The sequence below is a fragment of the Vombatus ursinus genome, unplaced genomic scaffold (genome assembly GCF_900497805.2).
Source record: "Vombatus ursinus unplaced genomic scaffold, bare-nosed wombat genome assembly UNPS02009205.1, whole genome shotgun sequence".
NCBI lineage: Eukaryota > Metazoa > Chordata > Mammalia > Diprotodontia > Vombatidae > Vombatus > Vombatus ursinus.
Genome location: NW_020948983.1, coordinates 45,432,878 through 45,577,056, shown reverse-complemented (window position 1 = coordinate 45,577,056; position 144,179 = coordinate 45,432,878). Strand labels below are relative to the sequence as shown.

The 144,179-nt window shown below is 37.9% G+C and overlaps 2 protein-coding genes and 1 non-coding gene across 3 annotated transcripts; all 3 read left to right on the top strand.

Annotated features, from left to right (window-relative positions):
- Positions 1-60,199: 60,199 nt before the first annotated feature.
- TARSL2 (threonyl-tRNA synthetase like 2) lies at positions 60,200-96,838 on the top strand. The gene is made up of 19 exons (XM_027851715.1): positions 60,200-60,502; positions 64,386-64,478; positions 65,506-65,696; positions 66,908-67,031; positions 71,496-71,617; positions 73,458-73,575; positions 74,694-74,758; positions 76,844-76,922; positions 77,442-77,588; positions 79,861-79,959; positions 83,396-83,562; positions 84,469-84,631; positions 85,431-85,568; positions 86,406-86,483; positions 86,572-86,672; positions 89,303-89,407; positions 92,139-92,211; positions 92,530-92,644; positions 93,937-96,838. The coding sequence occupies exons 1-19, from the start codon at positions 60,215-60,217 to the stop codon at positions 94,083-94,085; spliced, it is 2,415 nt and encodes an 804-aa protein (XP_027707516.1). The 5' UTR covers positions 60,200-60,214; the 3' UTR covers positions 94,086-96,838.
- Positions 96,839-97,931: 1,093 nt separating this feature from the next.
- On the top strand, positions 97,932-105,889 carry TM2D3 (TM2 domain containing 3). Its single transcript, XM_027851423.1, has 5 exons — positions 97,932-98,048; positions 100,898-101,055; positions 102,669-102,843; positions 103,352-103,427; positions 105,554-105,889. Exons 1-5 carry the CDS (start codon positions 97,958-97,960, stop codon positions 105,717-105,719), a joined length of 666 nt encoding a protein of 221 aa, XP_027707224.1. The 5' UTR covers positions 97,932-97,957; the 3' UTR covers positions 105,720-105,889.
- Positions 105,890-111,227: 5,338 nt separating this feature from the next.
- On the top strand, positions 111,228-111,352 carry LOC114035861. Its single transcript, XR_003568277.1, has one exon. It is a non-coding gene; the product is annotated as a U6atac minor spliceosomal RNA (small nuclear RNA).
- Positions 111,353-144,179: the final 32,827 nt, after the last annotated feature.

Genomic DNA, 144,179 nt, shown 5'->3' with positions numbered 1-144,179 from the left:
AATTATTCTGAAGTAAGTGTGTGTGTGTTGCAGCTTTATGGTGCATTGTGATGGTATGTCTCAAATAATTCAGAGTCAGACTCTGTACATCCAAGAACAGGCATTTACTGAGGATTGAAGCCCCTCAGAAGTGGGCCAGGTTCCAAGAGGAACCAGCAACTTAGTATGACGAGAAAGGCAATTTTATAGCATAATGATGCTAATTACACCACATATATTATGAATATTAAAAAGGCAGGAGGGATTTGTTAAGGGATTAGGTAATGGGGAGGGTTCCCTTCTATGGTTCGGTGGTCAAACATCCTGGTTGTGCTACTCTCCGGTCAACTAGCTATTGTGGTCCTGTCTGGTCAACATGGATAGTTAGGTATTGTGGTCCTGTCTTGGGCTAAATGGGTGATGTGATTGTGGTTGAGTACAAAAACACACCTGTTCAAATATGTGAATTGGATCTGGGGGCAGTGGCTAGCTAGGGGCAGTGACTTTATTGAGTCTGGGGGCCTATTGTTTGGTCAAAGTCACATTATGTGGTTAAATCAGGGCATGCCTACTCTTCAGCGGGCCCCATAAGGAAGTTAGAATATTGGGATTGGGGGCAGTTTTATTAGGATTCCATCGTGTGTGTGTGCATGTGTGTGTGTGTGTGTGTGTCTATCTGTCTGTCTGTCTGTCTATCTGTCTGTGTCTGTGTGTTTGGAAGTGGGGATTACAAGCTTCCCTGGGCTTGCTTGAAATGCTGGGAGAGCTATGTGGGCAGTATCAGAATTTGATTGTTAACTCTTTAAAGGGCCCTCAGCTCCCCTCTAGACTCTCAACCTATTAAGATATCAGATATAGACAAATGTCATTTAACCTAATGTGATAGAGAGAAAGAGAGAGAGAGAGAGAGGGAGGGAGAGGGAGAGAGAGAGAGAGAGAGATTTTCCAAAGGATATTAGGCAACTCTACTCTAGTGGGTTCCACCTTCCAATTGGAGCCATATAATACGAATCCCTCAGGGAAGGAATAGGTCTGGATTGCTCATTGGTGTACATGGGTTTCCTGCTATGCTGATCTTGGGCCTCCTTCAGAGTCCAAGTGATGCTGAGATTTTCATTTCCCTTTCTCCCTTGCTGAGTCTTGGTAGCCCCTTTTCTCTCTGTCACTGAGTTCCTATCTCTCCCTCTATAGCTCCCTTTCTCAGATGTATGCGGTTTCCTATAGATCAGTGTATGAGACACTCTCCAAGGCTGTGTGCAGCCTTTTGTGTCCCTGTCCCCCTGTGTGTTTACATTTCCTGGCCTCTTTCTTAGAATATGTTCTTTTAAAGGGTAGGCCCAATGGCCATCTCAGGTGTGCAAACAGTAATTTTGATGACAAAGACCACATCCTCGAGGTAGTGAGGGCCCAAAACAAGGCAAAAATCATATTAGGGAGATTTCTTTGGAGATGTTACACAGACTCCTCTTGGTGAATGTCTGTGTATACTTACTGTAATAAATTTGTGGAAAGAGGGCTTAATTTTACATCTAAAGACCTGGATTTAAATCCTGGCTCTTCCACTTACTGGCTATGTGACCTTGGGCAGGTCATTTAACTTCCTCTAGGCCTCAGTTTCCTCTTCTGTAAAATGGAGTTAGACTAGATGATTTCTTAAGGCCCTGCCAGCTCAAAAACTGTGACCTTATGATCCAGATGTTTAATAGAATTTTAAGCTTTTCATCCTAATATTTGGTAATATATTGTAAACACAAATGAAGTATATGTTTATTTTTGGAGATTAGTTTTTCAGACCTCTTTTACCATTTGGCCTAGTCTTTTTCTTAAGGTGTTGTTTTCTCCAGTATTTTTTTGGGTCTCTTTTACCAAGCTGTTGACTCGTTTTTTCATGATTTTCTTGCATCATTTTCATTTCTCTTTCCAATTTTTCCTCTTCTTCTCTTACTTGATTTTCAAAATCCTTTTTGAGCTTTTCCATGGCCTGAGATCAATTTGTACTTTTCTTGGAGGCTTTGGATGTAGGAGTTTTGACTTTGTTGTCTTCTTCTAAGGGTGTGTTTTGATCTTCCTTGTCACCATAGTAACTTTCTATAGTCAGAGTTTTCCCATTGTTTGCCCATTTTCTCAGCAATTACTTAACTTTTAACTCTTAGTTAAAGTAGGGCTCTGCTTCCAGGGTGGAGGACACACTGTCCAAAGCTTTAGGGGTTTTATGTAGGCTGTTTTCAGAGATACTTCCAGGGACCTGTAAGTTTTCAGTTCTTCCAAGGTGGTATGATCTAAGGAGAGGTGTGTTTACTACTTGCCTGGCCTGTGTTCTGGTCTATGAGCTACCACAAGCACTCTTTTCTGCCCTAGAACTTTGAGGAGGGTCCCCTCTACTGAGGCTGCAAGCTCTGCTATGCTAGTGCTCCTCTTCCCCCAGGACTGCGGCACTATCCAGATCTGAGTATGGGCAAAGCAAGAGAGTCCCGCCTCAGTGCTAGCAAAAAAGACCCCTGTAGTCTCCTTCTGACCAGTTGTTCAACCCCCCTTACCATCTGTGGGATGAGAACTCCGGAAGCAGCCACTGCTGCTGCTAATTCAGTCACTCCCAAGGCCTGCTCCTGGTTTCCTAGGGCCCGGACTGTGCTGGTGGGGCCTGTGCTAGACTGTGCTCCACTCTCATCCAAGTATGACAGACGTTTCCTGCTGACCTTCCAAGTTGTCTTGGGCTGGAAATTTGTTTCACTCCATCTTTTTGTGGGCTCTGCTGCTCTAGAATTTGTTCAGAGTCATTTTCAAAAGGTATTTGGAGAGCTCTGGTGAGTCCCTGCCTTTACTCTGCCATCCTGGCTCTGCCTCCTGGAGATTAGTTTTTCATTGAAAGAGGAGGCATGGGCATATCTATCTATCTATCTATCTATCTATCTCTCTGTCTCTCTATCATCTATCTATAATCTAGTTACCTATCTTTCTGCAGGAAATTAATGGTAAATGAAAAAGGTTCCACATACCATTAGTATCAGTTATATTTCTTTCTTCAGCACACTGTATTATATGTATGTGGAATGCCATATGATTCACTTTTGAACCTGAGTGATGCCTGGAGTATTCATAGAGAGAGAGCTAGCATTATTTTTCCAGTTGATTGAGTTTAAAATAGTATCATACATCAATAAAAGCTTCTCTCTGAGGTGCTCTGCCTTAGAGACAACTCTTTATAGTGTTGCCATGGTAATAGTAACTTTAGTTAGTACTTTTTATAGATCGAACTTCTACACTCTGGCATCAAGTTATGTAAATGAACCTCACAAAACAGTATGGTATTTCCCTTTTAAATGTCAAATTTAGATAAAGATTTTAAAAATAATATTCTGTAAAGTCCTATCTAACCTTCAGTACAATGTTTTTCAATATATATATTGAATATATAATATATAAATATATATTTATAATTTATTATAATAAATATATAATATAGAAATACATATTTTAAATAGAAATATGTTTATGTTTTATAAATATTATATATAATATATACTTATATATTATAAATATATAAATATATTTATACATATTATAAATATAATATATAAATATGCATGCACCAGCATGGTATAGTGGATAGAGTACTGGCCTTGAAGCCAAGAAGAGCTGGGTGTTAAGTCACAGCATCACAAAATCACAGAATCTGAGAATTGGAAGGGACCTCAGTAGTCATCTTGTCTAACCCACTATAGCATACCCAATAAATGGTCTTCCGTCCTTTGCTTGAAGACCTCCATGGAGGGGAAATCCACCACTGTTTGAGGCAAGCCAGTCCACAATTCTAACTGCTAGGAGGGTTTTCCTGATGTCAAGGCTCAGTTGGCCTCTTTGCAACTTTCACCCACTGCTTCTGGTTCTGCCCTCTAGTGCCAAATAGGGCAAGTCTAAACCCTTCTCCACATAGTCTTTGAAATATTTGAACACTGCTCTCATGTTTCATCTGAGTCTTCTTTTCTCTATGTTAAACCTGCCTAATTACTTCAACCAGTTCTCATATATCATGTATTCAAGGGCCTTCACCATCTTGGGTCTCCTTTGGACATTCTCCAGGTAATCATCACTTTAAATTATGGTTCTCCATCCTAGCATACTATTCCCGATGAGGTCTGACAAGAGCAGATTGTGATGGAATTATCATCACCTCCCTGTTCCTGGAAATCATGTTCTTCTCAATGACCTCTTTTGCTCCTACATTGTACTTCTTACACATACTAGGGAGAAGAAATAATAAATAAGAGCAATGCGGGAAATAAGCTGTGATCATAAATAGAAAAGAGATGTCATATTAAGAGAGAGACAAAGTTGGAGAGATACAGTAGGGCCAGTCAATGAAGGTCCTCAAGTTTGAGGATGAGAAGTAATGGCAATAGGCCATGGGGAGTAATTGTAGGTTGTGAAACAGAGATATGACACCACGAGGGGTGTTTTAGGATCCAATTATTTTCAGTACCACTCACTTAGCATTTACTGATATGCTACCATGTGCTATTGTTGAACTTTCTTGTGTGTATGTGAATATGTTTGTATCTATCTTATCTCCCCAACGAAATCAAAAACAACTTGAGGTCAGGGACCAAGTTTATGCTTCTTCGTGTTCCTTATAACACCTAGCACTATGGTACTCAATAAATATTTGTTGAATTGTGTTTATCTAGAAAACTATAAAAGTGCCTTTTACAGACAGTGACTGAGTCAGGAAAAGGTCGTGGCCCCACCCAGGGTATAAGCAAACAGACTTCTAGAATAAAAAGTCCTGTTTCTAGGAAGCAGCTTAAATTCAGATGAAATATTACTTCTCATCCATACAGGGACCTTGACATCCCAATTTTTTGTCATGTTAATTTTGTAACCCATGCACTTAGCACAACACCTGGCATGTAGTAGGTGCATGATAAATGCTTTTTGACTTGTAAAAATTCCTTTGGCTTCAAAATACCACTGTCAACAGACTGACCCACTTAGTTGGACTTTGGCGTCCCACAGTCACTGTGATATCTAACCTTGGCCCAGCCTTTGTATTTCCTTTCTGAACCTTATTTCTTCTTTGCCCTATTGGAGGACACTGGGACTTCCTTAATTACTGTCATGTTGAAGTCCTATGTCAGGTGACACAAGATAGAAAACAATAGAGTATAGTACCCCTGCTAATAAATGACTGTATTATGCACATTTTTAGCATTTAAATGTACCAAGAATTTATATTACTTAGCAATGTATTAAATTACTAATCACAACACACAAAAATTGTGTATTAATAGATGTAGCTTATTTTTTGAAGCACATAATATTTATAGGTATAAATGTAAATAAAATGTATAGATATAAATGTAAATAAGATTCTTGCCCATATAATTTTGGAACTGCAATAATTTGAAGTAATTTTTAATTTATTACTAGTTTTTAAGGTGGGCCTGACTTAACCCTGTACTCAGTTCAGGTTCAGTATTGGAACAACATGAGACACTCATAGGTCATTCAACAGTTAACAAAATGAGGTTGATTTAGCCGGAGCTAAACCAGGATATTTCAGGACTTAGCCTGAGTAGTCTTGCTTCCCCCTCTTCTCTCTGTATGAAAGTTCATCTGGCTAAGGTATGATGGCTGTGCAAGTCTGAAGGACCCAGACTCTATGTAGGTGGGCCTATTGTGCCCTTAGGTGACCAGAAAGTCACTCAGTATTGCTAAAGGCTACCAGGAATGTGCCTTAAGTGAAACTTAGCTTGAGCCTTGGCTCAGGACCAATGGAGTCCTGGGAACAGCTTTGTCCCTTTTAGAGAAAAACTGGCTTAACTCCATGTTGTGGGGGAAGCAGGAAACCCTGGTCCTATCATGCTAGTATTTCTATAAGTAAGCATGGTATAGTGAAAAAGTATTTATTCTTCTCTTGAATTAGGAAGACCAGGGTTCAATTCCTATTCTTGACAGCTAGCTGTATGATTTTGGTTCAGTCTTTTATTATTTTTGAGCCTTAGTCAACTTCTTAAGGCTATAAGTTAGAGATGTATTTCAATCTACATTGGTAGAGGGAATTCCTATACCAGTGAAGTCACATGTGTGTGTGTGTGTATAGGTATTTTTACCTATATTATTTGCAATGTGACCTTGCATAAATCATTCAAATGTTGCAACTAGTTGATACCATTGAAAAATGAGGGTAATTAGTTTTAACAGGGTTAATAGAGCCATAATTTACTCAGTATTTTGCAATTCACAAATAAGGAAGCTGTGTTAGTATAGAAAGTTATCATAAACTGTTTTGGCATGGCAACTGTATATATTCTCCTTAATAAAATACCTTAAATGTTGCAAATGCTCCATCTACTTTGACACCTCATCATATTACAGAGGTGAGTTCTTTTCCCTAGCATTTTAACTCTGGGCAAGTCACTGTGTCTCTGGGCTCCAATTTCCCAATCTTTAAAATAGAGATTGTGCTACTGGCACTCCCTATCTCACCAACTTGTGGGAAAGTCACTTTGTAAATCTTAAGCAATGTAGAATTAATAAAGACAATTAATAGACTATATAATTAAATATGATTTAGTTTGAGGAAGACAAGCATGGCTTAATGGAAAGATCACTGGATTTAGGCTCCATTAATCTGGAATTAAAATATAGTCTTGCTGCTTGCCACCTGTGTAACTTTGGGAAAGTTGCTTAACTTCTCTGGGCCTGTTTCCTCATCTGTAAAATGAGTGGGCTGGACAAGATGACCTCTAAAATCTCTTCCAACTCTAATAACTATGATCCTATGATCCTGAATTATGGAAAGATCTGGTATCTTCCTTCTATTCCTTCCAGCACTCCCTCTCTTCCTCCCTATTCCCCTACCTACCCACAGTGTTTATATGGTAATCTAAGTATTCGTTCCTCTTTTCTAACCTTAATTACTTGGCAATCATCACCAGGAGGAAATCCTTTGTAACATCTCCTCACCCACACACAGAGAAGGGAAGATAATAGTAAATCAATGTCAGAAAAATTCCCAATCTGCTGAGAACTGATATGGAATACAAAAGGGATAATAACAATGACTCTTTTATGAAGATACAATGATTTAAAGAAAAAGAATAATGCATCATGTAAAAAAAAATAAAGAACTCAGTAATAGGCCATCCGCATTGCCTAACTGGTTCCTTCAAAAGTTTCCACCTATCTCCCCTGCCCTCACCATCACTTTCATAAATATATAAGGGCAGCAGGGCCCAAATTCATACTGCTTATAGTACAGATTGACCAATGTAATATTGCCCAGAAATCAGGCATCACAATAAAATCCCCAACTACTTATTTCTTCAAGATGTGTCCTTCCCATAAATTCTCACTCATTTATGTGGCCCTCAAAGGACAGTTCTTGAGTGGGGTATCCACCTCTCAGGCTAATTAGGGTCATTCACTGGGACCTACCTCTTCTCTTCCCGGACATCACTTTCCACCATCTTCCCTTCACTGAAATCTCTGATGAGGTGGTGGCCCTTCTCAGTCCCAAGAACAGCTACTCTCCACTCTTTCCTTCCTTGCTCTCTCACATTCAAAGGAGGGAAACACATTCAAGTCTCCTTCATCCTCAATTAACTCTCCCTAGATCATAACATCCCTGCTAGCTATCATCCTACATTTTTCCTCTTTTAAGCTAAACTCCTTGAAAAGCTATCTGTATTGTTACTTCCACTTCCTCCTCTCTGCCTCTCTTCCAAAACCTCTACAATCTGGCTTCCAATGTTATCATTCAACTTACTTTTCTCTCTCCAGAGTTACTCACAGCCCCTTAATTACCCAATCTAATGACCCTTTCTCAAAATTCATCCTTCATCACGTCTATGCAACATTTGATGCTGTTGATCGCCTTCTTTTTCCTCAATACTCACGCTCCTTTGGGCTTTTCTTGACTCTTCTGCCTGTCTGACTGCTCCTCCTCAGCCTCTTTGGCTGCATCTTCTCTCACATCCCACTCACTCACTATGGATGTTCCCAAGTTTCATTCTTGCTTTTTTCTTCCTTCTCAAATCCTTTCCTCCCACAAGTCCTGTCTCAGTAAGAAATGTTTCATCTCTCCCAGCTCTGAGAAGAGGGGCCAATATTTGGGCAGGGTCCTAGGCAGTGAAAGCAGGGGTATTCCCTAGTGAAGAGCTGGTGTAGACCTTGAAGGCCTCTAGTAAGGATGGTGCAGCAGATCTGTGCTTGGTCCTTACGTCCCACCTGAATTGTGTGTTTGCTCCATCTGAGAGCTTCCTTTTCTGTCCTTCTATTGTTGACTTTAACACCTCTATTGGCTTTTGATCCTGGCTTCCTCTGGTGCATTTGTTAACTTTCTAGCTCATCTATAAGAGACAGAATAGAGTAATAGTTAAAAGAAAACCTGACTCTGACAAATCAAATTCTGTCTCTGACACTTACTAACTGTGTAACTGTGCACAAGTCACTCAACCTAACTTCAGTATCCTTATCTGTAAAATGGGCGTAATATTATCTACCTCACAGGCTTGTTGCAAGGCTCAAATGAGATAATACGTGTTAAGTTCTACATACAAATCTATTATTATTATTATTATTATTATCTTACATGTCTCTATGAACAACCTTTACCGGTCTTGGCCCCGATTTTGGATTACCCCTTTCGTCTTCGAGAGCATAACATTAGGAATTTTACTTAAATTTAATTAATTTAAATTAATTTTTACTTAAAAATATAAGTGCCAATAGTCATTTTTCTAGGAAAGTGTGTTAAATAATTATGAAATATCCCCTCTCTCCTTTTTAAAGTACAAATTTTGAGAGCCTATATTTTTCTAATGATTTGACCCCCATCACAAATATTTGCCCTGTGCTTAGGGTACTTGCTTTCTCCTGGACAGCAACTTGTTTTGTATTATAATGAAAATGTACATATACCTGCTGACATCTCTAAGGATTACATATGTAATCAGAGTCAACAAGGGTGTTATGGTGAATACTGCTAAAAACGTAAAAGACAGTTGAGACTAGAACACATATTCTTTGCATCACTTCTGTTGGCAGAGTTTTATTAATTTTTAGCCAATCAATGAAAATGATGTGGAATTTTGTTCCAATGAACACATTTTGTTCATTGTTGGAAACTAGGCTTCCACCACATACGAATCTCATCATGTTTGGGTCAAAGTCTCAGACAGTTGGTGATGGAGGAAGGTGGCCTAAACAGTCTCAGAAAGGCCTTTTTATCACAGACTCATCTGTTCTGGTACCCCCTACCTTGCTGTCCCTTCTGCTTGGAAGGTACTACACATAGCCATAGACTATAGATACCCAGAGGAAAGAAAACACATACAAGCCACCCAGATCTCTGGACTACCTTCCCACAGATCAGAATACATGGAGAAATATGCCTTACTTAGTGAAGCCTCAAGTCATGTACTCAAGGAATCTCAAGTCATGTACTCAAGACTCTTCTTCAATTGTAGAGAATTACCTGAGCCTCTGAGAACAAACAGAATGGCCCAGATCTTCAAAATAGCAGTCAGCAAGAGGCACTGGTCTTCTCTTGTTTTAAATGTCCCAAATAAAGGCTACACCTGCATAATTATGATGGCCTTGTAATATATCCCAAGTGAGACTGATCCCAAGTCTTGGTTTTGACAAAGTGAGCCATTACTTCCTTATCTGTCCCTTTGGACAAGGTGCTGACAGTATCTCCTGGCTCCAGTTTTTCTCTCAATCTCACCTTCCTTTTCTTTTTGTCAAGGAAGATGGTTGGTCCCTCCCTGGAGGACTGATAAAAGTCCTTCATTTGGGAGAGGCTGTGGTACAGTGGAAAATAGGATGAACTTGGAATCCCTGGACCTGAATTAAAATCCCAGCTCTGCAACATGTTTGGCATGTGGCCCTTGGCAAGTAACTTAACCACTTTAGGCCTCAATTTCCTCCCCCATGAAAATGAAGGATTTGGATTAGTTGACTTCTAAGATTCCTTTTAGCTCTAAATCTATTCTCTAGAGGCAGCTATGTAATACATTAGATAGAGCACTGGACCTGGGATCAGGAAGACCTGAGGTCAAATCTGGCCTCAGACCCTTATGAGCAGCATAACCTTGGGTAAATCCCTTATAGCCTCTGTCTGATTCAGTTTCCTCATCTGTAGGATGGGGATAATAATAACACCTACCTCACAGGATACTGTGAGGGTAAAATGACATATTTGTAAAAACGTTTCGCAAACCTTAAAGCACTACCTAAATGCTAACTATTATTAGTATGTCCTTTAGGATATGCCCTTTGGTCTTACTTAAATAATATCAATGACTCAGCTTCTGTGAACAATCCAAAATTTCCTATGTTTCATGCTCATCTACCATTCCTGCCCACAAAGGATGGGTAGGGTCAATTTCATTGCTGCTTTGAGAATCTGAGGAAATCCATGGTTTTGAGGTACAAAAACATGAAAAATTAGATGAATCCTACAGCCCCTTGATGATCTTGGTACATAAATACTTTTGTATCATTTGATCATGAACAGGGCCAAGAATCTGTTGATGAAAGCATGGGAGAGCCTACGTGTTGAGGAACATACTTATCAGAAATGTTAAGGGGGTTCTCACAACATAGGGCTTTTATTTTCTTCTAGTCCTCTTTCTCTGCTTTTGTACCCACATTAATGTTTGCTGAGACAGCCAGATTTCCATCAATTAGTGTTGCTCTTGGGTTGTGTGACCCATACATACCATTGGTCCCTCTGAAATCCATCTGGACCCAGCATATATCTTCTGAAGGATTCTTGGTGCTGGTGGAAAATACACTTTTCTGGCTTGCTATATAAACCATGGTCAAGCAATTAGAGAAGTATTTTTGAATTTGCATAATATATTCCTGTTCACACCAGGGAAGAATTGGGACATTATCTAAGTAGGTAGACTGTGACATGCTGATCAAGTAAATTTGTCAAAACTTCATTTAAGAAAATGCTAGAAATGTCATAGATGCATTATCTAACTTAAAAGAGGGCATAACTAGAGATTCATGAAGTCCAAACCATATTTTTAAATGATCTTCTACTTATCCCTTGCCCTAATTATAAGGAAGTTATATGCCAGTCATAATTCAAGCTAAGTATAGAGTTGTGTTCTCTAACTCCAGCCAAAATATCTGTGATCAGTGAGGGAAGGGAATAAATATTTATTTAACATCTACATGCTAGGCACTCTGCTGAGCACTTTACAAATATTATCTCATTTGATCCTCACAATAGCTCTGAACTGTAGATGCTGTTATTTTCCCCATTTTACAGGTGAAGAAACAAAGGCAAACAGAGGTTAAGCGATTTGCCTAAGTTCACATGCCTAGTAAATGTCTGAGGCAGAATTTGAACTCTGTTCTGACTCTAGGTCCAGAGCTTTACCCACTGTGCCATTTAGCACCATTGCAGTGGAAGTGGGTGGTAGTTATGGATAGTGATCTCATTCAAGCTTTGGTAACTGATGTAAGAAGGCAGCCTGGTACAGTAGAAAGAGCAATGATTCTAGACTTAGGTTCAAATTCCTCCTCTAATACTTACTGCTTGGGTGACCTTGGTCAAGTCACTTAAATTTCCTTGGCCTGCTTCTTCATCTGTAAAACGAAGGGGGTTGGACGAGAAGGACTCTACAACAATCCCGTCCACATTGTGACTTTCCCCATCGCAGTTCTGATACATCGCAGGTCAGCATAAGAAATTAAATGCGAATTTTGGGGGTTTTTTTGGAAGCTGCAGACAGCACTTGAAGGCCAGTAGACAACCCAGAGCCTATGACAAAATACTTAACTGAAATTTTTCAATAAAGTGCTGTAAACATCCCATTAAAAAAAAAAGAAAAGATTCAAACTTCTACTCTGGTATGAAAGGAGGACCAAAAAATTTCACATGGATTTTCCAGATCATGGGGGTGCTGTGCCCCTAACCCCTTTGATGTGGAAGGGATAACTATAGTTGCCTTCTAGTTCCAGATCTACAGTCCTATCACTCACTATACCTCTCTCTTAAGAACCTAAAAGAGAGATGATCCTCCTGGTAACTAGGAGGGTAGATTGAACCCCTATTTAACATTTGCTCAGATGTATTCTCATGTGCCTCTTTCTCATTTATTGCATAAATTCATTTGTATGGGAAGTATGTGCTGGGTCGGTCTATGGGACCATGGCAATCATAAAAGTGGAGGTAACTGGTCAGTCCATTCCTAAATAAAGGCATCCTGTGGCTCCTCATTCTCAGTGAGAATCCCTGCCAGCCTCCTCCCAAAGAAGGCAATCATAGCTGAAATGGACGTCTTGGTTAGGCCTCAGGCCTGCCTAGGCAGCTCTTGCTTGAGAAACTTAGATATCTAAACTCTATTCAAAACTAGAGTTACATGGTCTGAGCCATGAGAGTTGAAATACACCCCAAAGCCTGTTTCACATGAATTTTTTGCCTGCTATGTCATGGGGCTATCCCCTTGCCACACCAGCCCCCTTCCCACTGGCTTTTGATCCTTAGGTATGACCACTTTCTCACATTTGGCATTTCTTCCTCTGTAATGAAAACAATAACTGTATAGTGCTTCCTCTGTGCCAGACATTGTGCTAAGTGCTTTATGATTATTATCTCATTTGATTCTCACAACCCTGGGAGGTAGGTGCTGTTATTATCTTAATTTAAGGAAACTGAGGCAAACAGAGATTAAGTGATTTGGGTACGGTCAGCTAGTAAGTGTCTGAAGTTGAATTTGAACTCATGTCTTCCTGACTCCAGACCATATGCTCTATCCACTGCGTCACCTAGCTGCTTACTATCTGTAAAAATGCCAATTTATACGCTTCCCTATTCTCCTCTCACGTACGGCCTTCATCACCTCTTGCCTGGACTATTGCAATCACTGTTTGACTGGCTTCTCTGCTTCTCCCCTCTCCAATCTATTTTCCATTTAGCTGCCAATCTTATTTTTCTAATGCACGCTTGAGCAGATCACGCCCCATGCCTAGCTCAACGGGCTCCTTTGGCTCCCCATTTTCTCCAGAATCAAACGTAAACTCTGCTGTGTGACACTCACAGCTGCTCTCAATTGAGCCCCCTCTGAATTTTTTCAGTCTTCTCATAACTTGTTCTTCTTCATACATGCTGCTCCAGAGGCAGCTCGTAGTGCGGTAGACAGAGCACCAGGAGGGAAATTGGGAAGACCTGAGGTCAAATCTGGCTTTAGACACTTATGAGCTGCATGACTTTGGACCTGTGTCTTCTTCAGTGGCTTACACAACACTCCGTCTTCTACCTCTGTGCCTTTACTTTGGCTATCTCCTATGCCTGGAATCCATTGTGCTCTCATATTTGTCTCTAAGTTTTTCTATATTCCTTCAAGAGTCACCTAGATACGGGTTGCAATGAACAGTTGAAGAAGCATTGAAAGGGTCATGAGTGGAAAAAGTTTAAGAAGCCCTGACCTAGAACTCCACCTTCTGCATGAGGTCTCTCTCCCAGATGCAAGCTCATCCTTCCCTTCTGAGATTATCCTCCATCTGTCATCCATCTATCCTTCATCTCCATATATATCTTTATGTATATGATACCAACTGCCATCTACGGGTTAGACAAGCCAGCTAGCTAAAGCAGCAAAGCACCTGGGGGAATGAATGGAGGGAGGCTGGGCTAGACAAGTCAAGCTACCTCCATCACTGCAGACATCTCCTCCCTTCAGCCCGTGATGGAGATAGTCCAGGACTCTGAGTAGCAGGGCTCTCCAGACCACAGGTCCTGCTTCCATTCGGGCCTAAGCCTTAATCTCAGGAAGTAGAGATGGGGCCTAGTGACTTTATGAGGACATACAGCCCAGAAAAGACACTAACAAATGGTTTAAAGTTAGAATTGTATATGATTTTATCCAAATGACTTCTCCAAAGACGCATTATCCCCTGCTTTGCCACTGTACCCTAAGGATTTTAAGACCTTCCCAGATGACTTGTACCTGAAACCTTCTCTCTGTATGGTCTCCCCCATTAGAATGGGAACATCTGCGTGGTACAGTGGATACAGTAGTTGGTTTGGAATCAGAAAGACTCAACTTCCTGAATTCAAATCTGGCCTCAGATACTTCCTAGCTGTGTGACCCTAGGCAAGTCACTAACTCTGTTTGCCTCAGTCTTCTCATCTGTAAAATGAGCTGGAGAAGGAAATGGCAAACCACTCCAGTATCTCTGTGAATAAAACCCCAAATGGGGTCATGAAGATTGAAAATGACCAAATACGATTGAAAATGACCAAACAACAACCTTAAGTGCAGGGATTGTGTTACTTTTCTATTCCTGTCATTCATGCTTAGCACAACGCTTTGCACACAGTAAGTACTTAATAATAACATATGACTTTTCCATTTATTCATTCATAACTCCCCCTATTGAAATGAGAACTCCTTGAGGGCAGGGATTATTTTTTGCCTTTTTTTGGGGGGGTGGGGGAGTAATTCCCATCACTTAGAACAGTGTCTGGCACATAGTAAGAGCTTAATAAATGTTGATTGACTTACTGAGTCACTGTGACTGACCTTATGGGAGTCTGAAGACGTGGTGTATGGAAAGCTCTTTGCCAATTTTAAAGGTACTCTATAAATGTCAGCTATCATCATCAATCAATCACCATTGTTATTGTTAAAAGGTTGTTCCCACTTCCTGACCTGACCAGAAGTGAGCCATGTATTTCTTTCTGGTTGGGGTGGTGTGCCAAAGCTTTAAATTTAGTTTTCTTCTAAAAGGCCTTTATATCCGTGTCCAGACATCCTGGATTAGCAACTAGGCCCCAAATTGTCAAGTTTGAGGTCATTTTGGCCTATTTGGAAGTAAGAGAAATCTTCCTTGCGCTGAATTGTAGAGCAAAAGGACCAGATAATAGTATATTGTCTTAGAAATGTAGTGGACCTTTCTGGCCTCTCCACCAATACACTGATGATCTGACTTGGCTTTATTTGTGTCCTGAGTTTCATAGAGTTTGGAGGGATAGGGGAACGAAGCCCATGTCAATAGATGGAGATGGCATAACTTTAGAAAGGGAAGGGGAAGGATGTCACCACCCTCTATATCCCATTGCTATAGAGCCAGTAAATATCGGAGGGCACATCAGTCTCTGTGCTACTATGAACACTGGATTTATGACATTCAGGCTACAACATATAAGCACAGCTTCTGGAGCATTTTACCCACACTCCATTTGTGTGTGTGTGTGTGTGTGTGTGTGTGTGTGTGTGTGTGTGTTGGTAATGGGGTGGGGGGGCATTTCATACAATTGGAAGTGGCAATAATAGAACCCCTGCAATCCTGTTTGCCCATGTAGCTGCAAACAGGAGAGGTCCTTAGAGTGTCTACAACACTGTCTATTAGCCAGGAGTCAATGACATATAAGCTGCTCCAGTTTGGCTGTGATCCTACAGGTAGTTAGCAAGATACTGATTCCTCATTGTCTTATGACCCAGACCATGAGTGATGAGATGGCATTGGAGCTTAGGAAAACATATAGTAACCCAAATGAGGTTTTCTTCTAGAAAATGAAAGCCACAGTTTGCGATACCTATAGCTAAAGTGTTGATATCAGCATGCTTATGTTTAATTGCATCATTTGGATTAAATGTTTTTCTTAAGTCATGACATTGATAGAGGTGACTCAGTGGGATAGCAAAAAGGAACAAAATGTGTGTAGGCTGGGGGCACATGAACTGAACTATTTGATTAGAGGAAACACAAACTTACTTCTGGACAGACTGGAACCCTGGAACCATCCATTTGGAAGGAAGAGTTAAGGAGTGATTGGCAACCAGCTATTCTGGGGATCCAAAAGAAAGGAAGAGTCAGGTTGGCTGGAACCTAGTGCTCTCTGTTGCACTTACACACACCCACACACACACACACACACACATACTAAAACAAAGTGTAGATAAAATGCTCCAGAAGCTGTGCTCATATGTTGTAGCCTGAGTATCATAAATATAGTGTTTATAGCATAGAGACTGACATGCCCTGTAGTATTCATTGGTCCAGTAGGTTTGGGAGAGGTATCTACTCCATTAAAAAAAAAAAGACAAAATTCAATAGCACAATGAATTTGTAGTCTATTAAAAGTATTACAAAGCAATGTAAATCTTTATTTTCTTCCCCTGCCCCCAAGTTAATAAATATTTGGTATTATATACTCTGTAGTAAAATGAACAGTAAACTCATTAAAAAAAAATAGCAAACTTTCCACTGTCCTGTTTCCTCAATTAATAAGCTGATTTATCTATTGTGACTCTGGAAGCTGTAATAAACATTGAATCAATCTTTGGGAACTCAAATGTTTTCTCAGCTGCTGCTATTGTTGAAAAAAAAAATAATGATAGGTGCTAAGACGATACTCCACTGGGTTCTTCCAGGTGATTGTAAACTCATCCTAAAGCAACTGAAAGACCAGCTGGGAAATGAAATTATTTGGTTACATAGGGTATTACTCATATGATTTTTTTTTCTTGAATCATGCTTAAAAATGTAAAATCCAAAGTCTACCAAAAGCATTCTTTACATGCAGGACGTGGGGATGACAATAGACCAAGGTTGTAGCTCTCAAATAAATATTAAGAAAGGCGAATTCCTAAGCTTTTTCAGTGTTAGCATTTTTGTGAACTCTTTAGTCGACTTTAAAAATTATTTGCATTGCTTGGACAAAATTGTATTCCTTGAAACTAATAATAAAAGAAAATGAGGAATTAGCATCTTTCTAAAAAGCATATATTTTATTTTATTTTATTTTGCCTAAAGAATGATTTGTCACTATAAATCAAATATTATGATTCTGTCATCATGGGGGTAGATGGAACAAATTAAAATTATGGAAGAATTTGTTAATAGTAATGAGAATGTCATGAATGTATTGATTTAAGCTTTGGCAAAAAAAATTAGTCAAAAAAAATTAGTCAAACTTAAATTTAAAACAATGTGGAATTTAATAACTACATCAGAGTACCATCTAGTGGTCAAACATTCCCACTCTATTTAAGTGAATGATTACATTTCTTATTATTTGCAAGCCAGATCAGAGAAGAACTTTGTTTTTGTGCATAGCATGGCTGTGCATAAATTTAGGGGATGAACATGAAAGACCATCTTTTGTTATTTAAGTGCATTAATGCTAAACATAAGGGGGTAAACACTTTAAATTAAGAAAAAAATCTTTGTATCATATTCTCATCGTGTATCTTTTAAAAATGTTTCCAGCATGGGGCAGCTAGGTGGTGCAGTGGATAGAGCACCAGCCCTGGAGTCAGGAAGACCTGAGTTCAAATTCAGCCTCAAGACACTTGATATTAGCTGTGTGACTGTAGGCAAGTCACTTAACCCCAACTGCCTCACCAAAAGAAAAAAAATGTTTTCAGGTTCTTGGATATCCATTTTGTGACGTCTCAAGAAACTATGGTTTAGAGCATTACATTAGTAAAATGGTTAAAATGAATGCTTTTAATATTAGTTGCAAGGGATGGAAAATGTAAATCAATTAGTGTTGTTCCCCCATGTACCCTCCCCCCATCAAACCCCTACCAATCAGAGAATTTCAAGCTCTGAAGGGACCTTGGGGCTATGTAGCCCAACTCATATATACTCAGGAATCCCTTGCACAATATCTCCAGATCTCTAGTGAGGGAGAACTCACTACTTTACGAAGCAACCTATTTCAATTTTGGACAGTTGTAAAGTGGTAGAGAGTTGCTATTGTTTCATTAAGGTATTGTTTCTCTTAAATATCCATCGATTTTGTTCCTAGATTTGTCCTCTACAATCTAGCAGAACAAGTCTAATCTCTGCCACAAGTCAGTTTGAAATATTTAAATACAGCTCTGATGTCATTCACTGACAACCTTTCCCCACTAAACCTCCCACAACCCCCTTATAAGGCTAAGTATCCCCAGTTACTTCAACTGATCAAAGACAATCAAATTCCTAATTCTAGGCACTCACCATACTTCTTGGTGCAGATTAGGATTACATTAAGGTTTTTGGCAGCTATGTCACACTGTTGATTTACATTGAGTTTGGGATTCACTAAAAACTCTGGATCTCTTCCACACAAATTATTTAGTCATACCTCCCCGATCCTATATCTATAAAGTTGGTATTTGGAACCCGAGGTTAGGATTTGGTATGTATCCCTATTAAAAATAATACTAGATTCAGCTGGGAGAGGGAGACTGATCTAAGATCTCATAGTGGAAAGAATGGAAGGAGTGAGGTGGTCCTTTCATATGCTACAAAAAAAAAAAACAAACAGAAATTCCCTCCCTATCATCCCCCCACCCCCAATATAAAAACCAACCAAGATTCAGCTGTTCATCCTTGACTGTCAAGTTTTTTCTAGATCTTATGTCTGTCTTTAATGTATTAGCTATGCTTCCCAATGTTATGTGATTTGCAAATGTGATAAGTATTCCACCTATGACTTCATCCACATCACTGATTAAAAATGTAAATGGCTCAAGGACAAGACTGATTTATAGGGCATTAGATTTCCTCCCTCAAAGTTGACATTGACTCATTAATGATTCATACATTTCTGAATCCACCAAGTCCATAGCTCTCTATGTTGTCCACAAAAACAACACGAGAGACTGTCATGCCTTTCTGAAAAACCTAACTGTAATTGAATAGTCCTCTATTTTACCAGTCTATTGACATTATTACTCTATTGAGCATATGAGGTGAGTCTGGTATGACCTACATTTGATGAAGCCATGCTGGGTTTTTGCTATCATTGCTTCCCTTTCCAGATAATTATAAAACCATCTAGAATTTTACCAGGGATAAAAGGCAAACTTAATGATCTACAGTGTAATAATAATGTGAATGTCATGAATCCATCAAGAGTAACCCTTACTGGAGTAGGAAAGAAATTATCTTTCAGATCTAGTTCACACCTAAATAAGTGATAGAGAGGATTGCACAATGATAACATGGACAATTTTAATTATATAGCAGTATACAATTGTTTTTGTATAAACAAATTTAATGTGGTAAAATTAGAAGAGAAACAGGTATCTGGGGTGGGGGGAATCACCGATAAAAATCTCATATCTAAGATATATAAGGCACTGATTCAAATTTATAAAACTAAGAACCACTCCCCAATAGATAAATGGTCAAAAGATACGAACAGACAGTTTTCAAAGGAAGAAATCCAAACTATTGACAGTTATATGAAAAAATGTTCTAAATCACTAATAATTTGAAAAATGCAAATGAAAGCAACTTAAAGGTTCCATCTCACACCTATTAGACTGGCAAAGAAGACAACCAACAGAGGAAAATGGTAAATGGAGGAATAAGAAAACAGGTACATTAATGTACTGTAGGTGAAGCTCTCGACTGGTTCAGTCATTCTGGAAAGCAATTTGGAACTATGCCCCAAAAGATACTAAAATATACATACCCTTTGACCTAGATCTACCACTTCTAGGACTATATGCCAAGGAAGTCAAAGAAAGGGGAAAGTATTTTTATGTACTGAAAATATTTATAGCAGCTTTTTTCTTGGTAGCAAAAATAGGAAATTAAGGGAGTATCCTCCTATTGAGGAAGGGCTAAACAAATTGTGGTATAAAAACATGATGTAGTATTATTTTATCATAAGAAATGATGAAACGGATAGTTTCAGAGGAAAATTAAAAGACCTCTATAAACTTATGCAGAGAGAAGTGAGCAGAACTAGGAGAACAATGTATACAGTGGTAATATCTGTGAGAAAAACAAGTTCGAAAGACTTTAGAACTCTGATCAGTGCAATAATAAACCATGAATCCAAAGGAATAAAGATGAAATATGCCACTCACCTCCTAATAGAGGCAAAGCCAAACTTAAAATATAGAAATCAACATACATTTTTCAGACATGGCCAAATTGCAGCTAAATATTATAGGCTTTGGTCTTTTTTGTTTGTTTGTTTTGCTCATTGTGGGTAATAGGAAGGACAAATTAATTTTTAAAATAATAAAAAAGAGGCACACTTACCCTCTTCCATTTTGTGAAAATTGGGATGAAATTTGTTCTCCTCCAGTTCTATATTCCCCATGATCTTTCAAAGGTCACCTTGCAGACAAATTTCTCGGTAATTGTATTTCCCCTTCTCATCATGGACACTTGAATTCACTAAGGTCAGTGAGGTCCTCTTGCTTTCCCTTATGTTGTTTCAATTCCATGATAACCAATTTTGCTCTTTCTTTCCTAACCCCCAAAACAATCTCCTAAGCAGAGTGTACTGAAACAAAATAAAAGCCAAATTTTTCTGCCTCCTCTCTGTCCTTGTTATTTTCATACCATCTACCTTAAGCTGCAGTCCAAATCTTAGATGTTTCTTTTGCCCCCAACAGAGCTTTAAAAAATGTACTGTTTGTTATCCTTAGAATTCACCACTAGCCTTGGGCTCATTCTGAGTTTTAACTCTACTGTAACTATTTTTACAGGATTGGACAACCTTATTTATAATCATCCTCTGTTACCTGCCCTTTCTTTCATTGTCTATACATGTCTTTTTCATCTAACATGGTTGATAGGTTCCCTTGTCCATGCAAATCATTCTCTTTAGACATTTCTACCCTTTCTTCCCAATTTGAATTATTTTCACTTCTATCTTTAGGATTTTATTAATAATTTCCTATCCCTCCTGTACTGACTTCTCCTGTAGAATTCAAGCCAGAAGATCATACCATACATAAAATGCGGGCTATGTGTGCCTGCACACCTGGGGGTGCATTCCCATAGGATTGTGCCCTTAAGATAAAAGTAAGGGCCTACTGCAGTCCTCCCAAGGTGTGCCAGCACACCTGGCCTATATGCTCTGCACTTCTGCACTCAGAAACTCACTCTCTTAATATTTGCTCAGCATATCAGAGAAGGTGCTGTGCTCTATGAGCAAAGCAAAATTGAAGTAGCTCAAAAGTAACTCGAGATGCGAAAACTTAGAGAATCCGCCCCAAATGTTCACAGGGACTGTTTGTGCCCGACCTGTGGCAGAACATTCCAAACTTGTATTGGTCTGATCGGCCACCGTCGGATTCACTGTAACTTGACTCTAGCATAGTGGTATGTTTTTAGTCCTCTGAGAACAAAGGACAATAATCAACCAACCAACTCTTCGTATCCAGACTATGCTCAGCTTTTCTCTCCTTTTCTGCCATAAATCCTAAGATGGAGTAGTCACTGGTTTGTCCCAAGTAACTGACAACAACACTATTATATACCAGAACTATAAGTGCAATCCCCATTCCAGGAGAGTCCTTTACTAAGTGGAAGGAACACGTAAGAGTGGTTTACTTTTCGCTTGCATGGTTTTCTTTGAAGCATAGCTCTATATAGAACTGTATATATATATAGCTCTATATATATAGCTCTTGGTTTGTTTCCTTCCCACCCATTAGTAACTTTTGCAAGTAACTACATGAGTTTCCTTGCTTTTCTTCTCTCCTACTCCTGACTCCTGGCTCTAAGAAAGTAGTAGTTTCCTCCATAGTCAGTCTCAAGATAAATATTAGTATGAGAACCTGGCAGACTATCAACTTTGAGGTAACTGGGTCTCCCAAGGTTACTGACTATATACCATTCTCAGCTTTATTATGAGTCCTATCCCTTATAGGTCTCTCTCTAGATCACAGGCTTCTGCAGTCGAGGCCATAGAAGGTTTGGAATGTATGCCAAGGCTGAACTGCCTGAAAGACCAAACATGAGGTCATGCAAGATTGGCCATGAGCTCAATCATGTGCCCTGGTCAGTTAGCACTTCTATGACTTCAACAAAGATCAAAAGGTGACTTTCCTGATAAGCCTTATTAGAAGTGGAACTTTCTCCGTATAAGCAAAGTGTTAACAGTATAGCTTCAAATCGCATTGTTGACAAAGACTCATTCTGTGACCCTCCCGTAGATGTTGGTGCCTGAATCATCATATTGAAGGTTGATAAGACCAAGAATTCTATAGACACAGAGCGGTATGCCCCACAACTGGAAACACCCAATGGGGTCCTGAAAGCTTTTGTGTTCTCTTTATTTACTACCCATCTGAGATTCATCTGGCTTCAATGCCTGCTTCAATGAAATCTATTTATTTTCACCGTTTAGTAGCACAGAAGTAACACATATCATATAACTACCTTTTAAAAAACACTTGCTGGGAGTGGGTAGGGGAACCTGATCACCTCTCCAACACTTGGAATTAGGCCCTCAAACCAAAGTCTTACCAAAACCTCCTTGTCTCCACTTAAAATTCCTGACTCCATTCAAGCCTCAGTTCACACGTAACTTCCAACACTAGACCTTCCCTGTGATCCTCCCAGTTGCTAGTGTTTCCCCACCAAATTACTTTGTATTTACTTATCTGTATACCAGTTGTTTTTAGAATAAAAGATCCTTGAGGACAGGGACTATTGTACTTAATAAAAACATATCTCCGTATCCCCAGAGTATAGTAGTCATTTAATGCTTATTGGAAAATTGTTATTTGAAATGAATCCTATTCAAGATCACCTTGTGTCTCCTCTTCTCTATTTTCCTTGTCTTTTCATTTTCTTTTCACATGGAGATTACAAGTAGCTCAGAATTAGCGATCAGATATGCTGCGTGGGATAGAATCTGCTCAAGCTTCTCACGGAAGATTCTCAATACTATTATCACTGCACAGTGTGAGGAAGGGGAAGAATAGAGTAGTACACCTGGGGCTGCAGACCATCCCAGTCTGATATTTATTCTTAACCTCTTTCTTTCTATCTCTGCGTGTGTATGTGTCTGTTTCTCTCTATCTCTGTCTGCTCAATATTATTGTCACCGCATGAGGGGGTAATGAGAGGAAGGCAGTGGAGCAGTCCACCTTCTGGGGTTGCAGACCACTACCATCATTCCCTGGTCTTATATTTATTCTTAATCTCTTTCTTTCTGACTGTCTCTCTGTTGCTGTGTGTCTGTTTCTCTCTGTCTCTTTGTGTCTCTGTCTCTGACTCTGTCTCTCTGTTTCTCCCCTCCTCCTCAATACAAAACTCATTCCTACATATAAATTCCTTAAGCTTGAAGCATCTGACATTTCCACTCATCCACCACTCCTCTCTAATCATTTCTCCCTCTCTGTCCATTCATGTAGAGACACTACTCCTACTCCAAAGTCTCTACTCACTCTCACAGATTGTAAAGACCCAGGCGCTTCTCATCACACTTCTAATACCAGCTGTTGTTGTTTTTTGTCCTTTGGTCTTGAAGAGGACCATGACATCAGGAAGGTGATGACTTGACTTGCAAGTGAATCGGATTTAAGTGAGGCAGGGGTATGCAAAGTCACCAGCCTCACTTTCTCCTCCTGAGCCATCTGGGTCCAGTGGCCAGATAGAGATCAGGACGACTGAAGATGGCTCCATCTAATACCAGCACTGAGATGCTGTACTAATGCTTCCTATATAACTCTGGGCCAAAGCAGGCAGTTCTAAGCATCCATGTGCCCCCACAGCCTCTGGCACACATTACCAACACTTTTTTTGACCATGTCAATATAATTTCTGAACCTGCCCTTTTACCAAAGCTCTCCACAACTCTCTGACAATCTACTATTCTAGACTTATTTCATGTTCCCCTTCGTGCATTGTATTCCAGATACCTGGGTCTACTTCCTCTTCCCCAGATCCATCACTTTATCTCCCATTTCTTTACTTTCACAGAATCCATGCCTGGAATGCATTTTCTCTGCTGCTTCTCAGAAAACTCAATTTCCTTCAAGACTCAGCTGAAGTGCTTTCTTATGCAAGTCTTTAGTCCCCTCTTCTTTCCTTCCTCTCCCCCTTTGGGTGCTAGCTCCTACTTCCACGGCCTCAACATATCCTGTTCCATGTGATACTAACTTAGTTGACTGTGATTGGAAGTTAGCAGATTCTTTACCTTAATGAGAAAGAAGCTGCCTGTGTGTGTGTGAGGATCTCAAGTAGAAAGAAATACAATGATCAGCAAGGCTTCATCTAATTAAATTTAATTATATACTTTCAATCTCCTCTTCCTATCAATAGACTTTAGATTCTGCCTTGTACTCTTCTACTCATAATGCTTTCTGATAGTAGCAGTTCATATTGGGTAAATCTCACAGACCAATAACAATAATAATTAATAAAATCATGATGATAGTGATAGCATTTATATAACACTTTAAGGTTTGCAAAACACTTTACAAATATTATCCTGTTTTATCCTCACAACAACCGTGGCAGGGCTCAATGCTATTATTTTCCCCATTTTATAGATGATGAGGTAGACAGAGGGAGGCTAAGCGGCTTACTCAGAGTCACATAGTTACTAAGTGTTTAAGGCTGAATTTTTTTTTTAAGGCAATTGGGGTTAAGTGACTTGCCCAGGATCACACAGCTAGTAAGTGTTATGTGTCTAAGGCTGGATTTGAACTCAGGTCCTCCTGACTTCAGGGCCAGTGCTCTATCCACTGTGCCACCTAGCTGCCCCTCTAAGGCTGAATTTGAATCCAGGTCTTCCTGGCCTCAGGTCCAGCTCTCTATCCATTGTGACACCTAATACTATTTGCTTTTTGCTACTATGAACAACTCATATTTTGTATGTTCTGATTATTAATGAAATTTTAAAGAAACATAACTCTGCATGCAATATTCTCCTATTTAAAAACATGAGAGAGAATGTGTTATATTGGACAGAGAGCCAGCCTCAGTCAGGAAAAGCTGGGTTCAAGTCTTACCTCTGACTCATACAGACCATGCAATCCCTGGAAAGCCATGTAACCTTTTATTGTCTTTATGCAACTGTCCAAGACTATAAATTTCTGATCTTCATTAGTAGAGACCATTTTCTGATTGTAGGTTTTCTCATTGTTAGTTACCTATACCAAGAAAATCATAGATCTCTAGACTAAAAATATTTATTAAATGCCATACTTAATGTATCACTTTTTTTTTGTCAAATGCTCAATATTTTTTTTTTGAATGAATAAGTTTTTGAGGCAATAACTGTTTTTCATTTTGTCTTCGTATTCCTAGCATCTGGCATTAGGACCTTGTCAGGTAAGATATTTGTAAATGCTTGTTAAGTTGAATTGAATAAATCAGTTTTAAAGGTTTTACTCCCTATATCTGCAAGACGCGGGCAGCTAGCTGGCTTAGTGGACAGAGCGGTGGACCTGGAGTCAGGAAGACCTGAGTTCAAATCTAGACACAGACACTTATTAGCTGTGTGAAAAGTTACTTTACTCCATTTGCCTCAGTTTCCTCATCTGTAAAATAAGCTGGAGAAGGAAATGGCAAGCTATTCTACTATCTTTGCCAAGAAAACTTCAAAAAGGGGTCACAAAGAGTCAGACGCAACTGACAAAACAACACCAACAATCTGTAGATATGGTAGGAAGTATCCTCAATATCTATCACTGTGTTATGCAAATAGGTACTTATTATACATTTGTCAAATTGACCTGAATTATTTTTATCTGCTTTTTCAAAGATGGAAGACTGAATCACAAAACAGTTAAATTAGTTGCTTAAGGCCATATCCCGTTATTCAGAGCCAAATTTAGATTTAGAGCTCTTGATCTCAGATCTGTCTTTCTAATAAAGGCAACCTCTTTTGTAGAATGATGAAATGTGATTTTATCACAGCCCTAGGACAGGCTGAAAAATACCAACATTTCTACCACATAAATCTTTTTCATTTACAGTCTAAATTTATCAGCCATCTTAGTGTGACTTGACGTTTTAGCCACTTCCTTCCTCAAAACAAATAAACAAACTCTCAGTTAAAAGCACTCCTGCAAAAAAAAGTCCTAAATATGCATTCAGAATTTAAAAAGCAATGATGCAGAGGACATGATGGGAGATACTGAGACATCAAGAACGATAATAGACTTCTGTTTACAATTTTTAGTTTTATATCACCTTCATTTCCAAACATTTCCTTCTCCCTTTCCGATTTAGAGAACCATCCCTTGGAATGAAAGAAAAAAAGAAGCAGTACAGTCAAATTATCCAAATACACATCAACCAATGCTGACAGCTGATAGTTTAAGCAAGGTTCCACATCTATTATTCTACACTTCTGCAAAAAATAGAAGGTGAATTTTCTCATCTCTTCTTCAAGGACAAGCTTGGTCAGTATAACAACAACAACAACAACTAACATTTATATAGTGCTTACTATCTGCTAGGTACTATGCTTTACAATTACTACCTTATCTGATCCTCAAAACGCCCCTGGGAGGTAGGGGTTATTATTATCCCCATTTTACAGATGAGAAAACCGAGGCAAACAGAGATTGCCCAGGATCACACACCTGGGAAGTTTCTGAGCCTAGGTTTAAACTCGTGCCTTCCTGACTCCAGACCTAGCAGTCTATCCACTGAATCACCTGGATGCCAGCATTGACTCTTGTTTTTGTTGTTGTTTCCATTTACATTGTCGAAAGGATTGCATGTATTGTTCTTCTGATTCTGCTTACTTCACTTACTTGGATCAGTTTACATAAGTCTTCCCATACTTCCCTGTATTCTTTGTATTTATTTTCTTAATAGCATTAGATTTATTTTAAAGGAAAAACGCTAATATTGAAGTGAGGGGTGATAAAAATAAAGTCTGTGCATCTAATATGTGAGCTTTTTAATCAAATCAGGAAATAAAAGAAGAGTTTTTGCTTAGGTTAACAATGTTCAATAGTAAATTAAGTAACAATAGTCAACCCAAGGAACAGTTCTTATTTTATTTCCAAATATAGCTCCAAATCAAGAAATAATAAAAGTCAGCAAACCTACAAATTTCTGTTCTTACCCTAAGTATTGTTCCTTAAAAATCAGAGTACGCTTTTCAGTATTTAGAAATCTAAGTGAGTTCATCTACTAGATTTTACACCGCAGCAAGAGAACAATTAAAGAACACAGGCTAATTTGTCGATAGTAAATTATTCACAATGTTCTTCAGCTGATTTACTGAAACAATTCATAATGCATGCCCATATCTATTAGAATTTTACTTAACTAAAATTTTAAAATGCCCTATTAAGACAGCCTTAAGTAATTAATGTAGTTGCAGCGATCTGTTTTAGAGAGAAGCTAATGAAATGCTGACACAAGATAATTCAAATTGAATCTTCATTCAGTTCCAATTTTCCCAGTAAAATAAAATGTTAATCTAGTTTTAAAATGATAAGAGGTCTCCTGGAAAAAAAAAACAAAAATAATATAGCATCATTTTTATTTTGGAGCATATTGACATTCAAGGATAACCTTAAGGTCCATCTTGATTGACTACCTCTGATTGCAATAATTTTCTCTGCTCTGAAGTCTCCTAGCAAATATTCAGTCTGTACTACTTAATTTAGTGCTGTCTTATATTGTATAATTTTTACACACATGCATTCAATTCACTTAACATTTATTAAGAGGCCACTCTTAATATGTGCAAGTTATTGTGCTTTGCACATAGGAAAACAAAAAATATATGGCCCTTGCCTTCAAGGAGTTTACAATTCAGTGTGGGAAATGAGGCCCCTATTCAAATAACTACAAAAGAATTGTTATTAGTGCAAAGACCTGTCTCCTATCCCCTTTGCTCAAAATGCTTAGTGTATTACCTGGGAATATATGCTACAAACTTAGAGATGCATAGCTCTCTCCCTATCCTTTTTCACTTTAGACAAGTTGTGGTAATAATAATAACAATAATAATTATAACAACAACAACCACAAGCCCCTCAGAATCCAACACATCATCCATGTTGTGGAGAAGAAGGGGAAGCCATAAACACCAAAGTAAGGGAATGTCATCCAAGATAATGTACAGCCTAGATTTCATGTGCCCTGGGACTATTATGGCCCTGAGACTATTAGCCGTGAAGGCCTAGCAAAAACCCTGAAATGTGGGTCTGTTGGACTCTGGCAGTACTACTGATTGAGTTATTCCCCTAGCCACTATGATGAAATTGCTCCTCTTATGAATCTAAGAAATAGATTGTGTGGGATAAGGTTGAGGGCTGGCTCTACTTAAAACTCTTGATGATGGTTCTCGAGGATAGCTTAATATGGAAGACAACAGACTGAGAGGTACTGTTTTGTGCTTTGTCTAGTACCACAAGAAGGCAATATACAACAGAACAAGTGCGAAATACTGCAACCCCATCTTCTGGAAATGCTTCAGTACCTATGCTGCTGACCACTAAAGTGCACAAGTCATGAGTATATATGAAACGAACTGAAGATGTAAATATTTTCTTTATGTGCCAATACTATTATCTTAACAAAACTGGACACATCTCAGCAGTTATAGGCAATGGCTTCGTATTGCTTTTTGTGAATGGTTCCTTCAGTTCCAACAATATCTTACTAACCAGTGCTGGGCATTCATAAAAAATAACTCCCTACGTGGGGCAGCTGGATGGCGCGGTGCATAGTTTGCTGGGTCTGGAATCAGGAAGGCCTGAGTTTGAATCCAACCTGACACTTACTAGCTGTGTGACCCTAAGCAAGTCACTTAAACCTGATTGCCTCAGTTTCATCATCTGTAAAACGAGCTGAAGAAGGAAATGGCAAATCATTCCAGGATCTTTGCCAAGAAAACCCCAAATGGGGTCATGAAGTTGGACAAGATTGAACAATAACAACATAGATTAGTATCAAGGAGATACTAAAATCTGAAGATAAAAAGTTGAGTGACCCTGAGGTCATTAAAAATCTTGACTTAATGCAAATTTCAGAATTATGACTAATAATAAAATAGATGATTAAAGCAATGCCAGTGTCTCAAAGGATTTAAAGTAGACTGGATTTTCAAAAAGTCCCCCCTTCTTTCCTCTTTTCCTTTTAACTTGTATAGCATGAAACCACCTATCAGGCCAATTACGCCAAAATAGGATAACTCAAAAAGGTTCTGTCATTATGAATGGACTCATTCTCTCACAATATACAACAAAAAGTGTAAAAACAATTCAGGACTTGGGTAAGTAGACATAAATTCATTAAGCAAAATTAAAAAGCTAATAACAGGTATGTCCCATGGACTTTGTCAGATGGGACCCAATGTAATCTACCTCCAAACAGAACCTATGAGATGACTAAAATCCAAGAGTGGTATCAAAATTTTTGTGGAATATTTCTTAATGCTTTGCACTCTGACTTTTAATTGCACCACTTAACTAAAACTGCTCATTCATGGTTGTGAATGTTCACATTATCTAAAGGTTTTTTTTTTCTGTCCTCATTCTACTTGACCTCTCTGTCATTTTTTATACTATCTACCACCCCTTCATCCCAGATATTCTTTCCTCCCTTGTCTTCCATAACATTGTTCTTTCTTTGTTTTCTTCCTGCTTGTTTTTCTTTTCCTTCTTAATCTCCTTTGCTGGATCATCACCTTTCTCTCATTCATTTAGCAGGAGTGTTTCCCAAAGCTGTGTTCTAGGGCCCTTTTCTACTCTTAGGTTCAATTGTCATCTATATGCAGATGACTCCATAGTCTATATGTTGTTGTTTAGTCATTTTTCAGTTGTGTCCAACTCTTCATGACCCCATTTGGGGTTTTCTTGGCAAAGATAATGGAGTAGTTTGTCATTTCCTTCTCCAGCTTATTTTATAGATGAGGAAACTGAGGCAAACAGGATTAAATGAACCTGAGGTCACACAGCTAGTAAGTGTCTGAGGCCAGATTTGAACTCAGGAAGAGGCATCTTTCTGACTCCAAGCTCAGCACTCTATCCACTGAGACACCTAGCTACTCTACATACAGTCTATATAACAAGTCCTAATCTCTCTCTTGAACATTATCCATATATGCTTAATTGTCTACTGAACATCTCTACCTGGTTATCCCATAAGTATCTCAAACTCAACATGTTCAAAATGCAATTTTTAAACTTCCCCTTCTAAACCCACACCTTTTCACAACTTCCTTATTTTTTTTTTTAGGGCACCACCATCTTTCCAGTTTCCCAGGTTCATAATCTTGGAGTCATCTCTAATTTTTCATACTCCCTCACTCCTTATATTCAATCATTGGTTGCCAACGCTTGTCAATTTATCTTCACAACATATCTGGAATCTCTTTTCTTCTCTCCCCTAATATGGCCACTACTATGGTTCAAGCCCTGATCACCTCTTGCCTCAATAACCTCCTAACTGGTCCTCTCCTTTTTAACTTCTCCCTCCTCTCCAATTAACCTTCCATAGAGTTGCTAAATTAATATTCCTAAAACACAGGTCTGACCACATCATGCTCCTGCCCAAGAATCATCAGTTATTCCTTGTTGCCTCTTGGATATAATATAAAAGCATGAGCTCAAAATTTAAAGCTTTCCACAATATGGCTCCCATCTATCTCTCTAAGTTTATTTCATCTTGCTCCCCTTCATACACTCTTCCTTTCAAACAGACTAGCTTATTGGTCATTCATGTACTTCCCTCTATGTGAAGTCTCTCCTGCCCCCCCACCTCATTCTCCACCTTAGTATGGTGTACTTAGTGCTTTCTCTCTCCTCAAATTATTTTCTACTTATTATGTACATTTTGTGTCCCCTGGGTATAGCATAAACTTTAGAACATGGAATATTTGGTTTTTGTCTTTATAACTCCAGTGACTAGTACAGTGCCTTGTGCATTGTAGACCCTCAATAAACTCTTGTTGAATTAAATTAGATTGTGGAGGTCCCTTTCAACCTTCACTATGATTTTATAGGTTTGCTTCACTGTATATTAGTCAGAGGCATTGCTGATGAACTAGAGCATTTAAATGAATTGGAGAGACAGAATATCACATATTTTAGGATCAATATGACAATGTCCAACTGAAACCAATCAAATTAGACTGACTGAAAATGTTGTTTTGTCTAATGCACTACAGCGTACATGACTAAGTCCCAGGATGGGGATGGAGAAACACAAATCACATTGCTCTGCTTTGCTAAAATAGCATCTGGTGAAGGAATTTGTTTGATGTGGGTCCAAGGCATCCATAGTTTGGTAAACTTGACATATGTCATCAGTGTTCCATCAAAATCACTAATAGCAGAGTTATATTGAAAACAGGATTTTCAAAGCCATTCTCAATAAATGAACATTTAAAATGTATAGGTATTACCATTATTTCTTTCCACTTGTTCCATTACTTTCTCTTCCTATAATTTTTATTATTCAATTTTAAATTTGTAATTAAAAGAGCAATTTTAAAATATGCTCTTCTTTGTACCTTGCCATATAAGCCTTTAATTTAACTTGACAGCTGAGTGTCCATGGTTACTACATGGTTATCCTCATGAATTTTGCTGGTTTCTGATTGGTTGCTTGGTAGATATTGGATACTGTTGCCTTGGAGAATTTATGAAGAGATGTGTGGGTTGAAGATTTATTTGTTTCTCTGATAAATTTCCTGTTCTTAAAAATTGAGGTTATCATTTTATGAAGGTTAAAATTAATATGACTTTTCCCCATTCTCCAGTCTTCTGTTTCAATGTGTAGTTGTATGGCTGAGTAATGCTTTTTTCCTGACAGCTGAATAAGCATTAAAAGGAGAAAGAAAAAATGCCTGCTGTTTCCCATTTATGATGTTTGGATGGTGTTTTGGTGGAAGGCTTAGGAAACACTACAGTAAAGCATAACAATTTTTCAATAGCCAATTCTCAATAAACTATGTCTAGTTTATATGACTTGAGTATGTATCCAAAGTTGGCAACCTTCCATCACAGTATACTTTCTGGCTTCCTCTTCCCAGCAGTCAAGAATGAAAGCTAATTTTAATATTCATATTAAAAAACACGATCAAGAGTGTAAATTTTTGAGAAAATATGTAATGTCTTCAAAACGCAGATGGAAATTATTTTTGTATTATCATCTATGTCAATATAAATATCAACTATTGGTAATTACAATCTAGTTGGCTATTAGTTTTCACTAATATTATACTGTTTCCATAACTATTGGGATAAAAATTTATTTCTTGAAAGCATCTTTTATTGAATGATAAACTGTTGCAGATATAAATTTTGTCATGAAAATGGAATGAATGTTTACTTAAATTTCAATATGAATACTTAATTGATATATAAATAATAATCTTACACAGAAATTTCATTGATTGTAGAAAGATCCCCATACTATATTTTTTAAAGAAAAATTAATAATGTATACTATGAACCTTGTGGGCTACCCTATAAAATTAAATGTTGCTCCAGAACTCATGTGGATTCCCTATTATACTGGAATATGTTGAGTAAGGTCCTCCTCAGAGTGAAAAATCACTCCAGATAAAGCAGTAAATGATCAGAGGAAAAGGTAGAAGAGTATGATGCAAAAAGCACTGGGTTTGAAGTTAGAGGACCTGGGTTTGAATTATGACTCTGCTGCTTACTAGCTGTTAGACCATGGGAAAAACAGTTATCCTCTATGTGCCTGTAAAATGAAAGAGTTGGATTAGATCCCTTCTAGCTCTACACTTTTTTTTTTTTTTTAAGTGAGGCAATTGGGGTTAAGTGACTTGCCCAGAGTCACACAGCTAGGGACTATTATGCATCTGAGGCCGGATTTGAACTCAGATCCTCCTGACTCCAGGGCCGGTGCTCTATCCATCTAGCTGTACAGCTGCAGCTAGTCAGACACTTGATCTATTCTCCCTCCTTTAACGAGAAGAGGGCATTATCAGTTTCAGAGACCATTCAATATGCTTCAGTGGGAAGTAATCAATCAATCAATCAATATTTATTAAGCATCTGCTAGATGCCAGGCACTGTGCTAAGCACTGGGGATACAAAAAGAGGCAAAAGACAGTCCATGCCCTCAAGGAGCTTACAATCTAATGAGTAGAGTGGGACAATATGTAAACAAATATATACAAAATGAGGAGACAGGATAAAGAAGAGATAATTAAAAGAGGGAAGGCACTGGAATTAAGATAGGTAGAGGAAGGCTTCCTGGAGAAGGTAGGATTTTAGTTGGGACTTAAAGGAAGCCTGGGAGGTCAGTAGTTGGAGCAGAGGAGGGAGAACATTCCAAGCATGGGGGACAGACAGAGAAAATTCCTGGAGCTGAGAGACGGAGAGTTTTGTTGAGCCAGGAGGTCAGTGTCAGTGGAACTAAGAATGTGTGTTTGGGAGTAAGGTATAAGAATACTGGAAAAGTAAGAGGGGCCTAAGTAATGAAGGGCTTTGAAAGCCAAAACATTCATTTTGTATTTGCTCCCAGAGGCAATAGGAAGCCACTGGAGCTTATTGAATAGTGGGGTGACATGATTAGACCTGAAATTACTTTGGTGACTGAATGGGTAATGGATTGGGAGAAACTTGCGTCAGGCTGACCCACAAACAGGCTATTGCAGTAATAAAGACATGAGGTGATAAGGGCCTGTATTAGAGTGGTGGCAGTGTCAGAGGAGAGAAGGGGATGTATTTGAGAGATATTGCTAAAGTGAAATTGACATCTTCAATGTGGGGATAGTGGTGAGAAATAGTGAGAAAATCAGGATGACTCCTAGATTTCAAGCCTGGGGGACTGGGAGGGTGGTATTGCCCTTTACTATAATAGGGAATGTCAGAGGTGAGAGAAGGTTTAGGGGAAAAGATAATGAGTTCTGTTTTGGACATGTTGAGTTTAAGATGTCTATTTGACATCCAGTTTGAGATGTCTGAAAGGCAATTGGAGATGTGAGATTGGAGGTCAGCAGAAAGACTGGGGTAGGAAAGGTAGGTTTGAGAATCATCAGCATAGTGATGGTATTTAAATCCATGGGAGCTGATGAGATCACCAAGTGAAGTAGTTTAGAGGGAGAAGAGAAGAGGGCCCAGGACAGAGCCCTGATGGACACCTGTGGTTAGTGGTCATGATCTAGAAGAGGATCCAGGAAAGGAAACTGAAAAGAGGAGTCAGATAGATAGGAGAAAAATCGGGAGAGTGGTGTCCTGAAAACCTACAGAGAAGACAGTGTCAAGAGGGAGAGAGTGCTCACTAATGTCAAAGGCTGTGGAGAGGTCAAGTAGAGTGAGGATTTAGCAAAGGCCATTGGATTTGGCAACTAAGAGACCATTAGTAACTTTGGAGAGAGCAGTTTCAGATTGTGAGGGGTTAAGAAGAGAATGAGAAGAAAGTTGAGGCACCTATTGTAGTCAACTTTTTTGAGGAGTTTAGCTACAAATGGCAAAAGAGATATAGGATGAAAGTAGGGATGGATCAAGTAAGAAAGATAGAGACACGGGAATGTCTGTAAGCAGTAGGAAATGAGACAATAGAGAGGGAAAGACTGAAAATAAGTGAAAGAGTGGGAAGGACAAAGGGGGAAATCTGTCGAAGATGGTAAGGAAATGGGATTGCTTGAACAAGTAGAGGAATTAGCCTTGGTAAGGAATAAAGCCACTTCATCATGTGAAACAGGGGTGGAAGAACAGAAAGTTTCAGAAGGCACCTAAATGATAGGAGATAAGGAAGAGGGGAGAACAGAGAGTTCATGGTAAATGGCCTCAACTTTTTCTGTAAAATATCAGGTATTAGCTGAGAGAGTGGGAGGGGAGGGGAGTGATGGGAGGTTTGAGGACAAATGAAACAGTTTAGGATAGCTGCTATGGAAAGTAGGATAGTGAGTTGATAAGAGAGTAGAATTGCCTAGCATCAGTGAGGGCCCAGTTGAGGTTATGTAACATAAGTTTGTCATGGACCTAGTCAGAATGGTTGCATGATTTTCTCCACCAACAGCAGTGATGCAGTATAGTATAGCTTGATGGACAGATGTTTTGGTTAAAAAAAATCACTAAATTTCAGGTAAACTGGTCCAGGATACAGGTAGGAAAATTGGTAAAAACTTCTTTCTACAGCCTGGAGTAGTATGGAAGGTTAAGGTTATTCTTTGCAAACTCAGTCTAGGATGCAGAGCTAGAGATAAATAATGTGTGGCCACAGAGGGAAGAAACAATCATAGGAGATTAGTAATATCAGCCATAAAACCTTTGACTTGGTAGAACAAAATACAGCCTTAGAGGCCCTCATCAAACAAACTGTCTCTTCTATATGCTATGATCATACATAATTCTCTGGCAGATGCAACTGAGAAAATAACTTGTCCAGTGTGCTCAGTGTCAACATCAAGTGAAGCATAAACCAAGGAGACAAATGTTCATGCAAGGTATTTATCAAGGTGATAGAGTCTGTTCTCTGCAAAGTCCACACAGGAAAGGGATTGCCTATCAGTGGAAAGCTCCAATAGCCATTCCTGCCTGCAAATGACATTGTGCTAATTGTACTGAGCCCTGGAACACTGCAGGACCTTATCATTAAGATCCATGGTCACTCAAAAAAGATTGGCCTACTATGTATTCATCCTGGAAAAACAAATGAGTGATGATGATGATGATGATGATGATGATGATGATATCCTGGCCACATTATGATATACAGTTGGATGAGTAGCCCATTGAGTTAGTCCATCAGTACATACATCTTGTACCAACACTAAAGGTGGACAATGGACTGAGTCCAGAACAAATAGGAGAAGGACAGCAGGCTGGATGACTATTCATGACTGAGGTTTCAAGGAATTCAAGCTACTTAATGCAAAAAAACCCCCAAAACCCAAATCTTTCTTTTTAAAATATTAATTTTAACTTTCAAGACAAGTACAGATACTAAAATATTAAGACAAGAGCATAAGAAAATAAGAAAAATTATGTGCAAGATGAAACCACCATTTCTTCCCCCTCCCCTGACCTGCCACTTGTAAGTGATTTGTGTGTATGTATATGCAGGTGTTTATAAGCTAGGGATAGGGCTGGATCTATTATTTCATTGGTATAGGGATCTCCCAGATGATCAAACTCTCTCTACTAAGCAGATGGACACTTTCTTTTGCTTTGATTTGTTTTTTTCCTAGGCAATGGGGTTAAGTGACTTGCCTAGGATCACACAGCAACTAAGCGTCAAGTGTCTGAGGCCGTATTTGAACTCAGGTCCTCCTGACTCCAGGGTCAGTGCTCTATCCACTATGCCACCTAGCCGCCCCTGGGTGGAAACTTTCTCTGCAACTTATAGGCATAGAGAATTCCCTAGAACACTGAAAGGTAAAATTATTCATCCAGGATCTCAGAGCAGCATGCTTCAGAGGCAGGACTCCATGGAAAGATAGCTCTCTAGCCATTTCAACATATGGCCATATGTATGTGTATGTATACATCTGTCTACCTGCACATACATTTATATATGCACACAAAGATGTATATCTATGTAGGTGTGTGTATATATATATATATATACACACCTACACACACACACACACACACACACACACACACACACACACACATATATATATAAACATCAAATTTCTCTATCAGAGGTATGAACTAGCTTTCACCAAGACCTAGGCATCTCTACTGAATCAATCAATCAATCAAAGATATTTTAACTAGGTGTGGAAAAGGGCCTTTAAACCCTTTGAATGAAATGGCATGACTGCACAGGGGGTGTTTTTGGACTGGCTGAAGAAACTTGGTCATAATTTGTGGGTTTTGTTTAAAATTGTAGACCACTTTGGAACTTATAATATTCCCATAGCAGTTGAAGAGAGAGCAGTTCCAGTCAATCCTTGAGAGGAATTGTTTGGGAGGAGGTGAAGGTTAGAGCTTTGGTCTCTTTCACCCTCCCAACTTCGACCAGAGGATTATTTTGTGAACCTCGGAAGGTTGGAGGATTTGGACATTGTACTTTTGTCCTAGGAACATCCCTGGAATAGCAGCAACAGGTGGCAGTGTCAGTCAGTCAACTAACATTTTTTAAAGCACATACTAGATGCTCAGCACCATACTAAGTGCTAGGAATGCTAATACAAGTAGAAAGAAAGAGAGTCCCTATCATTAAAGATGGAAGAAAAAACACATAAAAGGAAGCTGAAAAGGGATGAGAGTTGGAGGAGAGAGGGGAGAGTACCTGGCTGAGGGAAATCCAGAGTGTAGCATGGAGAGGAATGAGACATGGCTGGGCTGGGCACCCTCCCTGTAAAGAAATGGAGGTTCTGGAAGGAGTCATCCAATCAGAGGGAGAATCCATACAGGCAGAGTGTACTTCCAAAGGGCAAATTCCAGGGCTAGAGTAAATACAGTTATCTCTTCTACATCATGACTTTCACCATCACAGTTCTGATGTATCTCATAAGAAATTCAGTGGAAATTTTTTGGGAGTTTTGCGGAAATCACAGACAACACAGGAAGACCAGCAGATGACATGGAAAAAGTTTAGAAACTCAGAAATGCATAAAATGTATGCACAGTATTTTATAATGTCAACATATTTTATCTTTTAATACCATAATAATTCAGACTTCTTCTCTAGTATAAAGGGAGGGCCAAAAATTTTTATGTGGATTTTCTGGATCACAGGAGTGCTGTGCCCCTTACCCCAGTGATGTGGAAGGGATATCCGTACTTCACCCCATTGGGAATCAAAGAGAAACTAGACTACTGAGGAAAGGCAGCTTCAAGTCCCTACACAAAGTCTTACAGAAAACCACAATATATCTAAGGAGAACTTCATAAATACTCCCACAAAAAAAAGAACTTCCAATGACCAAGATTGTAAGTTACCTCTTTGACGCATGTGATCTCTAAGCTTGAGCCTGCTTCCCCCCAGGATTCTGTTTGTACTAGTAGGATATTGTACAAAAGTACAGACTTATGTGGGGATGCTTTGTAGCAGCTATTCTTAACATACCACCTTAGTAAATGGCTCTTTATTAAGGCTAATTGTCTGATTAATTGGTATCAACTGATAATCATGGGGTAAAGCACTCTGATGGAGGCTTATGGGCCTAAGAAAAATATCTCACTTCCCAATCCCTCATGGTCCCCCAGAGCCCAGAGGGGAGACGTTCATCCTCAGAGAATGAGGCCTCCTAGTTTAAATAAAGGTCAGGTGACTAAGCTACACAGAATGTGCTCTACACATACTCAAACACACACAACTTTAGATAAGGCCGATTTCATAATTTGTGAGTGAAAGTTATTCAAAATTATAATGGGAATTCTTATTTTGTATAGTCAGCTGATACCTAACATTTTTTCCAACCTCTCATTTTTAAACCTATGTGTGTTTTTCTGTCTCAGATATGTTGAAGGAAACAGTATGGTACAGTGGAAAGCAGATTGAATTTGGATAATATGAACCTAGGTTCAAATCCTCCCTTTGCCACTTACCACCTATGTCACCTTGGGCAAGTCACTTAATGACACTGAGCCTCAGCTTCTCATCTGTAAGAATGAGGGGTTGGGAAAGATTACCTGTAAGGTACCTTCCAGAACTAAATCTGATCCTGCACCGTTTGGTGCATTTTGTATTTTCATCCATTCTGTGACCTGTTTTGTCTTTATAGATTTAGCAGACATTAGAGTTCAGGGCCAGAGGCTTGGTCCTTTCCACTCTACTACCTTCTGAACAAAATATGCATTGCCTGGTCTGGTCTACCTTGCTTTTGTTCAGGCAACAGCCATAAAGATCCCTATGGTGATGACGCCACAGCGATGGTAGAGATTACATGCTTGAGTTTGACTGTGGCTTAACCTTTAAAGGAAACATTGGCCCTCAAAGAGTCAAACAGAGAAGAAAAGTACAGACGTAGGTATGGCTACATGAATAGGCACAGACATAGACACAGGCACATATACCAAGGGACACAGACAGACACAGGCAAAGAAATGCCAAGTTGCAAGTGGACCTGGATAGAAGCCTGTGTATCCACATGGAATTTTGGAAAGCCATGTTTACCTAGGGGCTGGAACCAAATGCAAAGGGAGGAGGAGATATGAAGCTTCAATAAAAGCGGGTAAGAGAGGGAAAAAAATGCCCTATGACTTGGCCCTGGATAGAGAGAGGTCTTTAGGTTGAACCCTCCACAAGAACTCTAAAGGAAATAGCAGGGAACCAGACACATTGAGGAACACTCTGGGTCTATGCTTTTACTAGCACTATACAGGTCCACAGCGAAAGTGGCACCTATCAGAGGGAAGGGTTACCAGATAACCCTCTGAAAAAGAGAAGGGAAGCCTTCCTAAATGTCAAGGGGAGGGTGGTAAAGTGGAGGGAATGACTTAGATACAAGCATGTTCTACGCTTTTTTGTTGGGTTAAATAAAACCTGGCATATCCGATTGACTTGTTAGCCTTAATGCTTGCAGAGGTGCCATGGGCCCTTTGGAGGGAGAGATACAAACCAAAGTTGGATGTTCCCAGAAAAAACCCTGGGAATGGGGAAACCATAAAAATTATCATTAAGACGAACTCAGCCAATTACGACATAGGCTGAGGTCCACCTGACAAACAAATTACCTGTTTTAGACTTGTCTGGGATCATTGATTTTTTTGTTTTGTTTTGTGGAGGCTTAGTACTTCTGCATTAACTGTCCAAGTTGAAATAACACCCTTATAAGCACCAAGGAAGGTATGAACCTAGAGGTGTTGTGAATAAGTGGTCACCATATCTACTAAGTTTTGAAGGGCTAGTCCACCCATAGACCCTAAACAAGGATTATTGATTTGGAGGGTACTTACAGATTATGACATGGGAACTACTGAAAAGATTTTATATACTTATATGGACTCTGGGAAAATGTAAGCGAGACGGGGGCCTTAATTGAGAAGGAGGGAGAGACTATGGAAAATACATAAGGACTACTAAAAACTAAGATAACCTCTTCTTTGGCCATTAGTCTGAGGACCACAGAACCATGGACTCTGTGATTGGATGATTGGACAGGCCACTAATCAAGGAGTATAGTTTATCTGAGGGAACCCACTAATGACAGCTATGTTTATTGTCTGCTTCCCTTCAAAACATGGCTGACATATATCATAAAGATGCTGCAGATACTATTTTCACTTGTTTTTTGTTTTTTCTTTCTCATGGTTTTTCCCTTTTGTTGTGATTCTTTTTTTCACAATATGACTAATAAAGAAATATGTCTAACATGATTGTACATGTATAACCTATATCAGATCACTTGCTGTCTTGGGGAAGGGGGAGGGGAGGGAGGGAGGGAGGAAGAAAAATTTGGAACTCAAAATTATACAAAAATGAATGTTGAAAACTATCTTTACGTGTAATTGAAAAAAAATCAAATACTATTAAGGAAAAAAAGATGCTGCAGGAATGGCGGTGACTGACACAGAGACATCATCACTTGCTGGACAATCTCAGGGGATGTCTCTGATCCTATGTATACCGTAAATGGAGCTCCCATTGCTTAAGGTACTAGGATGTTGGTAGGCACTGGGCAGCCCATTTAGTGGCACTGAAAGTACAGAAAACATTTAGGTCAAGTTCCTAATTATTTTCCAAAAGGAGGGAGACAAGATCTTTAATTTCATGCAACAGGTAGAAAGACTACAACAGAGAGCAGCAAAGTGACACTGACTGTGGAGTTCATGAACCACACATGTCCGACGCAAATGATCAGGAAGACTCTAGATGATGAACTGGTATTTTTTTTTTTAACTAGAACTACCTGATCAGTGGAAATAAGTGCCACTACTCATTGAGGGAGAGGCAGGGAAATGGTTAAAGAGATCAGTAGAACAAGGCAGCAAAAATTGATTGTGAAGATGATTCACTCAAGCATTGTCCATGAAGACGAAAACAAAGTTTAACTAGACCACATCAGAGAAAGCTGAGCCAGGCCTGCTATCTGTCAGATCACTGTTCAGAGGGATAAGGGGAGTCAGATCCAGAGGCCATAAGCATGTACTACAAGAAAGGTACCGCAAGGACTGTTCGCAAGAAGAGAGTATAACATTGGTTTTATCAGAGGATTAGAACTGAATAGGGACAGGGTGGAGGACAGGACCTATCTAGCGGCTCCTAAGAAGTTAATTCCTCCCTCAGAAACCTTTCTGGATCTACCAGCCTTCTCAGAATCCTAAGATATAACTTACCTATGACATCAAGAATTAAATATTTGGACTATTCTGCTCTGCTGAACAGTGCGTGTCAAGTTATAAGTATATTCTAGTCATTTTCTGAAGGAAACATAACAGGACGATTATGGAATGGAATGGAATAACATTTATTAAGTACTTCGTATATGTTAGGCACTGTGTTAAATACTGGGGATACACATACAAGTCAGCAAAATGATCTCGGCCCTCCAGAAGCTTACATTCTAATAGAGGACTACAACCCATATAGAGGAGTGGTGACTAGGGAGGAGTATTTTGGCAGCATTGATTTGATTCCTATTCTGAGAGCTAGAAAAGGAAAGTGGGAAAGTGATTGGTGAGGGGGAGAGGAGGGAATAGTGTGTGTACACAAAGTAGTACAGCATTACGATGGCCAGGGAGCACTGAGGTGGGTTTGTGTCCAGGACACTAATGGTGAATGCTCACCGATCTGAAGTCCATGGTCAAAAGCCCTTTGCTTGACAACCTTCTGACTCATTATCAAGTAACGAGTCATGAAAGCCGTAAAATAGGGAAGTGTATGTTTGCCAAAGGTGTTTGCCGCTAGCACAGAGCCTAGCGCAGAGTCCAAACACAAGAGGATTCCCTATCGATGGTGAGACATTCTAAATGCTATTTGCATATGACATTGTGCTGAGTCATATCCCAGAACATTCCCTCCTAAATGACAATTCATCCTACCTATTTTTACAGGAAAAATAAAATGGATTAAGGAAGGAAGGAAATAAGCATTTATTAGGTGCCTATTACGTACACAAGTGCTAAATACTTATTGTCCAGTGTGTATAGTATGCAGTTGCATACCCATGGAATTGATTCAAAAGTACATTCATATTGGACACTGAATGTGGATAGTGAACCAGGCCCAGAATTGAATAGGAGGAAGAGTACGGGTTGAATTGCCTTTGGGAAATTGTGCAGTGTTTTTAATGACACCAAGATTCTCTTCGAAACAAAAATCTATATTTTTCAACACTGATAATTGCATTCTCAGTGCTTAGCACAATGCCTGATACATATTAGGTGCTTCATAAATGCTTTATCTAACTATAATTATCTATCTACACCTGCTCCTATTTCCTCACTAACATTCACTTCTTACCCCCTTGGTATCCATCTTCTAGCTCCACTCTTTGAAGGGAATTGCTCCTTACAAGTTTGTCAATGACTTCTCAACCTATGAATCTAGTGGATTTTTTCCTCCTCGGTGATTTTTTTTTTTTACTTCCAGGCAGCTTTTTTTTTCCCTTTTTTTAAAACAATATGGATTACCCTCTTCCTCCTAAAATAGCCTCTATTCCCCTTGGCTTCATGATACTGCTCCCTCTTCATTTTCTTTCTACCTGTATGACTTTGACTTTCCCCTGTCTTCTTTGCTTGATCATCATTTATCTTGCTCTCCCTGAACATGGGTCTTCCAGAGGGTTCTATCCTGGGTCCTATCTCCTTACTTTCCATGCTCTTTCTTTCTCTTGCTGATCTCTTCTGTACGATTTCATGTACCCCCTTTGTAGATAATTCCTACATCTATACATCCAGTCCTAACCTCCTGAACTCCATTGGGCATTTCCTCCTGAATGTGAGGTAGTCACTCAAACTTAATATGTCCAAAAAAAACCTCAAAAAATCTCTCCTCTGAACCAACTGTCCAAGATTAAATAGCTATAAAGTAGTGGAGCTGGGACCAAAACTGGGACTTTCTAACTTCAGGTTTGGTGTTCTTTCCACTGGATCCCTCTGAAAGCTTAATCTGAATTCTATAAGTAAACAGATTAGTGCCAAAATCATTCTTACATTAACAAGTAATTGAAAGGTAAAATTAACTAGATGTAGAAATTAAACATGAGAAAATGCTGGTTTACACAATTTTGTACCACGTTCACTAATTATGAAAACATACTAGATACTTAAAATCCATAAGTAAGTCATTGATAATTTATATAGGAACTGTAAATACAATTTTTCCTACTCCTAAGAGTAGGAAGAAGTGAGATAGATGTTAATGTATTTTTTTTTTGCTCTATTCATATCTCTCACTTTGAGGATTTAGAAATCTGCAAAATGGGCTTTGTGGGTAGTATGAACTATTGTTAACATTCCAAACCTTAGTTTACTATGCTAAAGGAGTCAAAGAAAATTCACAATTTAACCATGTTAGCAAATTCAAAAGATTTCAAGAAACATAAAGAATATGTTTTTCTTGGAAAATTAATTAAAATGGATTCTATACTATCACTGTCCAGCTCTTAGTTTTGGTTTATGTTTGCTTGCTGAAATTCAAATTTACTTTGGCAATTCATGCCCAATAGTACCAAACTTGTTTTATAGAATTATACAATTTTATAGAATTAACAAAAGTACAGTGATTATAGAATAATGATTAAGCATGCCCCCAAAGCAAGCATTAGTCACTTACAACGAAACTGATATCCTGATTTCATGGACTTTCTTGATAGCACAATGAATAAGGAAATCATCAACAAATAGTAAAATGAAGTCATATACGTATTTTGTCCTGTGAAGACATGGACATCAGCTAGATAGTTTAGCTTTTTAAAAAGGGACAGAGTGGAATAATAAGCATAAGGATATGAAGAACAATGCAAATAAAAATTATAGGAATCTTTAAAAATGATAACCTTAACATACTTGCTAAATGATTGAAGACTTCCCTCTTGTTCTTCAGTCTCAAGGGCGTCATTTAAGTTGATTTCACTGATAGCCGTTGCTGTCAAGTTTGCAGCTGATACATCTTGTAATCTTCTGTATGTTTGATCTATATTGAAACACAGACAGTTATCAAATTTCTAACATGAAGTACGAGGTCACCTATTGCACATTACTACCTAATATACTTCGCAGCTCAAAAAAAAGAAAAAGCTGCCATCAGTTCAAGTTGTCCCTATTACAGCCTTACAGAAAAGTACAAAATATTACACAGCCTACTTAAAAAAATTTTTTTAGCTCCTCTCTCCTACTCCTCCATGAATAAATTAAAATTAACATTGACCATTACTAATTACTCAATCAAAAGTATTTTTTTTTCTTAGGAAAAGAAAGCAGATACTTTTTAAAGCTACCATATTGCTCTTTCTTTCTACAATCACCGGACCATTGGAATAGACACTACTTTTTAACTGACATAAATGAACTTAATAAACAAAGGCAGGTAATTAAGTGAAAGGAATTTAATAATTGCTAGCATTTATATAGCACCTAAAGGTGTGAAGAATGCTCTACATAAATTATCTAATATTCTCATTTGTTCAGTCATTTCAGTCATGTCTTCTTGGTTTTATGGAGTGGATTACTATTTTCTTCTCCAGTTCATTTTACAGATGAGGAAACTGAAGGAAACAGGAGTTAAGTGACTTGCCCAGGGTCACACAGCTGGTAAGTGTCTGAGGCCAGATTTGAACTCAGGAAGATGAGTCTTTCTGACTTCAGGCCTGGCACTCGATCCACTGCACCACCTGACTGCCCTCATTATATCCTCACAGCATCCCCATGAACTAGGTATTATTATTATCCCTATTTTACAGATAGGGAAACTGAGTCTGAGAGAAATTGCCCTAAGTAGGAGCTAGTAAATGTTGGAGGCAGGATTCAAACCCAGGCATTATTGATTCCAAGTCTAGCATTGTATCACTATACTCTTGTTTCCCATGTGTGCTTCTTTCTGGACCCAAACAAACAAAACATGAGCAAAATTTTGCTCCAGGTGAAATATCAGTAAAAGGGTTGCCTTAAAAGATGATTAGTTTTGGGGACCACCTCAAAAGGTGGGCTGGGAAAGCGCTGCTGAAGCTTTCCCATTCTCTACCCCTAACTAGACTCCCTTCCAGAGCCATAGCTAGCAATACTGGCACACAATGTAAGCAGTGAGAAAGCTGTACCATGATCAACTTTTTAAGGCAAATTCTGATAGGGGTTGGGGAAGAGACAGAAATATTGGAACACTGCACCCAGGGAAGGAGACTAGATCATTGGTGCAGAGGTGGGATTTGGGAAAAAGTTGGGCTGCCCATTTGAGGCACCAGGGGGATAGACACGTTATGTTCTAAATGGGACCATAAACACACTAACATGTTTGGGGGAAATGGCCCCAGTAGGCTACATAAAGCCCCACTTGGAAGTTACCTTGAACCTATTATGCACCCATAATTCTCTCTGGACCCCTGTTAATATAAAATTCTCCTTTGGACACTGATTCCAGTATTGAGCTGATAATAGTTACTGTGGGACACTACCCCTTCCATGTGTAAGGTTTTGCTCTTTCCCTTCTCTATTTAGAGGTCTTGGACCATCTTTCTATAGCCCTTAAGAGAACAAAAGGCCATTCTGATAAAATCATCTAACTTTTAATAATTCACTGTTTCAAGGACAACATAAAAGTATGTCTCTAAAACACTGAGGAAAGCAATTTTTTAAAGCAGGTTTTAGGGGACAGGTTTTTGCTTCTTCTCTAAATGATAGATAGCAAAAGCAATGCCACCTTCCACTTTCCTCACTGACTACCTAGAACTATGGGGATATTATACTTTTTTGATTGTTCCAGTAGAAGTAAATAATTTTCTCCTAAAATTATGTATTAGTGAATTGGGTAAGGAGGGTTTTTTTGGGGGGGGTGAGCAGAGAGGAAGGGTGGGAACCACCAGTTTAGTTTGCAGTAACTTGTTCTTCTAAGAAAACTCCCTAAATTTAAAGCCATGTCAACAATTAGACTGTTTTATTTGTAAGTTCATTAAATCCTAAATTCTGACCATTGGCAGGAACTTTTGTCATGGATAGAAAACCTACCACGTGGTGCAATGGAAAGAACGCAATATTTGGAGTTTGAAGGTAAGAATGAATCCTAGATTTGCTGCTTACAACCAGTGAGACCTAGGCAAGCATTTGATGTCTCTGTACCTCAGCTTCCTGACTTGTAAAAATACAGGAGCTAGCTAAAAATCCATATCACTTCCCGCTTCAAATCTAAGGTTCTATAAATATCATAAAGGATGGAATTTCGTATTTCAAACCATCTGCCTAGTGAAATTTTTCAGTTGTGAATTTTTTTTAAAGTCAAAAGTGTACCTCTAATTGGCATAATCTTCTCTTAACATGAAATGATTAATACAGCAGATATATGAGCTATTTCTAAATTATAAATTACTTTTGGTCATGGATAATAAATGTTACCAAAGTTTTATTCTTTTATATCACCACTGTTTATAGTACAACACTTTTATCTAAAAATCTACTTTTACTATATTACAATACTTAAAAAAATTTAAAAGTCTACTTAGAAGCATTAATCTTTAAAATGTCACAATAATAGCTTACATGCATATGACAAAAATACTCAATATACCAAATTAAAGCTTGCGTGTATATAGCACTCTGGGCTTATAGTTTACAATGCTTTATAACTAGCTCTCTAAATAATATGTATATATTTTCTATATCTGTACTAGGTATCTAGATTGACTGTTTTGGTTCAATTGAACAATTAAATAACAGGTTGATTACATCATTTTGATTTTTCAAGGAATCAGTGGGCTATTTTTCTGAGTACACTGATTGCTCTGGCATTGTGTAACTTTTAATAACTCACATTTATGTAGTGCTTTATAATTTACAAAGCACTTTCCTCACAATATTTCTGTGAAATTGATAGTATTATTTCCTTCATTTTTACAGATCAGGAAACTGACTTTGTCTATGGTCAAACCACAAGTTTGGGGGCTAGGACTGAAATGCTTGTTCTGGTTCTGGATTCAGGGCTCTTTGCACTACAATTTGGTACTTATCAAAATGCAACCCATGAAAAATGTCCTAAAATCCCAGAATCATTCCCTTCATTAAACAGAGCAATATCTATCCTTGAGTATGGATGGTCAGTCAACTTGGAGAAAACATGTGTAAAATTGTCTTCATTCATTCCTATTTTAATGTTTAGCATTTTAAATCCCAAAAAGTAAATATCATTCCATTAGAAAAATGGAAAAATTAATACACAGATTGAGACAAAAGTTGAATAAGCTTCTACTTTATTTTTGCTCTAACAAAGGAAAGTACTTGGTAATTTTTTTGTTGCTTCAATAGCATATCTTATATGTCTTTAAATTGATAGTTTTATTAAGATAAATATTACAAATAAACCAAAACTAAAAATATTGCATAGTACAAAGCTATAATGTAAGATGGCAAAGATTGTTTTAGTTGTCTACATCACAGAGCAAATTATGATCTTACCTTGATAATAAAGTAAAAAACTCATGAGCAGATAAGGATAGAATTCCTCCAAAAGGGAACAGAAAGCGGAGAAAGCACTTGGACCTTTCAAAAACAGTTTATATAAGAAATACTCAACTCTCTTCCTATTATAGTCCTGGGACAGAATGTCTTTGTATTCCATCAAGGAAAAAACTCTATCATAAACCAGGTAGGGAAGCACTTTGCTCACATCTAATTCCTTCAGTATTTTCTCTTTATAATTATTCATTGTCTCTGAAAGCCACTTGTTATTTTTTCTTATTGTAGGTGTCTCACAGTGATAAAACCAAGACCTGGCTCTTCCATCAAACATCTTGGCATTTATGTTCCAAGGAATTGTTTTCCTTCTGTACTCTCTGCTCACTTTGCAGTCCCCAGTAGACAATGTATGCATACTATGGACAGCTGGTATGCAAATACAAACTGCTGTCTATAATTATTATAAATCTGTTGGAAGAAAGAAGGCCTTTATCTAAACCAGAGAGAAAGCTAACTCAGTGCCTAGCTCCTTTGCCTAAGAGGATTACTTTACACTAATTAGCCCCTTTATAATTGGTAACTTCTGAATCATAAAAGACTCAGAGTTGTTTAACTGCTGTTTCTTTTTAATTCTGAATTTCATACCTAAATAATGAGTCTCCCCCACCTTGAAAGACCTCATTTAGAGATGCAACATCTCAAGTTTAAATAATTTCTGCCAAATGGTGCTTATCATAAAATAAATGCTTTAGCTAAATGCATATCAGGAACCATGACTTTAATCATTGGAGTCCCACCATTCCTTAGATTTGTAGTATCCCAGAAATGCAGATAGAATACAGATAAAATTAAAGAGTTACAAAAAAAAAGTAACTCCAAAGTGATAACCTCAATTTTTTATGTAATTACATTTGTTTTAATTTCTTGGTTTCATGATACCCATACATTAAATCAGAAAGTATTTCTTAGTAACACAGTATATATTTTTAAAGATTTAGCATATTTCTTCGAGCTGACTTAATGTTTGCCTTTATTAAATGATGTCCTTTTTGTCCCATCCTCCACATTAGTTTCCACTTAATGAAAAAAAGATTAAGAGAAGAGATTATTGTCATTTACAGCCTAGGTGTTCTGCCACTGGTAATCTGTCTCCATGGATCATACTTATATAATGTAATTGCTCAAAGCACAGATATCTCAAACAGTTTATTGCAGTTCTGTAATTTTTTTTTTTTGGCTTCAAGTTTACACCCACCAGAAACTCTTTCAGGACAGAAATTAACCCTATCATTACTTTCTATCAACAGTTCATTTCCTGTCCTACTAGCTTTAACTGTTAAACCTAGTGAAATATGGTGCCAATCATGAATTTCCTACTTGCATAAAGTATGATGCCCTTTTCCTCAGACCACTGGTATTCTTTTCCCTATTGTGAAGGTGAAGGGAAACTGGTTTAGTGAAATCCAGATCTAAATATTATAATTTCCATATTTTCCCCTGGAAACTGGAAGAAAGATAAAGGCATATGAACATCATACCATTTTTTTTTGGCTATTTCTTATTATATCACAGTCTGGGATATTAGCTTCTGTGGTGTCAATATTTAACATCTGTATATATGTGAACATAATATTTATTTGGAAGGTAAAGTCATTCGCAGTCAGGACATTTTTCCTGACTTGATTTCATGCATGATCTTATGCCTCAGTTACATTGGATACCTGATGGTGGGGGTTGGAGTGGGGAAGACATAATTTGTTTGAATAGAGAATTGATTTTATGACTATGTGGGTCACAACAAATTGTAGTAAGTCCTTGAAGAGATGGGAGTACCAGATTGTCTTACTCATCCCCTGAAACATCTATATGCGGGCCAAGGAGGAACAGTTAGAACTGAACATGAAATGACTGGTTGGTTTAACATTGGGAAAGGAATATGACAAGGCTGTATATTGTCATCTTATTTATTTAACTTATATGTAGAGTACTTCATGTGAAATGCCAGGCTGGATGAATCAAAAGCCTGAAGTAAGGGTGCCTGGTGAAATAGCAACAATCTCACAGATGCAAATGATACTACTCAAGTGGCAGAAAGTGAAGAGGAATTAAGAAGCCTCTTGATGAGGGTGAAAAAGGAGAATGTAAAAAGTTGGCTTGAAACTTAACATTAAAAAAAAAAACAAAAACAAAGATCATGGCATCTGGTCCTATCACTTCCTGGCAAATAGAGGGAGAAGAAATGTAGTCAAATTTTAATGTTGCACTCAAAGATCACTGCAGACAGTGACTGTGGTCATGAAATCAAAAGACATTTGCTCCTTGGAAGGAAAGCTATGGTAAATCTGGACAGCATACTAAGGAACAAGAGACATCAACTTGCCAACAAAGATTTTTCTAGTAGTAATGTATGGCTGTGACAGTTGGACTATAAGGAAAGCTGAACACTCCAGAATTGACACTTTCTAATTGTGGTGCTAGAGATTTTTGAGAGTCCCTTGGACAATGAGGAAATCAAGTCAGTCAATACTTAATGAAATTAATTCTGACTATTCAAATACTGAAACTGAAGCTTAAATGCTTTGGCTATACAATGAGAAGACAGGACTCATTGGAAAAGACTCTGATGCTGGGAAAGATTGAGGGCAAAAGGAGAATGGGACAGCAGAGGATGAGATGGATAGATAGTGTCATGAAAGCAGTGAACATTAGCTTGGACAGACTAGCAGTCCAAGGTAGTGGAGGACAGAAGGGCCTGGTGTACTATAGTCCATGGGGTCACAAAGAGTTGGACACAACTGAACAACAAATAAATATGTTTAAAAACACGTGTATATATAATGCACAACACACACATTACATATGTATATATATATTATATACATAGTTAACTACAAACATACATATATGTGTAACACGCACACATATATATACACATGCATGCATGAATGCATATGTATGCATGTGTTGTACACCATATGCAAGAATCCAAAAATAGTTCTGGGGCACATGCCAGTGTAAATTACTGTAAAGTAACTTCCAGCAGAGTTGTGGATGGGTCCAGAAAGGGCAAAGTCCCTAAATGGCCCAATGTGATTATTGTAATTCTGAAAATTTGGTTACCTCATTTAATACTCTTAATATTGCCAAACACAGTATAAGAAATGCGCCCCATAGTGTAATCTTCAGACACAGTGCCATCTTGTGGTAGTTTATCACCATGTAATCCATTCTTTGTCCCGAGACAATCACAAGCATTTTAAAAATCACATATTGAAAAGGTTGTTGTATAAAGAATAAAAATTTTAAGTGTTTTTAAAAAAGTCTGCATATTTAGTTTTTCCTTATGTTATTTTCTTCCTGTCTTCATATTTGTTTTTCTAAATAATGTGGTTATGTTGGATACTATTTTTCCCCAGGCCTTTTTTCTTTAATTATCATCATTTATTTTGTCTTGTTGTTTTATTTTTCTAGAATTCTTTAGAATAGACAATCCCCTAAGTTTCAGAAGTCACCATATTGAATGTCTTACTGGTTTAGTCAGTTCTTATATTGACAATATGGCGGCAGATGTGATCCAATCATTATAATGTCTGAAGTTATAATCAAAAGCCTACATAAGAAGCTTTGCTTCTGTTTTTTTTTTTTTTGTTTGTTTGTTTGTTGGTTTTTTGTCACTATAGAAATGAAAATAGGCTAGGGATAGTAGTGAAGGCCCTGTGATTTCATTGTCTTAAGAGGAAATTGTCATGAGAGGAAATTCCCTCTTCCAATGCAGGTCAGTACTTCCTCTGCAATTTAGTCTTAGACAGTTGTCTAAAACTTAATCTCTAAGAGATTAAGTGACTTGCCTGAGGTCGTACCTCCAGTATATGTTAGATCAAAAACCTGAACTATATAGTCTTTCTGTCTCCAATGCCAGTTCTCTATCCTCTGCTGCCTATCATAAAGCTGAAAACAAAACTTATTGAGTTATGACCTTGAACAGATAGAGTTGCATACACAGGTTTTCATTATATTAATTTAGCATATTAGACACACTTTGAGGAATGAAAGTTATATAATTTTACCTTTCATATTTTATTGTCACAGATGAAAAATGCCATTTAAGAAAGACTAAATGTATGTTCATAGACCAAAGAGAATTTTCATCTTCAGAATAATTTGTAATGCTCAATATTGTATATCATAGCATTTTAGAGAAGAAACTTCAGAAATAACCTAGTCCAACCACCTCGTTTATAAATTGTTCAGATATATGGGAGGAATTTTGTTAAGGATGACTGAAAACATCATAGTGTAAATGTTGAAAGAGAAACATAAATTGAAAAAGCCAACAACTAAAGGCTGCAGGATCTTATAGTGATATTCATTAGCTAATCTTTATACAGGGCAGGTTTTACCATGTAAACAGAACAGTGATCCAGAGCAACAAAATGTTAGGGGCAGCAAAAAATTTTCAGTAACTATGGGTTACAAGAAGTATATATTTTCCAATTTGCTTAGGGCACTAAAAACCTTTGAGCCAGCATCATCTGCCTGCAGTGTCAGAAAGGAACACGTCCTCTTAACCAGATCCTAGAGTTAAAAAAGAGATGCTTCATTAATCTTAACATAAAATTTTTCAAATGCCTATAAAAATCAAGAAGAATAATGGGTGATATTATAGGAAATGTACCATTGCCATGTAGTAGTGCATTTACCCATTAGTTACTCTCTGCATGAGAGAAAGAATAGAGACAGAGACAGACATAGGGAAGAGAAATAAACAGTAAGACATAATCAGTTAAATGGAAAAAATAGAAAAGGAATAGATCATAAAAAAAAACCAACTCTCTGCATTCAGTATCTTTCTCACAGGCAGAATTTGTCACTTACTTTTCGTTTCTAAAATTTGTTGCGCAGCATGAAAAGAAGGAATATCTTGATAAGGAAGATGTTTTACAAAATTCAGATTTCCCCAAACTATAAGGGAGCTAAGAAATCAGAATTAGAGTACTTCAATCTGTACCTCTGCAAGTTCACTGGAAAGCCCCAAGGACAGCTGCAAACTGGCTAACCTCAAACCCAATGGCTACAGGGTTTCCAGTCAGCATTTTGGTTTTAGGCCATAGGCTTCATACTTGAAATCTCTGTGCCATTTTGGGTCCTGGGCTGGGATAGAATATAGTTGCATACATAGTCAGAAACCTACTCAGGTCTATTACCACTTCAAGGAGTACTCCCTAGAAGTAATTATAGGCACCTAGGCAGCGCAGTAGTTAGAACATGAGGCCTAGAGTCAGGAATACCTGAGTTCAAATCTTACACTTAAGCTCTGTTTACCTCAGTTTCATCATCTATAGTAATAGCACTTATCTCCCAGTGTTGTTGTGAGGGCTAAATGAGATAATAATTGTAAAACACTTAGCCCAGTGCCTGGCACATAGTAAACACTATATAAATGTTAGTTATCATCACCACTACCATCATCATCATTATTAACTTGACCCTCAAAGTACATATGACCCCCAAATAGGAAAGTTGATGGTGAGACTTAAGAATGGATAACAATTGCTTCAAGAGTGTCTTGGTTACAGGAAAAACCAAAGGCTACTCGTGACCTACATTGAATGACTCAGAATTGCCTGATGTTTCTGGGTTCAGTCTACTTTTCTTGGAAAATCCAGATTGTCAGCCTTTTTTTTTTATATACAGTAACATTGTAGTAATGGGATACCAGAAATAGTAATGGGAAACATAAATTATAAGTAACTTGGGAGAGGGGAATTTCCCACTGGGGCAAACTTCCAGATAGGGTTAGGGTATTTCCAAGAGAGTGTAGTTATGATACAGGCCCAGGAACACTTCATATGGTCATCACAGCTCTCCTGGGACTTTTCTGAGCCTGACCCAAACTCATGGGGTGAACTCAAAGAGACTGGAAATTCTGAAGCTATTTTTTTCGGTAGGCCAAAATACAGGGCTACTGACAAGTAAAATGAGTCCAAAAACAGTATCAAAAGAATCTTGCCACAGCAAGAAAAATAACTTTGGTTCTCCTTCTAATTTATATTTGGCGATTACTTTCTTTCTCTATCACTATCTTGTGAGCTTGGTTGGTTTTTTGATGGGTTTTTTTTTTTTTTTGCCTGTAATCAGGCTTGTTTGTTCTTTGACCCTTGTGAACTGTGTGCTTTCAAAGGAAATTGGGTGATAACACTCAGTGTAAACACTGAGGTTTCCAGATTATTTAGGTGGGGGCAAAGAGACAGAAAGATGTGTTCCAGTCCAAACTGCTAACACTTTATTTTTAAGTTATCAGTGGGCAAAAGGGAGCTGGTGACCTTTGTTCTACATTCTCACAGCTACACCCAAATTATTGGCCTTCTTATACTGTGGAGGCAGGAGCTGACCTGAGAGCACCCCAGGACTGATTCAACACTCTAAGATCTTAGTGTATTTCTGAGGAAGAGGGAGCAGCAAAATATGGGAAAGAAAACATTAGCACATTTATTTGTTTATTAGTATGTCACCAACCTCTCCAGGCTATATCTTCTTTTTTAAACGTCTTTTTTTAGAAAATATTTATATAGGCTATTTATTCAGCTATAGCTAAATATTAGCAGTGTGGTACATTGGCAATAGCATTAACTCTAAAGTCAAGGGATTTTTCTTCATATCCTGCCTCTGACACTTACTACCCACATGACGTTGGGCAAGTCACTTAAGCTACCTGGGCCTCAGTTTCTACATCTGTAATAATGAGAGGGTTGGACTTGAATGGCTGCTGAGGTTCCTTAGAGTGTTAGCTCTATGACCCAATGAGCATCTTTGACTCATTCTTTAATGACATCAGCCTGCTGATCTTTTCCTACTTTTATTTCCCAAAGAATGTGTAACTCTTACTCATTTGGCACTTCTACAACTACATGAGGTGGTTATCTTTTACTATGTATGTGAGTCAAGATTTTAACATTTTTCTCCTCCTAGTACTGGCAGCAATGCTAGGAGGGTGCTTGACTCCCCTCCAGGCCTGTTCCCCTACCCTAGATGTAAGTACCAGGTAATTTAAATATAATCCAACCCAGAGAACCCCAGGGATAAACCACTGGGGTGAATAAATAGGGGGTAAAGACCAGACCCTAGACATATAGAAAATGTTGACCCAGATGGGAGGTACTGATGTGGGCAGAAAGTGTCCCCCCGTGTGTGTTGGAGGAAAAGAGGACATTGGGCAGTACCACGTACATGCTTGGGTCACTCTCCCAGTACCAGGCTGCTTCAACTGCCCCTCAACGTTCTAGAGTGCCCTGAGGAGTTTGTGGGTCTCTATTACCATCAACTTGAACCCACTCTAGCTGGGTTCACTCCACTGTTTGGTGCCAGTGACTAGTGCCCCAATTCCATTTAACCACTTAAAATCAATTAGCATTTACAGAAGAACATTTACTTCAAAAATATTGCATAAACTAACAAACATTTACTCCAGGCCCAAGGGGCATATACTGTCCCTTATACCACCTCAGTCTCTGGGAGGGAGTAGGCTCAAACTTAGCTCAGTTCTTACACAACACTAGTCCCACCAAGTTGACATCTGGATTCGATCTTAAGTCTAGATGAGTCCTAGTCTCTTCCATTTGTAGAATGGGGTCCCAAAGGTCAATCTTTGCTCTTAAGGGACTAAGGCCTGTTTCTCTAGGCCACATGGCTCATCCAACGCCATGGGAACAGAGCAGCTGAAAGGAATGAGGTGGAGAGCTGGCTTAAGCAAACTTAGGCTTTTTTGAAGATTCCCCCAGGTTCAGCTATACAACCAATCAAAAAAGGTTCCTCTTAACAACATGGTTAACAGACCAAAAACATTCACAGAATTCTATGTATGCTGTCCAGTATCTCCAAGGACTTCTTTTGAATGTCATCATGACTCTTCTGGAAGTAGGCTTTCCGGTTACTCCACAGAGGAAAGTTGCATCAGCCAAGCAAGCTGATGGGGTTTGCACATGCACCAGAATCCAGTAATAGTGCTATAATGAGAAAGGGCTTGGGATCTTTTCCCCTCTTGAGGCCATGTGGTCCTGAGAAACAAGCCTAGGTCCCTGGTCTCTGCATTTGTTCTTTTCCCTTTTAGGCAAAGGAGATTGGAGTCTCTGACCTTGTGACTTTGAAAGGTCAGGAGGATACTCTGGTGTTCTAGAGCCAGTGCAGCATTGATGCCCTCAGGAGCCAGGAGTGATCTTTAAGACCCCAGTTCAGAGGCAGCTGAGACTAGGACTCACCCAGCGTTAAGGCCGAATCAGGACATCAATTTGGTGGGACTAATGCAATGTAAGAATGAAACTAAGTTTTGAGACTATCCCCTAAACGACGAGGTGGAATAGAGGAGAGCACTTCCTGATGTGGGGAGTTTCCAAACTTATTTGGCCTAGTGCCCCCTTTAAAAAAATTACTCAGTGCCACTCCCTCACATCTACTTTCTTTAAACCTTTAATGGTCTTTTAAAAATTTGCATCATTTAAAAAATGTAATTTTTTTGAAATTATGTATCTTAAATTTAATAATTTATTGTAAATTTGTGGGTATTTGCCAGCATTGAAATTTTGATGATGCAATATTGTGATATGTAACTGTATAGTATCATATTGTAAACAAGTTATTACATGCACATATTCCTGCCGATGCATGCTGGACACCTGACAATGTGCTTGCTTGCCAACACTTGCTTATTAAGACCTGCTGGAGAACTTGACCACTGATTGGTTATAACTTGAATAAAACTTGTGTTTATTTGGAAAATAATATAATAACTATGACTGTTACACAACAAATGAAACATTGAATGGTTTTTCAAAATATTCTTATCTTTCCTTATGCTTCCACTGCCCCCTTATTTTTATTCAACACCCCACAATTGCACCCAAGGCTACTACTGCCCCCCCCATAATTACAGCACCCCCCAGGGGGCAGTATGGCCCACTTTGGGAACCTATGGACTGTACATGCTATTTCTGGCTATATCTTTGAAGTAAATATCTCTTTGTAAAAGCTAATTTATGTTAAGTGATTAAATGGAACTAGGGCACTAGTAAATGACACTAAATAGTGGGAGGAACTTAGCTGGAAAGGGTTCAAGTTGGTGGTAACAGAGAAGAGACCACAAACTCCTCAGGGTGTCCTAGAACCTTGAAGGACAGGTGGAGCAGTCTGGCTCTGGGAAAGAGGGCCAAGCATAAATGCTACAAGATTCTGCCATTCTCCTATCTCAACCTGCTAGTGAGAATGGACATCTTCTAACAGAAGGGTTGTGGATTCATATTATTACGAAAGTTTCCTTGAGACTAAAGGTTGACAGGAACTGTAACACTAGGGAGAAATTCAGAACAGGTCCCTTTGTTTAGTGTTGTGTTAGAGTTGACATAGGGAGGCCAAGGAGTTCTGGCTTACGTTACTATGCTACTAGACTCTGAAGGGACATTTGACCTAAGGAGTTTCATTATTGGAATTCTCCTAGTTGAGCTGCAGAGGATTCATGGGTATTACCTGCCCACTGCAGTTTGGGCTAGTGATGGCTCTTAGACACTTGCAAAAATAGACAGAACATAGACACACAAGATGGCAGAGGAGCCAAGATGGAGGTGGCAGTGAGGGTGTAGTACCTGAGTTTCTTGATCACCCTCTCTTCCTGGATGCTCTCTGCTCTGTGGCATTTTGCGACACTGCAGTCTCCTGATTCTCCTTACTGTGGTTATATTCATGTCTGTGGTTATATCCAGAAGTGTGCTGGTAAACATTTAACAACCAGCTTCCCCCCATCACCCTACATGTGTGTGTGTATGTGTGTGTGTGTGTGTAGTATATGTATACATATGTATATGCAAGACACAATTTAAAATTTAATCTGAATTATTAACATTTTCTCTTTCACTTCCTTAAAGTTTAGACAACAATAATATCAATACCCTGAATCAATAAATCAAACCCTGATTTGTGGCATTTGCCAAATTCCGAAGTGTAAATGTTCACATTGAAAATTTAACAATCAACTCTCATAAGTCAGTTTGAACTGGCTCTAGTACATCCTGGAGTGTATCCCAGGTTACTGTCCTAGGCCACCTCCTCCCCCATAAGCTCTTTCTTGGTAACCTTATCAGCTCCACAGGTTTAACTATGATCTCTATTCAGATGACTCAAGTTTAGATATTTAGTCTTAGTCTCTCTAGAATTTCAATTTCATACCAATTTCAAACTGGATGTGTTGGTGCTATAGCCACAGTTACCAAAGACCAAAAAAAAAAAAAAAAAAGTTCTGACCATCAAAATCCTTGGCCCTGTCCAATCAGAAAGTAATATGACTTTGTTTACATTAAAGGAGTATTACTATCTACTTTGCTGCTATACCCCTAATGACCATGGAATCTTTCCATTTGACCTTTCATATGTATTTGTCTCCCCCATTAAAATGTGAGCTCCTTGAAAGCAGGGACTATTTGTATCCCCAGCACTTAGCATGGTGTTTGTACATAGGAATCAATTAATAAATGCTTTTTTCATTCATTAATTCACTTGTTCATTCATGTCCCAGAGATAATATGTCCAAAAATGAACTATATTTTCCCCTCAAATTCTCCCCTCTTCCAAATTTTCTAATTTTAATTAAAACCCTAACATCATTCCAGTGTCTCAGGTTTGAATTTTTAGCATTATCCTGAATTGCTCACTCTTGCTCCACATAACTAATCAGTTGGCAAGTCTTGGCTCTATTTCCAAACTTCTCTTGCATCTGAATGCTTCTCTCTACTCATACAGCTATCACCTTAGTTCAGGCCCTTATCACCTCTTACCTAGGCTTCTGCAATAACTTTCTAATTGGTTTCCCTGCCTCAGGTCTCTTACCACTCCAGTCCAGCCTTCCTACTGTTGCCAAAGTGATTTTTCTTAAAGTGCAGATCTGACTATGTCAGGCTGCTACTCAGTCTAACTACAGTAGCTCATTATAGCCTTTAGGATGAAATATAAACTTCTTTATTTAGCTTTTAAAACCTTTCACAATCTGTCTGCAGCCTATCTTTACAGCTTCAATGAACATTACGCGCCCCCCCCCCCCACACACACTCTTCAGTCCAGCCAAACTGGCTCTCTCTCTGCTCCTCACACGCAACACTCCATCTTCCCATCTTCATGCCTTTCTCCTGGACATTCTCCATGCTTGGAATGCACTCCCCCCTCCCCTACGGCTCATATGATCTCTCTTCTCTATCAAAATGCAGTCAAGCACCACCTACAGGAATCCTTTTCTGATCCCACCAACTGCTAGCACTCCCTCCACAGCCATTTTGGGGAAGGGCCCAGGTCTGCCAACTTTCATTCCCCTCCCAGCTATGCTTCTGATTTTCTGGACTTTAGCTGCTGTCTTCCCTTGGAATTGCCCTCTGGTGCCGGGGGCCTCTTCACTCTGAAACATCCCTTTACCATGCTGGTCCCATTCTCCTATTGGTGAATTTCTCCTAGGGTCACCATTTTGTGGAAAGAACCTGGAAGTCTAACATTATCCCCTTCCCAACTATGTTTGTCTTTCTGGACTTCACATTGTCCCTATAGCTCCCCCCACCCTTTACCCCCCATTTTCAGCTCCCTTTCGTATGTTATCTTCTTCTATTAAGCTCCTTAAGGGCTGACACTATTTCTTTTTGCTTGTATTTGTATCCTCAGCTCTCACTGCAATGGCTGGCACATAGTAAGCATTCAATAAAGGTCTGTTGCCTGCTTGTCTATTCTCTTTGTATTTCTGTATACCCATAAGTACTTGTCTTCCACAATAGAATGTAAACTATATGTCCATGGCACATGCTAGCAAAGTGCTACATGTTTGTTGATTGATTAATAAAAATGTCGAACACAATATGCCCAAGGAAAGATTCCTAATTCACTCCACTAGAGACCTTCCTCTAAAATAACACTGCCTCATTAATGATTACTTTTTGAATCTAATCATTCAACCAGTCTGAATCCACCTAACTGTGCTTTTATCTACTCCCTTTCAATCCATTTGGTCCACAAGTATAACATGTGACACTTTGTCAAAAGTTCTGCTCAAATTTAGGCAAGCCGCGTCTGCAGCATTCCCCAGATCTACCCGTCTACTTACCCTGGGGGACAGGAGTGTTTATTTTACTTATGCGATAGCTTCCTGTCTTAAACTACTTAGCACAATGCTTTGCACACTGTAAATATTCAGTAACTGGAACTGTCTTCCCCGCTTTCATGGTTGAGTCTTAAAGGAGCTGTAAAATTTAGAATGGAGAAGGGAGAGGAGAGGAGAATATTCCACGCAGGATTTAGCGCATAAAAAAAGTTGCAAGGGCAAGAATGAGCAGAGTTTTCAAGGGACACTGATGGGAGCTAAGGATATGTGTTGAGGAGCATTACGGGGGGGAGGTCAGACTGGACCAGGGCATGGAGGCAGGTTGTCCTGTCCAGGTTGGTCCTGTGGCCAAGGCGACGCCAATGGAAGTATCTGAACAGGGAGAATGGCTGGGGGGAGGCATTGCCTCAGGAAGATACAGCCCGGTGTCTGATAAAGCGGATGGGAGGGAAAGGGGAGGCAAGCAGATCCTTTGCTCTGCTGAGGGGAAGGGAAGAGGCACTGCCGAGGGGAGAACCAGCAGCTCTTGCACCCTGGGCTCTGCGGACAAACCGACGGACTGGTTAGTCCAACCTTTGGTGACTGGAAAAATGGCGATCTCTTTTTGGGAAAGAGGTCAACAGGGGAAGATGGCTGGGAGGGAAAAAACGATGACTGTTTAATGGTGATAATGATGGCGTTTAAAGCTGAAAGGGCCCCCGAGTCACTGGAGCATCCTTGCCTCACTTTCCTCGTCTGTAAAATACGCCCTCGGTCCTAGCGGACCTCTAAGGTCCGGCTCTAAGTCCCGGGCTTGTACGGCCCCGGGCGTCCCGCCAGCGCGGCGTCGGGACGGCGCTCCGGCTTCCCGCGGCTCGGCTCTCCGCGCGCCGCCCCACCTGCGCTCCCTCCCAGCCCCACCCCCTGCGGCCCGCGGGGCGGCGGCGGCATCGGCATCATGGCGGCCGACGCGGTGGCCTCTCGCCTGGCGCGGCAGGAGCAGGACATCTGCTGGCTGACTGCGGAGATCGGGCTCCTAAAGGAGCAGCAGCAGCCGCAGCCCGGGCCCGAGACGGGGCCGGGGCCCTGGCCTTGGCCACGCTGGGCCTGCAGCCCCAGCCCGGAGCTCGAGCGCCTGCGAGGCGAGAACGAGAAGCTGCGCTACCGGCTCCAGCACCTGCGGCGCAGCCTGAAGGCCGAGCTGGGCCGGCAGCCCGAGCAGCCCCAAGGGGCGGCAGGAGCCCAGGTAACGCGAAGCCGAGGCCTGGGCAGGGGCGGGGGAGCGCGGGCCCGGGGCAGGGGCGCTCCTGGGCCTTGACCTTGACCACGGAACTCCGCGTTCCTGCAGCGGGCTGATCTAGGGGATGCCCCGAGACTGGGGCGGGGGCGGGCGCGAGTGGGCAGATAACTGGGTAATGATCCTACGGAAGTACCCCCTCTTCTGTAATTTCTTCCCTGCCTTCTCTGAGTTCCCTCTTCTTCCAGTTAGGCCCAAACGGTGCAAGTAGTAACAACGGCAGCAATGCCGTTACTCCGATCACTATTGAGGATGAGGGCCCTGAGTTCAGCCCAACCCACGTGGATTGAGTGCTTGTTGTGCCCGGAGCAAGCACAAAGCTGGGCCCTGGGGATACAGAAGCGAAAAGGAAGCTGTCCCCACCCTCCTCCCTGAGCTCTCCTGGTTCTCCTTTCGGTCCGATCCTTCTCAGGCAGGGACCCGATGCAGGCACTGGAGGATGGACACATTACCTGGATAGACACCTTACATTAAACTGTGAGCCCCTTGAGGGAAATGTGTCTCATTAGTTGGCACTTAGTAAATTCTTGTTGATTGATCCCAAACTAAACACATTCAAAAGAAAACATTTGGCCCTCAAACTCATCCTTCTCTTCCCTTCTCCCCCTCCCCCTAATGCTGACAGATGGCATGACACATCCTGGGGAAACTTCTTTTTGTTGAGGGTACCACCATTCTTCCAGTTACCTATGTAACATATGAGCCATCCTCAACTCTGTACTCTTCCTCACTCCCCATCCATCTAGTCAGTCATTAAGTCTGGTTAATTCTACTTCCACAGCATTTTTGCTATCTGTCCCCATCTCCTGTCATGTGCAGGACCTCAGAACTTTTCACCTGGACTATTACAGTGGCCTTCTAAACTCATCTCTCTACCTCAAATTTGTCCCCCTTCTAATCCATTTTATACAGCTGCAGAATTGATGTTCCTAAAGCTCTATTCTGCTCAGGAGGCTTTAGTGACCCCCTTCTCACTTGTAGGATAAGAACCAAACCGCAAAGGCTTGGAGACAGGTGGCATGACACACCCTGGGGAATGTCTTGTAGACCATTTTGTTGGGAATTTACAGTGTGTGACATAAAGTCTGGCAAGATGAGTAGAAGCCACATTGTACAGGGATATAAATGCCAGGCTGAAGAATTTATTTTGTCCCAGAGGAAACATGGGCTGGTCCTATTATTCTTACCTACCATTTAGGGCAGAGATTGTTTACCTGGGGTCTGTGAACTTGTTTTTGAAAAATATGTTGATAACTTTATTTCAATATAATTGATTTCCTATGTGTTTGTATTCCTATGTATTTTATTTTGTACATTGAACAGATTCATAGTCTTCGCCAGACTGACAAAGGAAGGAAGGAAACAAACATTTATTAGGTGCCTGCTATGTGCCAGGCACTATGCTAAGCACTTTACAGATATGGACTCCATGACATAAAACCCTCTGTTCTTAGGCTGTGTGAAGTGTAAACAGATGTGTGTGTTTACATATATATGCACACATACTTGTATGTTGTCATTGTTCAGTTGTTTCAGTCGTGTCTGACTCTTCATGACCCCATTTGGAGTTTCTTGGCAGAGATACTGCAATGGTTTGCCATTGCCTTCTCCAGCTCATTTTACAGATGAGGAAACTGAGGCAAATAGGATTAAGTGACTTGCCCAGGGTCATCCAGCTAGTAAGTGTCTGAGGCTAGATTTGAACTCAGATCATCTTGACTCCAGGCCTAGCACTCTATACTGTGCCATCTAGCTGTGTCTGTATTTGTATGTGTAAATCAACTCCTGAAATAAATATTTTATAAGAACAGGGAGCACTTTTAGATCTGTCTAGAGAGTCTGCATGGCCACCATTACAACTTACTTTGTCACTGATACAATTGTACTATGGGCTAGATGTCATCTCAGATCTTTGGGGGGGTTTCATGAGCATCCACATCCACTTTGGGTTGCTGGCAATAATGAAAGGGAGCTAAATTTGCTCCAATATAGTTGCAATATAATTTGTACAACATAGTTTATTCTTTCTTTTTCTGGTTTCACCAGTTGCTTCCTGGATATCTCTCCTTGCCCATAGACGTAAAATTCAACATGTCCAAAACAGAACTTATTGTCTATCATCTCCCTAGTCACCCAGATTCATAATTTCGGAGTCATCCTTAACCTTTCCTTCTGTCTCATCCTCCATATTCCATTAGTTGCCAAGTCTTGTCAATTCTCTATAACGTATTTTACATCTGACTCCTCTTTACTCACTGGGCTATCACCCTAATTCAGACCCTTATTGTCTTCCATCTGGACTATTGTACTTGCCTGTGAATTAGTCTACCAGTTTCTGGACTTATTCATTCTCTGCACAGCTGCCAAAATAATCTTTTTGAGAGACAGGTTTGACCATGTAGCTCCTCTGCTGAAAAGCCTTTATAGCTCCCAGTTAGTTGCCTCTGAAATAAGATACAAACTCCATAACCTGTCATTTAAGGCCATCCATAATCTGGCTCCAATCCGCCTTTCCAGCTTTATTTTACATTTTTCCCCATCATGCGCTCTATATTCCAGCCACACTGGACTGTTGGTGGTCCTTTGAACTCAGCATGCATTTGAGTGCATCCCACTTTCCTAGAATGTACTTTCTCTTGCTGTCTACCTCTTAAAACCATCACCTTCCTTCAAGGCTCAGCCTCAGATACTACCTTTACAAAGTTTTCATATCAGTGCTCTGCCCTCCACTGATTGCTTTTATTTACTTTCTGCATATATGTTGCCTCCCTTTAGTAGAATGTAAATTCCTTGGGTGTAGGGACTGTTTCTTCTCTGACTTTGCATCCCTGGTGCCTAGCATAATGCCTTAGAGATACTCCGTGCTTAATAAATGTCTGTGAAATTGGGTTGTTATTGAATCAGAGTAGGAACCAGTAGACTGGTCTCTAACAAGAGTAGGCTCTGTTTTTGGTTTATTGTATCATTTGCCACTTCTCCCAATCTCTTCATAGAAATTTTCTGTAGCAGGAAAAACATAAGGTTTTTTTGCCTGAAGAATGCCAAAGTGTCTCTTATTCATCATTCAGTAGATTATTTGGTTGATCTAAATGTTCCAGTGGTTTCTCTGCTGGCTACCCTAAGATAAAATCCTCAAACTCCATGATTCTTACTTCTTAGCCCCTACAGGCCTCAGTCTCTTTTCCTCCTGTTCTACCCTAGGCCCAACTGAGGCCATAGGAGCCACCAGCAATGATTAAGGGCTGAAGAAGTCCTCACTCCCATTGCAGCACAGGTAAGGGGCAAGGTAGAGGAAGAAGATTTTCAAATAACCATTTTATTAAACAACCTATTTGTTAGTTGAGAGCTGCCTGTATGGAATGCCCTTCCAAAGGCATTCCATCAAGTATGAGGGCAGCCTATGAGTATCATCATAGATGAAGAATATTCAGTGTTTCTAAGGGGCAGCTTTATAACTATTTTCCAATGACCTGAGTGGTTATTTTTCCAAGGATGAAAAATCCCAAAACTCCAAAGAAATTTATATCGTTTGAACTAAGGTATATGTATCAAATCTGTGATGAAGTAAGGATTGATGGTTAGGCTACTCTTTCTCAGCCAGTCAGTTGAAGAAGGTTCAGCACAAGTGGCAGAGATATGAACTTTGTATTTCTAGAGCATGGAATTCTTGCTTGGCACCACCCCCAGGAACTACCAGTAATAATAAAGAAATAAATAGCTTATATTTCTGCAGTATTTTACATTCATTGTCTTTTCTCGGGTCTCTCAATTACCTTGTCTTGTCCTGCTTTTTGTCATCTGTATGAGTGGTTTTTAACATTCTGTCTTTTAGCTTCCTTCCACCACAAACCAAAAAGATGTTCAAAATAAAAATAAAAAGGAGAAGAAAAAAGAAAATGAAATTGTAAATGGCCTGAAGAGTGAGGTAAGTAATTCTTAATAAGATTATACTAGAAAGGGCTACCTCTGATTTTTAATATTTTGAGTTAAAGTATGATTTATCTAGGTACCTTAAATTAAATAATTTATAATGATATGGTTATGTGAAACTATGCAGAACTTAGATACATTTTTATATATTCTAAATGCAGTAGGCTATCAGTTATAACTTGCTTCAAAGATCTATGATTTCTTCTGTGTGGGTATACCTTTCACCAAGGTAGAGGACACCTCTTCTGAAGTTTGGTGAAGTTCTATGTTTGAAAAGTTCACCTGGAGGCCAGCTCTTTTGTGAGATAACTTTCCTAACTTAGGCAGGTCTTTTGGGGATAAACATTCAGTTATTGGGTCAATACTTGAAACTTACATAAGTAGTTGTCTCATGTTGAAATAGTTGTTCCTCCTTTATATAAATCAGCCAATTAACTAATATTTATTGAGCTTTATGCGACCATCTCATCTAAGAAGCATTTATCATGTGCTTACTATTTGCAACACATCGTGCTAGGTGCCCAGTATACGAAGACAAAAAGAAGAACACTGTTCTTGGTCCTGAGGAATTACAATCTGAATTCTAAGGCAAACATAAACAGGCCAATTTAAGAACAGTACAAGATAGCATAGGATGTACTATCACAAATCTTGGTGCAATTGTAAGCTTTAATAGCATAAAACTGCACTCAGACTTTTGGGACACTCTATATCTAATCAAGTGCTAATTTGTGTAATGTTAAGTAAATGAGGAAAGAGAGATTAATGGTCTGTAATTGTCATGGAGGAGTTTATGGAAAAGGTAGAATTTGAACTGTGCTATTTAAAGATAAATAGGATCTGGACAGGTAGAGAGGAGGTAGAGAGTCCAAGTGACGAAACAGCATTGGCATATGCATGGAAAATGGGAAAATAGGGGCAGGAAAGAGCTAGGCTTGATGATAGCTGAGGGTCCACATGTGGAAGCAGTAAGAAGTAAGGTTGGCTCTGTGTTTATGTCATTGTCTTGTAATGATTTACAGTTATGTAGTGGGCCAGACTTCATAGAAGATAGACTGACGCTTTATGAAACATTGAAGAGAGAGCATGACACCTTGCTTGCCCATAGAGCAGCAAACGAGAGCAAATTGATCAAAATAATGCTGATTGATGGAAAAATAGTTGAAGGGGAGTCTTGGAAAACAACACCGTATCAAGTGGCTGCTGGAATTAGGTAAATTGTAGTATAAAGAAGATCATGAGTATTAAATAATTGAGCAAAAGACTGATGATAGCATTTTTTTTCTGAGAAAGCCATTTTCTTTGGTCAATAAGAATAAATCAACGGGAAATAGGTTATTCACCAATACCACCTTTGGACTTCTTAGGAATGCCATTTAAATTCAGGAAATGCATAATTCAGAATATAATCCAGTGTTTTTCCAACTCCAAATAGTCAATTTTTCAAATCATAATTAACATAAAACAGGTTATCAAAGATAACAGAGAAAAATATCTACTCTTTCTTTGACTTAATATTGTATTGAGTTTTTAGAAGATTTTGTCTTTTTAAAAAGCAGATAATTTTCATGAATTATGTGTATGATTGTGTGTGTGTGTGTGTGTGTGTTTCTGTGTGCACACATTTGTATTTTAGTGGTGGGCGAGGAAGTTTGTGGTCTGGACTAGTATTCTGGAGAGCTCAGTTCTGATCTCCATCACTAAGTATGTGACCATTGGCAAATCGCTGAATCTCCAAGCACCAGTTCACTCGTCTATAAAATGGGCATAAATAAATGGGCATACATGCTGCCTACCTCAGATAGCTGTTGTAAGGATCAAACAAGATAATGTATGTTAAAGCATTTTGAAAGGTATGAACTGCTGTACGTTTAGGAGGCAGTATAGTGCAGAAAGGAGCCAGAGAACTAGGTTCAAAGCCAACTTTTTATACCTGTTAACTGTGACGTAGGAGCAACCCTCTGAACCCCGCTGGACCTCATTCTCCTCATCTATAAAAGGAGGAGTTTGGATTAGATGTCCTCTGACATCCCTTCCCACCCTGGAGCTGGGATCCTGTGAAATAAAAAGCATTATTATAGGTTCAAAAACCTTTTAACTTAAAAGAACAAAAATAATACCCTCCTTGAGATTATACAAGAATTTGGCAGAAGGTAGGTTCAAAAGAGGAGCTCCAAATATCTTCTAAGGGCAACATTACTAATTCCAAGCCTTGAGAGATAACTACTTTGAAGAGAATAAGACTTATTTAAGTGTGTGTCTGACATATTTAAACAATGTCATATTACTTTATGTATATGTATGTTTTTGTATCTATGCATATATATGTAGCATGTACTTTTGCAACCTGAGTTTTAATTTTTGTTTACAAATAACATTGCACAGTAGACTATAATTAATTTCAAAATTATTTTCCTTTGTTAGTCAAGGACTGGCTGATAACACAGTAATAGCCAAAGTAAATGGTGAATTGTGGGATTTGGATCGTCCATTGGAAGAAGATTCTACAATAGAGTTACTTAGGTTTGATAATGAGGAAGCTCAGGCTGTAAGTATATTTTAAGAACTGATTTCTAAATTTCACTTAAAAGCTCTATTATGTAAAAAGCAGCGCATTGAAATTTAGAGATTTGTTCTTGTGGTATTTTAAGACAGTGGTGTCACACAAATAGTAATGGATCCCTGTGAGTTGTATATTGACTTAGAAAATCACAAATTAACATTATGGTATATCATATTTTAATTTATTTTGTTAAACATTTCCCAGTTACATTTTAATCTGGTTCAGTTAGCAGCATTTTGGGAGTTCTGTAAGCTACGAGTTTGGCACCTCTGCTCTAAGAGTTAACATTTATATAATTGATGTTCAATACATATGCAGACAGTTCTTGCTTTATGTAAGTGGACCGTTCTGCAGACCACTGTGTAAAGTGATTTTTATTCAATGTGAACTAGCCTGCTAATATGAGGAAGGAAAGGCCTGTAGTGGGAAAGGATTGGCCCACACACGGTTCAAGGACACATAGGGGCTAGGGATAGAGAAGTGAGAGTAGGAGGAGGAACACACAGGCCAGGGACAGAAACACGGGATGCTACATAGACAGACAGAAGATAAACATTTTTTTTTCTCTCAAAATGCTGCTGAACATGTTTTGTAGACTGACCAGTTCCAACTTAATTTTCCTCGTGTGACAATAATAATATTGAGGTCCATTTAATTCTAAAGTTTTTCATAGACACCTGTTTATGTCTTCTGCTTGTTTTTTCCCGTATGAACATAATGTGTCTTCGATGACATTAACAGACCATTTTTGTTCTTGTGTGTGTTTATAATATTCCCATTACTCACCAACAGCAAACTATGACTCTAAATGCTAGTCAATAAACAAACATTTGTTGAATGCCCATTGATAGACAGCATTGTACCAGTGTTCTGTGCTTTAAGGAAAGCCATTATACAAAATCCAGATTTATAGAACTATTTATTTTATTAGTCATTTTATTAAAGCATTATTTACTTTAGAAAATTGATTTAAGTATTTGTTTAAGAAACAAATTACTTTATGGTAACAAATTTCTTTATGAGAACTTCATTGACAAATCTTAGAAGGCATGTAGTATGAAGGGTTAAACATACCTACAGTTAGCTCTGTGCTGTAAATTAAAGACTGTACTCTCCCTAATTTTGTATTCTAAAGAGGAAATAGAGGAATATACTTCTCTATATCTAGATATACTATCTCTATATCTTCTCTATATCTGTATGGATATATAAATATATATATATATATACACACATATATATACACATACATGTGAGTATACATATACACATATTTATAGCTATATCTATTATTGCATCTCTATATAGATATATCTGTATCTGTATCTATATTTATCTATCTATCTACCTATCCATCTATCTCTCTATCCTTGGGACTGCATGATCCTCAGGTCATTATTATTGTTAGTTTTTTAGCCAGCTACATGTTTCTATATAAACTATATAGAGATCTATATGTACATTTATACATACTTATAATTTGTTTTATGGTAGCATAGAATGCCTTTCAATATAGGTACACATATGTATATCTATATATACCTATGCCATTTAGTATAGGTATATATAGATGTACATATGTATACCTATGCTATAGTATGGGTATAGATAGATACTTAGTATAGCATAGGTATATATTAATATAGATGTATGTACATCATGTGTATGTATATATGTATATATACCCACATACATACATACATACATACATACATACATACATACATACACACACTAAATGGTATTTCATGCTACCATAAGATTATTTTTCAAGCTAAAAATTCATAGTATCATAGAACTACAAGTAACCTCAGAGGTCAGTCTGATTCCCATGCAAATTATAAATCATATTTATATCATTTCAGCAAAGGAATCATCCAATCTCCTCTTAAATATCTGCAGTGACTGAAATTTCCAGTTATTCTAGATAGTCTGTTCTATTTGGGGGCAACTGTAATTGTTAGGAAATTTTTCTGTAGACTGAGCTGAATTTTACCACCCTGTAACTTTCATTCTATGACCTGAAACCAAGTAGAAACCAACCCGCTCCCTCTTCTATATGATATTCCTTCAGATATTTGAAGACTGCTAGTATGTCCTGCCTTAGTCTTCCTTCTGCAGGCTAAACATTTCTAGTTCATTCAGCTAATCCTTATCTGTTATCCTTGTGTTGATGATGCCTTTTTGGATATGTCACTAGCCAGGGAAAAAAAAGTATATTTAGCTTTCTGTTTATTTTTTTCAAAGGTAAAAGCTGTACCACTAAATCATTATGCCTGATAGAAAACATGTGATTTTAGAGCTAGAAGGGACTTCAGTATTCCTCTAATCCAATGGTGTCAAACTCAAATAAAAATTGATCCCTGTGGGCTGTGTATTAATTTACAAAACTACAAATTAATATTGTCTATGTTATATTGTATTTTTGTTTATTTCATTCAACATTTCCCAATTACATTTCAATCTGGTGCAAGTTGTACTTTGTAGACTATGACCCTAATTGTGGCTCCCAGACCAAGAGTTTGACAGCTCTGATCCAAACTGATCTCAGAGAGGTTGGGTGAGTGGTCCATAGTTGTGCAAATGCCTTAATGCCAGAGGTGCCTAAGAGTTTGAATGGTTAATGTTATTGGACTGGTTTGAACTTTCTGGTAATATCCCAGGAGTTTACAAGTTTAACCGTGGTGCGCAGCTGTGATTTCATGCCTAAGAAAACATAAACACCTCCCATTTGGAGGTGTAAAAATACACGCCTCTAAAAATAAGAAAGGATAATGTTTTGCATCGTGTGTTGCAGGTTTTAAAGTTCTCCCAATAATACTATATGGATTCTCCCTATCCATTCAGAACACTAATAGTTGTTGTATTAGTTTCTAAACTTAATGTATGCATATATGTATATGTCATATACATGTACATACACATATGATTTTATACATATGTACAAATATATAATCTATGTAATATATATGATATGCACATATTTTACAGTTATATAGAATCAAAATTGCAAATCAAAAATTAAACTTTAAAAAAGCTTTACTCCATTTTAGATAAAATTGGTTATACTCAGAATTCAACAAATGCCCATTTATCTAAAGATAGGAATGTCATAGATTGGTGGCTAAATGTTCTGTAGAGGTGTATGAAATTGTTTAATGTGTGTGGATGTATCATTTAGTTATTTTAATAGCACTGAAAGCAAACAACTTGCTCGATTCTCTGCCTCATAGGTTAGAGGGCATTACCCTTAGAGATGACACAGAAATGGGTCAAAGTTCTTTATAAAGTTATTTTGTTCCAATGTTCTGTGAGAATTGTGGAGGATTGTATCTACACTCCATATCAATTAATTAATTCACTCATTCAACAAACCAGTCAATTGATAGGTGTTTATTAAGTGCTTTTTATATGCCAAGTATTATCCCAGGTGTTGGGGATATGAAGACAAAAAAATGAAACAGCCTCTACCCTCAGAGAGCTTACATTCTATCAGGGTGATATCATGTATATATTGAAACATACAAAATAAGCACAAGATGATAGGGAGGAAGTGAAGACAATGGCAGCAGGGAGATCAGTAAAGGTCTCACATAAAAAGGGGCAATTGAGCTGAAGTTTGAGGGAAGCTAGGGATTCTAAGAGGCAAAGGTGAAGAGAACAAATCTTTATTAAATGAAAATTGCTGTGGAAGGTGCTGGGAGAGATACAAGGATAAATAAGATATGGTCCCTGTAATGTGAACAGGAAAGTATTGTTTGCCAACTGAGCATGAATCCCTGGCCATAAGTGAGGCACGTGGCCTGCCATAATAGACAGAGCCCATCTTGGAACTGGGAACACTTGGTTTCAAGTCCTGCCTCTGACAACACTGGTTGTGTAGCCTCTCCTATAGCCCAATACTAGGGCTCTAGACAACTCTCAAGACTATAAGACTTGCAGTTGTATGGAGTTTCTTATATAAGGGAGATTATAGCACCAGTCCCTATCCTGATTCTGTAGGAAGAACAGCTGAAGTCTTGGAGCTAGACAGTAGACATTTCTGGGGCTCAGTACCAGAGAGGATATGGAAGAGCCTCTTCTCGCCATGTGTAGGAGCAAAGGACTGAATTTCTTGCTCTGTTACACAGATGAGTATTATTACTGAAAAGTCAACCAACTTTTATTAAATTCCTTAATGGATGCTGTGTCAGAACTTTATCTGTATTTATTCTTCTGCCATATTTAAAGAACTTAAGTCTAGTGTTGCATTTGGAGAGCATTAGCAAGTAATTTTTTGATCTCTACAGGGTTGTTGGGAGGTTTAAATGAGATAATATATGTAAAATGCTTCATAGACCTTAAATGTTATATTTGCTATATAAATGTTACATAAATACTATATAAATGTTAGCTATTTTTATTATTGCATTTATTTTTTAACATATTCTTTCTTTACATGGCCTATAGGTATACTGGCATTCTAGTGCTCATATTCTTGGAGAAGCTATGGAAAGTTATTATGGAGGCTGCTTGTGCTATGGTCCACCTATTGAAAATGGATTTTATTATGACATGTACATTGAAGACAGGTAACATTTAATTAATTTCGTGCTTCCTGTGAGTATACTGACTATCAGAATGTGAAGAATATTGATTGATATGGTTACAAATTGACTAGTCTTATTCTTTTTGTCATTTTTGGAGGGTATTCATTGCAGTTAAAGAAACATTAGGCACCTACTGTGTGCAAGTCATTTTGCTGGACAACTGGATGAGATAAAAAGTTTAGTTTAAAGACATCATCTTCAAGAGGCTTAAAGTCTGGTAGGGAGCCAAGACATATATACACAGAAAACTATATAACTATATATATATATATGAAACTATGTATATATAACTATATATATATTAATAAGTACATAGGAGATATGTCAATAGAGTGCTATATGAAAATCAAAGGGAGAAAGGTTATTAGCAACTGTATAGCAAAATACTAGACAGATAGTAACTGCTTAAGAAATACTTGTTGAATGAATGAATTTAGGGTGGACAGAAATCAAGGAAGGCTTCCTGGAGGAAGTAGCATTTGAGTTGGGCTTTAACACGAATAGGAATACATTAGGCCAAGAGTGGCAGGCACAGGATGAACAAAGGCTTGGAGATAGGGAAGTGTCTGTATGGGGAGCTTTGAGTAGTACAGTTGGGTTGAAGCTTGAAATATGTGGAAGGACAGTATTAGTAGATAAGGCTTAGAAAACTGAGTTATTATTATGCCAGTACCTACTGTTGGCCCAGTTCTGTGCTTGGTACTGTGAAGGCTAAAAAGAAAGTCAAATCATGGTTCCTATGCTTAAGTAGGAAACCATCACTCATTTTCGTGACTCCTTTAGGGTACCAAATATCATAGTTTGTCAAGATAAAAAGACTACCAAAGAGAAGAAATAATTAGAGAACAACATAAATCAACAAATATCTTGGTTTGGCAGGAATTCAGGAAAGGAGAAGATAAGTATAGGTTGGAGAAGTTAGTAAAGGCTTCAAAGAGGAACTTCATAGATGTAAAACTTGAGAAGGCCTAGAAAGATGATTTAGACCAGAGGTGGGGAACCTGTGGCCTCGAGACCACATGTGGCCTTCTAGGTCCTCAAGTGCGGCCCTTTGATTGAATCCAAACTTCACAGAACAAATCCTTCTATTAAATTTTAGACAGATAGGTTGAAGGCCAGAGTGGAGGTCTTCCAGAAAGTGGAAATCACAAGAACCAAAACATAAATCAATACATTTAGCACATTTATGGCTGTTTTGAAGTTAGTAATTATTTTGGCTTTGGTTTATTTTTCATATAACATTTTGATGCGATTATTCTATCCTTTGTACTTTCAATCTGGCAAATGTCTTAATCGTAATAGAAATATTTTATTCAAATATTAGGATCATAGATTTAGAACTGCAAGGCAAGAATACAAAAATTATTTCACTTTTCACTTCAGTTATGATTAAAAAATGGCTAAATAAAAAGTGTATGGAATTTGACTTTGAAGTGAGAAATTTTAAAAGATTAATTGAGAAAACATTTTGATTACCTCAAGACAGCAGTGTCCCTTGAATACAAAATTATAACTACAGGATTATGTTTTCTTATGGTCTAGCAGAATAATTTGATGCTCTCATCAGTTATTTCTGGTTTATAGGCAAATGTCTTAGCCTCTTCTCCTTCTCCCCTTTTTTGAAATGGAAATGTCTCCTTATACTTTAGAAATTTTAAAGGATCAAGTAAAGTTCCCTTGATGCCCTCCAATTTTTTATGCTTACAAAATGTCACAATTAGAAATATAAAACATAATTAGAAGTCATTTAGGAAGATAATATACAATGTCTTCTCAAAGTTAATTTTTACTCTTATTAATAAAAATACTATTTTCTGTTTAGAGGAGTGTCCAGTACAGAATTTCCAATATTAGAGAATATGTGTAAAACTATCATGAAAGAGAAGCAACCTTTTGAAAGGTTAGAAATCAGCAAAGAAATCCTTCTGGACATGTTTAAGGTAAATTGTTAAACAACTCTTAATATTTAGAAGCATTCAACTCATGAATTTAAGAATAATGCAGGTGTCTTAACAATTTTACAAAAAACCCCAACCTTAATTTCTGTAACTACTGAAATATTTTTTCAGATTGTTTGGCAGTGGGTTCTGTGGGTAAATGAACAGAACCAGTCACTTCTGCATTTACCTACCCCTATATTTTGTGATAATTCTAAAAATAGGTAAGAGAGGGGTATCTATCCATGGCACTAATCTAGCTTTATGTCACTATTGGTGGAAAGAAAGCTGTTGAAAGGATTAAACTGCCAATGTAAAATTAAGTAAATTAAAATCATTGGACTAAAGGGTCACACATTCTTCCCTGATTGGAACTCAGCTTTATTTCTCATAGAGAGGCAGATAGATAAAGGATCAGGTGGATAATTTTTGTGTGTTTTTATAACTTATTTAACTTTGTAAGGATACCATCTTTATTCAACTGTTTTTATAATTTAATATATAATCTCAGTTTTTGCTATTTTCTCTGGATTTTCTTGTTTTTCTTTTAAATTATGTTAAGTGTAAATCTGGCAATCTCTGCCTTTCATTTGTGTCTGTCTTGTTTCTATGACATCTTTGTTTATAAATATTGATAATTTTATTTAAAAAATTGTACATTAAAAAAAGCATTGTTCTTATAGTCCAAATACTGTACAAAGAGTAAGGAATTTGTTTAGTTGGGTTGGAAAGGAGTCTCTATATTCTACTTGTTAATGTATATGTTATGGATGCTTTAAGGATGATAGCCCAATAAAGTCTCAATACAGGGGAAGAATTTGCTGAGTATTTCTCTTACAGTTTATAGATATGAAGTCAAATTAACACTGATCAATTCATAGCTATATCCATTAAATAGATATTTATACAAAATACCTTGTACAATGCAGAAATGAAGGCATAACAATACCAATAAATATTTTGCCATTAATTTTTTTTTATCATCTTCTATGTTTAGATAAATTAATAATGAAGCTTTGCCCTTTGACCTTTTTTCTACATCCAATGTATTATCTTTTTTATGGAATACAGGTGTTTTTACTTAAATAGTTTATGTGCTAATATGCATGTTTTCTTTGTAGTACAATAAATTTAAATGCCGAATCCTGAATGAGAAGGTTGATACCCCAACTACCACAGTATACAGGTAAAGGGCACATGATTAACAAACAGCTCATTTCTAAATACTACATTATTAGTAAGCACTAGAAAAATGTCCCTCTTAAGGCAACCTGTTCTTAACTTTGTGCTGTTAAATTACCATCATTTATTAAAGACACATTAAAAAATACCCTTTGTTCAAAATGGATGAATGAAAAAATATGTACATATATAATTTTAATAATGTTATATTATTATACACCCTTAAGGAAGGCCACACAAATGTCATCATTGTGGAGTATTTCCATCCTCCCCCTTCATTTATCAGGTAAAGTTGGAAAGCCTTCTTTTCTGTAGTTGTTGAATTTGGCTGTCTCTTTTCTGGTAACTGAAGCTGTGTTCCCTATATGGGCTAGTTTTTTATTAACGTTGAGAAAAATAAGTGTAGGTGTCATATGAAAAGGTGGGACTATATGATTTCTAAGGTTCCTTCTATCTTAAAATACTGAGAACTAGGAGTAGACACTTCTAGGCCTCTGCTTTCACTCTGTCACACTTAAGAAGAGAGGCTCCAGAAACTTGCTATCAACATCCTTAATCATTGTTTTTTCTGCCCCATCTTGTGCTTTCACTCTATCTCCCAGAGTTAAAAGTATCAGCCTTTTGAATAAGGGAACTGATACACAGTTGGCACACCTTGGGTCACCAGGTGATCTGTAGAATACTTGGCATGGGCCTCTCTCTACTTCCCAGCATTTGGTACAACATTGAACAGTGAACACGATGAGTTGACTATCTGTAAGCTTTTCCTGTGGAAGTCACTTCTTTCCATCTTTCCAACCTTCCTTCTTACATTAGTGATAGCTTTGATCTTGACTTTGAAGCTATAAAATCTGTTTTATAATTTTCCTCCATTCCATCATTTTCCACAGGAAAGAGCTTGGCATTGCCATAGATTTGGTGATATTACTAGAAATGGCCTGGGCCTTACTAACAGTGAAACTGTTTAGAATTGTCAGTATACATATTTTCTTTACATTATTTTAAAAATTCATTGATTTTGTCACACTGGGTCTTCCCACTCCACTTTGCTTCCTCTCTGTATATTTAAAGTTCATTAAGTGTTTTGAAAAGTTTGTTTCTAGAAATCATTTCAAACGTAGACACAACTTACAAGAGAATTGGGGTTAAAGGAATGAATAATCCCTAGTTATAAAATATAAAAATATAAAAATCTGATGCTTGTCATGGGCTGATTACCTAGCACAAGCAGGTTTTGGTGCTAGTATTCTCTGCTCTGATAATTTTACTAATTTCTATGTATAAATTACTATTGGTCATATTTCAGTAAACTGGAAAGCAGTAAACTCTTCGCAGAACTTCATTACCTTTGATATAAAACAGTAAAACTCAAAGTTCATTTTCAAAGAGATGTTTTACTTTTCATGCAATCTGACCTTGGTATATTTGACCTTGTAGAAGCATCATAGAATGAGTTTTGGATTGGAGTCAGAAGGTATGGTTTTGAATTCTGATTCTGCCTGTGTGATTTTGGACAAGCCACTTAACTTGTCTGGGCCTCAGTTTCCTCTTTTCTTAAGTGGGGAGTTGGAAGAGTGATATCACAGGAAACTTCTAGAAGCTTTACAGTGCCTAATCCAGTGATTGGCATATAGGAGGCACTTCAAAAATATCACTTGGTTGACTGATTGGTATTAGGAATTCATGTGGTATAGGAAAGGTGCTTTTATAATTTTAGGATCACTGAAAGACTCACTAGGGTATAGAAATTCAAAATCTACATTTTGTTTTGTTTACATGAGTTGTGTATCTTGTAGGGTGTGCTGCAGTTTTTGGTTTCAGGAAGGTAGGTGTAGACTAAGATATGACTTTCTGAGGTTAGGTTAAATCATTACCTTCTTCCTACCAGACACTGAAATTTTCTACATCGAATTTTATTTGAAAGATTGAGAAAAAACAGTAAAGTCTCTGCAACAACAAAAAAAATTGCTATAATAATACTTTACAAGTATATAAAAGCCAATGCAATAAACACATGGTAGTGCATACATATACTGAGTAGTCAAAATAACAACAACTCTGCCTGAATATCTCAATAATTGCATTATAGATGTGGTCCACTGATTGACCTTTGTAGAGGTCCACATGTAAGACACACTGGAAAAATTAAAGCCATAAAAATATTTAAGGTAAGCATTTATATTTCTAATAATATTAACTGAAGACAAATTAAAAGATGGCTATCATATTTTTTTAAAAAATTTTCCCACCCTAGTACTTTAAGATATTTTATTTCCTTTATTGGTTTTTGCATTTTCTTTTGGGAATAATGTAATTTTAAATTTTGTGAAATCTTTATTTGGCTAATAGTTATAATTGCTCTCCTTTCACATTAATGCAAACGCTGTATATAATCTCTGTTTCTTGATATGTAATTTCATAATGTTTCATCATATGCTGTAATTTAGCATGAAATGTTATAATTTTTTTGATATATATGGAACCCTTTTATTTTTTATCTCTTTGGGGCTTATGCCTAGCAAGAGAATTTGACTGAATAAAAAAAAAATACTACAGGAAAAACCTCTTTCATAATTTTGGTATCGCTATCATAATTAGAAAATTGTGAATATATTAAAAATGCTTTATTTCTCAAAAATGTTTGTTATGGTTAATAAAATATACATTCCTTCCTGTTTGAATCTTAGAATTCCTCAACCTATTGGGAAGGAAAGGCTGACATGGAGACTTTGCAAAGGATCTATGGAATATCTTTTCCTGATAATAAGATGATGAAAACTTGGGAAAAGTTCCAAGAGGAAGCAAAAAACAGAGATCATAGGAAAATTGGAAAGGTATGCCCCAAATACATAATTGCTACTAATAAAACAACATTAATTTTAATGGAATGTATGGGCTGTTTGGGGAGGATTAGTACGTCTGGTGTGAAGGCTTGCTGCACTCTTGTCAGGGCTGCTCATCCACCTTTGGTGTCTACCTGGCACTCAATTCTCACCTGTAGCTCCAAGAAGGTGTAGCATGTGCAGCAACCACACCCTAGTAAACTGTCTTGGCAGATGGACTAAACCAGGTTGGGAGTAATGACAGTCTTCAAACCCATTGGTGAGTTAGGGGGATGTCTACCCCAAACATGTGAAGACTTCCCCCAGCAGAACAGGTGGATGAGAACAGTTTGTTCCAGTGGCCATGAAGGCAGCTGAAGCAGGCGCCGTGGATCACTTAGCACTTGGTCAGGCACGGGAGACACGAAGGTCATCCACTGCGTTCTGGGCCACGGCCAGTCATCTTGAGTTTTGTCTTTCTCCTGGACTTTGATGACTCTGGAGGAGAGAGTGAGGCCGATGACTTTGCATAACTCTGCCTCACTTAAATTCAATTCACGCTCAAGTCAAGACATCATCCTGTGATACCATTGGTCACCTTTGAAAATGAAGGACGAGACTCAGATTCCTTAAGAACCTAGCCAATAGCTCTAAAATGTTCAGATTCCTTAAGAGTCTGGCCAGTATGGCAGATTTTTAATAAACCTTGTCTGTGGCTGAAAGGCTTGGGTCAAATTCATTCGGGCAGGACTGTGTTGTGATTTTGGGGTCCCAGTACCCCTAAACCTCTAGACCTCAACATAGGTTTCCCTGACCAGGAAGAACTGCCTCATCCCAAGTTCTTCTCCAGCTGAGACTGGGAGGGTCAGAGCCATCAACTTCCAGATAATATATACCAACCTCCAACTGAGTCCAAGGTTTCTAGCCCACTGGACCTGGTGTCAGCCGTGTTCTAAAGTCTGACCCCTTGAACGGGACCCAGTGAGGCAAGGACAGCTCTACAGTCATTGCGAGCAGGAAGCAGTTTCAGAAACCGAGACCTTCGCCCTTTACCCCAAAAGAATTTGGGTCCCATTCATGTGAGGGAGGAATGATGAGGTACGGGCCCAAGCCAAGACCTTTGTCCCAGTTTGGGCCCTGTTTGTCTGTAGGCCCTAGAAAACCCTTGGACTGTCCTTGAATTCTCTTACTTGATCAAGGAAGCCTCTGAAGGTGTAATCCCATCAACTGGCCTTTCCTTATCACCTATGCCTAAAGGTATAATCCTATCAACTGGCTGTTCCTACTCCTAATGTCCCAATTCTCTGTTCCTAGCCTTCTAGTCATACCTCCCACCCTTAATTCTATCTAAACTCCATTCTCCCTTGGCCACATCCAGGTCCTTAGCAATCTATTACCTCAGAGTCCCCTCAGACTACTTGGCCACTCCTAGATCCCTCCCATAGTCTTTCTGTATATAAGGTCCATCTTGCCCTTAAGGTGCTCAGATTCCTTAAGAACCTAGCCAATAGTTCACAAATGTTCAGATTCCTTAAGAGTCTGGCCAGTATGGTGGATCTTTAATAAACTTTGTCTTTGGCTGAAGAAAAAAAAAATGAAGAACGAACAACAATCATGTCACCATTGGTAGGCCTAAAATGTGTCATGTAAAGCTAAATTCTTTTATAGTAATCTTCCCTTGTCTTCTACTTTTCCCCCTTGTTTGACTTCAAAAAAGACAAACTACTAATTTCTGCACCTGCCTTACTGTCCCACTCCAATTTCTTTCCTTGCAGTTGAAATTAGCATCTTATATCCTATCAGCTATCTCTGCATATTCACTTATTGCACATTGAAAATTGTGTTTGTCTCTTTTAAAAGCCTTCTTCTTGAATAATTAAAATTATTCTACACAATATCTATCCCAGATGAGGTAACCTCTACTTAGGATCTGCCTTGTGCGAGAAACCACTTCAATCTGAATTGGTTGGGTAATGATTACTTTTCCTTCAAAATACTTTATTAATCAATAATTTCTTCATAAAATACATATCAGGCATTACAAAGTAAGAAAACTAGAAATATGTAAGAAAATTAAAGAAAAGAGAAAACGAAAGCTTAACAATGCAAAGAAAATCCAATCTTAAACTATTAAAAAGGAATTACATTTTCATATATGGGATTATATGTTTCAGCAATATATGAGAAGCGTGGATTATATAGTAGAAATTTTCTGTTTTGTACCTGATATGAGTATTCAAATTTTAAAAAGTACTAAACTTGACATATGATTGTTTCAATGTAGGAACAGGAACTTTTCTTTTTTCATGATCTGAGCCCGGGCAGCTGTTTTTTCCTTCCAAGAGGAGCTTTTATCTATAATACACTCGTGAACTTCATAAAAGTAAGTGGATTTATTATTTTTTAGTATTGCTTGGTTAGCATTTGTTATCTTCATTTTAGGTACATGAACGTTAAAATATTAGTCCCTTTGCACTTTATTTTCCTTTTTTAGTAAACATAGTTAATGAAAAATTCCAAACTACTTTGATTAATTCTGTTTTCAACGCGTTAGTGATTTTCAGGCTAATACGTCATCGTAGGTTCTAGAGTTAAAAAGAACCCTCAAGATTATCTAGTTCACCTCCCTAATTTTACAGATGAGGAAACTAAAGGCAAGATGATTTGACCAAGCTTATATAGGTAGGAACAGAGCTAGGATTAGAATTTAGGTCATCTAACTTTCAATCCAAAGAGTTTGCTATGTAATTTTTTTTAAAAATGGGAAACATGTTTATTTTCCCTAAGAAAAATGCAAATGTTTGGATTTTTCCTGAACATATATTTTCCAAATTGTATCTAAGATCTATATACAAAATCAAAGATTATGGTTATATTTATTAAGCAGAATGATAAATTAGGTCATTGTCTCATTTCATCTTTGTATCTCTTGCCTAGCATAGTGCCTTCAAAATTTTTTGACCTTTTTTGGTTTTATATTATCTTCATTTCAAAATATATCCCTCACCTTTACCCACCTAAAAGATCATCTCTTGTAACAAAGAATAAAAAAGAGAGGAAAATAAGTAACTCAGCAAAATAAACTGACACATCAACAGAATCTGAAAGTGTATACAGAGTTCCGCATCCATAGTTCTCCACTTCTGCAAAGAAGGGAGGGAAATATATTTGCTCATCTATTCTTGGGAGCCAAGCTTGGCTATTATAATTATACAGTGTTCAGTTTTGCTTTTGTTGTTGCTGTTTCCATTGACGTTGATATAGTCATTATGTTTATTGTTTTCCTGCTTCAGCTTACCTCCCTTCCCTTCAGTTCATGTAATTCTTCCCATACATACTTTATATTCTTCATATTTATTTATGAATACAATGTTCTACTGCATTCACAGACCACCGTTTATTTAGCCGTTCCCCAACTGACGGTTATCTACTTTGTTTCCAGTTCTTTTGTATTACAAAAAAGTGCTGTGGTGAATATGTTGGAATATATATGAAATGTTTTTTTTTTAATCTCTTTAGAATATATGCCTAACAGTGGGATCTCTGGGTTAAAGAGCATGAACATTTTTCTTATTTTCTTAGCATAAATCCAAATTGTTTTTCCAGAATGATTATACCAAATGCACAGCTCCATCAACAGTATGTTGATGTATGTGCTTGTCTTCTGAAAGTCTCTCCAACATAAACTCTTTCCATCTCATGTCTTTTTTGCCAGTTTTCTGGGTTTGATGTAAGACCACATGTCTTTTTCTTTTGAAAATTGTTTGTTCACATCCTCTAACTACTTACCCACTGAGCAATGACTCTTGGTCATATATATTTGTGTTAGATCCCTATATATGTTTGATATCATACCCTTTTCAGAGATAATTGATAGAAAATGGTTTTTTGTTATTGACAGTTTCCCTTTATCCTTGTCACATTTGTGTAAAAACTTTTCAATTTCATGTAATTAAAATGGCCTTTTATTTTGTGTGACTGTCTATCCCTTATCTGTTTAAGAATTCTCCCCTTAGAGTTAAGAGAGTGACTTGTAAAAGCATCCATTCAACAAAATTTTAAGTGTAGACGATATATAATGTACCGTGCAAGGCACTGGGTGAAGTATAAAATGTATATAATCTATGGGTCTGATCTTTGTGGAGTTTAGTTTAATAAGAAGATGTATTCACATACACAAAAAACCAGAGTACAGAATAATACATGAGTGCATTAGAGAAGTGCAGATAAAGTGGGTCAAATTCATTACTGATAACAAAGTCAAGGAAGCCTTCCTAAAGTAGGTAACATTTGACTTGGACTTAAATGTATAAGAGAGAAAGAAGAACATCTGAGGCATAGATAACAGGGTGAACAAACACAGGGAACTGGGGAAACATGGGGTGTGTTTAGATGACTGGAAAATAGTCTAGTTCATCTGGATCTTAGAGTGCATAATGGGGAGTTTATTATGAGACTAAGACTGGAGAGGTAGTGTGATTGTAGAATCACACCATTGAGTGGCAGTAAAAGAGTCTGACATTCACTCATTAGACAGTAAGGAACCATTAAACAGGAGCTATGTGACATTTTGCAAATAGTAGGCACTTAAACAAAATTTGATTGGATTTAATAGTACTTCCCATGCAAAAAAAAAAAAAAAGAAGAAAAGAAAAAAATTCCTCATCAGGTAAAGAGGTTTAAAACATTTTGTCATACATGTTGCCCAAAAGGCCAGAATACTCAGGTCTTCTTGTTTTAAAAACAAAAAGGGATTCAAGATAGATATTCTCTGGAACTAATTCTCATTTCTAGTGATTCCATAATGGGTGTTATTAGTAAATAGGTGATCTCTGTTAGACTTCATTAATGATCAAATAAGATAATGTATATAAAGTGTTTTAAAATGCCATGTAAATGTCAGTTATTAATATCTATTATTAATTTATTATTACCACATATATGGGGAGAGCCTTCTACTTTTAGGTAATGAACCTTCACCACTTAACTTTTTATAGTTTAAAATTTTTCAATTAAAATTGGAAAGTAGCAAAGACTATGGAATTTAGGTATAATGACTCTTGGCCACAAACTATCTAAAGAACATAAAGTAAATTATTTTTATACAGAATAGTCACAGAAAAGGTTTCTTATTAATTACTATTCTAGTTCATTGAAAATTAGTATATATAGTAACCTATAGATGGATTTTTGTTTTAAAGAATTAAATAACAATGAAATATGTAACATGGGACCATGACAGATGTAATTTAATATTTTTATATGATTCAAAAAGCATATCAGGATCTTCATTATCATTTTCACCTTAGAGCCATCATTATGAGCATTAGTAATCATTATAGAATATTGTAGATGTGTTACGTATGGGACATTGGGCTTAATCCATATTGACCCCATGTTGTCCCTTGGTAGTTGATGTAAAAAAAAAAATTAACCTCTAAAAAATTCACCTTCCTCCTTGCATTGGAGAGGTGGGGAACTTTGTGTGTGGAATGACGCATATACTGGCAAAGCAATTGATGTGTTGGTTGACATGCCAGTTAAAAAAAAAGTTCACCATGGTAAAAATGAATCCCTAAGTTCTTCTTGTATACTTGTAATTTGTCCCTTTCTTATAAAAAAAAAATAGCGTCAAGTACAGTTTTCTCATCATTTGAAATTTGGATAAACATTTTTCCTGGATCTTAGTGTCAGGGATCATTTAGCCAATGGTTAGTGTCAAATATGATCATAAGTTATAAAATATACATTGCTAGTTTTATTTTGCTTGAAGGAGATTTACTCCTTAATTTTTTTCTTTAAATTAACATATTTCATAGGAGGAATATCATCAGCGTAATTTTACAGAAGTGGTGTCTCCTAATGTCTACAATTGTAAACTCTGGGAAACATCAGGTCACTGGCAGCATTATAGTGAAAACATGTTTTCATTTGATGTTGAGAAGGAGACGTTTGCACTTAAACCCATGAACTGTCCAGGACACTGGTTAGTATTTTCAATCTAATTTCAAATGTCCATGCTTATTTCAAATGAATATTCAACTTTATGTATTTTTGTATACATATAGATACATCCTTACATTTTTTGTGTTACTATTTGTTGGGTTTGTTCTGAAGAGGTTTCTTCTATAGAGGTCCTTTTTAAAAGAATTCTTGGTAAAATTTTTATTGGTTTATTTCATTTCACAATTTTTACTTTAAAATATGCTTAGTCATTGGCAGGAGTAAAATAGTTAACTGGAGAGTTTGAGGTTTTTGTTTTGATGGGGGGGGATTACTCCTTAGGCAATAATTGTTTATTTCTATACTTAAATTTTTTTCAATCAACCAGCATTTATTAAGCATCCACTATATGTCAGGCACCATGCTAGGCATTGATGATTCAAAGACCAAAACATGGAACAATATCTCCTTTCAAGTTGCTTCCATTCTAACTCTCTGTCTCTCTGTCTCTCTGTCTCTCCATACATGAGATGGTTATGAAGACATTTGACTCTCAATCAGTAGTTTCAAGCCTATTATGAGGCTCAGTTGAAATGCTTAATGGGGTCTGAAATGATAGGTTGTAGAATAATTGATCCACTCTAAGAACATGGAGCTATGTCATTTCTCTATTTGTTGAGACAGTTGGAAGTTAGACGTGCTCTCTGAGGAAGAGAGATCCTTTTGGCTATATATTTGATGTGGCTTTTTCTCCCTCAGTCTGATGCTATGACATATGATTCAGTAAGACTCATAAGAAATAGCTATTATAATCATGTTTGTGCCCTTGAAGCAGGTTGAGGAATTCAAGATTTCCATCTTGAATTCCAATTTTAAGCAGATAGTCTTTAGAGAGTCACTTTATTTTTCTGTACTATGTACAATCTTCATATAATTGCATCTGTCTTAGTCTGATGTTTGCTCATCGTCCACGTTCCTGGAGGGAAATGCCTATCAGAATAGCTGATTTTGGAGTTCTTCATCGGAATGAGCTGTCTGGAACTTTAAGTGGTTTAACACGTGTCAGACGATTCCAACAGGATGATGCGCACATCTTCTGCATGATGGAGCAAGTAAGCACAAATACAAAGCCAAACTGAATCAGTAGAGCAGCAATCTATTCTATAGTTTTCACCTGCTTTATTCTTTTCTCTTCAGTTTCCTTCTAAAATAGTAACTATTTAATTTTAATTGTTCTAATAGAACACATGGGAGGTTTTTATACATGTTTGTATCAATTATTTTGGTTTTCCTGAGTTATTTATAATTAAGAGCTCATTTTCTGAGATATAAACATCAATAATAAAATTGATGAAATTGTGAAGCATAGAAAGATTGACATTTAGTAGTCTTCTTAGAAATTTCATCGCATAAATGCACTGTTACTTTTATATGTTTTTTAATAAACCTAATTACTAACTGAAGTCTCTTCAGTAACAAGTAATTTTAGTTGTTCAGTTGTTTCAGTCATATGCAACTCTTCGTGACCCCATTTGGGGTTTTCTTGGCAAAGAGACTGAGTGGTTTGCCATTTCTTCTCCCGCTCATTTTACAGATGATGCAACTGAGGCAACCAGGGTTAAATGACTTGCCCAGGGTCACACAGCTAGTAAGTGTCTGAGGCTGGATTGGAACTTAAGTCTTCCTGACTCCAGGCCTGGCTGTCTACCTACCACACCACTTAGCTGCCCAAAAGTAATTTTAGTAAGGTGTATAATTTTAGCGGGGTGTGACAAAATGTATTGTCTAGAAACATGCAGCAGTTTTTGACATTTTTCTAATTTCAAAAAAATTTTCAGTAGTTTTGAGGGGAAAAAATAGGTAGCAGTGATTAACATAGCATTTTAAATTCACTGTTTGGTTAAATTTCAGATTGAAGAAGAAATGAAGGGATGCTTAGAGTTTTTACAATCAGTTTATACAGTATTTGGATTTTCCTTTCAATTAAATTTTTCTACACGGCCTGAAAACTTCCTAGGAGAAATTGAAATATGGGACCAAGCTGAAAAGGTACAAACCAAAAAAAGTTTGCCATTTCCTTTTATGTTAGTTCCTCGTGAGTCCTCATCACTTTGTAACAGAATTTTTTTTCAATTATAATTTCTTTTTCCACTGTTAATTGTTTATAGGACTGGATTACCCCAGCCTAGGTGGCTTGTGGGCTGTCATACACATCATGGGAATTTACTCAGTGGTGGATCACCAGTATACCATTTTGTATTTATTCAAGTTTTAAAGTAATATAAAACTTTTAAATTCAGAGAGTTGATTTTAAAACATTTATTTTATAGAATCTTCTTTTCATAGCAGGTTTAACTTTCTTTGTATTTAAAAAACCAAGGATAGAGTGCTTATTACTTTTTTATCCTTCAGCATAAAAAATTATTAAGGGTGTCTGATAAATTAGTTTACTTTGAATTATTTAAACTCTTATCTTTTTCTAGCTAAAATTTTTACTGCTTAAATTTATTTTTAGGCATATTAAGTTGTACTAAAATAAATTTATATATATATATTAAAGGCACATTTTAGGGGGGTGGGGTGAGGCAGTAGGGTGAAGTGACTTGCCCTAGGTCACACAGCTAGTAAGTGTCAAGTGTCTAAGGCCAGATTTGAACTCAGGTCTTCCTGAATCCAGTACCAGTGCTGTATCTACTGTGCCATCTAGCTGCCCCCACATATTCTTTACTTCAGTAATTCTTGCTTAACCTCATAAGTGACATGCATATTCAATAAAATATTTTTTTGAAGCTTCCTGCATAATACATGGAAAAAGTAGATCTACAGTCCAATAAGGGGTTACAATGTTCTCTTCTTCTTCTTCTTCTACTTCTTTTTTAATATTAGCAACTTCAAAACAGCTTAAATGAATTTGGAGAGCCATGGAAATTAAACCCAGGAGATGGAGCATTTTATGGACCAAAAGTAAGTAAAGTAAAATTAATTCTCAAATAGCTTATGAAATGTAGGTTGAAAAATCTTTGCATCTTACAAAAAATAATTTAATTTACAGATTGATATAAAAATCAAAGATGCCATTGGCAGGTACCACCAGTGTGGCACTATTCAGCTTGATTTCCAACTACCCATCAGATTTAACCTTACATATGTTAGGTGAGTAGTTGAATTACTATCATAAGTACTATAATAATTTTAATTGATTTTAATTGTCCTTTGAATGATGACAGTCTCTTTGTTACTTAATAAAACAAAAACATTAGATTGGGACTACTGCCTCACCTGATATATGGTAGGTTCTTAATAAATGCTTATTTTTTGATTGACGATTCTGTCATCACTTAAAACAAACACATCAGAGCTAGCCTATTTTCTTTCCTTCCACCCCATTCCAACTTAGTGATAAGCCATACCAACATGTTTTCTGCCTCTCAAACTTATGAACTGAATTTATGTTTGATCATTCTTTACTCAGCCACATTTAGTTTTAGATATACAATTTTTGCATGATACCATTTCAATGGAAATTCCATTTTTATAAAACAAAATCGTCATATAGATATATTAATTTAAATTTTACTTATGAATCCTTTACATAATTGGTTATGTGCACAAACTTAGAATTATGACATACCTTAGAGGTCAGCTATTCCAGACTCATAATTTTACATACAAGGAAACTGAGACCTAGAGACCTTATGTTATATTATCAATATCTTTCTTAAAATGAAACATCCAGATCTGGACAGCAATCCAAATTTAATCTAACCAGGGTAGCAAGACTATTACCTTCTAGTCTTGAACACAATGCTTTTCTTAATGCAGCCTAAACCATATTAGTAATACTCCAACTGGGGCAGAGTACAATAGGTCTGTCATCACCTTTTTATCTGGAAATCAGACCTTTCAATTCAACCTAAATTGTAGTAACTTTTTAGACTTCTGTATTACACTGTTGTTTCAAACTGAGCTTGCAGTCCACTAAAATCTCAGTGATTTTTAACAGGGACTGCTGTCTAACCATACCTCACTCCTCTTGTCTTGAAAGTTGATTTTTTTTTTAATCCAAATGTAAGACTTACTCAAATTCATCTTATTGGACTTCGCTGGGCAAGATCTTTTGGTATCCTGTTTGGTCTCATATAGTATGTTAATTATCCCTCCGGCTTTGTGTCATCTACACATTTGAGAAGCATATTTATGCTTTTATACAAATCTTTGATTAAAGGTAAACAGCAGTGGGTCAAATATGTATCCCAGAGCTACTGTACTCAAAACATCTTTCCTATTGGACTTCAGTCTATTAATGACTGCACCGAATAGTTCAGCTATCCAACCAGTACCAAGTCTATCTGACTGTAATGTTGATCTCCCCATCTTTTCCATATGATTAGGCTGAGACACTTCATCAAATGTTTTGCAGAAATCTAGGCCAGCTCTTTCTATAGCATTCCTTTGATGTACCAATGTAGTAACTTTGTCAAAAAAAAAAAAAAAGAAAGTTAGGTGAGTCTAGCATGACCTGTTGTAGCCTGATGGATAGAGTACTATCCAAACAAATATTGAAGGAGCGTTTCGGAAATCAGAAGCAGTAGAAGACCAAATCATATGACTTTCATATTCATTCCATATTATAAACATTAAGTAATTTGTAAAATCCAGTATTGTTTTCTTTGTTTTATAGCCCAGGAATACACATTCACTCCTCTGACAACAAAAGTGCTAGAAGGAGCCAACAAGAATAACAGTTTGAATTTTAAAACTCCTGACTCATTTTCTGTGTATCTTGTCAGTTACTAATTCCATAATTGCTAAATGCTTTGACAAGTGTTCCATTACATAGGGAGAATCTAGTGCATAGAGCAAATGAATGACAAAGACATCAAATCCTAACCTCCTTGGGCTTCAGTTTCTGTAAAATGAGGGGGCTGGACTACATGGCCTTTAAGGTCTCTACCAGTCTAGAGTTCATCCTTCTTAGTCTCCATAAGTTATTGTCCTATAGCTTGCTTTCCCTTTTCAGCCAAACTTCTTGAAAAAGCTGTCTGTCCCCATTGCCTTCACCTCCTTTCCCCACACTCTTCACCCTGGTGTTTCACATGCCTGGAATGTGCTCCCTCCGCCCATCTGTCTCTCAGAATCCCTAATTTATTTAAAGGCTTGGCTTAAGCACCATTTCTCCACGAGGCCTTTCCCAATGCCCGTAGTTGCTAATGTCTTCCCCTCAGTATCTTCGTATCTGCTTTATATATAGCTATTCACAAACATATTGTTTCCCTCATTGATCTGTAAGCTTCTTGAGCGTAAGAATTAGTTTTACTTTTGGCTTTGTATCACCAGAACCTAACAGTGCCTGGCACATGATAGGCACTTAGTAAATGTTTATTGCTTGGTTGATTGAGTTTTCCTTTTAGTGAGAGTTTTATCCAAAGATTATTTTGAAAATGTTTCTTATAATTAACTTTTGCAAAAGTAATTGAAATGCATGTACCAAAATAGATGGAACATTTTTAAACTACTTATTACTACTTTTTCATTATAAGAGAGTTATAATAAAAACAATTCTTTTTTGTTTTTTAATTACAGACTCTGGTGTTCTGAAATGCGTCTAACACTTTTTCAGAGGGAACCATATTTTCAAATAAAATATAGTACATAAAGATTTTAGTGCATATCAGATACTTAACATTTTATCATGTTTTGTGAAGGAGAAAACTGGAAGACAAGAATGTAGTTATTATTACTAAAAGATTAAAAAATGCCTAACACTGTAATTTTTATTTCAGTAAGGATGGTGATGATAAGACAAGGCCAGTGATCATTCACCGAGCTATTCTGGGATCTGTAGAGAGAATGATAGCCATTCTTTCAGAAAACTATGGAGGAAAATGGTAAATGATAACAGAAAAATATTTTTAATTGAAAATGTTATTGCTATCTTTTATTTTTAAATTACCTTCATTTCCACATCTATCACTCTGCTTTCCCTACCCCTGTTCTCTTCACACCACTTTACCCAGAAAGCCATTCCTTATAACAAACATAAAAAGGAGAGTACTAGTGTTGGAGTCAGGAGGACCTGAGTTCAAATATGACTTCAGATACTTGACACTTACTAGCTGTGTGACCTTGCACAACTGACTTACCCCCGACTGCCTTGCCAAAAAAAAAAAAAAAGAAAAAAAAAAGGAAAAGATAAAAAAGAAAAGCAATATAGCAAAACCAATCAACACATGAACCAAGTTTGATATCATATGAAATGTACCACATCCTCCATCCCCCACTTCTGCCAAGAAGGAAGAAAGATGTGTTTTCTCATCTCTTGTTCAGGGTTAGGCTTAATTGTTATAATTACGTTATATTCTCTTTCTTTCTTTTTTGTTTCTGTAGTTGTAATTATTATATATATTATTTTCTTGGTTCTGGTTACTTCACTCTGTGAAGGCCATAAAAGTCTTCCCATTCTATTCTGAATTCTTCACAGTCACCATTTCTTGTGGTGCTGTACATACATACTATATTCATGTACTGCAATTTATAAAGTGGTTTTTTTTTTAAAGAATCTTATACATACATGTAGAGGCAGCTGGTAGTGCAGTGTATGGATTACGGGCCTGGAGTCAGGAAGACGTGAGTTCAAATCTGGCCTTAGCCACTTACTAGCTGTGTGAGCCTGGGGAAGTCACACAACTGCTGTTTGCTTTAGTTTCCTCAGTTGTAAAGTGAGGATAATAATAGCACCTACCTCATAGGTTTATTGTGCATCTCAAATGAGATAATATTTGTAAAAGGGCTTAACACAGTGCCTGGCATATAGTAGGTACTACATAAATAGTTTTTTCCCTTCTCTTCTCCTATAAGTACATATTTAAGTACAGAAATATTGGTTTGAAATTATACAGTAACTACATCTTCATAATAAAAAAGTATTCCAAATTATGCCTCAAAAGAATAAAGACTGTCAGAGAAAATCAGAAAGGCACATTGACATTTATTAAGCCCTGTTACTCTAGTCTTTATGTTAACCAGTTAGCAGAAATGAAAATTTTTAAATATGACTGTTTTAGGTTTCAAGTTTTGGAAACTTTGGAAAAGTTTCCCAAACTCCAATAAAATTTCATCAGTCAGTCTGCAGACGTTCATTTAGCCTACTGTATGTAGGTTACCACTAGTCACTATCATAAAATGCCTTTTTTTGAGGGAAGGGAATCTAGGCTTGTGATTTCATTGGTGTAGGGAACTACTATTGAGGAAATTCCCTTGTCCAATGCAAATCATCAATTTTTCTGTAGTTTAGAGTCTTAGAGAGAAGTCTGGGGCTTTAAGAGTTAAAGGGACTTGCCTTGGGTTACACAGCCAGTATGTGTTAGAAGTGGGCCTTGAACCCAGGTCTTCCTGACTCCAAATCCGGCTCTGTATCTGCTCTGCCACCCTGCCTTTCATCTTAAAATGTATGAAATGAAAATTGATGTTTTACATGAAATTCTAGGTGGGGATAAAAGCAAACATTATTCGACAACATAGATTGTAGGTTATAGAACTTCTGAGCTAGAACAGACATTAGAGGTTATCTAATACACCTACCCAGTTTTTCAAATAAGAAAACTGAGGCTCAAAGTAGTTGTAACTTGCTCAGGATATCAAAGGTAATTAATGACAGAGCCGAGGCTAAAACCCAGGTCTCGTTCCTTTCCTATTCTAGTGTTCTTTCATAATATGAAGAAGCTGTCATCCCATTTCTTTCCTCCCCTTCACTGATAAACTCCTTGTTTAGACTTCATTATTCTGGAAGTCCTAACATTTGCAGAAAGCAGTTTCAGCTGAGTATTGAACCTGGAAGCCAAATTGCAAAGAGTTGAGAAGTGAGTGAGAGAGAAAGAAGTGGAAGCAGCAAGTAGAAGCATCTGAGAAAATGCAGAAAGATACAGGACGCCAACTTGAGGAATGGAAGGATGGATGGCAGAGTTCTGGGCCTATTTGTGGGTAGCAAGGAAGGAACTAGTAGATAGGAAGAGATTGGGAGGGGGTGATGATAGAGGCAGTCTGCCAGGGAACATGGGAAAGGATGGTGCTGAGAGCTCATGGAGAAGGGTTGGCCTTGGAGAGAGAGAGAGGAGGAAGAATGACAAGGATTTTTGAGGTGAAAAGAAGAGAAGAAGAGGGAGCTTATATTGAATAGCCCCATTTTAAAAGGAGAGGTCCAGAGCTTTGACCTCTGGGTGGAGGGAGGGAAAGTATAGAAGGTGAGAAGAGAGAGGAGAAGATCTGAAACAGCTTCTCTGGGAATTGGAATGGGGAATTAATCAGGGAGGAGCAGAAATATTTCCTTGCATCAGGCTGCTTCCAATCTCACAGGGTTGTAGGAAAAAGAATTTTCAAAAATAAAGATTTTTGTGGTATCAGTGCTTCTAGTCTTTCTTCAGTAGCACTTCATGGCCTGAAAACAGGAAGAGGAAAAAAGTAGATGACAGAGTGATCCAGAAATAGGTAAATTAAAAAGTCATTTATAACAAACATATGTTTATTTTAAAATACCTTAAAGATTCTGTCCCATATTTATTATTGAAATTTGCATAAATAATAAGAATGTTCTTTTAAAAATTCATCATTTGTATTTTTCAGGCCTTTCTGGCTGTCTCCACGTCAAGTAATGGTAATCCCTATAGGGCCAACTTGTGAAGAATATGCACTTCAGGCAAGATAGAAAGCTTTTTCTAATATGCACTAGATAGTAATAACTTTGTCCTCTATTTCTCATAAGGGCTTTTAAATGCTGCAGAGTTAAAAACTATTATATTAATTCAGTAATTGGGAATATAGCCCTGGTTCTGAATTGAATTAAATCTATGTAGTAGTAAAACAAATAAATCACTATGGGGCTTAGGTGCTTATTAAGATTTTTCAGAATTGTACTTATAATATTTATCTTGGGATGTAGTCAAGCTAACATTTTGCATATTTGCTATTAAAATAAATTCTATAATAAAAGAATTGTCTGAAATTTCCCTCCTAGATATCCAAGGAATTTTTTGAAGCCGGGTTCATGGCTGATGTTGATCTAGATCAAAGCTGCATGCTAAATAAGAAAATACGAAATGCACAACTGGCCCAGTATAATTTTATTTTAGGTAATTTAAATTTTTTACACATGCCTTGCACTCTCTGAGTTATATAGACATTTTTACAAGATTAGGAATGTTTGGAAATGTATTAGAATGGTATTAACCTGCTTTGAGTTGGCTTCATATGAATAAAAAGGCAAGAATAAGGGTAACTATTTAGTTTTCCAGATATTTGTTCTTGCATTTTAATGACCAATAAAGTGATCAGTATAGCATCATTATTTTACTCAGTGATCATATATTGGACATACAAAAAGTAGTTTTATGTTAAACAGATCTTGAGGTATGGCTTGTTTGCTTATTTGTTGGAAGAATTCTTACATACTTTTTATATGAATGCTATTGCTAAACCAATGAGGAAGAAAATTATTTATTGGCTGTTGATTCTTTAAGTACAAAGTTCTCCATGAAATCAGATTCCTCCATTTTAGCCATTTGGTGAAAGTAGAATAATATACTTGCTTTGCCTTTTTGATTTATAAAAAATTTTATGGATTAGACTAAAGGGTATGACTGGAATTACCAATTTAAAATAATGAAAAAGAGGATTTGGATGTCAAAATAAAATTTGTTTAACAATCTGGGAAGGTAATTCTTTAGGGAGTGATGGAATGCTAACCCTTGGACTTAGTTTCAGTATCATAGGTGATGCAAAAATAAGAAATTGCATTTGTATACCTGTAGACATGATACTACTTCCTGTGAGACCTTGAAAAGTTCTTTTCTACTAAAAATAATAAAAATAACTAGCCTAATATAGCAACAAGTTGGCATAATGGATAGAGATCTGGCCTTGAAGTCAGCAATCCTGAGGTTCAACACCCACTTCTGACCTCTTGGCTTTGTGACCCTTCACAAGGTGCTTAACCTTTCAGTGCTCCAGAGAACTCTCTAAGACTGTAAGTTGCAGAGAAGGTGCTCATCTGCCTGGGTACAAGTCATTTTCTTACTAAGTAGTTCTCTATACCAATGATATCACAGAGCCAGTAAAAATATAAATATATGATATATATGTGATATGATATATTTATATCCATATAATAATTTATGATATGTGATATATCATTGTCCCAAATGTTTTTCAACACCTTCAGGATGTTTAATGCTGGGTATGATGGGTTGTAGAGTTTAGAAAAGATCCCTTCTCTCAGGGAGCCTATGAAGAAAAGTATAATGTCATTAATTTTAAAGGAAAACACTCAAGATAAAAACATTTTGTGACATGCAAAAATGTCTAAGCTGTTGATTAAACTGTTGACTAAAACCAGAACATGCTTCTTCCTTTACTCTTTAAACAGTGGTTGGAGAAAAAGAAAAAATAAATAACGCTGTAAATGTTCGAACAAGAGACAACAAAATTCATGGAGAGGCTTCCGTAGCTTCCACCATTACTAAACTGAAGAAACTAAAGGAGTCACGTACGTTAAATGCAGAGGAAGAATTTTGAAGTTCCTGTCTTCCACTGGCCAACCTTCAGGCATTAAGAACTAAGATTTGAAAATGGAATTATTTCCCTAGCTTCCTGAAATTTTACTTACTGCTTTGGACTCACTGACAGCAAGGCATAGGCAGAAAGGAAAATGTGTGTTTGTTAGATGAAGGAATTTGTTTTACTGAAAAGGGAAAATAATGGCAAATGTATATTTAGTGATGTTACTAAGGGTGGTTTAAGCTTTTCAAAAGACTGATGAACTTGAAATAAAAGCCTGTGAAGCTTTGGTGTATGCAAAGACAATCTTATTTTATTTTGCAATGACAATATTATGTCTTAGATATTTTATGTTTGTTGACCTATAGGGAAAACTTTTTCTTCGGAATTCAGCAAATAATTCATGCAGCAAATATTTAGGACCTTTTTTTGTAGACACTACACACAAGTTTAAAAAAAAAGGAATCTGAATGAGTCTTGAATTCTCCATTATTTACTTTGGATAACAGAGGACTTCAGAGTAGAGTATGGAGGAATATATATTGCTATTATCCATATTGTATGCATTAGAGATCTGCAATTCTCATGTTTTTGGGTATCTTTTACAACTTAGTTAACTCCCTTTTTAAAAAAAATGAAAATAAGATAGCATTACATTTTAAATTATTTTATTAAGCACCATAGTAAATGCTCCAAAATATTTTCTCAATCAAATTATATCTTTGACTAAATGACAGTCTTCTTACAATTTTCTTTTGCAATAAACTTGTAGAAAAATAAGCCGATTTCAGAATTGAAGAGGACAAACCCAGGTACCTAATTTTCCATGAACAGGACTAGCTCTAGGCAAAATAAAAAATTCATCAATCAATATGTCTACAATCCTAGATGTGGGATACAAAAGAAGTAATACATATTCTCAACCCACAAAGAGTTTGCAGTTTTATTGGGAAGATAAACTATAACATTCATGAAAGTTTTAACAAGAAGCTAATTATGTGGAATAGAAAATAAGGTCAAAGTGAGTTAGAGAAAATAGGCTAGAGTTCTCTTGGGATACTTTTCAGTAGTGTTGGAGCTTGGGCTGGATATTGGGAACTAAATTGCATTTTGGATTAATAGGACTAGGGAGAATCCTAGGATAGAGGAATGACATAATCTGTGAGGAGAAAGTATAATAAGCTTCCTAAATATAGCAGAGAATGTTGATGTTTAGGAGTAAGCAGAAATCTATCTGGATAGGTAGGGTGGCACCAGATTAAAAGGGCACAGGGAAATTGATGCAAAGGAGTTCATATCTTCAGGAGTCAGTACTTTAACTCCAAAGTATCATATTATTGGTAGGAATTTCTGGTATTATGGTACACCTGAAGGATGTTGGGATGGCTGTTATATGCATGTACTAAGAGGTACTATGGTACAGCCTTTTAATTTCTTGATGTTTAACACTCTTTGAATTAACTATAGATGAAGGCTATAAGCTTTTAAGAAAAGATTTAGAACAATTTATGCCAAATGTCATTTTGAAAGTCTGCTTTTCCCTTGCCTGTTATTATCATCCTTATCACTTCATTTATATAGTAGTAGTATCATAGGACTATAGCTTTAGGGTTTGAAGGGAATTAGCCCTCCTAAATTTTTTAGATGAGAAAAATAAGGCCCAGAAGCTAATCGACTTGCCCAAGATCCCCTTGGCACTCAATGAAAGAGTGAGAACTCAAACAAAAATTCAGTGCCCTTGAGACTACATTTATAGGATGGGAGAGACTTTTGGTCCTGTTTCAAGTTACTCCACAAATTAGCTGCTTACTTTGGAGATGCATGGGATCAGTTCTTCTGTGCCCATCCTAATCAATAGAGTCAATCCAGGGCAAAATTGTGAAGTCAATAGAATTTGTATTTGTTACCCTACCCTTCTTTTTTCTTATTCTTTCTTCTGCAGTGGGACCTCCTTTCTCTATCAACTCAGGGACCTATAGGTCCCTCTTATTCTTTCCTCAAATAAAATTTAAAAATATATATATTTCCCCATAATCTTGAAAATCTGCTCTCAGGGAATGCTCTGTCAAGTCACATCATACTATGATTTTTAAGTCAATGTGTTACCTATCCTGGGGTATATCAAGTATGCTTTCGTGTTTAGGCATGTATCTAATTGTAAAATGAAAGGTTTTCCACAGGATAAAGAATATTCATTGGTTTTCTCAGTCAAAAAGAACTTGGTTTGAAGCCACATCCTTATTACCTGAGTGATGCCAAGAAAGCCACAAGTTCATGTAGTTCATTCATTTACGGGGAGAAGAAGACCAAAGAGATCTAGTCCAATCCTCTCATTTCAAAGCTAGGATTCAAATCTAGTTTGTTTTATCAATGAAATTCATCTGTAATCCTATGATACTACTACAAATTATTGTATCACAGAGCTAGAATTGAAAAAGACCTCAGAAGCCAACTAGTTCAATGACTCCTCATTGTATTTGAGGAAAATGAAGTTAAATAGCTCCTTTAGGGTCACAGGTAGAATTTGAACCCATGTCCTCTGACTCCTGAACAAGTAGTACACTTTCGACTGTATCTTGCCAATCTCACAGGTTTTAGTATCCTTCCACCTCAATTACCCTTGTACTATACTTGTTTATATGTTGTAGCCTCTTAATAGAATGTAAGCTCTTGAGGGCAGAACCTATTTCATTTTTGTCTTTGTATACCACCACCTATCAGTGCCTTGTATGCAGTACGGTTTTAATAAATGTTTACTGAATTGAACTGAATCATTGAGTAAGGTCAGTCCTTCAAACTTCTGAAGAATTTACCAAGAGAAGTAGAAGATGGGATGTTGGGAAACAAGTGTGGCTCAAAAGTTTTTTTTTAATATCTTCTTACAAACATTATCTTTACTCAGTGTTGCTCCCTCAGTAGAAAAACATCAAAAACCCTTACAGTAAATCCTCATAGTCCAGCAAAACAAATTTCCACATTGGCTATGTCCAAACATGCATGCCTTATTCTGAGATTTTGGTCCATAACCTCTCTGGCAGGAAGTGGGCAGCATGACTCATGGTTTATCATAGAATCATCTGAATGCTAGTCTTTAAGAATTCTTTTTCTCTATAATGTCATTGTAATTTTGTTGGTCCTGAAACGATCTATTTTCCCATTTCTCACATTTCATCACATGCATATACCATAATTTGTTTAGCAATTCTCCAGTAGAGTGGCACCCCTTTAGTTTTCAGCGTGGGGGTTTTCAGTTTTCAATGTTTTTGTAGGACTAGGTCTTTTTCTTACTTTGATCTCCTTGGCCTAATAGAGCTTTCCCTGGGTCAAAGGGCAAGCACAATTTAACGACATTTTCTTCCAAATAACTTTCCAGGATGGCTGGACCAATTCACAGCACCACGAACAATGCACTAGAATGCATTAGAGTGCTTATTCTCCCACAACCACTCCAACATTTGTCATTTTTCCTTTTCTTGCCATCTTTTCCCAATCTGGTAGATGTGAGCCAGGACCTCGGAGTTGTTTTAATTTGCATATCTCTAATTTTCAGCATTTTTTTTTGTATAGCTATTGAAAGGTTGGATTTATTCTGTTCCTCTGAACTCCGCTTGTTCATATCCTTTGACCAGTTTATCTATTCCTAAACAGCCTTTCCTCCCAGCACCTTCCAACGTGGAGACAGCCGTGGTTTGTTTGCACATGCGCCTATGGCCTCCGCGGCGACTGGCGGTGGGGTGGGGGAGGGGCAAAGGCGCGTCTCGTCTCCAGCTACTGAGAAGCCAGCTCTTGGCCCCGCCTCACTCCCCCCTCTAGGACGCAGCCCATTCGCAGACTTCTCATACGCATCGACGCGTGACGTAAAGACCCGGAAGTGGCCGCACGCCGACAAAATGGTGGCAGTGGTAGCTGCGACTGCGACGTTGGGCGGACTGAGCCGCGTCTTGCTCTTCCTCTCGCAGCTCTACATCTTAACGGGCGGTGGTGAGTCGAGAGCTAGCGTTCCCACGGGAGATTCGGGAGTCAGGCCTGGATGGGGTGAGGGGGGCTGCCGAGGACGGCGAGTGCGCGTCTCGCTCTGGGCCGGAGCCCTGCTCCCCTCCGGAGCCCCGCTGCGGGTGACGGTATGCAGAGGAGGGCAGCGGAGGGCAGCGGAGCCTGGGGCGCCTGCGGCCCCGACGGGGCAGTTACCGCTGCGGCCGCCGCTGCAGGTGGAGGAGGAGGGAAGCGCTCTTCGCCCCGCCCTGGGGGGATGACCTCACCCTCCCGCTGCTCGCGCGCCCCCTTTTCTCTTGACCTTTCCCCGTTAATTGAAGAAGGTCGAGGAGGAGCCCCGGAAGCTGGGCTCATCACGCCGGCTCTTTGTTAGCATCTTAACTAAGGAAACTGACTGCAGTGGAGGAAGACGGGGACCCCCTGCCCCTCTTCTCCATCCTTTTACTACCAAAATGACGCAGATGGATTTTGTCTCTGCGAACAAACCAGAGATGGCTAACAATTAATGCATAACTTATTTGAGGGTTCCAAAGACCATTATTAGCCCTGACGATTACAGTTGAAGCTAAAATGTTTTAAATATCTGGCTAAAATTTCTTTACTTGTAAGGTCCTTAAACATTCTGGTATAGGCAAATAAGGGATCCACGCTTAACAGGCAGTCAGTCCACGTTTATTAATCGCCTACTATGTATGTTAAGTGCTGGGGATACAAAGAAAGGCGAAACTGTCCATGCTTTCAAGGAACACAGTCTTTTGGGGGAGACAAAGTGCAAACATTGCTATATACAGGATAAATTGGAGATAACCTCCGAGGGAAAGCACTAGGAGATCAGAAAAGGCTTCTTGCAGAAGATGGGACTTGAAGGAAGCCTGGAGGTGGAGATGAGGAGAGAGAACATTCCAGGCAGGTGGGACAGCCCCTGGAAATGCATGGAGTCAAGAGGTGGCGTGTCCCTGGCCAGTGTCAAGGGATTGTAGAGTTGGTGGAAGGAGTGAGGTAGACTGGAAAGGTATGGAGGGGCCAGGTTATGAAGGGTTTCAAAGAAGCCAAACAGGATTTTTACATTTGATCCTGAAGTTAATAGGAAACCACTGTAGTTGATTGAACAGTTATGACATGGTCAGACCCCTGCTTTAAGAAGATGGATTTGACAGCCATGGAGGATGGACTGGAGTAGGACGAGGCGGGGAGATCAACTAGAAAGGCAGGGGGCCTATTGGAAAGATGTCACAAAGGTAGAATTGACAGAACTTAGCACCACTTGGATATGTGGGGTGAGAGGGTATGAAGAGTCAAGGAAGTTTAAGTACTTGGGTGACTGAGAGTATGGTGATGCCTTTCAACAGTAATAAGTAATTTAGGAAGAGGTGATGTATAATAAACTGTTGGTAAGACAAGGGTATATATCTAAATCTTCTTAGGGGAGTATGTTGCGGAAAAATATTAGCTGTAGAGTCAGAGAACTTGGGTTCAGAGTCTACCTTTTGTGTTAATTACTTGTAAGTTCTTGAGCAAAAATGATTTAAACTCCCTGGGCTTCAGTTTCCCCATTTGTAAAACTAGGGGGTTTGAATAAATGGTCTCAGAGATCCTTCCAACTCTTGATCTATGATTCTAAAACTGAAAATAAGCTATACTTCAATAAATTATAAGTACTTTAGCAATTAAGTTTTATAAGCAGTTTGGAGTCTAGGAAAAGTTGACCAACAGAGCAATAATTTTTAGTCATCCAGAGGAAGAGGTGCCAGGGTTGGTGGGCAAAAATCTGATTTGTTCGTCAAGTATGCTGCTCCATTAGAGGGTAACTCAGCTTGATGGAGACTGGAACTATTTTTAATGGACTACCGAAATCCAGACCACTATACAATTATTTTTATTGTAAATTGGCAGTCTTGCTTATTATTTGGTCTTGTGTGGTTGGTGTGAAAGTCTGATCACTTCTGATCCTTCTCATGGACTTCAGAATATACTACCAGATCCTTGACTTTGACTCTTACAAGGTACTTCTATCTTCTGAAGCCCAGACTGAACAGCCAATCAGCCTCTTCTGTTTATACACGCTGTAACACTTGCTACTGTTTTCACATGTAATATGGTTACAAAGTTGTAGTAAATGCAGAGGATAAAAATGTTGGAAGCATTTTGATGTTTAATTAGTAACATACAGCATTCTACCAAAGATGACACCAAGATCATAGGATTATAGGTTCAGAGTTGGAAGAGACCGAACAGCTCATCTAGTCTAACCTCCTGATTTTACAGATGAGAAAAATGAGGCCTGTCCAAGGTCGCACAGGCAGTAGGTAGCAGAGTCTAGATTCAAACCCCGATCATCTGACATCAAACCCAGGGAGATCTGTTTCCGTTGTAGCATGATGATTTTCAGTAATATGGTGACAACTCTGTCACCAAGACTCTGGGCAGAGTGATAAAGAAGGTAAAGATTATATTTAATGTCTTCCCACCTCCCATTTCTGTGTTTCTCAAATGCCTTTTTGTCTCCTTTCTCAAATTAGTGAGTAAAAATTTTAATAAGACTATTTTATTCTATTACCATATTTTGTGTTTAAATAGTTTTTAATGAAATAGGTTATAAGATCTTTATCTCAAGTCCCTATCCCCCGCTTTTCCATAGACTTAATATCTTGTTATATGATTTTTTTTTTACTGTATTAGGAAATTTACTTTCTTCCTATATTTTCAGTACAGTAGTGCCTCTCTGTTTTGTTTTTACTGCTGATAATTAGGACCTTTTAGCTAGATTAGGACATTACTAATTTTTCTTTTATTCTGAATACTTTTGTAAGAGAATAAGCTTTTCTCTCACCTCACAGAAAGTACAGAAACGCCAGCTTATGTGATGAAGTGTCCAAGCAATGGTTTGTGTAGCAAGCTTCCTGCTGACTGCATAGAATGCAAGACAAATTACTCTTGTGTGTATGGAAAGCCTGTCACATTTGACTGCACAGTCAAACCTCATGTTACCTGTGTTGTAAGTATGGAAACATTCATCTTAATGTATGTCAAAAATAAAAAACAAACCCAAAGTTGTGTTAGGCATAATTCAGTCTTGATGTTTCAAAACAAAAAAATCTTTAAAAACCCTCAAGTGCTATGTATTTTGCAGGTAGTATTTTATGGGAAAAAAAATTATTAGGTTGAAACTACAGAAGTTGAAAATAAATTTTTGTTGTCAGGCAGGTCATTTAGTATTTTGTAACACGTTATTCAAGATAGTTACCATAGACTTTGTGCAAAGTTGAAATTGCCACCTGCTGTTGCTCATTTAAGATAGATCCCCTTAAGAATATTCACTAAGCAATTTGTTTTTTAAGCAATAATGAAGACTATTTTTCTTTTTAGGGCTGGTCTGTTGCTATACAGGAATCTGATTAAATATATGGGAATCATTCAGAATTTTTGAAATATGTATTTTAGAGAAAGTCAGGGAAGCATAAAACCCACAGTTCTGGTAGAATCATAATAACAAATATACCGATAAGTCTTTTTCCTCTGTGGAGTGCTTAGTAGCATTTTTATTTTGTCCCAAGAATATTATTTTCCTGCATTCTTGTAATTTAGTAGATTAGTAAATTGTTTCTAGTGTCTAAATTTTATTTGGTGGAAATAGACTCTTGGCAAGTACAACACTGAATAAGATAGTGAATAGGCATCTCAAAAAATAAACTAGATTATCACTGAAGTAGGAAAGTGGGAAGCAAAAACACGTTTAATAATGGTACAAGTGGAATCCAAAAGAAATTTTCCCATTATCATGGTGCCCATCATCTTTCCCCTCCTACCTGGGTGGGGTGAGTGAGTGTGTGGGTGCATGAACACATGTCCCCATGTCTTAGATACCTTTACCCAATGTGTTTCTCCTTTTTTTCTTTTTGTTTCTCCTTTTACCACCTGGCTGCTTAGAGTCCAGCTGCTTCCTCAGATTTTCCTGACCTTCTTGTTCTTTCATTTATCTGTTTGTGCTCCCATCTCATTCTAGTTCTTTTTCTTGTTAGTTTTTTCTCTATGTTTTCTGGTTAGTTCCTTTCTCTGTGTTTTACAAACATGAGTAGGAAGTTTCACAACATGATATTCAGATTTAAGTTTTTATCCATTAGGAGGAAAACTGCTGGGCTTAAAACAGTTGACGCTGTTATTGAAAAATTAATTACAGCTAACCTTATCTCAAGTACCTAGACTTCTCTAGCCTGATACAAGATATACCTGATTATCTCATCTAGTTCCTCTGTGAAGCCATATGTCACTGGCTGCTCTCTTTAATTCAGGAATCAAAAAAAATTCAGGAGTAGCAGAAAAAGGCAAGAATTTGAGAGGTCTTTATCAAATTCTACAAAGAAAAATATGAGACTTAATAAGGGAAGCAGTGTGGTATAACAAGTCATCATTTAATTAGCTTGTAAAACACATGTGAATTTTTATTAAGTATCTGTGATGTGTAGTGTCCTTGTTCTCCACATTCCTTCCAACTCTAAAGTCCCATGACTCTGTGTTTTTGAAACCTCATACCATATGGTAGTGTAAACTGTTCTTGACAAATTGACAGGTAATTACTATTTTGCCAATGTTATGTCTTTTGATGTGTAGGATCAGAACTTCACAAAGCAACATAATTTTACAGTCAACATGACCTGCAGCTTTTGCTGGCAACTTCCAGAAACAGATTATGAGTGTTCCAATGCCACAAACTGTATGACTGTCTCCTGTCCCCGACAGCGTTATAGTGCCAATTGTACAGTTCATGATCACATTCATTGCTTGGGTAAGTTATATTTTAAGCAGATGATTTAGGGGGAGGCTGCTAAACAAAAAATTTTCAAATACTTTTTATATGAAATTTTAATTTTAATTATACTGTCCCTTTATAATAACTATTTTCTAGCCTCATGGTTATGCCTTATGATAACAAAGGATCTAATTTGATAATGAACTAAATAGATTTGAAAAAGGACCTGCTGCATCATTAGAGGGTTCCGTATTACATTGGTAGCTTTTTGTATATCTAGTTTTTCAGGTGCATTCAACTTTTACAAAGTTGAATTGTTAGTGTTCTATTTTTTTATTTGTATCTGACAAGATGTTAAAAGTAGAATGGGTGAAGAATTCTTGGAATCTTTTTGTTTCACTGAGTAAAAATACATTTTTACTGAGTAAAATATCATTGGTTTGTAGATTTGCAGATTGTAGTATCCATTAATCACCATTAACTCTCCTGCCACAGTATTACTTGTTATACCCATTTCCATTGTAGATTGTGTTCCTTTTTTAAGGTAAACGTACCTTTCCCAAAATGCTGTACTGTAACTGGACTGGAGGTTACAAATGGTCTACTGCTCTGGCATTAAGGTAAAGAGTTACTGAAGATTTTAACTTGAATTTTTAAAAAAGATGCCCTGTACACCTTTGGCGTACAATATAATCTGATAAACATACTGAGTTAAATGAAAGTACTCATTGATTCAGATTCTGCCATGTGCAAGGTAGATACTTTAGAAAGTACATTAACTACCAGGAGACATTTAGTTGATTAGATTTATGCTTTACTAAGAGGGACTTTGTGGACTGGAATTGTTAACATTAATCCTCCCAAGATGACTGACGTCCTAGAAATAACTTATTTAGTTGTTGATATTTGTATTCCTCTTTTGTTTAACTGTGTGTTAAAGTTTTAAATAATGTTAATAAAGTGTTTCACTTGATAGCATTGTTATAGGTGACAAAATATTAGACCATAACTAAAATGGTAAAATATCAAAGATTTTTTTCTGTAAAATGTAGGGTGTTTGGTTTTAATTTAATTTTTAAAATTTTCCTTAATACTCTTTAAAATAGAAAACTGAATATACTGATTAAAAGATATTCACAAGTTCACAGATTTAGAGTTTGTGGAGATCTTAGAAGTCATCTAGCTCAACCCCTTAATTTTACCATTCAGTAAATTGAGGCCTAAGGAGGGAAATTAACTTAAAAGTAAGCAGCTGGGCTAGAATTTGAATCAAATAAGCTTCATTCTGATTCCTAACAAAATTTTTTGTTCCAGGTATAGTGTTTAATATAGTGTTAAAAATATGTTCCGAAATTCCGTTGTAACTGTTGAGAGAAGAAAAAAATAAATTAATGCTTTGCTGTTTTGAATTCACTTAATCATTATGTAAATGTTTTCCAGCGGAAAAATGTTTTTAAATATTAAAAGTTTAGCATTTAGTAAGGTCATGTAGTCCATTCTTCTCTTTTTGGAAATGAGGAAACTGAGATCCAGAAAAATTAAGTGATTATCCCAAGGTTCCATAACTAGTTAGTGCCAGAATTGGGGCTAAAGGCCTTACCTCCCACTACCAAGCTCCTTTTTAATGCATTGCATTCTCTACATAGTTTTAACTTTTTGTTGTCCTGGACTTGTGATTCTGTCAGTGTAACTTTCATTGTAAAACTCCTTAGATTGATGCAGATCAGAAGTTCTTTAACTTCTTGTCAGCGGGGCTGAACTGGCCTCTAACCTCTAGGTGGCTGGAGCTGAACAGAGCAGGCTAGATACAGGAGAGTCAGGAATGAAACAGAAGTTTAATTTCAAAGTGAGAGAAACAGCTTGCAAGCAAGGAGGCAGTTCAAACACATGCTAGGGACCCACTTCTCATCGGGGGACCCGAGTTAGTGTGACTGAACCTTGATTTATGTACTTGTAGCTAGACAAAGAATCAAACAGTTTAGTGTAGCAACAGTAGTGAAGCACAGCAGCAACAATGAGGCAAGATTGTCTAGTGAGAAAAAGCCTTTTCATAGCAGGGCTTCGTGTCTGGGCCTGTTGGTGCTTGCCCAAGCTCAGGGACCATCATTTCCAAAAAGTGAGTGCAAAGGATTGTTGTTATGCCAAGCTCAGGGCACAGCTTGCTTGGTGGGCCTTAGCTCCGGAAAACAGGGAGTCTCCTAATAGTACCTTGACATTACATTCTTACAGAATTGCCTAAGGCACTGAGGGGGTCCCATTCTCACATAGCTGGTATAAGTTAGAGGCAGGCCTTGAACCGATCTCTTCCTGATTTGACCAGCTCTCTATTCCATCCTGTGTTGCTTCCAATATCCTTTTAAAAATAAATTTTTCGTTGTTAGAAAATGAAGTGATGTACCTTTTTTTTCTTTAGAAGAAATCAAAAGTTAGGTTAGTTAGTAGAAGTTTGATACTAGAATTTTATCCTACTACCAAGTTGACTTGTTTCTACTTACTTTGTATACACATGCACATATATATAGTAGATATTAGGTCTTTGTACCTAGGTGTTTTTTTTCCCAGCTGCAGTGTTGAAAATTAATTTGTAATGGAATTATTTGTTTAAAGTTTATGATGGACATTCATTTGTTGAAACATAAATTGTTGGCAGACATGAAAGGAGTTTCTTTTACTAATAATGAGTTATGGAATTAGTTTATAGTCATCCCAGAACTTAATATTAATCAATCATTGTTTTACATTATAGCATTACCCTTGGTGGATTTGGAGCAGATCGTTTCTACCTAGGTCAGTGGCGAGAAGGTTTAGGCAAGCTGTTCAGCTTTGGTGGCCTGGGAATATGGACTTTGATAGACGTTCTGCTAATTGGAGTTGGCTATGTTGGACCAGCTGATGGTTCCTTATACATTTAAAATGGTTGATGTGCTTCGGAAAGGGAGCAACATTAGAGAAGTCCTTAAGAATGTATAAATCAGTTTTTTTAAATTGTGTCATGTTGTTGCTATTTGTATGTTTTAATGTACAGTATCTGTACTTTGCTTGCCTTAATTAAGGTTAAATAAATGAATGTCATTGAACCATGTTTATTTGGAATTTGTTTTCCTTTATCTGTAACAAATTCCTTTTTTCTATGAAAAGTGTTTAAAGTTGCACAGTTAAACTAGAGGAACAAATTCTGCAGTGTTTGAACAGCCATTCACTCTTTTGACTTTAGTTTTGTGTTCTATATAACTTATTCATAAAACTTGTCATTCACATATGAGATATTAATGTAATTTATTTTGCAAAAAGCATCAGAAGGTTTTATTTTTTAGGTTAACCAAATAAAATATGCCTAAACTCCAGCTGTCTATATAGATTTTGCTGTTAATATATCTATTTACGGTGCCTGGCACATAGTAAACACTAAATAAATGTTTGTTGACTAACTGATTTTGGTCTTTTTATTTTTAACAGTAGACTGTGGTACTTTTGTATCTTGTTTCAGTTTACATATATATATGACTTTAAAAAAATGCATGAATAGTGACATTTACTGGTGATATTTCAAGTTCGGTTAAGAAATATTGAGAATCTGTTTCCAGTATCATTCACAGTGATCTGTGTGGAATGATGGAGTTCCTTTTGTTGAATGTTATTCAACAAATATTGAACGTGTTACATCATTTCCCCTACGCCTTCTCTGGGGATTCTTTTTTTTATTGTTTTGGGTATTTATGGGTGTTGCCTTAAGACACCTATATTTGTTGTGATCGTTAATCACCCCATTAGACCTGTAAACTACAAGGTGCTTTCCAGTCCTTAATTGGCCTCCCTAAAATATTTCCCTTTGAAAATGATTTTATAAACTTAATTATTGATATTTTTTGTTTTTGTGTCACCTTCATTTTAAAATATATCCTTCCCTACCTAGTGAGTTATTCTTTGTTAGCAAAGAGGGTTTGGGGAGAAAAGCAGCTCAGCAAAACTAACCAACGTACCAACAATCTTAGCAAATTCTCATAGTCTCCCACTTATGCTAGGAGGGGAGGGTGGTACATTTTCCTAACTCTTCTGAGGTCAAGTTTGGTCATCATTATACAGCATTCACATTCTTTTTATCATTCTGTCTGTAGTCATAGTGTATATTTCCTGGTTCTGCTTATCTCCTGCATCAGTTCATGTACATCGTCTTGTGTTCTCTAAATTCTTCATATTAATCATTTCTTACTGTTGTAGGTTGAGCCTGACCTCTGGTAGTTTAGATCCATGTTGGAACTAAATAAGCCACTGGTAGATCATATAACAGTTTAAAGAAGGTTTACTTAGTCTAAACATGGAAAGGCTACTCAACAAAGGTACAGAATTTAGTGTGGGTTTATCCTTCCATACAAGATGTGGAGGAAAAATTGGCAGGATTTATCCTCATTTGTCTAGAAAACAGAATTATTCACCATGGTTTAATAAATGAAGTTGACCATGTCATTCCACTGCTCAAAAAATTCCAGTGGTTCATTTTTGCCTTTAACGTAAGATACAGGCCTTTTGGTTTGGCATTCAAAGCCCTTCACAATCTGGCTTCTGTCTCCCTTTCCAAGCTTATTATCCATTATTCTCCTTCATGTGTTCTAAATTCCCTCAAAACCAGCCTGCTTGCTAAAGTTCCCTGTACACAATTATCTAGCTTCTGTTTCTGTGTCTTGGCACAGGTTGTGGGCCCAACCCCCTCACGTCCGGAATGACCTTCCTCCTCACTTCTGCCTCTTAGAGTTCCTCTCGGCTCAAGTGCCACCCACCTCCTGCATGAACCCTTATGTTGTATGTTTTGTATTTTCTTGTGTATGTGTTGTTTCCTTTGATAGAATGTAAGCTTTGTGAGGGGCAGATAGGGTTTCACTTGTGTCTTTGTATCCCTGATACTTAGTACGATGCCTGACACAGAGTAGTTACTTAATAAATCCTTGTTAATTCACTTAACACTTTAATTTAAGTGCTAACGTGTGAATTATATTGTGCTAAGTACTGCCAAACACTAAGGTGACTAAGACATATTGTCCTAGACCTGAAGGAACTTATAATCTAATAAGGAGATCAAACAGATGAAAAACTATCATACTGGAAAATGAAATCATTTGGATTTGAAATCAGGATTGTTTCAAATTCCAGCTTTTAGAAGCAGGTATGTGAGCTTGAGCAAGTCATTTTACTTTTGGACCTCAGTTTCCTCATCTGTAAAATGAAAATTGACTAGATGTCATTGAAGATCCCTCCCAGCTCTATCTATGATCCTGTTTTAAAAGAAAATAACTTTTATATAAAAATCTGATAAACTTAACTCTGCAGTTCCAACTATGATCACAAGATGGTACTCTTGGCTTGCAATATAAGAAAAGGATCTATCAAGCCCGGCTATGTTCAATTTAAGTTTGTTTTTCTTATTGGAAAGTGACTTTTATTTTTTATTTTTAACAATTAAAATTTATTTAATTTTAGTTCCAAATTCTCTCCCTTCTCCCTTTCCTCACCCATCGAGAAGGCAAGAAAAAATTCATTATGAATATGTATAGTCATGGGGCAGTGAGGTAGCACAGTGGATAGAGTATTGGCCCTGGAGTCGGGAGGACCTGAGTTCGAATGTGGCCTCAGACACATGATACTTGCTAGCTCTGTGACCCTAGGCAAGTCAGTTAACCCCAATTGCCTCACCCCAAAAAAAATGTATGTATAGTCATGCAAAACAAATTTCTTTATAGCCATGTTAAAAGAAAGTGAAGAAAATATGCTGCAGTTTGTACTGTGAGTCCATCAGATATCTATCTGGAAGTGGATAACATGTTTCATCATGGAGTACTTTAGAATTGTGGTTGGTTATTGTTTTGATCAGAGTTCTAAATCAAAGCTGATTATCTTTACAATTTATTATATTAATTGTTCTCCTGGTTCTGCTCACTTCACTTTGTGTAAGTTCATACAATTCTTCCTAGGTTTTTCAAAAGTTATGCTGATCTTCATCATTTCTTACAGCACACCAGTATATTACATCCATATACCATAACTTGTTAAGCTCTTTCCCAACTGGTGGGCATTCCCTCTGTTACAATATTTTGCTACCATAAAAAGAACTATACATATTTTTGTACATATGGGTCCTTTTTCTCTTTCTTGGATCTCTTCAGTACATAGCTCTAGTAGCAATATTGCTGGGTCAAAAGGTATATGCACAGTTTAGTACATTTTTGGGAATAGTTCCAAATTGCTTTCCAGAATGACTGGACTGTTTCATAGCTCCGTCAGTAGCGCATTAGCGTACCTATTTTTCTTTATCTCCTCCAATTCTAATAATTGTCTCAGTGATTTGTTGGTACCTCAGAATAATGGTAATGTGCTTTTCCCTCTACCTGTTCTTCTAAAGACCCATAATAACCTGCCTCCATAATGCTGGATCTCTGATGCAATGACTATTTTCCTGTACTTTTTGGATCCTATGATGTGTCTAGAACTGGAATGGATCTTCCAGGTTATCTAGTCCAATCCCTTTTTACAAATGAGGAAACTGAGGTTGAGACATGTGACAATTTGCTGCAGTTCACACAAGTAATAAGTGGGAAATCTAGGATTCAAACGTGTCCCATGACTTCTAGTTAAGCACATTCTTTCTGGTGCACCATAATACTTCCCAGTTTATTAGAAAATTAATTGTACAAGCACATGGTTGGAAAACTAATCTCTGTTCCATAAAACTACATGTTCAGCATATGTATTGCCTCCTATGGGAAGCTTTTTTTTTCTTGATCTTTCTAGTTGTTATTACTGCCCTCTTAAATTATTTTGTATTCACTTACCTGTTTACATGTCCTCTCTCCCCAGTAGAGTAGGAGGGCCTTAAGGGCAAGTTCCTTTGTTACTGGGTTTTTTTTTTTTTTGTTATCCCTAGCACCTAACAGTACCTTACCCATAGGCAATTTTATGTGTATGTATATGTGTATATGCATGTATGTATATATTTATGTATCTATGGATACACACATATGCATGTGTGTATGTATATATTAAATATATATGCATATATACATATATATATATATATATATGTGCTTATACATAACCCACACCCATACACAAACACACAGATTTGTTAACAGGGAGATTGATTCTATATTTGAGTCTTTTAGTAAAACTTGAGAAGTATGCTCCATCTCTGTGATGGATTAAAGTAAATCAGCAGAAGGCTCCCTGCTCTTTTATTTATTCCACCCAAGAACATCTGTGTCGGGTTTTCTTAGACTAGTGGGAAATCTTCTCCAGAGTTAATAGGTATTTAATTCTTGAGGGAAACTGATGTCACTTGCAAGGAGGCAGTCCTGTTGCCAACCTACAAGAGCTCTGTCTCTAACATCTTAAGATTTGGCTCCAACTTCTCTGTACATAGAGCCATATTTCTTTCTTTCTTTTTTTTAAGTCAATTGGGGTAAAGTGACTTGCCCAGGGTCACACAGCTAGTAAGTGTCAAGTGTTTGGTCTGAGGCTGGATTTGAACTCAGGTACTCCTGACTTCAGGGCCGGTGCTCTATCCACTGCGTCACCTAGCTGCCCCCTACAGCCAAATTTCTTGATGAGGAGATACTCTTGACTGACAGTGCAAGTCACTGACCAGAGATGTTGAAAATACAAGTTATTGACAAGGGAAGACTATGTGCTAATTTGGAGATGATGAGTAGATCATAATTAACCTTCCGGAAACATCTCTATATGGCACACTTGTATCTCTGAAAAAGCTAAATTGGCTGAGAGGTGGGAAGAAATTCTGTGATTAAAAACTAGGACTCTTTAGTTCAGAAAAGTGAAGGCATAATAGAACATTGGATTTAGAGTCTGAGGACCTGGTTTGAATCCTGTTTCTATTTTTATGTCTGTGTCCCTGGCCAAATCACTTCTCTCTGTTCCTCAGTTTCCTCAACTATAAAATGAGAGAGTTAGACTGGATAATCTCTAGCTTTAGACCCTAAGGTCCTCAGTGTCAGGTGACGTGACTGAAATGTTTCGAATCATGTATGGCACAGATAAAGTCATTATGCACTTGTGCCCTTAAACTTGAAATTCTAGGATAAGGGGCAGCCTCTTAGTTCAGATAAATTTAATATATATAAGAAATGCCACTTCACAGAGAGGGAAAGAAACTCATTGCCCCCAGAGGATAGTAGTGGCAAGAAATTTTTAAAAGAGTGCTAACAGATTTATGAAAATTAAAGCCATAACTGGTTACTGTTATTTGTCCTTCATTCTTGAAGAGGACCATGAAATCAAGGAGGTGATGCCATGACATGCAAGTGAACTGGATTTAAGTGAGAGAAGGCTGTACAAAGTCACCAACCTCACTTTCTCCTCAGGAGCCATCTGGATCCAGTGGCAAGATATAGATCAGGATGACTGGAGATGACTCTGGATGCAATGGGAGACCAGGTTAGCAACTCCCGTGATAAAAATGGAAGAGGTCCTAGTGGCTTTTATAGCACATACATAGTTAAGGCATTGCCACCTACTCTGTGGCATCTAATTGGCTACTAGGAAAAGCCCAGATGTATGTAATCCTGAAAGTTGACATAAGGGAAAACAAGAATGCCCTATCAAGTTTCATCCTTGGTGTCAGTAATGCTGAGGCAGATGCACAAAGGTTAGAACCAATATGGCACCTCTTATGTTCCTATATGTCATAGTTTTAAGAAGATCTGCTTCTAAAGAATTAAATGCGGCTGAAAGTCTAACTGCTTATGAGGACAGCATAAGGACAGCACTTGGTCGTCATAAATAGGACAATATCTCTGTTAACCACCAGATGGCATTTCCATAGTTTGGGTATAACAGTGCTTCGAGCACTTCTCATAAACTGGTAGGAAAATCCAAATCTCTTCACCCTGCAGACACTAGGTATCCACAGCTTTGTGTCAAGTATTCCCATCATTATTTCTTCTATTTGTTATATTCTCTCTCTCCCCCTTACTAAGCACTGGTCAGCTGGTTAAGGGCAGGGATTGTGTATTATTCATGTTTTTATCCCTTAGTTGTTTAGCTGGGTCAGTGCCTTGCACAAAGTAAGTGCTTTATAAATATTTGTCAAATGCACAAATATGTTTCATAGACACAAAAAATAGATATGCAAAGTTGTAACTAACTCAAGCAACTAGGGTTTTGCCTGAGGGCACCAAGCTGATAGCCTCTAGCAGGTATATCCTTCTCCCCACAGTTGTCCTCCAGGGCTTGTGATCCTCTGTCTTCTATTGCCACCAACCAGACTTTCTCAACCAACCATGGGTCTTCATCTCATAAGGCTCTGGTTGCTATCAGCTGTCTCTAGTGATTACTGCCCTGTCCTGTATGCTGTGATGGCTTCAGGGGCTGGGCCAGTGGCCAGGAGAGGGGAGTGGTGAGAGGGAGCTATATTGCAGGGCCCTGGGACGTAGGGGTGCTGCACTGTGTCTACCAGGGCGCCAGGGGGGAAGTGATGGTCAAATTTGCCTGGCTTATATAATGTGCCTTCTGGCTCTTTCCTCAGGGAAGAGAAAACATGCACAGAATTTTAAGCATCTTAACAAATTTTCTGAAAGATATTATTTGTAGCCATTAGAGATCTGGGAAAGCCTGGAGATGAGATAGACCTATACCTAATAGCTAAATGGGGAAGGGATTTGGAAAGACTTCCTGTAGAACATTTGATTTTAGCTGGAACTTGAAGGAAGACAGAGATGGCAAGAGGTAGAGAGGGGAAGGGAGAGCATCCAGGTATTCGAGAGAGCCAATGAAAATGCTGCAGTTGGGAGAGTATCTTGTTCAAAGAATAGGAAGAAGACCAGAGTCCCTGGGATTGGGGGAGGGTGTAAAGCGTGAGAAGACTATAGTATGGAGTATAATCCCTTTATAGTATGGAGGAACATCAAACAGAGTATTTTATGTAGGGAGCCACTAGAATGTATACTCGTGATTATACTATTTATACTAGGGAGCCACTGCAATTTATTCACCACATGGGTGGGGGGAAGGGGGGCTGGGGGAGGGAAGGGGTGCAGGTGACCAAGGTCAAACCTAAGGTTTAAAAAGATCTTTTTGACAGCAGGGTGGAGAACAGACTGCAGTAGGGAGAGACTTGTGGCAGGCAGTCTAGGCAGCAGGCATGAGGTGAGGAATCCTTTCAGTCACCCAGGCTCATAATCTCATCACCCTAAATTCTTCTCTTGTGCTTATCTCACATGTCCAACCAGTTGATAAATCTCCTAACTTCTGTCTCTACCGAGGGTTTTGGCCTATGTTCCATTCCCTCCAATCACAGAGACACCACCTAATTCAAGCCCTCATCACATCTTACCTGGACTATTGCAATAGTTTTCTCATTGTTGTCTCTGTCTCATGTCCACTCCAATCCATTCTCCACTTAGCTATCAAAGTGATTTTCCTAATGTATAGGACTGACTGTCACCCTCTTGCTCAACAAACTCTAAGAGCTCCCTATTAAATCAAATATAAAGTCCTTTGTTGGACATTCAAAGCTTTTTACAACCTGCTATCTTCCTACCATTCCAGTCTTCTTATATTCTACTGTCCTCTACACACACTACATTACAGTGATACTGGCCTACTCGCTATACCTAACATATGGCATTATCTCTCTCATCTCTGTGCTTTTACACATACTGTTCTTCATGCCAGGAGTGCTCTCCTTCCCAGCCTCTGACTCTCTGAGTCTCTGGATTCCTTTAAGACTCAACTTAAACATCATTTTCTCAAAGAGGCCTTTCCTGGTCCCTCTCAGCTTCCAATCCTATCTCCCTTCTAAGGTTACTTTCCATCTACTCTATATTCATCTTGAATGTTCTAATTTACATATGTTGTCTCCTACATTAGCATATAACATCCTTGAGGACAAAGAAATGTTCTGCTTTTTTTTTAATATTCCCTGGCACTTTAACACAATGTGAGGAAAATCCAGGAACCAGAATGGGGAAACAAATGAAAAACATGAGTGAAGATGAACAAAGGCAGAAATAAAAGCAATAGGGCAGCTAGGTGCCACAGTGCATAGAGCACCAGCCCTGGAGTCAGGAGAACGTAAGTTCAAATCCAGACTCAGACACTTGATACTTACTAGCCGGGTGACCCTAGGCAAGTCATTTAATCCCGATTGCCTCACCAAAAAAAAAAAAAAGAAAGAAAGAGAGAAAGAAAGATCATGAACCTACACACTCATGATGTAATAATGATGGGAGACCTCAGTTATCCAGACAAAAGGTGCTGAAGCTTCTAACAATTTCTTTGATTGCTTTAATTATAATTACACTCTTCAAAAGATAGAGAAAACAATATTTTGGATCTAATTCAGGGGGAACTGTTTGCTGGGGTGAAAATGATGGGAACTTTGGGGGCAAATAGCTGCTCCATCTTAGAATCTGTATTAGAGAAGAGAAAAGCCAAACGTGATCTAACACGTACTCTAGATTTTGGGAGACTAGATTTCAAGGGACTCAGAGAAAACATGGGAAAGATCTCAGGGACTAAAATTCTACAGGAGGAGCTGGCCAGAAGTGATGTACAGCCCTCAAGAATAAAATTCTAGATGCAAAGAGTAACAACTCTTATGAGGAACAAAAGGGGAGTTGTTTAAGAACTTAAGAATCAAATAAGATTTGTTTTAAAAGTGTTTCAGTAATACTTTTTTTGTTTTTATGTCACAGTCATTCTGGAAATATTTTGATCCTTCAGAAATGAACTTCTATTATAACAAATAGAAATGTGTAGAAATTGCTGATAAAATGATTACATCTGAAAATATATGCATTGTCTTGCCCTTATGGCTCTGGGTCCTCTCAGCCAAGAGGAGAGAGCTATGTTTTATTTTGTTTTGTTTTTTTTTTCTGGGACCATTATTTGTTTTTGAATTGCTCTAAGTTAAGGTTCCTTTGAATGGCCTTTTCATTTATATTGTAATCATTCCATATCTTTTTCTCCTGCTTCTGCTTATTTCCCTCTTCAATGTAAGTCTATATAAGTTCATATGAGCATTTCCATGTTTCCCTGAATTCTTCATATTTGTAATTTTTTACTGCACATTTAATTCAACCATTCTTGAGTTGATGAGTATACACTTTCTTTTTGTTACCAGAAAAAGTTCTACTATGCATATTTCAGCGTATATTGGACCTTTGTTATTATCCTTGACTTCCCTGGGTATAAAAGAGTAGGATTGCTGGGTCAAAAGGCATGAACAGTTTCGTTTCTTTTCTTACATAATTCCAAATGTATATATCTAGAATCATCCAGCCAATTTACAGCTCCATCAACAATGCATCAATGAGCTTATTTTCCATAACCCTGCTAATATTGACTATTTCTGCTTTTGATCAACTCTGCCAATTTTCAGAGTGTGGGGTAAAATCTCAGAGTTATTTTGGTTGGCATTTTAAAATTAATACTGGTTTGGAGCATGTTTTCATATAGTCATTTATAGTTTCAATTCCCCCTTTAAAAATTGCTCATTTCCTTTCAGAACTCTGATACTGGGGGAATAGCTCTTGGTCTTATATATTTACACAGTTCCATGTGTATCTCAGATATCATACTTTTATTAATGATATTTGATTTCTCCCCTGGATACTTTCTGTCATTCTCTCTGCATTGTTTTTATTCATGCAAAAGTTTTTAAATTTGATGTAATTGAAACTTCCTATTTTGTCTTCTATGATAACCTCTATACTCTACTTTGTTTGGCTGACAATTTAGTGATAGTTGTAAAATGTATCTTCATCTGTTTTCCTCTATATTTTTGATGATATGACCTTTTCTGTTCAGTTCAAATATACATTTGGATCTTATTTTGGTGTTTGGTGTAAATTATCAGCCAAAACCTAATTTTTACCTAACTACTTTCTAGTTTTCCTAGCACTTCTTGTTAAATCAAAAGTCCTTCCCTCAGTACTTTATATTCTTGGATTTATCAAACACTGGGTGACCGTTTTTCACTTGCTTCTGGTCTTGCTCATCTAATTTGCTTCAATGATTTACTTTTATTTTTTAACTAGTACTAAGTAGTTTTTATGATTGCTGCTTTATTATATAATTTGAAGTCTGGCCAAATGCTATAACCCTTTCATTCTTCCTTTTTTTCATTATGTCCCTTGAGATTCTGTACTTTTTGTTCCTCCAGAGGAATTTTATTATCTAATTTAGATTTTTAAAAGACAGATGATGGAAGCAAGTACAGGTAATGAATGATGAATTAGAAAGTGAGACATAATTCTCAGAACAGTGTCCGGAGAGCTACAAGTAAAAATGAGCTGAGGTTGGTAGGGAAAGCTAAGGGTAACAACAACAGAAAAGTCTGTGCATGTCTGTGTTATTATAGCTACATGGAAGAAAGAGTAGGATCAAAGAAATGATAAGACTGATACTCATGGTGCAACAATGATAACAGATAATGGAGAGAAGGCAGAGTTAGTCAGCCCTATTTTGTTTTTTATTACTCTGCCCCTTCCCCCCCAAAAAAGAATGATCTTTGACCTGGAAAATATAGGGAAAAAATGGCTAATAGGGAGTTTTATTGTTGAAGATAAGTGGGAATATGATAAGAAAGCCTTTGATGGATTCAAGTCGCCAGGCCCAGATGAAGGTAGTGAAAGGACTAGAAGATATGATCACTAAGCTACTTTTCAATAATCTTCCAAAGATTGTGGAGATTAAGGGCAAATGTCTTCATTCGGGGGAAAAAAAAAAAAAAAGGAAAGTGAACAGATTCTGGACACAGGAGGGCTTGATTGTGATTCCTGACAACATTCTAATGTATTATTAAAGAGATGATTAGTGACTAACCAGAAAAGAAAGTGGTGGCCACAAAGAGCTAACATAGTCTCATCAGGAACAAGTCATACCACACTAATCTCATTGTCATTTTTGACATGGTTACTTGACTGATAAATCACAGAAATGTGATTGCTTACCCAGGAAAAAAAATAGATTAACCAAATTTTAGTAAAGCATTTGATAGTGTTTCATGCTCTTCTTGTTGAAAATATGAAAAAATATGGGAGTAGATAATAGCCCAATTTTGTCGTTGTGTAGTTGTTTTCAGTCATGTCTGACTCTGTGACCCCATTTGGGGTTTTCTTAACAGAGATCCTGGAGTGTTTTGCTGTTTCCTTCTCCAGCTCATTTTACAGATGAGGAACTGAGGCAAACAGGGTTAAATGACTTGCCCAGAGTCACCCAGCTAGTTATTAAGAAGGTTCAAAACGGATTCAGTGGCCAGATTCAAAGAGTTGATATTAATGGTTTGATATTAATTTTTAGAAGAGGGCCTCTAGTGGAGTGCCCCAGAAATCAGTGTACTGTTAAGACATTTTTTATGCATGCATGCATGCATAGAGGCATGCATAAACTGTATGCCTGTCAAATTTGCAAATGACACAGTGTGAGGAGTGGGGCAGGAGGAGGAGATAATTAACACATTGAATGACAGAATCAGTACCTAATATGATTCTGATTATCTAGAACATTGAGATGAGTCTAACAAGATGAAATTTAACAAGGGCAAACATAAAATCTTATATTTGGATTAAAAATCACTTTCATAAGTATAGGAAGGGTGGGAGAGACAAATAGTTCATCTGAAAAAGACCTGGAGTTCTTAGTGTATGATAAACTCAATATAAATTAACAGAATGATATAGCAACAACAATTAAAAAAAATAAGGCTTAGGCTATATATTGAGAGAGTTCAGGATGAGAGAGGTAATAATCATGGTGTACTCTGCTGTAGTCATCTTATATCTGAAGCCTTATTCAGTTCAGAAGCCTTAATTAGGAAGGATATTGATGAACTTGAGGGTAACCGGGATGGTGAAGGGGACTTCAAGATCATGCCTCACGAAGACTGGGTTGTAACTAGTTGGGATGTGGGAACACGATGGCTATCTTCAAGTGTTTGAAGGGCTGTCATGTGGAAGAGGAATACATCCTTTCTTTTTGGACCCAGGGGAAGATCTATGAGCAATGGGTGAAAGTTACAAAGAGGTCATGTAAGGAAAAACTTCTAACAATTAGAGCTATCCAAAATTGGAATGGCTTGCCTTTCAATGTAGGGATTTCCCTTTCATTGGAGGTCTTCAAGCAAAAGATAAACATTTGCTAGGTATGTTACAGAGGGGATTCTTATCAACTGATGGATCTGCAAGTATTTATTAAGTGCATATTGTATGCCCTGGCGCGGTGCTAAGAGCTGGGGATACAAAGAATGAAACAATCTCTGCTTTCTGATGGAATTCTAATGGAATGTTGCCCAGAGCCTGATTATACTTGAGGTCCCTTCTAACTCTTAAGATACTGTGATTCTGTAAAGTAAAAACGTGTGGCCACAGTTCCACAGAAACAAAATTTCTGCCAAATTCCAAGTCATAATCTCAGTTCAAGGATAGAAGCTTCCTTTTGAGCTAAATACACAGGGGTCGACTTGTTTTGCAGCTTACAAAAAGGAAACAGGCCTTTTAACATCTTGTGCTTCAAGTGTTGGAAATTTCTTTTTGATACTACTTTGTTTTTATGTATGATTTTTCATGCAATCTCCTAGGATTAGATTGATCTTTGAGAGCCTCTTTCAGCTAATTTGTCTATGTCTCAAATAATCACTTAATCTTTGTATAGGAGAGAGAGTATGTCTTGTGTGACCTTTAAAACAAGACCAATTTGAGAGGGCTGAGTTTTAAATAAAGGCAAATCCCTTCTCTTTTCTGTTTATTTAATTATCTACTTGATCAATTGGATGTGGTTTCAGAGTATGTGGATATGCCAATCAATAAAACCAATACACATTTATTAAGTGCCTATTCTGTGCCAGGCACTGTGCTAAGCACTGAGGATACAAAGAGAAGCAAAAGACAGTCCCTGCTCTTAAGGAGCTCACAGTGTAATGGGAGAGACAATAAACAAATACATATATACAAATGAGCTATATATAGGATAAGGAAATAATTAAAAGAGGGAAGGCACTAGAATTAAGAGGGGTTGGGAATATATGTCTTGGAAGGATCAGTGGGTGAGCATGTGTTTGCATCTGCTGATATATGGTGGCAATACACTGAAGAGATAAGAGAATATGAAAGTTTGAGGCCAGACTAGTCTATTTCACTGAAGATTCAAACATTGCTATGCTTTAGTACGGCCCTCCTTGCACCAAGGTTTGGGCTTAGTCCTATAGGTTCAGAAGCTATAGGATCTAATTTTATTAGTTCTAATTTATCTAGTTATCAGAACTAATTTCATCAGTTTATCAGATTACGTCTTATAGATTTGATCTCTCCATTTTTTGAAAAACAAACAAACAAACAAACATCTTTTTCTGATAAGAAGCATTTATTTTCTATCCCTCCCACTCTGGAGGAAAAAAGAAAAAAAAAACAATACCTTTATAACATATAAATATAATCATGCAAAACAAATTCCCACATTGGCCATGTCCAAAAATATGTGTCTCATTTTGCATTTTTAATCCATCTGGGTATCATTCACATCTTTGTGTGAATTGATTTCATCAACTGCTTTCTTCATCACTTTTAATATTTTTTGGGTTTTTTGGGGGGGTTTTTTTTTAGGCAATTGGAGTTAAGTGACTTGCCCAGGGTCACACAGCTGTAAGTGTCAAGTATTTGGTCTGAGACCGGATTTGAACTCAGGTCCTCCTGACTTCAGGGCCAGTGCTCTATCCACTGTGACACCTAGCTGCCCCTGTTACCTTTAATAATAATTAGGGAACTGATAAAGGGAAAGAAAGACTGAGGAGCCAGTAGAATGTAGAACATTTAGAGGAAAATGGTGGAGGAAGGATGGAAAAGTGTGGTGACAGAATGAGTGGCAGACTTTGTAGTCAGAAGAGACCTAAGTTTGAATCCTGCTTCACAGGCTTACTAGTTGTATAACCAGGGGCAAGTGACTCAAAGTCTCCACACTTCAGCTTCCTCAACTGTAAAACTGGGACAATAATATCTTTAGTGCTTACCTCCTAGAAATAGAGTTAAGGTTCACAGAGGCATACTATAATTACCAGCTATTTTACTTGAGGCTGTCAGGGAACAGGATGAGGGAATTCGGCGCTTGGGGTCTTAGAGAGAAGGTGGCCAAAACCAAATTGGAATACTTCAAATTCTTGCCTGGGAAAAAAAGCAATGGAAAAGGAATCAGGAAATTGAGGTCATAGGTCTGGTTCAGTTCAATAGTTGAGTCACCTAATCGCATCTTCTCTGCATGCCTTAATTTCTTCATATGTAAATGGAGGTTATCATGAGGATAAATTGTTTAATATATGTGAATACAAGAAAACTTCAATAATAGGCCCACTGACATGTTGCATGTTCATCTTTGGAGGACAAGTCTTAGTTTAAGGTTGGAAAAGATCATCTCCAGTAGACTGGCTACCAGGGAATCTAATGTTTTTTTCCTGGTCATAGCAACTCACAAAAACTATTCTATTAGAGCTCTGAGGGATTGTCAGAGGAGGCTTGGTATAGTGGAATGAATCCAGGACTCAGTCTCAGGAAAACCTGTGTTTGAATCCTACTGCCAACATCATATGACTGTGTGACCATGGGCAAAAGTTTTTACCACTCTGAGTTTCAGCCAAATTAATACCTGTCATATTTACATCATAGTTATTGTGAGGACTGATAGAAATAATATATGTTTATTGCTTTGAGGGTTTTAAGTTAATAAACTTTTAAAAAATTTCCATTGCTAAATGTAAGCATTTATGTATGAATAAGAAAAAAAAATAAAGCACAAAAAACTTAACTACACAAATAAGACTAAAATATTATACACATAATCATACAGATTGTTAAGGGTGGGGGGCTACTTAAGTTGAAAAATGAACTGAGACTTTTAGGACATCTCATTTATTTTAAGAAGGAAACTACAAAGTCATCCTATGCATTCAACAAGGATTTTGTTGCTTTGTTGTTTAATGCTATCTCATTTATGTTACTGTAGTCATTATATATATATTATTCTTTCAGTCTTGCTTTTTTTTACTTTTCATATAATCACTTCATATAATTCTTTCAATATTTCTTTGATTTCTTGATATTCATCATTCTTTAAGGCACAATAGTATTGTATTACCTTCAGATACCATAATTTGTTCAGTCATTTGTCTATCATTGGGCACATTGTTTATTTTCAGTTTGTGACCATTACAAATAGTGCTGCCATGAATATTCCTGTACATATGGTTCTCTTTTTTCCCCAATCAATAAAGCCTTTAGGCTATAAACTTCATACTAGGATGACAGAATCAGAGTATGAACATTTTTGTTCTCTTATTGTATAATTAATTTTTCTTTCCAAAAAGATGGAACTAATTCTTGACTTGACAAGCAGTGTATCAACATGCCAGTTTTTCTTTCTTTTTGTCTGTTTAATGTTATTGATGCATTTGATTTTATATTGTTGACACTTCCCTACAACTCCCCTTCCCCCACCCCAAAATGCTCACAAAATACATCCCCCCAAGCAGTTTATCTGTTTATTAACAGAAAGAAGTGATATGTCGTTCAACTTTGATGGTGTGTTACTAACATTAACCATTATATTTGACCAGATTTTATTGTTTCTCCATCTGGACTTTATTTACGATGTAGTCATTATGTCTACACACACACACACACACACACACACAGAGTATATTTGTATATATACACACATTCACACACACACATATATATCAAATGTATATAAATCTATATATCAAATCTGACCTCAGAAATTAGCTGTGTTACTTAATTCTGTTTGCCTCAGTTTCCTCATCTGTAAAATGAGCTGGAGAAGGAAATGGCAAACCACTCCAATATCTCTGCCAAGAAAATCCCAAATGGAGTCACAAAGAGTTAGACATGCCTGAAATGACTCAACAACAACAACAACAACAGTCATTATGTACTTTCTTTAATCTGCTTTCTTCAATTTGTACAACTTATATGACTTCCCACGTTCCTCTAAAATTGTTAAAATTGGAATACAATAATATTCCATTACATAAATATAACATAATTTGGTCTGTCATTCCCCAATCATTGGACAGATATTTTGCTACTAACAACAAAAACTAGGATTTATATAGCGCCTGCTATGAGCCACACACCACGTTAGGTGCTTTACAAACATTATTTCATTTGTTACTCACAACAACCCTTCCATTCATTCTTTAAAAATAAGTTTAAATGAAAACTTATTCAAGGAACTCTTCCCTATTCTCCCAGGAAGTAATGGCCTTCCTCTTAAGATCTCAGATAGCATTTTATTCTATAACTTACCAGGGCTAGACTGTGTACTATGAGTCACATGTCAGATTTGTTTTAATTTGCTTTTCTCTGATCATTAGTGATTTTGAACATCTTTTCAAGTGGTTGTTGATTACTTTCATTTCTCGTTTCAAGAATTTCCTGTTCAAATTTGTTGACTGCTGGTCTCTTGGAGAACAGTTCTTATTAATATATATAAATTCCTCATAGGTTTTGAATGTTTTATCAGAAGTGTTTGATACAAAGATTCTTTTTCCTCAGTCTGTATCTTGTTTTCTTTATCTGGCTGCATTGCTTTTAGATGTACAAAAAATGTTAAAGCACTTTTTACTTTGATAGACAACATGGTATGGTGAAAAGAACCCTGAATTTTGAATTAGAACAACCTGTGTTAGTATCCCTGCCCTGCTCCTTGCTAGCTGTGTGACTGCACTTAACCTCTCTGTGGTTTTTTTTTTTTAAATTCATCTGTGAAATGGAAAAATATTTGTGTAGACCTTGCAGAGTTGTTGTAAGTTTCAGATGAGACATAGAACGTTTTATAAATCTTAAAGTGTCCCATAAATGTCAGGTATAATTATTGAGAATTATAAGTGGCCAAGAGTACCTAAGTGAATAAAGTCACTCATCTTTGAACTATGAAATATTGAAATTCTGCTTGTGCAGAAATTTCCTGTGATAGTGCAAGTATCTCAAAATATTGTTGCCATAAAATGCAATATTCCCAAGTTGATAAGATGTTTGACTAGTGAATGTTGAGTTGCTCCCAGATGCTAAGATAAGTGTCTTTCTTTTCTTGGTTCTTGGTTGCCATATTTCTCTTGTGCTGGAGGTATGTACCATATAATTTTGAATGTCCCCCAAATTCTGTTATGGCCAGTCCCTTCTCACAAAGCCCTACTCTAACCTGTGATATGGGATAAGTGAAGCATTGTTGTTCTGCTATACTTTTAAATTTATGTACTTGATTCATAATTTGAGTCCTTAGCAGCAGAGGATATTCACCAATTATTTCCCTGGTTCTCTCTCATCAGTCAAGGTTTCCTTTATTATATATTTGCAATCATTTTTAGGGGCAATCATCTGATCTTGTATCCACACAACAAACCTTACTGTTGTAACCAACAACTCATCTTACTTGGGTTATAAATTAGACTGGGTTTTAGCTACATAGTTGTAATCATACTGATACAGGTAGGTAGGTGCCATGAAGCTTTTTTTTTTTTTTTTGCCACACCTAAATTTGCTTTTGGGCCATTTTTACGTCTTCTGCTGTATTTTACTTCATCTTCACAGGTCTGAGTGCTACAAAAGTCTATTTTATTGACCTGTTTATAGAGGTTGCAATCAGATCTTCTGTGGAAGTTATGCCTCTATTTGGGAATCTGGTAGCAACAGAGAAGAATTAATAATTATGTGACTCCTAGGCAGTTCTTAGAACTTTCTCTTCTCAAATTATCTTGTATTTACTTATCTGTGTATATGTTGTATCCCTCCTATAGAATGTAAGGTCCTTGAGGGCAGACACTTTTGCTTTCATTTTCATATATCTAACACCTTCCACAATTCATTGCACATAACAACCTCAGTTGTTATATGTGCACAAAGTCTAGGAATTTAGTGTGAATTTACACTGAACCAGCTCATACTACTGTTACCTACTAACAGGTGCTTACTAAATTAGTTCACTTCACATGAAAAGGAGTGGAAGGCACTTGCAGATAGAGACAATGAATTTTTTTGTTTTTGTTGTTGAGTCGTTTTCGGTTGTGTCAGACTCGTCCTGACCCCATTTGGGGTTTTCTTGGCAGAGATACTGCAGTGATTTGCTGTTTCCTTCTCCAGCTCATTTTACAGAAGAGTAAACTGAGGCAAACAAGGTTAAATGACTTACCCAGGGCCACATAGCTAGTAAATGTGTGACACCAGATTTGAACTCAGGAAGATGAGTATTCCTGATTCTGGGTCCAACACTCTATTCACTTTGCCACCTTTACTGCCCCCAGAGACAGTGAAAGTGACTGATAAATATCTGTGACTCCGGTACTTGACTCCAAAAGAATTTTACCACCCTCCCCTTAGACTCTGTTTTCTGACCTGCTCATGAGCAGAGCAGTGGCCTGGGGTTTGCTCACCACAGAGTGAATCATTCAACTCCTTTTGTCTACTTCAGGAGAAAACTTCAAGTTCCCTAACATCTGTGGCCCTCTAGAACTGTTTGGTTACCTGAGTTTAGCTGGTGACCCACAAGCCAGCCACATATATTTGCCCAGCTTCACTTCCCCAAATCGGCCCAAACAGGCATCCAAAAGAACCATGAGGCAAAGCTTATATGTGTCTTAGACCTTTCTTTAGTGAGTGGTTTATAAAGTGCTATTCAATTAACTCTAGATTTAGAACAAAATGGTTTGGTTAGGTCTTGGGTTTTTGAGATACCTGAATCTGAATAAAAAACGTACCTACCTTGGAAGGTACTTATAAAAATAAATCCTGGATATCAACTTGTTTTGTTAGCTTTCAGAGGTCTAAAATTCTGAATGATACTGGATCATTAATGTAGAGCTAGAAGGTGCTTTATAGGCCATTTAAGACAACCTCTTCATTTTACAGGTGAGGAAACTGAGGCCTAGAAGGATTCAATTACTCCTTGAAGGTCACACAGGCAATAAGTGGTAAGCTAGAAATCAAACCCAGGTCTTCTGACTCTAAATTGATTTTCCCTCCCCACTGTACAATGCTGTCTCTTAGGAATGCTAGGAATCAAGTAATCTATAACCTTGTTATAAACTTCTAGAGTTAGACCTTAGGCTTTATCTAATCCCTATCATTTTATGGCTGAAGAAACGAAGGATCAGAGAGGAAAAAATCCCCATAGTCTTATAGGTAATAAGCAGCAGAACCAGGATTTGAACTCCAGTCCTTTGATTGTAAATGCAACATTTTTCCTATTGGATCATGCTGCAGGAAAATGCAAGAGAACATCTCTGGTTAGCTGAGCTATTTTGTTTGAATTCTGTCTAAAGAGATTTGTCTGTATTGTTTTTGGGAGAAGAGGGTATAGCCATAAACAGTTCTTGCTCACTGCATAAAAGAACCATTGATTAGAGGATTAATTAATGAATGAATGAAATTAATGAATTAATGAAATGAAAGTAGGTAACCAGGCCACCCTTTCAGCACTATGATTATCTGATCCTAAGTCAAATAAAGCTGATTTTTTTTCCACAACCAATAAAACTTGGAGTCAGAAGGCAAGGTTGGCTCACTAAGACTTTGGTACTAGCTCTTCTAGGATAGCTAATCCCAAGAGAAGTTTAGCATCAGAACTTCCACAGCTGGTTAACAGCTAACACACAGCCAAAGAAAATAGCCCCACCTTTAAGGCAACTGGACCTCTGCCTCAGTCATGGACTCAGAATTTGAGACAGAACTGGGGCCTGAGTGATTGATGCTCAAAGGCAGACAAGGTTGAAGTTCTCTCTATATCTCTCTGGCCATGAAGTTGAGGGAAGGGAGGAAAAGAGGGATGGAAGACTTTTATTTGGAAATTGTGGAGAGGGCAAAACTAGGCTCTGAACCTTCAAGAAATTACCCCCTTGTGTATGACAGCAGTTTTTTTCTCTCTCTATGTATTTGGTATTTGTGTTAACAATTACCACTGTGTAAGAAATCTCCCTGGGTGAGAATGACTCACACAGTTCTTGTGTCAGAAAATATTTGGCTTTCACTGCAGGGCGAGACTTTTGAAGGGGGGTAGGGGGTCATGCAGAATTCTTACTGTCTTTAAGAGTCAGTGTCATTGAAAGACTGAAGTGGTTTTATATCACAGCTCATAGCTGCTGAAAATAGGGGAAAAAAATATAGCACATCTATCATCTAGCACTAAATATTTCTCTCTCTGGAGCCAGCTTGGAAGAAACCCCAGTGTATTAGAGGGTTGCTTGCTGTTTTTAATCCTTGCTAATTCATTGCTATGTTGTCCCTACATTCAAACTGAGACCCACACCCAGAAGCTTCTCGTCTCCAAAGGCATTAGAGCCAGCAACAAGGACAATGATAGCCAGATATGTCAGAGACAGCTGCAAACCTCCTGTTTTGCCAGTACACCCTCAGACAAATGGAATTCTAGAGATGTGGACCTGATCTTTGGTCAAGTAGTTGGGGAGGTAGTTGGGGAGATAGCATGCTGTAGTGGAAATAGCACTGGCTTTGGAGATTGAGGACTTGGGTTCAAATTCCATCCCAGATATTTCTTATCTAGCTGACCTTAGGCAAGTCATTTAATTTCTTTGGGCCTCAGTATCTTCATCTGTAAAATGAGGGAAGGTAGACTAGATAACCTCTGTAGTACCTTTCAAGTCTAAATCCATGATCACAGTCCTGTGTTCTGATTTAGCAAATATTTAGTAAGCACCTACTTTGTGATTACTGGTCCATTTTAGTAGTGAGGTTGGATGCTAGGGATATAAGAATGAAAAACAACATAATCCCTGTCCTCAAACAAGTTATAGTCTAAAGGAGGCATAAAACATGTGCACACGTAGTTATAATACAAATTAGATTGTGATATTCAGCCTTTTGGCAAAGATCTAGTGATCTCTCATAGGAGAGATCAGATGATGAGAGACTTAAGAGGAATCTCAGTAGACCGTACATTCCTTAAGGGCAAGGGTGGGCAGCTAGGTAGAGCAGTGGATAGAGTACTAGTGGGGAGCCAGGAAGACCTGAGTTCAAATCCAGCCTCAGACACTTGGTAGCTGTATGACCATAGGCAAGTCACTTAACCTTGTTTGCCTCAATTACCTCATCTGTAAAATGAGCTAGAAAAGGAAATGGCAAACCACTCTAGTATCTTTGCCAAGAAAACCGCAAACGGGGTCATGAAGAGTCAGACATGACTGAAAATGAATAAGTAAGGGGAAGGACTGTTTTTGTTTGTTTGTTTTTGTCTTTGTGTCTCGCAAATTGCCTTGAACTCTTGTGAGTTCATCAGCATCGAGAGCTCCCAGTGAGGACTTTTCTTTAGCAACACAGATCAGCACTTTCTGTGCAACTTGAAGTAAGTTAAGTGATTGGCCCAGGGTCATACAGTCAATATTTCCGGAAGGTTGCCACTTCAATCATCCCTTGTTTCTCACAAATCTTCCTCACGTCCGTATTTACTCGATGCTTCCCTTCGTGGTTTTTCAGTCAAGTTTTGGTAATGCTTTAAAACTTCACTAATCTAGGCATGTGGCCATGAGGATGAGGAGAAGCCTGGACTGAATTAGTGAGAACACGAACCACAAACCTTTTGGAAAGAACATCAACTTTATTCAGGGTTGATGTGAGAACCAAATGAGATAATACATAAAGCACTTTGAAAACTTTAAAATAATATATAAATGTCATCAATTATCATAGTGATTATGACTTTTACTTACCACACCCAAACACCAACCCAAATAGTGCTGACTTCAGCTTATAACCAAACTGAAACTCATTGCTTATATGAAAATAGATGCTTCTAAAATACTTAGAAACACTTTATTCTCTTAACATGTAAACATTCCTGTTGCTATTTTATTTAAATTGCTAGTTTGCTTAGAACAGGAGTTCTTAACTTGGGGTCCATAAACATTTTTTAAAAACACTTTGATTAATTGTATTTTAACTTAATTAGTTTCCTTTGTAATTTAATTTATTTTATTTTATTCATTTAAAAAATATGATTCTTAGAAGGCATCCATAAGTTTCCCCAGACTGCCAACAGGGTCCATAACTCCAAAAAAGTGAAGAACCCCTGGAGTCAAGGATCTGTCTTCATTTGTAAGTCAGTGTTAAACTTTAACCTATAACCCCTTGCTGAATGAATACAAAACCCTAATCAGCTTTAGTATGATGTGACAGAAAGAACATTGGACTTGGCCCTAATCCTTATGACTTGAGTGATCTTGGGCAAGATATTTAACCTCTCTGGGCTTTGGTTTCTTCATCTGTAAAATGAAGGAGTTGAATTAGATAATCTAGACGGTCCTTCCAGCTCTAAACCCTGTAGTTTGAATCCTAGATATTCATAAAGCATGAGCTTTGTATATATTCCTATGTTTCAAATATACTAGGGTTTTACCATATTAAAAACATTTGAACGTCTTGCCAGACTCTTCCCTAATATTTCCTATGAAGTAGAACAGAGAGGATGTTTGGTGATGAGGTAAATTTCCATCTTTAAGTGTAAGTTTGTTTGGTTTTTTTTTTGCTCCCCCCTCCCTACATCATAATATCTCTCTGTCTTTTTTTATGGCAGTTTCTCTCTTCTTTAGGACACCTGACTTTCAGTGAAACCCTGCCATTCACATAAGTCACCAATACTCTTTCCTGTGAAATGACATCCTCAACTGGATGCATTTTTGTTGCCTTTTTTTTTCTTCTAAAATTTTCTAGGTCCAATGTTGAAGAGTTAAAATTAGATCCTTAGCACAAGTCATTTTTACTCCCTAAAGTTTAGAATTTGAGGTCGAGGTTTGTGGATTACATTTTATTTCTTTGTATTCAAGTACTAGTCTGCCACAGATAAACTAAATCAATGGTTCCCAACCTCAGATTTAGATCCAAATCAGATTTGCTGAGGGCTAAGAAAAGTGTATGCCTCTAAGGAAATTTAGGAAAAAATCATAGAATTTTGAGTTGGAAAGGACTTTAGAAATCATCTCTTCAGGAGCATAGATTTAAAGTAAGAAAGCAGAGATGTTAGAGGCCATTAAATCATTTTACAGATGAGGAAACTGAGATACAGAGATACTAAGTGACTTGCCCAGGTTCACACAGCTAATAAGTAATTGAGGTGGAAATTTGGACCCAAGCCTTCCTGACTCCAAATCCAGTATCCTATCCATTACTATATACTGTCTTTCCAACTTCCTCAGCTTACAAATGAGTAAACTGAGGCCCAAGGGAACTAATTTCCCCAATATATTTTCCTCAGTCTCCCTGCCAAGCATTGTGAGTTCCAGAACTAGCCTTCCAAACTCACCATTTCCAAGAACAAGCATAACAGTGGCATGGGGATTCATTCCTATTAGCAAACACTTCCAAATTTCCATCTCTAGCTCCTTCACCATATTTATTTCCTGCCTGTGTTCTCAGGTAAAGTAGGTGAATGGAGAAGAGAAAAAAGTACATGTGGACAGGATACACACATGAATTTCCTCCATTTTTAAAAACATGTACCACTCAGTTTAGTTCCCTTTTAAATCTAAGAGCCAAAAAGCCTCATTGCTATGCAATTTTGGATGACAGTGAAAAAATACCTCAATTAGAGTCATTCTGTTAGGACAAAAATAACACAAATACATTCTAGGGTCCAGCCTTTTGCAAAGTTCTCTCCTCTCCTCTTCTCTCTGGAAAAGGAACCAAGGCAAAGAACTTGACTGATAGCAACTGGGAGAAGAAACTGTCTTGGGCCATATGCTACATGTAATGTTTACACATAAAGATGCTAATCCACACCTGTTGGTAAATAGTTCACTTAAGGGGTGTTGGGCACGTGTATATTTCATGGAAATGTTCCAAGGAAGTTTCTTAGCCACTGTAATATCCATACTCTATACAGATTCATTAAGCTGTGCAGGTGTGCAGAAGAGTGTTGACAAAAGATAAACGTACTTTTAAAATGTGCTAGAATATTGGTTTTCTTTTTATATTCAAGCCAAGCCTTCACTATAGGGTTCCTTATTTCTCTTTACCCCAGGCTTGGGTGGCACCGGTCTGCTTTCCTCTGCCCTGGCAACTTAGCAGAATTTCTGGGAGCACTTATCAGCATTCCTGTCCCCATGTGTTTATGGGATTCTTGTTTGCACTGAAGTCTTGAGAAAGGCAGGGTCTTACTAGAAGCCTCAGTGGCAATGAGGTTATCAGGTCATGAAAGTCCCACCCACTCTAGAAGTGTGGTCCGTAGGAGGGTTGTGATGAAATTTGTCTCTGAAACTACCTCTACCTTTTGGCATCTTCTCCCCTGCTTCAAAAAATCTACTGCCCTCTTGTTGCCAGAGTCCAATCCTGCAGCGCCTCACGTTCCCTGGCAGACAGACCCCATACGTTAGATTTAGAGAATTCTAGAATGCTGGATCTGGAAGGAACTTCAGGGTCAAAAGATGGGAAGGTCACACAATGGCAGAGCAGGGACAAAACCCCAGGGAGTTGTGGGTGACCTTTTGAAAGTCATTAATCTCTCTGATTAAATGTCTTATTCCTGTATTCCTGTATGGTCCTTCATGATAAATAACTAATTTGATAAATGAATTGAAATGGCCAATGTGATAAGGGAGTGCTAGTGTGTTAATATGTTGCCCCTTTCAGATAATGTAGCTTTTTTTTTTTAAGGCAATCAGGTTTAAGTGACTTGCCCAGGGTCACATGGCTAGTATGTGTCTGAGGCTGGATTTGAACTCAGATTCTCCTGACTCCAGGGCTAGTGTTCTGTCCAGCATGCCACATAGCTGGCCCATTAATGTATTTTTTAATAGAGGTTTTCTGGAGACAACCCCTAACCTTATAAGAATGATTTTAATGAGGGCATTATGGCTGCTGGTGGTGGTGGGGTGTGGGTAGATTTGAGGGAGATTTGGGGGCAGGTAAGTTTTTCGGGTATCAGAAATCAGCTCACCTACTTTGTGTTTAGTAAAATCAATCCTAAATTCTGCCCCCATCCACATAACTTCTCTCCTATTTTTTGTTTGTTTTTTCTTTTTTTTTTTTGAATTTATTTATTTTTAGTTTTCAACATTTACTTCCACAAGATTTTGAGTTCCAAATTTTTACCCCATCTTGCCCCTCCCCCCACTCCTAGATGGCATGCATTCTGAATATCCCTTCTCCTAGTCTGCCCTCCTTTCTATCTCTCCCCCCCTTCTCTTATCCCCTTCCCCTTCTATTTTCCTGTAGGGCACGATAGATTTCTGTACCCCATTTCCTGTATTTCTTACCTTCTCTCCTATTTGAGAGTTGGTCCATGACAATTCAGTAGTCAAATATTTGAAATGAAAGTGACTCAGTAGGGCAGCAAGGTGGTGCAGTGGATAAAGCACTGGCCTTGGAGTCAGGAGGACCTGAGTTCAAATCCAGCCTCAGACACATAACATTCACTAGCTGTGTGACTCTAGGCAAGTCACTTAACCCCAATTGCCTCACCAAAAAAATAAAAAAAGTGACTCAGCCCCTGGAAATTATCTAGATACCCTTAGGGGAATGTATTAATATGAATTGACTTTGTACTGAAGCTGCATGAGGGGCTACCAAAGGCTACTGGGCATTTTCCTTCTTCCTAGTTCTATTCAAAATCTAGTCATTGAAGGAGGGGGCATGATCCAGGGGCCAAAACTAAAGGAGCCAGCCAGTTCTCATTACTCATCTTGCCCCAAAAACAGGATGATGCTGCCAGGATCTGAACATTTCCATCGGTATCATGGGCACCACTGTGATAAGTCAGGGTATGAGCATGAAGCAAATGAGGCTTTCTGTAAATAGGAGCGAGATAGAACATTGCCAGTCTTGCTGCTAGCCTCCTGGCAATCTGAATAGGGAGACAGTGAGGTAGATTGAGAAAGGGCTGAAAAAGGAAGAATTGAATCCTCAGTTTGAATCCTGACTCTACCTCTTACTGCAGAGTCTCTTTACTTCCCTGGGCCTCAGTTTCCTCGAGTAAAATGTGAGGTTTGGACTAGAAGAGCTAGAGGGTACTTTCCAGAACTAAATCTGAGTTTCTCCCAATAGAAAGTAAGCTCCCTGAGGGCAGGGACTGTACTGCTTTTTACTTTTTATACCCAAGCATCTCCCACATTGAGTTCTTATGTTGTAGCATACAAATTGAGTGATACCTCTACACAGAGTAAGCCATGGGATACTTTGGGACAAAAGAGGAAAATGGATCTGTAAACCCAGAAGGGGTAAAATCTGTTTCTACCTTTGTCTGTGAAAACTTAAGCACTTCCTATTCTTCTTGACTTTATAAATACTTTGCAGCAACTGGTTTCTTGCTTTGTAAGAACTTGATCCTAGTGATGCCCCAGTGACTGCAAGATTGCATGAAGCAAACTTAACTAGTCTTCTCTGGTTTCCTAGGAAACTACCCTCCCAAGACTCAGTGACAACCCAAAGCCTCCTTAGGCATTGAGCAGATAACTCAATTTCTGAATAAGCTCTGACTTAAGAAATATGCGCCCTCCAGGAAAGCAGAGCCCTGCTAACAAGGAATCTAAGTGCATTTATTTTAGACATGTGCTGAAAAGCTTCCCTCTGGCCTGGGTAAGAAAACTTAACTGAACTCACAGGTCATCTTTACAGCAGGAGGGTCAAGTACAATAGGAAATTCTGGAACATTTGCTTTTGCTCAATTTTCTTTGATTTCTCTGAGTCCAAGGCCTTACGGGTAAAGTTTTGCTTTCAGATGGAATGGAGCCTTCACTGGAGGTGATAGGGCAGGAGATTTTGCTAACGCACAAGACAATGGTGGTGAAAGGCTGGCAGCAGTGCCAGGCTGTTTGAAGGGAAAGCTCACATTTTCTCATCCTAAATAGTTTTCAAATAAAGGGAAACATGGATGCTAGAAAATAATCTTTAGAGTAGAAAAATTTTGATCACTCACTGATGGATTAGGAATTACAGGACATAAAGTGGCTAATCAACATATTTTCTGACTTTATACCATATGTAATAGAGATAGTAGAGTGTTGGTCTTGGAGTTGGAAAGACATGGATTCCAATCCTGTCTCCAATACTTATTGCCTGTGTGACCCAGGAAAAGTGATTTAACCTTTGTGTAACTCTGGAAATTCCTTAGGACTTATCTGCTAAACCATAGGCAAATTATGATCTAAATTGGTGGAGGGATTGTTTTTTCATGCCTGGAGTTTCTCAAACTGAAGAAATGTCAGATTATTCCTATATTCCTGTATTACATGTAATGCCTGTTTTGAACACTATGAGGGACCCAAAGAAACCTCTCAGGAGGCCTACAATTTAGTTGGGGGAAATAGGGACATCATTGTAAATCCATTAAAAAATACAATGTGGTATATGACAAGAGCCAAATGAATGTTTTACATACGTATCATAGGATGGTGTATCGTCATGGGCTAGTGGTCAAAGAAAGTTTCATGGAGTAAGTCTTCTCTGGCCGTGCCACTGAACAATGGAAGTCCTTTTCTAATCCCCCTGGTTGTTAGTACTCTCTCATTTCTCAAATCATCCTATTAGTGCCTTTCCTCTGAAATGATCTTCCATTTGCACTGTATGTATCTCGTATGTACAGAGGTGGTTGCATGTTATCTCCCCCATCAGAATGTGAGCTTCTTGAGGTTAAGGACCATCTTTTCATCTTTCTATACGCAGTGCTCAGCATAGTGACTGGCACACAGTAAGCCTTAATAAATGTTTTTTGACTGACTATGTAGATGTTAGATGAAGCTTACAGTAGAATGTAAACTTCCTGAGGGACTCTTGTTTCATTCTGTCTTTGTATCTTCAATACAGTGCCTTGCATATGGAAAGCATTTAATAGATGTTTATTGAGTTGAATTGAAGGGGGACTTGAAGGATGGGTAGGATTAAAATAAGTGGAGAAAACAGAGGCTGTTATTTCAAGTAGAGGGAATGATGTAATCCAAGGCATGAACGTAGGAATGTATGCGGGCTTGAAAATAGTTGTTGCATACAGGAGTGGCTATGTTGGAGAGATTGACTGGGACAAGATTGTGGTAGCCTTTGTTCAAAGTGGATTTGTTTCACTTTTTTACAGACCTTCGCCTCTTTATAAAGACGGCTGAAATCTGTTCATTTGGGCAACAGGAAAAGGGTAGGATGTGTAGTAGGATACTTCTTTGAAGCAATCCAATCCAGTGCAATAGGTATTTATTTAGTACTTACGTATTCAAGGCACTATGCTATGACCTATAGAAACCAACACAAGACAACAAAGTAGGTCCTTCCCTCAAGGATCTTACATTCTCTTAGGGGGCAATATAACACGTAAACAGATGAACATATATGTGATAATTAGGACTGGAGGAAGAATTGACAACTAGGGGATCTTCCAGGAAAGGCTTCCTTCCTTGAGGAGGTGATCTGAGCTATGGGATCAAGAGTCACTTTCAACTCATTACCCAACTTGTTCTCCATGCCAATTTCTACCCCCAAAGTATAGTTTGAGTTCCATTTTTTAAATGAAGGTAAGTCAATAATTATGGACATTGTATCTTATCAGAGAACTGTCTAACTCAAATGATCTCTGGGTCTCAATCATCGCAATGAGAGGACATGGTTAGGTCTGTTGCAGTTATCAGGGGAGATCAAGAGATTTGTCCAATGTGTCAGTGTCTCCATGTTGAGGAAGTTAGAGACAGTGCATCCTTACTGGGGCCCAGAATTTGTCAAAATTAAAATATATTTCATAGGCATCCACAGGGAGGCACCACAAGGCTTTACAAATCATTTGGGGCCTAGTTAAACTAGAGGGAATTTGACAACTTCATTTTTTTTTTTATATCTCACCTCTCACTTCCATTAAAACACAAACTTATTTAATTGGTGACAAGGAGTAAGTGGAAGGGAAGGAGATGACATTTCACTGAATCTTACTTTTTAAATGACTTTCTGTTGCTATAGGTAAAGTAGGATCTGTATGTTATTCTGTGCCCAGCAAAGCTGAGCCAAAAATGGAGTCTGGGCTTGGCACACCAAGGACATAGTCGGTCACTAAAGACCAAGTGCTTGTAGGACAAAGTACTTGCAGTTATTTTTCAAGCAATGGTATTCCCTGGTTTCTTTTAGATCCCAACTAAAACCCCACCTACAGGAAGCCTTCTTCTTCCTTTCTTGATTTTAGTGCCTTCCCTCTGTTAATAATTTCCTATTTATCCTCTTTGCTTTGTATGTATTTGTTGGCATGTTATCTCTCCCTTTAGACTATAAGCTCCTTGAGGACAAGTACTGTCTTTTGCTTCTTCTTGTATCCTTAGGCTTAGCATAGGGCCTGGAACATTGCAAGAGCTTAATAAATGTTTATTGATGATTGATTGATTGTAGACTTGTGTAATGGTGCTTACTCTGGCCCCTCATTGCTTGAGAACCAGGTATGTTACATTTCATCCATCCCCACCAAGTTCTCTGGTAATCTTAAGGGGGTTCAGGGTGTCTAGTCTCTGCCACTAACTCAAACTCCTATAGATTGTATTCCTCCAATTTTAGGGGATTGCTAAAACCCTTTAGTTCCATTTAACCCTTTAACAATTAGCCTTTACAAAAGAATATTTACTTTAGCAAAGTTAAGCAAGAACAAACATACAACCATTACCCCCCTAGTCTCTGGAGAGGCATGTCCCCCCTGACACCACTTTCAGTCTCTGGGGAGGGGGGATTAGGTTCACAGCTGAACTCAGTTCCTATATATTCTAGTCCCACCAAGTTACAAATCCAAAGTCTCCTTGGGCTTTCATCCTGTCACTTTTGCTTCTCAGGGCTTCTCTGATGAGCTGGCAGCAACATTGGACCTGGAATCCTGGCTTTGCAGTCATCCTGGCTGGAACTCCTGGGTTTGGGGCCTCCACTACCTGTGCCTAGAACTAAAAATGACTAATAAAATAGACCAAACTCTGAGCCCGATTTTGGCGGCCACAGGGCCAAAGTTGGGGAGGACAAACCTTTCCCCTACACCCAGCTTAGTGCATGGTATCCATGCTGTGGCTGAAAAATACTTTCACTCTTTAATGCAGCTGGATAGAGAGCAAGACTATCTCAGTTTTGTAGTTAAAGATTCAGCTGGCTATACAGACAATGGAAAGAGACTACTCTCACCCATGTGGTAGGGAACACAGGATGTCTTCTCCAGAAACAGCACTCTGCTGTCTCATACATGAGTCTCTCCATCTTAGGGGATCTGAACATTCACAAAGCCTGTTTATACTTGTATTGAGCCATCTACTTCACCTTGCCCAAATGATGGTCATTAAAAGCATATATTTAGAATAGAAGTCGGGGCAGCTCGGTGGCGCAGTGGATAGAGCTCTGGCCTTGGAGTCAGGAGGATGTGAGTTCAAATCCAGTCTCAGACACATGACACTTACTAGCTGTGAGACCCTGGGCAAGTGACTTAACCCTGATTGCCTCACCAAAAAAGCAGAAAAAAAAAAAAAAAAAGAAAAAGAAACAGAAGTCAACTGACCTAAAAAGGGATGACCTTAGCTTCAGAGACAGAAGACCTTGGTTCAAGACACCACTCCAACACTTATTAGTTATGGGGAAAAGAAATATCACTCAACTTTCTCTCTCTCTCTCTCTCTTTCTCTCTCTCTCTCTGTCTCTCTCTGTAACGTGGGATTGTAATAATACTTGCATTCTCTACCTCACAAGGTTGTTATAAGGAAAAACTTTGTAAACCCTAAGGCACTGTAATTATGAATTATTGTACTGAGCTAAATAGATTATCCAATTTCATTCAACAAACATTTATTTAGCTCCTATTATATACAAAATACCATACTTGTATGTTATTTGAGGAGATACGTTCTCATGAAGCTTACAGTATAGTAGAGGTATATGAAAAAGAAGGGGACAGATATGAGAGATGTGGAGGCAACATAATCAGAGCTTGGCAACTAATTGGTTGGGGGAGAATCTAAGATGCTCTGGGGTTATGAATGTGGGAGGATGGTGGTGCCCTCAATAGAAACATAGAATTCTGGAGGATATAAAATAACATACGATACACACAAAACAACAGGAAAGTGCTATGTGAGAATTGAGCAGGAAAAAGCCAAACTGGTTGAGGGAAGAGAGAAAAGCAAAGGATTAAGAGAAGATCTCTAAAGAAGATGATTTTTGAGTTGGACTTTAAATATGGACTTTAAATAGATATGAATTCAACATATGGGTGGGCAGGAGAATTTCAGGCATAGGGAACAACATCAGCAAAAACATTGAGGTGGGAAAGAGTGGTGTGGAAAAAGTATAGTGAATAGTCCAGTTTGTCTTGATTAGGAATCTGGTGGGGAGGAAATTAGTATGAGATAAGGCTAGAAATGTGAGGTGGCACAAAATTGTGGAGGTCCTTGGATGTCAGGAAAAGCAGTCTGACCTATTTAAGATAGTCAGGAGCCACTGAAATGTTTTGAAGGAGAAGAGTAATGTGATCACATGTCTATGCTTGAAGAAGATCATGACAGCTACTTGAAAGATAAATTGAAAGGAGAAGAGATTGGTGGCAGGAAGATCTGTTAGGTGAATATTATAAAAATCCACATGGGTAATACCAGTAATGAGGCCCTGTGCTAAGATGGTGGTAATGCAAATAGAGAAAAGACCTTGAAGAGATATGGTGAAGGTAGAATTTGTAGCACTGGGTAACTGATTGGATATGGATGATCAGAGAAAGAAGAGCACAAAATAAAACCATGGTTTCAGACATTAGAGACAGGGTAAATGGTGGTACCACTAAGAGAAACAGTGAGCTTGAAATAAGAAACAGATCCTGGAGGAAGGGATGGGGAAACAGAAAGAGGGGTTACAAATCCATTCTACTTATGACCAATAACTAATTTCTAGTTGAATCTGATTCATAAGTTACTGTCATCATTGAACTGTAATTTTCTTGCACATTTCTAATTGCAGAAAACATCACAAGTTTAAATTTGCCTACTTGATTTCAACTTGTGAATTGAAAAATAATGCTTTTTTCAGTTTTATTTTCCCTATCAGAAAACATGCTGGAGGAAGCACCAAAAAGGCTTCCTCTCTGACTTTGAAGAGTAGATAGTCAAACGCTGCCATGACCACAACATAAGACGATTTCATGGTCCTTTTCAACTCTAAAATGATAACTTGCTTTTTTGGTTAATAATCACATGGTTGATCTAAATGGAGTCCATGGCTCCCATTTTGCTTGTTGTCCTTCATGCTTGAAGAGGATGAAAATGACATCACTATGTTGGGGACAAGGTGTAGTATGTCCTACTGTGACTGATCAGACCAATATAAGCTCCAAAGGCTTTACCACAGGTTGGGCACAACTAGTCCATGTGAACTTTTGGAGTAGAGATGTCTCTAAATTTGTGCCCCTCATGTTTCTTTTGAGCTACTCCAATTCTTCTTTGCTCATATAGTATGGTGCCTTCTTTGATGCAGGCACACCATGCTGCGTGGTCCAGTACCAATCAATTCCAAATTCCAAAGTTCTTCACAAAATCAATTCCAAAGTTCTTCACAGAGACCTTGAGTGTGTCCTTGTATCACTTCTTGTGACTTTCACATAAGTGCTTGCCTTGTGTGAGTTCTCTGTTTTAGGCAAACATACATTTGGCATTTGAACAATGTGGCCAGCCCATTAGAGTTGCACTCTCTACAGTTGAGTTTGAATGCTTAGTAATTCAACTCAAGAAAGGACTTCAGTGTCTCGTACCTTATCTTGCCAGATGATCTTCAGAATCGTCCTAAGACAATTCAAATGGAAGCTATTCAGTTTCCTGGCATGGTGCTGCTAAACTGTCCAGGTTTTGTAGGCATACAACAATGAGGTCAGCACAAGGGCTTTGTAGACCTTCAATTTGGTAGGCAACTTAATACCTCTCCCACACTTTTCTTCGGAGTCTCCCAAACACTGAGCTAGCTCTGGTAATGCATGCATCAACCTTATCATCCATGTGTACCTCCTTGGAAAGTATACTGCCAAGGTAAGTGAACTTATCCATAGCATTCAAAAGCTCTCCATTTGCTATAACTGATGGTTCCATGTATGGATGGTATGGGGCTGGCTGGTGGAAAACCTCTGTTTTCTGGGGGTTGATTGACATGCCAAAATAGCATAAGCAGCAGAGAACTGATCCATATTCTGTTGCATCTCAGTCTCAGAAGCTGCATTGAGTGCACAATCATCTGTGAGCAAAAAGTCACACATCAACTCTCCCTCCACTTTAGTCTGGCTTGTAGACTTTTCAAGTTAAATAATTTACTGTCAGTGTGGTAACTGACCTTGGTAGCTGATCATTTTGGTCCTCATTGAAGGTGTCTGATGAACATTGCTGAAAATATCATGCTAAAAAGCACGGAAGCAAGCAAACAGCCCTGCTTCACTCCCCTGGTGACTGGAAAATAGCAAGAGCATTGTCCATTATCCAGAACCCATGCAAGCATGGAACTGGTCTACAATACTGATGAACTTCTCCAGGAGACCAAATTTTGCCATGATCTTCCACAAGCCGTTACAACTGACCACATCAAAGGCCTCAGTAAGATTGATGAATATTGTATATAGACCTCTTTTTCGCTCCTAGCATTTCTCTTGGAGTTATCAGACAGCAAACACTATGTCAGCTGTTTCTTGACCCTTTCTGAAGGCACACTGGTTCTTGGGTAGATGACCATCTTCCAGGTGAAAGACAAACCTTTTAAGAAGTACTCTAGCAAGAATCTTCTCAGCAATGACTATGAAAGAGATTCTCCACATCCCTCCCCACTGTGATTGTCACAGGACAACCTATTTCCCTTTCCTTTATAGAGTTGGACAGTAGAGGCATCTTTGAATTCCTGGGAGATAACCTCCTCTTGCCGTATAACCTAGAAGATTTCAGTCAACTTTGGTATGAGCAGTGGATCCCCTACCTTGTAAATCTCAACTGCAATAAAATCAGCAGCAGGCACTTTGTTACATGAAAAGAGCCTAAGGGCATTCAAAACCTCTTCTTTAGTTGGAAATTCAGCTAAAGAGGGATTGACTTCAACTTAAGGTATAAAGTCAGTGGCTTCAGCATTGGTTGATGATGGTCTGTAGAAAATGCTATGGAAGTGTTCAGTCTGTCTCTTCAGGATCATGTCTGTATCTGTAATCGATGTGGCTCTGAGTAGTTGAGATGTAGCATAGGCCTTTGGCCTATAAATAGATGCAGGGCATAAAAAAATGAGGACCTAGAGAGCCACATGTGGCCTTAAGGCCGCAGCTTCCCCATTCCTGCTAATCTGTTGGCATTAAGTCTTCTGGCAGTCATCTTACCTTGAGGCTGTTGCTTTTGTTAAATGCGAATGTTTAGCTTGGAGAGGATAAGTCTGTGATTGGTTCAGCACTCTGTGCCACATGTTGCTTTCATCACTCTCACATCCTACCTGTCTCTTCTTACAGTGACATAGTCTATTAAAAGCCAATGTTTGCTGCAAGGGTACATCCATGAAGTTTTATTGCATTTTAGTAAACACATGTGTTCAGTACTAAGTAACCATTGCTGTTTCTGACTCCATTCCTTCTAAGAGCTCCTTGCTATGTCTGATAGTCTGTGCCTACTCTGGCGTTGAAGTCACTCAGAATTACACTCTTGTCCTCTTTTAGCACATTGATGATGGGGGTCTCCAGGTATTCATAAAATTTTTCTTTGACCACATCAGGTTTCATCATATGCACTGATGACAGTGGTATGGTAGTTTCCGCAAGTGGCAATCTCATTGTAATGAGCCTCTTATTCACTCCTTTTGGGAGGCATACAAGCTTGCTGACTAGATTAGTTTTGATTGTGAAACCTATGCCAGCCTAATGGTGTCTGCCATCACTACAGTCATTCTAGAAAAACGTGTATCCAGCTCCAACTTTGGTAAACTGGCCTTCATTTGCCAGCCTTGTTTCACGCAGGGCTGCTATTTGGATACGATACCTGACGAGTTCTCTCACAACAAGAATTGCTTATCTTTCAGGTTTACTGGATTTAATATTGTCTATAAGCATGCACACATTCCATATGCCCATGGTAAGTGGAATCATCTTCACAGAAATTTTTGTACATTTTTTTTTGTGTTTCAACTGCAAGGTAGGATCCCTGAATACTGCAGGAAGCAGGCTAGGGTTAGGTTGGGTAAAGCAAACAATTTTTAGGGCATCTTTTCTAGCCCTTTCCTCACACTAGGAGGTAAGCAGTGTGGTCCTTTAAAAAGGCTGTTCAGGAACCAGGAGAACATTGTACACATAGTAACAGTAACACTGTGTGATGATCAACTATGATTGACTTAGCTCTTCTCAGCAATACAATGATCCAAGACAATTCTAAAGGACTCATGATTGGGGCAGCTAGGTGGCTCAGTGGATAGAGCTCTGGCCTTGCAATCAGGAGGACCTGAGTTCAAATCCAGCCTCAGACACTTGACACTTACTAGCTGTGTGACCCTGGGCAAGTCACTCAACCCCGATTGCCTCACCAGAAAGCAAAAAAAACCCAAAAAACCTTTGATCCAGCAATAGCACTTCTAGGGCTATATCCCAAAGAGATCATACAAATGGGAAAAGGACCCACATGTACAAAGATATTCATAGCAACTCTTTTTGTGGTGGCAAAGAATTGGAAATTGAGAGGATGCCCATCAATTGGGGAATGGCTGAGCAAGTTGTGGTATATGAATGTAATGGAATACTGTTGTGCTGTAAGAAATGACGAACAGGCAGACTTCAGAAAAACCTGGAAAGACTTGTATGGTCTGATGTTGAGTGAAGTGAGCAGAACCAAGAGAACGTTGTACACAATAACAGCCACGTTGTACGATGACTAATATTGATAAACTTAACCCTTCCCAGCAATACAAGGATCTAACACATCTTCACAGGCCTCGTGATGGAAAATTCTATGCATATCCAAAGAAAGAACTACAGAATTTGAATGTAGATCGAAGCATACTATTTGCTATTTTTTTTTCTCTTCTGTTAAGTTTTGTTTCCTCTTTCTGGTGGTTCTAATTTTTACTTACAATATCGCTAATCTGAAAATATGTTTAATAAGAATGTATATATATATAGCCTGTATCAGATTGTACGCCATCTTGGGGAGGGTGGTGGGGAGGAAGGGGGAGAAAAATTTTAAACTCAAAAGCATATGGAAGTGATTGTTGATAAATCAAAATAAATTAATAAAAATAAATTTTAAAAAAAACCTAAAAAAAAAAAAGACTCATGATAGAAAGTGCCATCCACATCCAGAGAAAGGACTATGTAGTCTGAATGCAGATCAAAGCATATTATTTTCACTTTTTTTGTGGCTTTTCCCTTTTGTTCTGTTTTTTCTTTTACCACATGAGGAATGTGAAAATATGTTTCCATGATTGCACATGTATAACCTATATCAGATTGCTTGCTGTCTTGGGGAAGGGGGAGGGGAGGGAAGAGGGGAGAAAAATTTGGAATTCAAAATCTCATAGAAATGAATGTTGAAAACTGTCTTTACATGTAATTGAAAAAAATAAAATACTATTTATAAAAAGGTCTCTCAGACACCCAGAGGGCAGCCGAGCCCCACTACTGCTTTAGTCTAATGAGAAGATGACCCCATGGCCTGGGCCATCTGCGCAGGGTTATGACTTTAGCTCCCATTATATCTGTACCTGCTGCTTCATCATTTGCCCATTACCACAGGACTTTGAGGTAGGTAAAAATAGTAAAATGGTATGAGTGATGTCTTTTGACTTGTGCATAAATTGGATTTAAGTGAAGCAGAATTGTGTGAAGCCATCAGCCTCTCTCTTCTAAAGTCATCAAAGTCCAGTGGAAAGATAAAAGTCAAGACAATTGGAGATGGCTCAGGACGCAGTAGATGACCTTGGCATCTTTGATGTCTAACCAAGCTCTAAGCATTCCATAACACCTGCTTCAGTCACCTTCTTGGTCATTGGAACAAATCGTTCTCATCTGCCCATTCTTCCTGTAGAAGTCTTTACATGCTTGCGGTTGACACCCCTCTAATTCACCACCGAGTTTGAGGCCCATTTCTTCTCCTCAACTTTGTTTAGTCCATTTGCCAAAACAGTTTACTGGTATATGGCCATCATATATGCTACAGTTTCTTGGAGCTACAAGTAAGAGTTGGGTGAACAGTTAGACACCAAAGGTGGAAAGCGGCCCTGAAAAGGGCTCAGCATCCTTTACACCAGAGATATTAGTCTCCTCTGAACACTTGTACATCCAGGTTCCTATTCTACTCCTACAGCAAAGCATATAGCTGCTGGAGAAAGCTCTTATTTAGAGAAAATGAATATAAAATGACAGGGCATTGAACAAGTGTTGAAATCTAATAGTTTTTTACTGTTATGTGCCATATGGGGATGAGGGAAATTGTGATTATTGCTTATTTCAGCAGGAAGGGATAAAGTCTAGAAGAAAGTGTGGGAATTTATAAATTATTATATGATTACATAATATGATTATATGAATAGAACATTTTGCTAGTGAGTTTGAGAGAAACAAAATATAAGTGACAGAGAAAAAGAGGAGAAGAGAGAAGTGAGATAGTCTCTAGGTGGTCTGCTGAGGATCTCTAGGGGAGAAGGGAACTGCTACAACAATCCAGTGAGGTGGAAGATGTGGTTAGAGCAAAGAAAGAAGATCAATTTTCTTTTCAAAAGAAATCTATATCCTGTCTATTGCTACTGAGTTGCCATGGCAAAAAAAAAAAAACAAACCAAAAACCAACAACAAAAAACCAAACCCTATTGCAATCTAATGCACCTGGAATAGTTACTAATATTTCATTGGTCAGATACAAGAAGCTGAACCAGAGGGAAAAGTCTTGGGGATTATAAGGATATTTAAAGATCAGGTTGAAAGGCAAAGAAATAAGAGAGGAAAGTGTGGAGGGGAGATGAGAGTGATGGATAGGATAGGAAGTAGAAAAGATAGCAGTATTCCCAAGCATTGTAAAAGGAAAAAGACAACTTTTTGTTGTCTCTTTATTGCTGTATCAGGCTGTGTGGATGTTTTGCTACCTGTAATAAATTTCTGGTTTTTTTTTTTTCTGGCCTTGTCATTTGGCACTTTTCCCCCAACTTGTTCAAAATTTGGTGGTGGGTTTTTTTTTCCCCATGTCCTGAGCAGATATTTCCCAGAATTCCCATCTCAGGGCCCTCCTGTGGACAAATTGTCCATATCTACAAACTGAACCTTCAAGGAATTTCTGAAATAATTTCCCCTGACATTGACCTCTGCACATTGCCATTATGTCCAAAGCAGAGAGCATTTCTTTGTTTCCTCTTTTGAGAAAGTCTCACAGGATATCAAATCCCAGCTGAAAAGCTGGAGATCTT

Excerpts from the sequence above, each read along its gene's own strand:
- TM2D3 (XM_027851423.1), top strand. The coding sequence starts at position 97,958 with ATGGTGGCAGTGGTAGCTGCGACTGCGACGTTGGGCGGACTGAGCCGC. Across the intron at positions 102,844-103,351 it reads TGATCACATTCATTGCTTGG|GTAAACGTACCTTTCCCAAA; the intron begins GTAAGTTATATT and ends TCCTTTTTTAAG. Across the intron at positions 103,428-105,553 it reads TCTACTGCTCTGGCATTAAG|CATTACCCTTGGTGGATTTG; the intron begins GTAAAGAGTTAC and ends TTTACATTATAG.
- TARSL2 (XM_027851715.1), top strand. The coding sequence starts at position 60,215 with ATGGCGGCCGACGCGGTGGCCTCTCGCCTGGCGCGGCAGGAGCAGGAC. Across the intron at positions 67,032-71,495 it reads ATAATGAGGAAGCTCAGGCT|GTATACTGGCATTCTAGTGC; the intron begins GTAAGTATATTT and ends CATGGCCTATAG. Across the intron at positions 76,923-77,441 it reads AAGCCATAAAAATATTTAAG|AATTCCTCAACCTATTGGGA; the intron begins GTAAGCATTTAT and ends TTTGAATCTTAG.